This window comes from Lolium perenne, chromosome 3, assembly GCF_019359855.2.
Source record: "Lolium perenne isolate Kyuss_39 chromosome 3, Kyuss_2.0, whole genome shotgun sequence".
NCBI classification, from domain to species: Eukaryota; Viridiplantae; Streptophyta; class Magnoliopsida; order Poales; family Poaceae; genus Lolium; species Lolium perenne.
The window spans coordinates 353,201,280-353,345,458 of NC_067246.2; positions in this window are offsets into that span (position 1 = coordinate 353,201,280).

The window sequence follows — 144,179 nt, forward strand, 5'->3', positions numbered from 1 at the left end:
CACCCAGCACCCATCTCTGTGTTCGGTTGGAGGGAAGGAACGGAACCAAGTCATTCCTCAGAAGGGAATATACCATGTAGATGCGGAACCAAGTCGTTCCACCAATTTGGTGGAATCTGGAGGAACGGCTCGTATCTGTCACCGCGCAGACTGAAAAAGAGGTGAGCTGAACCAAAATCCTGCCATTTCGTTCCGCGTTTTTTCCCGAACCGAACACAGGCACGGAACCATTCCGTTCCTCGCTTTTTCCGAATCGAACACGGGTACGGAACCATTCTGTTACATTGGAATGGAACCATTCCATTCCATGCATCAGGATTATCAAACCGAACACATCCTTATTCCACAGGCAACTGTTGATGTCAGGAGTGATCCTAGTTGTCGTAGACATCCTGCTGTCCTTCTTCCGGGTTCTGATACTCCTCTTCATAGTCTGGCCATTTGAATAGCCAGGGACACAGCCATGAGTACTTTAAAGTACTCACAAACTAATACTAAGGTAAATACTATCAACTATAGTAAGGGGGTTCTAAGCTCTAGTTTCATTTGCATAAAGCCAGTTTTATTTCATAAGCACTTTAATAATCAAAACCTCTTCATTTACTAAACTCAAAAGGGAACATTAGTGTCATTCCCACAACTCAGTTGTGATTCAAAGTCAAAGTCACCCTTCAATTCAAGTCACAAGTCACCATTCATATTTTTAGAAAAGTTCTGATGACGGAACAGTATGGCCTTTCCAACTGTCCATGACCGCGGACGCGGCTATTCGAATAGGTTAAACTCTGCAGAGGTTGTACACTTGTGCCACAACAATTGCAATAGCTCGTCAGGGGTAACTGGCCCTGATTTATCGTACGCAGTACGCGAACTACCAATCCTAACCTTTCATTTACATACCCTAGTATAGGCACCTCTCCCCATGAGCTTGGCCTCCCGGTGAAAACAAACCGTCGACCCGGGAACTGCACAGGGCTTGGGTAGGACATTCACCTCATTTCACGTCATTTCACTTTCAATGGAGGCAGCCTCGGCATAACCCCTATGATGCTTGTTTAGAGGGAACCCATATTAAAATACATAAGTTTCCAGCTAAGCCTTACCCAGATCCAGGTATTGTGGGGGTACTTGTGAAATTGGAATGGTATCGCATCCGAACCCAACCATCAGTTTTTGTAAAATTCAACAAGTCATTCACCAGTCATATTCACCTTCAAAATCTTTCAATAGAATGACTCATCGTTCCAAGGTTTTCAAAGTCATTTCATTTCACAAGCTCACAACTAGAGTAGTCACTTTTAATGTTTAGCACTAGCAACTAGTTATGAGGGGTGCTAAATAGCTTATAGCTTTATAGGCTAAGTGTGATGCTCCTGGACCACTCCATAACTAAACCAAGTGAATCATAAATCAAAAGTAACTTTGTTAAATAAAATCAAGTAAAGCTTGTAAAGTAAAAAACTTGGGATAGGATCATAAAGTAAAATGTAATGGTGCCTTGCTCTTGTAGAGCTTTGCACAAATCTATCTTGCATTGGTAATAGCTTGCCTTGATTGGTGAGGTGATCAAAGTTTTCTTCTCCTTCCTCTTGGTAGCAGGCCTCTTCCTCTTGATAGTCTCCGATACTAGCGTGTATAAACGAATACGAGGATACAATCACCAAACAACACTTAAGTAGACTTAATCAGCCTTAATGGCTCACACAAATGATCTAGCATCACTACTTACATTTATTCCAAAATTATGCTAGGGTTTCCTTATTTAGTAATAGGAAAATAATTTCCTCTCATTGAAATGTTGATTATGGTTTCTTTTTAGTTTGGGAGAAATAATTTCCTCTCATTGAATCTTCTTAAGATTTAATCTTCTCAAATAACCATGTATGATCATATGTTGACCAAGGTCAACACTTCACACTTATCATTTGAGAAAAATGATTTAAATGAGATTCATCATCTCATGTGATTTAAATAACCATTGTGATTTAAATTCCACAAGTGAGCAAGTATGAGCCCATGCAATAGAGGTCATCATATTACTTCATAAAACTTGGGAAAATGATTTAAATGAGGTGCTACACCTCATAGATTTAAATTCCTAATTTTTGAAATGGTTTATATGGGCTAGTGATTGACTACATAGCCAATATTTTGCTTCTAGCCCATGATCATGTACAGAACCCATATCATATTTTTGCATAGTAAATTAGAGTTTGTGAGATGTGAATTATGAGAGGTGGAATCACCTCAAAATTCAAAAGGGTTGATTTTTAATATTTATTTGAAAACTGAAAAGTATCTGAGTTGATATTTTTTCTATTCCAATTCTACACAAGCTATGAGGTTGAAACCAGTGGGGTTAGCTAGATAATTTCATAAGCTTTCCAGAACATTTCGAATCACTCAATTTGGGTTTGTAGATTTGAAACTATTCAATTTATAGCAAAGCATCAGTATTGAAATCACTAAACAAGATTTAAACGAATTTGGATTGATGGGCCTAGGCGGGAAAGGATTTGGACCGAAATGAGAGAGAGAAGCAGGCCAGCCCAACTAACGCTGCGGGCCAACTGACATGGTGGGTGTCAGCAACTCAAATAACCCGAAGCGGTACTTGCGAATAGGAGCCGTGCGATTAGATGGCGATCAGACGGCCATGCGTCGTCGTCGTCGACGAGAAAGGGTTGCGGGCGCGGTGGAGGTAGGGGGTCAGCGGCGAGCTGGGGCTCCGGCGAGGGTCAGCGATGGAGCAGGGCGACGTTGTCGATGATGAGGAGTCGACTGGTACCAGTGGCAACTCCGATGGTGGCCGAATTCGACGGGTTGATCGGCGGCGGGCTCCGACGATCGACGGAGAAATTGGAGCTCTCTATGGCTTAATCAAAGTGGAGCAGGGGTTGAGGAGGTCGAGGAGAAGGAGGGGAGCAGATTTGGTGTGGAGGAGGAAGTGCGGGAGAGGGTCTATTTATAATGGCGCGCGTGTGCTATGGGTGCCGTGGAGGTCGTCGACGGTGAGGGCTGTTCAGGGCACGAAGGGGCAAGGCGATGGGGGCGCGTGCTTGCAGGCATCATGGTGGTCACGACGCGCTTGATGGGGCAACGAATGGGGGACGAGAGCGTGCTGGCATCGTTGCCGTCCTCGCAGTACGGGTGCGGCAGAGGTTGGATCATGGCGACGACGATAGGTCCTCCGCAGGCGAGTGAGCATGTCCATGGGCTAGCTGGAGTGGTGAGGGCGCTCGATGCAGAGGTAGGCTTGCAGGGGTGGACTGAGGCGACGGCACGGCGTGCGCTCTGGCGCGTCCAGGACGGTGCCCGTGCGCGCTCTGGCATTGTTCTGGGCGTGTCTGGGCGTGCGTTGTGTGGCCAATGCCGTGCTCGCGCGAGCAAGGGCCATGCTGCGTGATGATCAGGGAGGTCAGGGGAGTGTACTGAACATGGTGATCGAGAGAGGGGAGGGCCAGAGAGAATGAGTGCATGGGGTGAGCATGGTGCACGGCTTTGTGGAGTTCTTGATCATTTCTTCCCTTTTAGCAGAGCTGCAGTGCATAGGATGATGCAGAGTAGGTATAGGAGCAACAATGATCAAGGATCAAAAGGGGTTTAGGCAATGGACCAATGGTTAATAGAGTGTATGTGAAATGTTAAAGTCTGCCTGCCAAGTGTTCGAGGAAATGGCCGCAAGAGAACTTTGTTTGAATTTTGGAAATATTTTTGGTGCATCTCAATCCTATATTTAAAGAGGTAGAAGGTGGTGGTGGTAGTCAATTTGGGGGAGGTTTGCAAGATTTCAAATTGGGGTTGATCTTCTCTTTGTTTCAATGTCTCCACTTGGCATCTCTATTCTGGTCAACCTAGGTAGAGTCAACACTGGTGGTCAACATCAAACTTGTTCATCTTGACATGGTCTTGGATGAGGTGGCAAGAGTTGGCCAAGTTTAGTTTAAGAATTTTCCAAACCAGGGGTGCAAAGTGGGTAGGATGATAAAAATGTCACATATGACCATTATCATATGTGAGTGGGATTTGATTTTTTCCTTTGCTTTGAATTGGGTTTCTTTGGTGCAAAAGGGTGTGTTATTGATACATAAGTGTTTTACAAACAATGGCACAAGCAAATGTGGCCTTGGTTGAAGATTTGAAAAGTGGGCCAAAGTGTATGTGAGTGAAAATGGAATTTTCTCACTATTTCATTTCTCTCCATTTGATTTGATTTTTCTTGACTCCAAAGTGATTCTTATTAGTTTAGGAACATTTCCAAACCATTGAAACCATTCCAAAAGATCTAGCTCAAAGATTTGCAAAAATGGCCATAAACACATAAGAGGTGAAATGCCAATTTTTCTTAATCTTGTAATTTGTTCCCCTTGCTTTACTTGGGCATGGTTGAGGGTCCAATTAGTGTGAGATTAGGTTTATAGATGGTTTCACACCATTTTGGTAAGGTATAAGTGCATAGGACAATAATTGGGTATTATAGCTATGTGCCACATATGCCTCTATGCATATGTTGCATTTGATTTTTAATTTGACTTGGCTTGACCCAATTGATGTGGTTGAGTGTTAAAATGGTATAGAGGAGTGATCCATCCATTCACAACAAGTCTTAGGGTCAAGATCCTCAAATTCACAAATTTACTATTTACTCTCATATGCCTCTATGGCATTTTTAGTTTCTTTTTATTTTCTTTGGTTTCAACTTGGATTTGGTTTGATAAGTACTAGGTAAGGTTTATGAAGGTTTTCTAATCCTCTAAACAAAGTGGAAAGGCCTAGGGTAAAGTTTTCCAAAAATAGCCATAGGCACATGTGCCTTTTTCTTATTTAATTTCTTTTTATTTTGTTTTAACTTGTATGGTGAAAAGAGGGGTGAGATTTAGGGTTTAAGATCATTTCAAAATACTTTAACAAGCAATCATGGAAATAGCACAAGATTTAAGTAAGATCACTATGTATCAAACTTAATTTAATAAAAGTTTTTGTTGGTTCCAAATTTTGGAAAAAGGGAAATTCATTTTCTTTGTTTTGAAATTTTTGGGATGTTACAAACCCTTCCCCCTTAAACAAATCTCGTCCCGAGATTTTAAGAAAAGTTAGGTTCCTAAGAAAGATTGAGCAATTGATTAACAGGAAAACATACTTGGCATGGCCTGAGGTGCTTCCTGGGCTTCAGTGGCATTCATGTGGTAGAAACGGCCGTTGTTGTTGTTCTGGTTCCTTCTACCTACGAAGCGGCGCTGTTGCTGGGTAGGTGCAGTAGTATTGGGGGCAGTCTTGGCAAGTTTCTTGGGGCATTCATTTGAGTAGTGGCCTACATTGCCACATTCATAGCAGGTGATTGTTGCCTTGTCCTTGGGGGTGATGGGGATAGCATTGCTCCCAGTCCTCGGGACAGTATTGGTGTGGTTGTTGTTCCCATTGTTGTTGTTGTTGTGGTGGTGGTTGTTGTTGTTGTTGTGGCTGTTGTTGTTGTTGCCTCCGGGCTTCGGGGGTCCTCCGTTGTTATTGGTGTAGTTGGGGCGATAACTATGAGCAGTGGGCTTGTTGTGTCTTGGGGTGAATCCTCCAGAGGAGTTGTTGCGGTACTTCTGGGTATGGTGGGGTCCATTCTGGTTCATCATCCTTCTCTTGCGATTCTCGTTGGCTTGATGCAGGTTTCCTTCCATCTGTATGGCTGAGTCCACGAGGGCTTCCAAGTCAGCGAACGGAATGTTCACTAACACAGTTTGCATCTCATCATGCAGTCCATTCAAAAATCTCTCCTTCCTTTTCTCGTTGGTGTCGGTCTCATCCGGGACGTACCTTGACAGAGTGAGAAACCTGTCGCGGTATTCCACCACGGACATCCTTCCTTGTTTGAGTTCGCGGAACTCGTCTCTCATCTTCTTGACCAGTCCTTGGGGCACATGATATTTGCTAAACTTCAGCTTGAAGTCTTCGCAGGTCATCATCTGTCCCGCATTCATTGCACGGGCACTTGTCCACCAGGCTCTAGCAGGTCCTGACAGGTAGTGGGTGGCAAACAGTACTTTTTCTGCGGCTTCAACTCCCGCAACTTCGAGGTTGTTCTCCATGGTCTGGAGCCAGTCATCAGCATCAAGGGGCTCTTCAGTCTTGTTGAACATTGGAGGGCTGGTGTTCTGAAAGTTCTTCAGCTTCGATCCAGGGTGATCGTGGTTTCCATGGCCTTGATTGTTCTGAGCTATCTGTTGCAGTGCGGCAATGTTGGCTTGGCGTTCAGCTCTTTCGACTTCTCGGTCTGCCATCATCATCTGCAGCATCTGCATCATGGCATCCTGGTTGGCGCTGCGGGTTGGTGGGGCCATCTGAACATTGAGGTAGATGATAAGATAAGAGGGAAATTTCTATGGTTTGTTTTGTTAAAGTTTAAAAAGTTCATAACTTGAAAATTTGAGTAGTGTTGCGGGGGTAAAAACCAACAACACTTTTTCATTCATACCAAGCATCACACATTACAAAACTAACACACCGTTGGTTTGAAGAACCATTCATTCGTTCAACGATGCAAGGGGATCCTGATACAACTCACACATACGAAAGTGCTTTAAATGATACTACTCTTCAGGGGAGGATTCTTCATCTTCACGGGTAATGTGCATGGCGAAAGGTGAGGGTGTTGTCCAACTCCTTGCGAGTCTTGTACATCATGTAGTCGAGGTAGGCAACATAGTGCAGTGGTTCATCTCTGGGTGCGGGGGCATGATTATTGGTCTTCCCATGGGGTCATGTCTTGGGTAGTAAATGAAGCGGGTATTCTTGAGATTGTTTATATTCTATCCACACAGACGGGCAATTGCTTCCTGCATCGCTCTGACTAGTCCTTCCTTCCAAGTGTTTCCCGTTACAAAAAACCAGATGGTTTCCCATATTGGGCCTCCAAGCTTTCCTCTCAGATCTGCAGTAACTTCCCACCGAGGTTGTCCTCCCGATGGATGGTTGAGGGGTATTCCGAAGAACTCGGGATACGAGCGTCCTAGATATCCAACTAGTTGTTTCAAATCCTTCTCAAACATTAGGTTTCCTCCGTGGCCAAGCTGATAAGACTTGCAGGTGTAGTCCATCTGTGAAGAATTATGATGAGTAAGTTAGAGGAGTGAGTAGTGTGTCAAAATTTTATGTAGTAATATAAAAAGAATAGAGCATAACTTTCTTATTTTGAAAAAGATCTCAAGGATAAGAGGGAGAATAAGTTTTCATAAATAATCACTTCATTTGTTTCAAAACTAAGTTTTTTAGACGTCCATTCTAACTAGGTTCTCCTAAGGTCAACAATGGCTCTGATACTAACTTGTCAACACCCGGATTTTTAAGTCCAGATGCCTATTATGCCATTCCTTGCAATCACAGGAATATTGTTTTTGCGAGACATAATAGATTGATATCACAACACATCATTCATTACATACCATAATCGTCTTACAAATAAAGGATCACATGATCCAGTCTCATTACAATAATAGAAGCTCTATTGATCAATTACATAACACATAGCAGAAGCGAAATAGCATAGTAGTAGTCCATTTATTCCACAGGCAACTGTTGACGTCAGGAGTGATCCTAGTTGTCGTAGACGTCCTGCTGTCCTTCTTCCGGGTTCTGATACTCCTCTTCATAGTCTGGCCATTTGAATAGCCAGGGACACAGCCATGAGTACTTTAAAGTACTCGCAAACTAATACTAAGGTAAATACTATCAACTATAGTAAGGGGGTTCTAAGCTCTAGTTTCATTTGCATAAAGCCAGTTTTATTTCATAAGCAATTTAATAATCAAAACCTCTTCATTTACTAAACTCAAAAGGGAACATTAGTGTCATTCCCACAACTCAGTTGTGATTCAAAGTCAAAGTCACCCTTCAATTCAAGTCACAACTCACCATTCATATTTTTATAAAAGTTCTGATGACGGAACAATATAGCCTTTCCAACTGTCCACGACCGCGGACACGGCTATTCGAATAGGTTAAACTCTGCAGAGGTTGTACACTTGTGACACAACAATTGCAATAGCTCGTCAAGGGTAACTGGCCCTGATTTATCGTACGCAGTACGCGAACTACCAATCCTAACCTTTCATTTACATACCCTAGTATAGGCACCTCTCCCCATGAGCTTGGCCTCCCGGTGAAAACAAACCGTCAACCCGGGAACTACACAGGGCTTGGGTAGGACATTCACCTCATTTCATGTCATTTCACTTTCAATGGAGGCAGCCTCGGCATAACCCCTATGACGCTTGTTTAGAGGGAACCCATACTAAAATACATAAGTTTCCAGCTAAGCCTTACCCAGATTCAGGTATTGTGGGGTACTTGTAAAATTGGAATGGTATTGCATCCGAACCCAACCATCAGTTTTTGTAAAATTCAACAAGTCATTCACCAGTCATATTCACCTTCAAAATCTTTCAATAGAATGACTCATCATTCCAAGGTTTTCAAAGTCATTTCATTTCACAAGCTCCCAACTAGAGTAGTCACTTTTAATGTTTAGCACTAGCAACTAGTTATGAGGGGTGCTAAATAGCTTATAGCTTTCTAGGCTAAGTGTGATGCTCCTGGACCTCTCCATAACTAAACCAAGTGAATCATAAATCAAAAGTAACTTTGATAAATAAAATCAAGTAAAGCTTGTAAAGTAAAAAACTTGGGATAGGATAATAAAGTAAAATGTAATGGTGCCTTGCTCTTGTAGAGCTTTGCACAAATCTATCTTCCATTGGTAATAGCTTGCCTTGATTGGTGAGGTGATCAAAGTTTTCTTCTCCTTCTTCTTGGTAGCAGGCCTCTTCCTCTTGATAGTCTCCGATACTAGCGTCTATAAATGAATACAAGGATACAATCACCAAACAACACTTAAGTAGACTTAATCAGCCTTAATGGCTCACACAAATGATCTAGCATCACTACTTACATTTATTCCAAAATTATGCTAGGGTTTCCTTATTTAGTAATAGGAAAATAATTTCCTCTCATTGAAATGTTGATTAGGGTTTCTTTTTAGTTTGGGAGAAATAATTTCCTCTCATTGAATCTTCTTAAGATTTAATATTCTCAAATAACCATGTATGATCATATGTTGACCAAGGTCAACACTTCACACTTATCATTTGAGAAAAATGATTTAAATGAGATTCATCATCTCATGTGATTTAAATAACCATTGTGATTTAAATTCCACAAGTGAGTAAGTATGAGCCCATGCAATAGAGGTCATCACATTACTTCATAACACTTGGGAAAATGATTTAAATGAGGTGCTACACCTCATAGATTTAAATTCCTAATTTTTGAAATGGTTTATATGGGCTAGTGATTGACTACATAGCCAATATTTTGCTTCTAACCCATGATCATGTACAGAACCCATATCATATTTTTGCATAGTAAATTAGAGTTTGTGAGATGTGAATTATGAGAGGTGGAATCACCTCAAAATTCAAAAGGGTTGATTTTAAATATTTATTTGAAAACTGAAAAATATCTGACTTGATATTTTTGCTATTCAAATTCTACACAAGCTATGAGGTTGAAACCAGTGGGGTTAGCTAGATAATTTCATAAGCTTTCCAGGACATTTCGAATCACTCAATTTGGGTTTGTAGATTTGAAAATATTCAATTTGTAGCAAAGCATCAGTATTGAAATCACTAAACATGATTTAAACGAATTTGAATTGATGGGCCTAGGCGGGAAAGGATTTGGGCCGAAATGAGAGAGAGAGAAGCAGGCCAGCCCAACTAACGCTGCGGGCCAACTGACATGGTGGGACCCAGCAGTCAGCGACTCAAATAACCCAAAGCGGTACCTGCGAATAGGAGCCGTGCAATGTTGAGGAAATCGCTTATCGGGATTAACTCGGTCGGCTGACGATTAGCGATTAATAGGCAAATCGGCCGATTAATCGGGCGATAAATTAGTTAATCGGGCGATAAATGAGTTTATCGGCTAATCGGTGACCACTGAATAGGGATTAATCGGGTGATTAATCGTTGAATCAGATGATTTTTTGAACAGTGGCCGTGCGATTAGATGGCGATCGGACGGCTGTGCGTCGTCGTCGTCGACGAGAAAGGGTTGCGGGCGCGGCGGAGGTAGGGGGTCGGCGGCGAGCTGGGGCTCCGGCGAGGGTCAGCGATGGAGCAGGGCGACGTTGTCGATGATGAGGAGTCGACTGGTACCAGTGGCAACTCCGATGGTGGCCGAATTCGACGGGTTGATCTGCGGCGAGCTCCGGCGATCGACGGAGCAATTGGAGCTCTCTAGGGCTTAATCAAAGTGGAGCAGGGGTTGAGGAGGTCGAGGAGAAGGAGGGGAGCAGATTTGGTGTGGAGGAGGAAGTGCGGGAGAGGGTCTATTTATAATGGCGCGTGTGTGCTGTGGGTGCCGTGGAGGTCGTCGACGGCGAGGGTTGTTCAGGGCACGAAGGGGCAAGGCAATGGGGCCGCGTGCTTGCAGGCATCATGGCGGTCACGACGCGCTTGATGGGGCAATGAATGGGGGACGAGAGCGTGCTGGCATCGTTGTCGTCCTCGCAGTACGGGTGCGGCAGAGGTTGGATCATGGCGACGGCGATAGGTCCTCCGCAGGCGAGTGAGCATGTCCATGGACTAGCTGGAGTGGTGAGGGTGCTCGATGCAGAGGTAGGCTTGCAGGGGTGGACTGAGGCGACGGCACGGCATGCGCTCTGGCATTGTTCTGGGCGTGTCTGGGCGTGCGTTGTGTGGCCAATGCCGTGCTCGTGCGAGAAAGGGCCGTGCTGCATGATGATCAGGGAGGTCAGGGGAGCGTACTGGACATGGTGATCGAGAGAGGGGAGGGCCAGAGAGAATGAGTGCATGGGATGAGCATGGTGCACGGCATTGTGGAGTTCTTGATCATTTCTTCCCTTTTAGCAGAGCTGCAGTGCATAGGATGATGCAGAGGAGGTACATGAGCAACAATGATCAAGGATCAAAAGGGGTTTAGGCAATGGACCAGTGGTTAATAGAGTGTATGTCAAATGTCAAAGTCTGCCTGCCAAGTGTTCGAGGAAACGACCGCAAGAGAATTTTGTTTGAATTTTGGAAATCTTTTTGGTGCATCTCAATCCTATATTTAAAGAGGTAGAAAGGTGGTTGTGGTGGTCAATTTGGGGAAGGTTTGCAAGATTTCAAATTGGGGTTGATCTTCTCTTTGTTTCAATGTCTCCACTTGGCATCTCTATTCTGGTCAACCTAGGCAGAGTCAACACTGGTGGTCAACATCAAACTTGTTCATCTTGACATGGTCTTGTATGAGGTAGCAAGAGTTGGCCAAGTGTTGTTTAAAAAATTTCCAAACCAGGGGTGCAAAGTGGGTAGGATGATAAAAATGTCACATATGACCATTATGATATGTGAGTGGGATTTGATTTTTCCTTTGCTTTGAATTGGGTTTCTTTGGTGCAAAAGGGTGTGTTATTGATATATAAGTGTTTTACAAATAATGGCACAAGCAAATGTGGCCTTGGTTGAAGATTTGAAAAGTGGGCCAAAGTGTATGTGAGTGAAAATGGAATTTTCTCACTATTTCATTTCTCTCTATTTGATTTGATTTTTCTTGACTCCAAAGTGATTCTTATTAGTTTAGGAACATTTCCAAACCATTGAAACCATTCCAAAAGGTCTAGCTCAGAGATTTGCAAAAATGTCCATAAACACATAAGAGGTGAAATGCCAATTTTTCTTAATCTTGTAATTTATTCCCCTTGCTTTACTTGGGCATGGTTGAGGGTCCAATTAGTGTGAGATTTGGTTTAGAGATGGTTTCACACCATTTGGGTAATGTTTAAGTGCATAGGACAAGAATTGGGTATTATAGCTATGTGCCACATATGCCTCTATGCATATATATGTTGCATTTGATTTTTAATTTGACTTGGCTTGACCCAATTGATGTGGTTGAGTGTTGAAATGGTATAGAGGAGTGATCCATCCATTCACAACAAGTCTTAGGGTCAAGATCCTCAAATTCACAAATTTGCTATTTACTCTCATATGCCTCTATGGCATTTTTAGTTTCTTTTTATTTTCTTTGGTTTCAACTTGGATTTGGTTTGATAAGTACTAGGTAAGCTTTATGAAGGTTTTCTAATCCTCTAAACAAAGTGGAAAGGCCTAGGGTAAAGTTTTCCAAAAATAGCCATAGGCACATATGCCTTTTTCTTATTTAATTTCTTTTTATTTTGTTTTAACTTGGATGGTGAAAAGAGGGGTGAGATTTAGGGTTTAAGATCATTTCAAAATACTTTAACAAGCAATCATGGAAATAGCACAAGATTTAAGCAAGATCACTATGTATCAAACTTACTTTAATAAAAGTTTTTGTTGGTTCCAAATTTTGGAAAAAGGGAAATTCATTTTCTTTGCTTTGAAATTTTTGGGATGTTACACAGAGGGTCTAAGAAGGATGCTCCAGGTGGTCGAGGTTTTCCCCGGGGGGGGGGGGTGTGGTGCTAGCCGGGGTGGTGGTCGATCTGGAGGCCGTGCTAGTGATATACAGGAGAACGGAAAAATGAACTTAACGGTAGCTCGTCTCAATGATGGCAGCCCTGTGAAGAGTGGGGATGTCCCTACAGCGCCTCCACTTTTGCTCACCTGGAAGGAGCCCGGGGTTATTGGAGTGGTTGATGCAGGGGGAGCAAAGAAGAAGCTGGATTTCAATGAGGTGGATGGGGAGAAGGGCTATGTTCCACGCTCGGGCACACCTCCGCCTCCACCGTCTTCCCGGGAGCAGAAACGCTCCAAGAAGCATGTAACCCCGAAGAAGGACAAGGGCACAACTATATTGGCGGGCTCCGCGGAGGAGTGCCACCAGGCACAATGAGTACCTTTCTATGGAACTGTCGTGGGCTTGGCAACGACGCAACAGTCCGAGAACTTCGCGATTTCGCGAGAGAGTTTGCCCCATCCATTTTATGTGTAGTTGAGACACAAATTCAGAAGAATAGGGTGGAAATTTTAGCAAGTACGCTGGGCTATGATAATGCTTGTGCGGTTAGCAGTACTAGCTGCAGTGGCGGTTAGGCATATTTTGGAATAATGAAATAAAGATAGATATTTTACCTTACTCTTAGTATCACATTGACGTTGTTGTTACTTCTCATTCAGTTCAATGACGGTTAACTTGTGTGTATGGAGAGGCTAAAGTCAATGAAAGCCATAAGACTTGGGATATGCTAAAATTCATAAAAGCATCATCCCCGTTGCCATGGCTTTGCATTGGTGACTTCAACGAAGTACTCCTAAGGGAGGAACATGTGGGTGTCAATGATCGGAGCAATGCTCAGATCCAGGCATTCAGGGATACAGTTGATGTATGTGAACTCATGGATCTTGGTTATGATGGCAATACATGGACTTTTGAGAAGCGAGTGGCGGGCGGCTCTTTTTGTAGAGTTAGGCTGGACAGGGCCTTGGCTACCACGAGCTGGAGGTCTAGATTTCCTTTGGCCATTTTACACCACCTCACGGGAGTGGCCTCAGATCATTCGCCGATCCTCCTGCGCCTGGAGCCTACTCAACAAGCTCCCCTGTCACGGCTATTCATGTATGAGGCTATGTGGGAAGCACATGCAGATTTTCGCCCCGCGATGGAATCGACATGGATAAGTGAGAGTTGTACGACCATGCACGGATTGGAGAGGAAGCTCAAGAGCCTCTCGGGATCGCTCATTGCATGGGGGAGAGATACTTTCAGCCACGTTTGAAAGGAGATACGAGAGCTCAAGGACAAGCTAGAACATCTTCGAGCCCAAAGTGATCGTGTTGGCCCTTCGTACGAAGAGACAAAAATTGTTGAGCGTCTTCTTGAACTGAATCATAGGGAGGAGACTATGTGGCGCCAAAGATCCCGGGTACAATAGCTAGCCGAAGGCGATCTCAATACCCGCTTCTTTCACTTGCATGCCAGCAAGAGGAAGAAAAGGAATCGCATTGCAAGGCTGAGACGTGGCGATGGTTCAGTCACGGAGGATGGCAATGAAATGAGCGGTATGGCAAGATCCTTCTACCAGACGCTATACTCGACGGAGGGGACGACAAGCATGACTGAAGTCTTAGATTCTGTGCCTGTCTTTGTGTCACACCAGATGAATGGCATACTGACAGCCCCGTTTGAGGATGTAGAAGTGAAGACGGCGCTTTTCTAGATGTACCCGCTGAAAGCCCCAGATCTGATGGATATCCTGCACAATTTTTCCAGAATCACTGGGATCTCTGTGGAAAGGAGGTTACTGAGGCAGTACTGCGGATCCTTCGTGGTGAGGACAGCCCTGTGGGTATAAACAAGACCTTTGTGGTGTTAATTCCTAAGGTTGTGAGTCCAGAGGAGTTGGGACAATTCGCCCAATTAGTCTCTGTAATATCATCTACAAGATAGCATCGAAAGTCCTGGCGAATAGTGTCGTTTCCTATTCGACGGTACCTCGGAGGAGGGATCCTCACGAGGTGGAGAATAAGTAGGGGCCATAGGGCGGAGATTCCTCGGGATGGTGGTACGCGATTTACCTGCGCGAAGACAAGGCCTACTGTTGCTTGTCTGGAATTATACGGGCGCTTTCACGTTGTTACAATGAGTTGTGGTTGTGCCTCTAGGGCTCCCAGGATCCGGCTTATAAAGGCGCACGGATCTAGGGTTTACATGTAGATTCCTAACCGGATTACAGGTTGCCTAACTATGGTACAAAGTCTTGCCGTGTACGTCAAGGATCCGCCTTCCATCTATGTCGTACTGGATCCGGGTTCCTCATGGGCCTCCACGGATCCGGCCTCCTTCGTAGGTCAGTTGTGATCCGGCTCCCTGATCCTGGGTTGGACTTCATCCTTCATGATCAACAGCAACTGGGCCGCCTGATGGGCCACATGCCACATCACCATCTGTGGGCCATCCGGGCTTGCCGGATCCAGGCACTGTCGATGGTACACCCATGAAGTATACCCACAACAGTAGCCCCCAGAGTTCTCTGAGATTCGCCTCTTGTTTCCGCCTTGCTAAAGCTTCGTGTCTTCCGACAATCCTCTCGGTAACATGAGGAAACTTGAAGAACTCCAACTTCATTTTTTTCTTCTTTCCCAACTTTAAGTCGGAAAATACCTTTATCCCGCGGGACTTCATCCATCGACATCATTGTTACAACGCGTCTCCGGATTACTTCCCTGCGGAGATAACGGTTAACAGTTTTTAAACTTCTACCCGGAACCTCGAAAAGTTCAAACGGTTTCGCCAATCTTGGCGCCATTTTTGGGCGATTTGAGCGGTAACTTATCCTTAGCCATTTTCACCGCTTAGGGTTTTCGACACGTGTCAGTCATCCAACGGCGCGACGCTTGCGTTCCGACCACAGGATGCGGAGCACGAATCTCCTCCCGCGGCCTATAAATACCTCACCGTCCACCCTAATTCTTCATTCACACCCCTTTTCACCTCTCTCACCAGCGCCGCCTCTGAGCTCCTCCTCCGCCGTGCCGGAACCCGCCGGAAGATCACCGGAGTTCGAGCGCCACCATGAGTTGTTTGTCTAGTTCGTCGTGTTCTTAAGTCCGGCGAGCCACTGCAGCTAAAACTTCACCACCGGCGACTCCGACCACCGCGGACTCCATTCTGGTAAGTCCTTCGAGCTCCATCTTTTGGCCGTACTTGGTAGGGATTACTAGGATGTTAACGTTGGATCCGGCTAAGTTCAGTCAACTCGCATTTTCTTTGCAGATATCTTCTTCAACTCCGCCTCCCTCATCTGAGCCGATTATGGCGACGCCAATCTCTTCCGCCCCTCCTCCATTCGTCCCAATTCAGCTGGAGCCTTCAAAGGACTCCGGCAAGAATATCGAAGGATCATCAGCCAACTCGGAAGATACCGCGGGGGCTGAACAAATGGAAAAGAAGGCGGAGGAAGCAGCCGCCAAGAAATCCAAGGCTCGCGCACGAGATAGCGAAGCCAAGGGAAAGTGGTGGCCCTGCACCACCACGAAAACCGAACTCCGCAACCTCGAGGCGGAGGGATTCTTGAGGCCCGAATCCTGGCATACGATTCTGGGTTCTCTGACTCCTGCTCCCGAAGCCGGAGAGATGGTGGTGACCAAGGCACTCGTTGAGCGGGGCTTCTCCTTTCCGCCCAGCGACTTCTTCACGGAAATCCTGAAGGCGTACGGGCTGCAACCTCACACCATCTCGCCAAACAGCATATTGGCCATCAACAATCACGTGGCGTTGTGCGAAGGCCACCTCCGGGTAACCCCGGAACTCTCCCTCTTCCAGTACTACTTCTCCGTCAAGAAGGAGAAGGTTCCTCAAACTTCCTCTCTATCCACCTGCGGAACAATCACATTCAAGCTCCGCCCTGGCTGCATCTATCCACACACCGACCGCCACGAATCTGCGCGGTACTGGTCCAGAGGCTTCTTCTATCTGAAGGACGTTTTCGACCTGGCCAGCGCGAGGGTGCTGCCAGCTTTCAAGGATGGCACTGCCAGCGAGACTCCGGCCTGGACCCAGTGCCCGCACCTATCCGAGTCTACTCAATTGACTCGAGCAGTAAGGCAGATCTGCAAGCTGATGGAGGACGGCCTATCGGGGAAGGACCTCACGATGTCCTAGTTTACGATGCGGATCCAGCCTTTGCAGCACCGAGACTGCCTAATGTTCCAGTACACGGGGCGCGACGATCTTATTGGCGCCTCCAAGGACAACCTCTCCTCCGACGCCGTGGACAAGAGATGATCTTCGGATCCACGTGTGCAATATGGACATCCACACCAACGGCTCCGGGATCGCGGTATGTTTCTTGACTTAACACCGGTTCCTTTTTTTGCTCTTGCAATATTTTTGTCTAAGTGTTTGTGTGCTTAGCTGGAGAATCTAGAGGAGAAGGACCTTGGAACCTTAGTCCGAGTCCCCCACTCCGGAACCAACGAACCTGAGGCCGCTTCCGACGTGGAGGTTCCTGAAACCTCAGGTCCCGCCAAGCGCAAGAGAGCTGCTCCCCCGGCCCTGCCCCGAAGTGTGCCTGCGAAACACCAAGTGTCACGGCTACCTGGAGGGCGGAGAAAGAAAAGCAGCGCCTCAAGAAGATCAACACTAGCAAGCAATCGCAACCAAACATCGACCAGTTTTTCATGACGTCTTCGTAAGTGCTTGATTTCCGTCTTCGATTCCTTTGCTACCATTCAACAGGCATTTGCTAAGTGTTACACCTTTCCTTGCATGCAGCAAAAGTTCCGGAAGCAACCTCCCCAAGAACCCCAAGAAGAAGGCCAAGCCATCTCCGGCCTCAGTGCCCGTTACTCCGGAAGTAGAGGTTCCGCCCAAGGCCTCTTCATCTGCCAAGCCGGATCCAAAGGACGTCATCAACCTCGATGACCTCCCTGAGGAACCAACTGCTGAATCCGGCAAGGGCGCGTCCTCGCCTCCACCTCCACCTGAACAACCCGCTGTTACCTCGGTTGAAGCTCCGGCTAACGATGCCGAAAAGAAGTTACTCCTGAGTCATGCAACTAGCACGCCCCAGACGCACCCTCATCTCTTTCTGACCCTGCATAAAGTCCCCCTCTCACAATGCCACACGGAAATCTCCAATATGATGGACAAAGTGTGGGGACCCGCGGAAACAGAACAACAAGAGCTGAATGATCTCGAGAGCGATCTCAAAGTGTCAACACCCGGATTTTTAAGTCCAGATGCCTATTATGCCATACCTTGCAATCCTAGGAATATTGGTTTTGAGAGACATAATAGAATGATATCACAGAACATCATTAATTACAACCCATAATAGTATTACAACAAAGGATCTCATGATCCAAGTCTTACATCAACAGTTGATCTAAGGATCAATTACAAAACACATAGCGGAAGAAACGTAGTAGCGGTCCATCTATTCCACAGGTAACGCTTGACGTCAGGAGGTAGTCCTAGTTATCATAGACGTCCTGCTGTCCATCATCCTGGTAGTGGTGCTCCTCTTCATAGTCTGGCCATTTGAATAGCCAGGGACAAAGCCATGAGTACTTTTAAAGTACTCGCAAACTATATGAATAGAAGTACTAACATCTCTAATGGATTCTAAGTGCTAGGTTCATTTGCACAAAGCCAGTTTTTATTTCATAAACACTTACTAGTCAAGACTATTTAGTTGTCAAAAATTACTCAAGTGGGAACATTAGTGTCATCCCCACACTTGGTGGTAGTCAAGTCAAAGTCACAATTCAGGTTGAAGTCCCAAGTCACCAGTCTCATGTCACATTTTGAAAAGTTCAGATGACGGAACAGTATGGCCTTTCCAACTGTCCATGACCGCGGACGCGGCTATTCGAATAGTTTAATACTCGGTAGAGGTCGTACGCTTGTGCCACAATATTTGCAATAGTCCGTCAGGGGTAACTGGCCCTGATTTATCACACTCAGTGTGCGGACTACCAATCATAACCTTTCAATTACATACCCTAGTACAGGCACCTCCGCCGATGAGTTTGGCCTCCCAGCCATGGCAAACCGCCATCCTGAGAACTGCAAAGGGCTTGGGTTGGACATTCACCTCATTTCACGTCATTTCACTTTTCACGGAGGCAGCCTCGGCATAACCCCTATGACACTTGTTCAGAGGGAACCCATACTAACATACATAAGTTTCCAGTTAAGCCCTACCTAGATTCAGGTATTGTGGGGGTACTTAAAAATTGGAATCGTATCGCATCCGAACCCAACCATCAGTTTTTGTCAAAGAGTCACATTGTTCACCAAAAGTTCATATTCACCTTCAAAACTTTCAATAGAATGACTCATCATTCCAAGGTTTTCAAAGTCATTTGATTCACAAGTTCCCATCTAGAGTAGTCAATTTTAGTTTTAGCACTAGCAACTAATCATGAGGGGTGCTAACTAAAGTTTTGCTCTCTAGGCTAAGTTTGAAACTCTTGTAGTATGCTACCTCTAGACCATTATCAATTATAAGAAAAAGCTTTGGTAAATAAAGTAAATGATTGCAAGATAAAAACTTGGGCTTGGATAAATCCGTAAACAAAAGAATATTGCAAGGTTGGCTTGCTCTAGTAGAGCTTGCTCATAGTAATATCTTGTATTGGTAATAGCTTTCCTTGGTTGGTGTATTGATCAAAGTGTTCCTCCTCTTCTTCGTAGAAGATCTCCTCCTCCTCGTAGCCTTCGGTACTATCGTCTATAAATGGATACGAGGTAACAATCACCAAACAATACTTAAGGAGGCTATTTAGCCATAATGGCTCACACATGATGATCTATCATCATCACAAACATCACTCAACATCATACTAGGGTTTTCTATTTAGTTTGGGAAAATAATTTCCTCCTATTGAAAAACAAATACTAAGATTTAATACATACTAGGGTTTCCATTTATTTCCTTTGAAAGTAAGTTCTTCTCATTGAACAATACTAAGATTTAATTTCCTCAAATAATAAGTATGAGATCATATTGACCAAAGTCACCACTTCATATTTATCAATTTGGGGAAATGATTTAAATGAGATACTACATCTCATACAATTTAAACACTACTTTGGAAAGATTTAATATCTCAAGTAATCACATATGGGGTCATGAAGAGTAATGTCATCACCTCACATTGAATTACTTGTGAAAGTGATTTAAATGAGATGCTACACCTCATAGATTTAAAATACTAAATTTGCAATAATTTAAATGAGCTAGAAATGACCATATAGCCACTATTTGAATCTAGCCCATGATCATATGAAACAACTATGCTATATTTTTGCATATTTAGAAAGACAATATGAAATGTGATTTTTGAGAGTTGGAATCAACTCAAAATTCATTATGGTTGATTTTTAATAAATTTTTTAGCTTTGAAAAGGTACTGCCTTATTATTTTTGTTGCAATTGATCTATAATGAAACAAAGGTTGAGACCAGTGGGGTTTGCTAGATAGTTTCATGAGCTTTCCAGAAATATAAAATTCATCAATTTTGGCTCAGTAAATATTGTTCTATTGAATTTTGAATCAAGCACCAGTATTGAATTTCTATTTAAACGAAATAAACGAATTCAAATTTGTGGGCTCATGCGGGAAACAAAAATGGGCCGACGCAGCTTCGCTTCATCGCGCAGCAGGCCGCCTGACAGCGGGTCCCAGGTGTTAGCGTCACTTAACTCCTAAAACGGTATGGATGAAAGGGAGCCGTAGGATTAGAGTGAGATCGAACGGCGCACGTTCGTATCCATCCGCGACAGGGGGCGGCGAGAGGAAACCCTGTCGGCAGCGAGGAGGTTGGCTAGGGGCGTACCAGGGCTCCGGTGAGGCTCGGGGAGGCGGCAAATTAGCGTGGAAGACGACGGCAAGGTCAGCGAAGGTCGAGGGAGGGTCTGAGGTAGACGGAACCGTCGTCTCCGTCTTGCTACTGCCGCGGCGGCTCCGGTGAAATTCCGACGAGGGAGAGGGCAATGTGAAGGGCGAGGTGTCGAGGAGGCTTAGTGAGGGGAGGAGAGTCGATTGGTGTGCTGGAGAAGGGTCGGGGCGTGCTCCTTTTATAGGGTCACGAGGTGCTGCGGGGCTTCCTCGCCGGCGAAGGGAAGGGTCTCTCTTCGGGCGGCCAAAGGGCAGGGCAAGGACGCAGGATGGTGCAGCGTCGTCTGATGAGCGTCAGGGACATTTCCTTGCAGAGAATGGGGCTCTCAATCAACGAGCGTCGTGCGGTGTCCTTGCAGAACAGTGGCAGCGGTCGTCGACGGTGACGGCAGCTACAGGGCTCGCGCGGGTAGGTGAGCGTATCTGGTAGGTAGCTGGAGTTGTGGCGAGTGCGTGTGCGAGAGGAGAGGGCGAGGGGAAGTCTGAGGCGACGAGGCGACGTCATGTACTGGCGTGCCCGTGGCGTGTCCTGGCGCGCTCTGGCGTGTCTGGGCGTCACGGGGCACGTCGTGTTCTGTCCAAAGCAAAGCTCTCCTGGGTCAATGGCGGGTACAAGCAGGATTGTGGGAGTGAGACACGTCTCCTAGACATGGTTGGTGAGGCTAGAGAGGAGTGGAGAGAGGGTTGACATGGGGAGTGGCATGGTGCTCACGGCATGGGCTTGTCCTGGCCATGATCATGCATGATCATTGGTGCTCACAGAGTCCAAGGAGGTGCTGTGGGTGACAAATAGTGTGATGGTTTAGGCCAAAACCTGCTGGATATTGAGGTGTGTGTAGGTGGAAGATTTGTGTACACAAGGTGTTTGCTGAAATGGCCGCAAGAAACTAACTTTTGAATTTTGGCACAATTTTTTATGGGTGTGAGTCAAATATTGATTGGCACTTAGTGATGGCCTTGGTTTGAAATTTGGAAAAGATTTGGTGAAAGTCAAAATGGGTATGATCTATAATCTGTTTCAATGTTGCAACTTTGAATGCTCAAAATAAGAATTTGAAAATGAATTTGCAAGGTTGGTCAACACTAGTGTGATCACCTTGATGAGTTATTGGATGAGGTGCAAAGAGATGAGAAAATTTAGTTTAGAAAAGAATAACCACAAGGGTCCAAAGTGGGTATCATGTTAAAATTGTCACATATGACCATTATCATATGTGACTTGGTTTTTGATTTTCTTTTTATTTGTTTTGCTTTTCTTTGACTCAAATTGTATTCTTTTGAGTTTAGAAATGTTTTCCAACAATTTACACAAAGTAATCATGGCCTAGATCAAGATTTGCAAATATGGCCAAAGCTCACATATGGTTCTATTTCTATCTGGTTTTCTTTTCTTTGTTCCTCTTTTGGTTTTGAAAAGGGTAGGGTTTAGGGTTTGGAAACACTGCTAAACACTTCAAGCAACAATCAAAGCAATATCACAACAATCAGGCATTTACATATTAGAAAAGATTTTGAAATAGGCAAGTTTTTGTTAACCCTAAAAATTGGATAAATGGAATTTGATTTTTCTTTGTTTTGAAATTTTGGGGTGTTACACCAAGTCTTTTTCGCCAAGCACAAGAATGTGCGCCAGGTAACACCAGCCCCCAAGCGTTGGTTTATACATTTTCTGGGTAATATGTGTGAGCCGATGCCTTTAACTGTGTACCTTAGCGGAAACTTAAAATTTTCCCAAACTAAGGATTTTAGCTTCGCGTCCAGCCCCCGGAATTTTGAATTTCCGGCTAACTCTTACCTGCTTCTCAGAACACGTGGAAGCTGCACGAAGATCTGCGCGTCCATGTGCTGGAGCAAAAGACAGAGATTGAAATGCTGCAAAAGAGAGACGCGGAGAGCCAAAAGGCCATTGCGACCCTGGAGACCCGCCTCAAGAACTACGAAGGTAATGATTCCGGCTTAGCCCCCAGGTTCTGCAATGCAACCATATTTTCGAACTAACTGTGTTCTTCTATTTCCGCCTTTCAGAACAACTTGCGAAACGTCCGTCCGTCGACGAACTTGCTGCCGAGCTTGAAGTGCTGAAGGCCGAGCATGACTCTCTCCAGGAGTTCCTCAAAGAATCCTCCGAGAAGGAAACTAGAGAGAAAAAGGAGCTTGAAGAGAAGCATGCTCAGGCCAACGCGGAATTGGCCGACAAGCTTAATAAGAGCAACACGCGGATAAAAACGCTGGTTGCCAATGCAAAAACTTACGAGACGGAGGCGGAGGATATTGACAAGTTGATCTTCCGTAAGGACTTCTTGCTGTACTTCGGCTTTTTCATATTGATTCTGCCTCTGTCGCGGAGGAAACTGATCGTACTGTTTCACAGCGTCTCTCGGATTCGAATGGACCAAAGAGGCTGCTCTCAGCAGGACAGAGGCCTATGAAGATGCACGGAACTCCATCAACGATCTCTTCGAAGCCTGTCGTGGAATCGCCAAGTCCTTGAACTTGAAGAGATCCGGAACCACGGTGATTGATCGGATGACCAAGCTCATGCGGATGGTGCCGGATCTCATCAAAGACTGGCAAACGGCTTCCGCCCGCGGGGTCGCCTCTCTCACCTTGGCAACGTGCAAAGCACATTTCCCTGCCATGGATTTCGCGGATGTCGGGCGCAGAGTTCCGAAGGGGACCAACGTCAAGCTCGCCCTCGCGGAAACCCAAGGATATGATAGGCTGTTAGCCGAGCGAGTGAATCACTCATTCTGGTATAACAAGTATGATCTTCCTGAGGGCTTCTCCGACGCGGAGGACGAAGAAGAAGATGAGGACGTTGAAGAAGGCTCCGGTCCAGCGCCGACCAATCGAACGAAGATTCCAGCGATGATTCCGGTGATGCTTCCGCGTATGTGGCTTCAGAGGTGATACGTCTCCAACGTATCGATAAATTCTTATGTTCCATGCTTGTTTTATGACAATACCTACATGTTTTGTTCACACTTTATATCGTTTTTATGCATTTTCCGGAACTAACCTATTAACGAGATGCCGGAGTGCCAGTTCCTGTTTTCTGCTGTTTTTGGTTTCAGAAATCCTAGTAAGGAAATATTCTCGGAATTGGACGAAATCAACGCCCAGAATCTTAGAATTCCATGAAGCTTCCAGAACTCCCGAGAGGCACCAGAGGAGGGCCATGTGGGCCCCACACATGTGGCCGGCGCGGCCAAGGAGCCAGGCGCGCCCCCTACTGTGTGTTGGCCCTAGACCCCCTCCGACTCCGCCTCATCGCCTATAAGAAGCCCCTGACCTAAATCTTCGAGAAAAATAAGCCACGGTACGAGAAACCTTCCAGAGCCACCGCCATCGCGAAGCCAAGATCTGGGGGACAGGAGTCTCTGTTCCGGCACGCCGCCGAGATGGGGAAGTGCCCCCAGAAGGCATCTCCATCGACACCACCGCCATCTTCATCACCGATGCTGTCTCCCATGAGGAGGGAGTAGTTCTCCCTCGAGGCTAAGGGATGTACCGGTAGCTATGTGGTTAATCTCTCTCCTATGTACTTCAATACAATGATCTCATGAGCCGCCTTACATGATTGAGATTCATATGAGCTTTGTATCACTATTCATCTATGTGCTACTCTAGTGATGTTATTAAAGTACTCTATTCCTCCTCCATGATGTAATGGTGACAGTGTGTGCATCATTGATACGTCTCCAACGTATCGATAATTTCTTATGTTCCATGCCACTTTATTGATGATACCTACATGTTTTATGCATACTTTATGTCATATTTATGCATTTTCCGGCACTAACCTATTAACAAGATGCCGAAGAGCCAGTTGCTGTTTTCTGCTGTTTTTGGTTTCAGAAATCCTAGTAAGGAAATATTCTTGGAATTGGACGAAATCAACGCCCAGGATCTTATTTTTCCACGAAGCTTCCAGAACACCGGGGGAGAAACAAAGTGGGGCGCCGAGGCGGCGACACGCCAGGGCGGCGCGGCCCACCCCCTGGCCGCGCGGCCCTTGTGTGTGGGCCCCTTGCGTCGCCCCCTGACCTACCTCCTCCGCCTACTTAAGCCTTCGTCGATAATAACTCCAGTACCGAGAGCCACGATACGGAAAACCTTCCAGAGACGCCGCCGCCGCCAATCCCATCTCGGGGGATTCAGGAGATCGCCTCCGGCACCCTGCCGGAGAGGGGAATCATCTCTCGGAGGACTCTTCACCGCCATGGTCGCCTCCGGAGTGATGTGTGAGTAGTTCACCCCTGGACTATGGGTCGATAGCAGTAGCTAGATGGTCGTCTTCTCCTAATTGTGCTTCATTGTTGGATCTTGTGAGCTGCCTAACATGATCAAGATCATCTATCTGTAATGCTACATGTTGTGTTTGTTGTGATCCGATGAATAGTGAATGCTATGTTATGTTGATTATCAATCTATTATATATGTGTTGTTTATGATCTTGCATGCTCTCCGTTACTAGTAGAGGCTCTGGCCAAGTTTTTGCTTGTAACTCCAAGAGGGAGTATTTATGCTCGATAGTGGGTTCATGCCTCCATTAAATCTGGGACAGTGACATAAAGTTCTAAGGTTGTGGATGTGCTGTTGCTACTAGGGATAAAGCATCAATGCTATGTCTAAGGATGTATTTGTTGATTACATTACGCACCATACTTAATGCAATTGTCTGTTGTTTACAACTTAATACTGGAAGGGGTTCGGATGATAACCTGAAGGTGGACTTTTTAGGCATAGATGCATGCTGGATAGTGGTCTATGTACTTTGTCGTAATGCCCAATTAAATCTCACACTACTCATCATAACATGTATGTGCATGGTCATGCCCTCTTTATTTGTCAATTGCCCAACTGTAATTTGTTCACCCAACTTGCTTATTCTTATCGGAGAGACACCTCTAGTGAACTGTGGACCCCGGTCCATTCTTTACATCGAATACAATCTACTACAATACTCGTTCTACTGCTTTCTGCAAACAATCATCATCCACACTATACATCTAATCCTTTGTTACAGCAAGCCGGTGAGATTGACAACCTCACTGTTACGTTGGGACAAAGTATCTTGGTTGTGTTGTGCAGGTTCCACGTTGGCGCCGGAATCCCTGGTGTTGCGCCGCACTACACTTCGCCGCCATCAACCTTCAACGTGCTTCTTGCCTCCTACTGGTTCGATAAACCTTGGTTTCTTACTGAGGGAAAACTTGCCGCTGTACGCATCACACCTTCCTCTTGGGGTTCCCAACGGTCGCGTGCTGTACACGTATCAAGACTGTTTTCTGGCGCCGTTGCCGGGGAGATCAAGACACGCTGCAAGGGGAGTCTCCACCTCCAATCTCTTTACTTTGTTTTTGTCTTGCTTTATTTTATTTACTACTTTGTTTGCTGCATTATATCAAAAACACAAAAAAATTAGTTGCTAGGTTTACTTTATTTACTGTCTTATTTGCAATCTCCATATTAAAAACACAAAAAAATTAGTTACTTGCATTTACTTTATCTAGTTTGCTTTATTTACTGTTGCTAAAATGGGTACTCCTGAAAATACTAAGTTGTGTGACTTCACAACCACAAATAATAATGATTTCTTATGCACACCTATTGCTCCACCTGCTACTACAGCAGAATTCTTTGAAATTAAACCTGCTTTACTGAATCTTGTTATGAGAGAGCAATTTTATGGTGTTAGTTCTGATGATGCTGCTGCCCATCTTAATAATTTTGTTGAACTATGTGAAATGCAAAAGTATAAGGATGTAGATGATGACATTATAAAATTAAAATTGTTTCCTTTCTCATTAAGAGGAAGAGCTAAAGATTGGTTGCTATCTCTGCCTAAGAATAGTATTGATTCATGGACTAAATGCAAGGATGCTTTTATTGGTAGATATTATCCTCCTGCTAAAATTATATCTTTGAGAAGTAGCATAATGAATTTTAAACAATTGGATAATGAGCATGTTGCCCAAGCATGGGAAAGAATGAAATCTTTGGTTAAAAACTGCCCAACCCATGGACTGGCTACTTGGATGATCATCCAAACCTTTTATGCAGGACTAAATTTTTCTTCGTGGAACCTATTGGATTCAGCTGCTGGAGGTACCTTTATGTCCATCACTCTAGGCGACGCAACAAAGCTTCTTTATAATATGATGATTAATTACACTGAATGGCACACGGAAAGAGCTCCACAAGGTAAGAAGGTAAATTCTGTCGAAGAAACCTCTTCCTTGAGTGATAAGATTGATGCTATTATGTCTATGCTTGTGAATGGTAGAACTAATGTTGATCCTAATAATGTTCCGTTAGCTTCATTGGTTGCTCAAGAAGAACATGTTGATGTGAACTTCATTAAAAATAATAATTTCAACAACAATGCTTATCGGAACAATTCTAGTAACAACTATAGGCCATATCCTTATAATAATGGTAACGGTTATGGTAATTCTTATGGGAATTCTTACAACAATAATATGAATACACCCCCTGGACTTGAAGCTATGCTTAAAAAATTTATTAGTACACAAACTGCTTTTAACAAATCTATTGAAGAAAAGCTTGGGAAAATTGATATACTTGCTTCTAAAGTCGATAGTCTTGCTGCTGATGTTGATCTTTTGAAATCGAAAGTTATGCCTAATGAAAATAATAATAATAAAATTGTTACTACAGCAAATGCCATCCAAGTTAGAATTAATGAAAATATAAGATTGATGGCCGAATTGCGTGCTAGGTGGGAAAAAGAAGAAAATGCTAAAGAAGATAATATAGCTAAAGTTTGGACTATTACCACCACTAGCAATGCTAATGCTCCACATGTTGCTGCACCTCCTACTATTAATGGTAAAAGAATTGGTGTTGGCAATGTTTCCACTTCTAATGCAAAGCGTGAAAAACTAGGAAGCTGCTAAAAGCTGAAAGCTCGTGATAAAACTGCTGAAATTTTTTCCAACATTGGGGACAATGATCCCATTGCTTTAGATTATAATGGTTTAGATTTTGATGATTGCCACATCTCTGAAGTTATAAAGTTCTTACAAAAACTTGCTAAGAGTCCTAATGCTAGTGCCATAAATTTGGCCTTTACAAAACATATTACAAATGCTCTCATAAAAGCTAGAGAAGAGAAATTAAATCGCGAAGCTTCTATTCCTAGGAAGCTAGAGGATGGTTGGGAGCCCATCATTAAGATGAAGGTCAATGACTTTGATTGTAATGCTTTATGTGATCTTGGTGCAAGTATTTCCGTTATGCCTAGGAAAATCTATAATATGCTTGACTTGCCACCATTGAAAAATTGTTATTTGGATGTTAATCTTGCTGATAACTCTACAAAGAAACCTTTGGGGAGAGTTGATAATGTTCGCATTACCGTTAACAATAACCTTGTCCCCGTTGATTTTGTTGTCTTGGATATAGAATGCAATGCATCTTGTCCCATTATATTGGGAAGACCTTTTCTTCGAACTGTTGGTGCTATCATTGATATGAAGGAAGGTAATATTAAATATCAATTTCCTCTCAAGAAAGGTATGGAACACTTGCCTAGAAAGAGAATGAAGCTACCTTTTGATTCTATTATTAGAACAAATTATGATGTTGATGCTTCGTCTCTTGATAACACTTGATACACACTTTCTGCGCCTAGCTGAAAGGCGTTAAAGAAAAGCGCTTATGGGAGACAACCCATGATTTTACTACTGTACTTTTATTTTATATTTGAGTCTTGGAAGTTGTTACTACTGTAGCAACCTCTCCTTATCTTAGTTTTGTTGCATTGTTGTGCCAAGTAAAGTCGTTGATAGTAAGGTTCATACTAGATTTGGATTACTGCGCAGAAACAGATTTCTTTGCTGTCACGAATTTGGGCCTAATTCTCTGTAGGTAACTCAGAAAATTCTGCCAATTTATGTGAATGATCCTCAGATATGTACGCAACTTTCATTAAATTTGAGCATTTTCATTTGAGCAAGTCTGGTGCCTCTTAGAAATTCATCTTTACGAACTGTTCTGTTTTGACAGATTCTGCCTTTTATTTCGCATTGCCTGTTTTGCTATGCTTGATGGATTTTTCTATTCCATTAACTTTCAGTAGCTTTGTGCAATGTCCAGAAGTGTTAAGAATGATTATGTCACCTCTGAACATGTGAATTTTGATTATGCACTAACCCTCTAATGAGTTGTTTTGAGTTTGGTGTGGAGGAAGTTTTCAAGGATCAAGAGAGGAGGATGATACAATATGATCAAGGAGAGTGAAAGCTCTAAGCTTGGGGATGCCCCGGTGGTTCACCCCTGCATATTTCAAGAAGACTCAAGCGTCTAAGCTTGGGGATGCCCAAGGCATCCCCTTCTTCATCGACAACATTATCAGGTTCCTCTAGTGAAACTATATTTTTATTCCATCATATCTTATGTACTTTGCTTGGAGCGTCTGTTTATTTTTGTTTTGTTTTGTTTGAATAAAGTTGGATCCTAGCATTCATTGTGTGGGAGAGAGACACGCTCCGCTGTTGCATATTGATACGTCTCCGACGTATCGATAATTTCTGATGTTCCATGCTTGTTTTATGACAATAACTACATGTTTTGTTCACACTTTATATCGTTTTTATGCATTTTCTGGAACTAACCTATTGACGAGATGCCGAAGTGCCAGTTCCTGTTTTCTGCTATTTTTGGTTTCAGAAATCCTAGTAAGGAAATATTCTCGGAATTGGACGAAATCAACGCCCAACATCTTAGAATCCCACGAAGCTTCCAGAACACCCGAGAGCCACCAGAGGAGGGCCCTGTGGGCCCCAGATGATAGGCCGGCGCGGCCAGGGGGTGGGCCGCGCCCCCCTAGTGTGTCATCGCCTCGTCGACCTTCCGACTCCGCCTCTTCGCCTATTTAAAGGTCCCTGACCTAAATCTTCGATACGAAAAAGCCACGGTACGAGAAACCTTCCAGAGCCGCCGCCATCGCGAAGCCAAGATCTGGGGGACAGGAGTCTCTGTTCCGGCACGCCGCCGGGACGGGGAAGTGCCCCCGGAAGGTTTCTCCATCGACACCGCTGCCATCTCCACCGCCATCTTCATCACCGTTGCTGACTCCCATGAGGAGGGAGTAGTTCTCCATCGAGGCTAAGGGGCTGTACCGGTAGCTATGTGGTTAATCTATCTCCTATGTACTTCAATACAATGATCTCATGAGCTGCCTTACATGATTGAGATTCATATGAGTTTTGTATCACTATTCATCTATGTGCTACTCTAGTGATGTTATTAAAGTAGTCTATTCCTCCTCCACGGTGTAAAGGTGACAGTGTGTGCATCGTGTAGTACTTGGCGTAGTTTATGATTGTAATCTCTTGTAGATTATGAAGTTAATTATTGCTATGATAGTATTGATGTGATCTATGCCTCCTTCATAGTGTGATGGTGACAGTGTGCATGCTATGTTAGTACTTGGTTTAGTTGTGTTGATCTATCATGCACTCTAAGGTTATTTAAATATGAATATCGAATGTTGTGGAGCTTGCTAACTCCGGCATTGAGGGTTCGTGTAATCCTACGCAATTAGTGGTGTTCATCATCCAACAAGAGAGTGTAGAGTATAGCATTTATCTATTTATTTTGTTATGTGATCAATGTTGAGAGTGTCCACTAGTGAAAGTATTATCCCTAGGCCTTGTTCCCAAATACTGCTATCACTGCTTGTTTACTGTTTTACTGCATTTCTACTGCCTGCAAAATTCCCACCATCAACCACACGCCAGTTGTAGCATCAAGTATTTTCTGGCGCCGTTACTACTGCTCATATACATTCATACCACCTGTATTTCACTATCTCTTCGCCGAACTAGTGCACCTATACATCTGAAAAGTGTATTAGGTGTGTTGGGGACACAAGAGACTTCTTGCTTTGTGGTTGCAGGGTTGCATGAGAGGGATATCTTTGACCTCTTCCTCCCTGAGTTCGATAAACCTTGGGTGATCCGCTTAAGGGAAAACTTGCTGCTGTTCTACAAACCTCTGCTCTTGGAGGCCCAACACTGTCTACAGGAAAAGGAGTGTGCGTAGACATCACATATGAACAAATATGTCCTTAGGCTTTACCCATAATTATCATGGTGAAGGTTGAACTGCTTCGTTAAGTTATTATATGGTTGGCAACGGGAAATGCTACATGTAGTAATTGGTAAAATGTCTTGGATAATGTGATACTTGGCAATTGTTGTGCTCATGTTTAAGCTCTTGCATCATATACTTTGCACCTACTAATGAAGAAATACATAGAGCTTGCTAAAATTTGGTTTGCATAATTGGTCTCTCTAAGGTCTAGATAATTTCTAGTAAGGGTCGAACAACAATGAAGACGGTGTAGAGTCTTATAATGCTTACAATATGTCTTTTATGTGAGTTTTGCTGCACCGGTTCATACTTGTGTTTGTATCAAATAACCTTGCTAGCCTAAACCTTGTATCGAGAGGGAATACTTCTCATGCATCCAAAATCCTTGAGCCAACCACTATGCCATTTGTGTCCACCATACCTACCTACTACATGGTATTTCTCCGCCATTCCAAAGTAAATTGCTTGAGTGCTACCTTTAAAATTTCTATTCTTCATCTTTGCAATATATATCTCATGGGACAAATAGCCTAAAAACTATTGTGGTATTGAATATGTACTTATGCACTTTATCTCTTATTAAGTTGCTTGTTGTGCGATAACCATGTTCCTGGGGACGCCATCAACACTTTGTTGAATATCATGTGAGTTGCTATGCATGTCCGTCTTGTCTGAAGTAAGGGCGATTTACCATGAGTTGAATGGTTAGAGCATGCATACTGTTAGAGAAGAACATTGGGCCGCTAACTAAAGCCATGATTCATGGTGGAAGTTTCAGTTTTGGACAAATATCCTCAATCTCATATGAGAACATTAATTGTTGCTAAATGCTTATGCATTAAAGAGGAGTCCATTATCTGTTGTCTATGTTGTCCCGGTATGGATGTCTAAGTTGAGAATAATCAAAAGCGAGAAATCCAATGCGAGCTTTCTCCTTAGACCTTTGTACAGGCGGCATAGAGGTACCCCTTTGTGACACTTGGTTAAAACATATGTATTGCGATGATAATCCAGGTAATCCGAGCTAATTAGGACAAGGTGCGGGCACTATTAGTATACTATGCATGAGGCTTGCAACTTGTAGGATATAATTTACATGATACATATGCTTTATTACTACCGTTGACAAAATTGTTTCTTGTTTTCAAAACCAAAGCTCTAGCACAAATATAGCAATCAATGCTTCCCTCTGCGAAGGGCCTTTCTTTTACTTTTATGTTGAGTCAGTTCACCCATTTCTCTCCACCTCAAGAAGCAAACACTTGTGTTAATTGTGCATTGATTCCTACATACTTGCATATTGCACTTGTTATATTACTTTACATTGACAATATCCATGAGATATACATGTTACAAGTTGAAAGCAACCGCTGAAACTTAATCTTCCTTTGTGTTGCTTCAATGCCTTTACTTTGAAATTATTGCTTTATGAGTTAACTCTTATGCAAGACTTATTGATGCTTGTCTTGAAAGTACTATTCATGAAAAGTCTTTGCTATATGATTCAATTGTTTACTCATTGTATTACCATTGCTTCGAATCGCTGCATTCATTACATGTGCTTACAACAGTATTGATCAAGATTATGATGGCATGTCACTTCAGAAATTATCTTTGTTATCGTTTACCTACTCGGGACGAGCAGGAACTAAGCTTGGGGATGCTGATACGTCTCCAACGTATCGATAATTTCTTATGTTCCATGCCACTTTATTGATGATACCTACATGTTTTATGCATACTTTATGTCATATTTATGCATTTTCCGGCACTAACCTATTAACAAGATGCCGAAGAGCCAGCTGTTGTTTTCTGCTGTTTTTGGTTTCATAAATCCTAGTAAGGAAATATTCTCGGAATTGGACGAAATCAACGCCCAGGATCTTATTTTTCCACGAAGCTTCCAGAACACCGGGGGAGAAACGAAGTGGGGCGACGAGGCGGCGACACGCCAGGGCGGCGCGGCCCACCCCCTGGCCGCGCGGCCCTGTTGTGTGGGCCCCTCGCGTCGCCCCCTGACCTACCTCCTCCGCCTACTTAAGCCTTCGTCGATAATAACTCCAGTACCGAGAGCCACGATACGGAAAACCTTCCAGAGACGCCGCCGCCGCCAATCCCATCTCGGGGGATTCAGGAGATCGCCTTCGGCACCCTGCCGGAGAGGGGAATCATCTCCCGGAGGACTCTTCACCGCCATGGTCGCCTCCGGAGTGATGTGTGAGTAGTTCACCCCTGGACTATGGGTCCATAGCAGTAGCTAGATGGTCATCTTCTCCTAATTGTGCTTCATTGTTGGATCTTGTGAGCTGCCTAACATGATCAAGATCATCTATCTGTAATGCTACATGTTGTGTTTGTTGGGATCTGATGAATAGTGAATGCTATGTTATGTTGATTATCAATCTATTATCTATGTGTTGTTTATGATCTTGCATGCTCTCCGTTACTAGTAGAGGCTCTGGCCAAGTTTTTGCTTGTAACTCCAAGAGGGAGTATTTATGCTCGATAGTGGGTTCATGCCTCCATTAAATCTGGGACAGTGATAGAAAGTTCTAAGGTTGTGGATGTGCTGTTGCTACTAGGGATAAAACATCAATGCTATGTCTAAGGATGTATTTGTTGATTACATTACGCACCATACTTAATGCAATTGTCTGTTGTTTACAACTTAATACTGGAAGGGGTTCGGATGATAACCTGAAGGTGGACTTTTTAGGCATAAATGCATGCTGGATAGCGGTCTATGTACTTTGTCGTAATGCCCAATTAAATCTCAAAATACTCATCATAACATGTATGTGCATGGTCATTCCCTCTTTATTTGTCAATTGCCCAACTGTAATTTGTTCACCCAACATGCTTATTCTTATCGGAGAGACACCTCTAGTGAACTGTGGACCCCGGTCCATTCTTTACATCGAATACAATCTACTGTAATACCCGTTCTACTGTTTTCTGCAAACAATCATCATCCACACTATACATCTAATCCTTTGTTACAGCAAGCCGGTGAGATTGACAACCTCACTGTTACGTTGGGACAAAGTATCTTGGTTGTGTTGTGCAGGTTCCACGTTGGCGCTGGAATCCCTAGTGTTGCGCCGCACTACACTTCGCCGCCATCAACCTTCTATGTGCTTCTTGGCTCCTACTGGTTCGATAAACCTTGGTTTCTTACTGAGGGAAAACTTGCCGCTGTATGCATCACACCTTCCTCTTGGGGTTCCCAACGGTCGCGTGTTGTACGCGTATCAATCATGTAGTACTTGGCGTAGTTTATGATTGTGATCTCTTGTAGATTATGAAGTTAACTATTACTATGATGGTATTGATGTGATCTATTCCTGCTTTCATAGTGTGATGGTGACAGTGTGCATGCTATGTTAGTACTTGGTATAATTGTGTTGATCTATCATGCACTCTAAGGTTATTTAAATATGAATATCGAATGTTGTGGAGCTTGTTAACTCCGGCATTGAGGTGCTCTTGTAGCCCTACACAATTAATGGTGTTCATCATCCAACAAGAGAGTGTAGAGTGGTTTTATTATGTGATCAATGTTGAGACTGTCCACTAGTGAAAGTATGATCCCTAGGCCTTGTTTCCAAATACTGCAATCATCGCTTGTTTACTGTTCTACTGCATCTGTACTTCCTGCAATACTACCACCATCAACTGCACGCCAGTTGTAGACATCAACTATTTTCTTGCGCCATTACTACTGCTCATATTCATTCATACCACTTGCATCTCACTATCTCTTCGCCGAACTAGTGCACCTATACATCTGACAAGTGTATTAGGTGTGTTGGGGACACAAGAGACTTCTTGCATTGTGATCGCAGGGTTGCTTGAGAGGGATATCTTTGACCTCTTCCTCCGTGAGTTCGATAAACCTTGGGTGATCCACTTAAGGGAAAACTTGCTGATGTTCTACAAACCTCTGCTCTTGGAGGCCCAACACTGTCTACAGGAAAAGGAGTGTGCGTAGACATCAAGCTATTTTATGGCGCCGTTGCCGGGGAGGGAAGGTAAAAGGTACTCACACTCTGGACTCCGACTACTAAGTTATTTTCTGGATGAGTGCTCGAAGCTATTTCCTTTAGATCCTGCAATTGCATCTTTTTGTTTCTTGTTTTTATTTCACTAGTTAGGCATAATGGAAAGCAACTATGCGCTTTTTAATCTATTTCCTGAGTTAAGACATAAATGGTGTGTTGCAAAAATTGAAAAACCTATGGAACCTTATTTGCATGCTAATGGCAATGTTATTAGTATGAATGCTTTGAACACCACTGTTGCTAATGATATGGAAAATTCTAAGCTTGGGGAAGCTGGTTTTGATGAGCATGATATTTTTAGTCCCCCAAGCATTTAGGAGAAAATTTTCTTTGATGATACTTTGCCTCCTATTTATGATGATTATAATGATAGTGGTCTTTTGGTGCCACTAACTATGGAGGATAAATCTAATTATGATTACAATAGGCCTCCTATATTTGATGATGAGAATAATAATGATAACTACTTTGTTGAATTTGCTCCCACTACAACTAATAAAAATGATTATCCTTATGTGGGTAGTAATAATTTTATGCATGAGACTCATGATAAGAATGCTTTATGTGGGGACCCCGGACTAGCTGTCCGAAATTCCCTGTTATGTATACAGTTCACGATCCCATGATCAGTGCGCCGTGAACACATAACCGAACTGATATCAAATTACACCATCCATTACAAAGCGGAATAATAAAATTACAACATGGTCACATGACCAATACTTACATAATAGCCTCGAAGGGCCTAACTAAAACATCAGAGTAGCATCATCACTTCAGCAGTGCAGTACCCAAGTCATCTGCCATAACCCTACAGGCAACTGACTGGGAAGACGTTCCTAGCTTGCATAGACGTCGACAACTCCTTCTTCATCCATCGTGTTCCTCCAAGTCTGGCCAAGTAAATAGACAGGGACAAAGCCGTGAGTACATTTGAATAGTACTCGCACACCATCAAGAAAGGTGCTAACCAGCTAACTAAAGAGACAAGAGAGGAAGAATAGTTTCTCTTGTGGATATAGCATGTGGATGAGAAATAGTTTCTCTTGTGGATATAGCATGCCGGCATCTCAAGTGATGCAGACACTAAGGTGTTTCAAGGACATCTAGCTAACCATCTAGGAGGAAAGGTAGCATGCCGCCATCTCAATTGATGGGGACACTTAGGAATTTCTATGACATATCTATATCTTTATTGAAGATGAGGTAGCATAGGTCCATCTCAGTTGATGGGAATGCTAGAGAATTCCTATGACATACCTATATCTTTATTGAGGAAGGTACTTCAAAGATACCTATGACATCTCTATATCTTTGTTAAAGAAGAGTTCCTCTTCAAGAAACATTTAGGAGAGAGTTCCCCACTTAGTCTCCATTTTCCACGACCATCTCCATATGGTCAACACACGCCCTTTTTCCGTACCCTTCCGGTACACATAAACACCACACTTCCTTTGCAAATCATTTGTTCAAAAACAAAACGCAAGCCCCGGTTAAGTATGGCCATTTCAACTTGTCCATGACCACGGACACGGCTATTCGAATAGATTTAACTCTGCAGAGTTTGCACACTTTCCCCACAACTATCCGGATACCTATCGTGTGGGCATCATCCCCGCATAACAACATATGCCACGACGGATACCCGGACATAACCTTTCGCCCATCTCCACTGGAATGAGTCCTTCCCTGTCGGGGGGATGACCCCCGGTAAGCCAAAGGCATGCCAAACCGGATGGTTTGAGCCATCAAGATACCGGTTTAACATTCTTACCGGAGCACAGAGATAAAAGTTTGGCTAAGTCAAGCTAAGCCGGTATCCCCAAGAGGGGTATACCGGAACCGGATAAAGAAGATACCGGAAAGAAGGGCTTGTCGGCAAGACTGGTCAAAGATTCTCTTCAGAGCTAGAAGACAAGGATGAGCTAAGCAAAGTGACTTTAATCGGAGCCCTGGCGCCAAAGAGAGGGATGACGCTGAAAGAAGCCGGAGGACGTCAGCGTCCCTGATTAAAGAAGACCCCGGCGTCATCCATGATTAAAGTAGCTTTGGAAAGTAGTTTGTCCAGTCAAAGATGCCATTAGGGTTTCTTGCTCTGTAAGCCACCCTCTCCCCTATATAAGGAGAGGGGGCACAGCCTCTTACGGGCGCGTGAAGATAGAGGAGATTAGACGAGGAACCTTGTATCCAGAAACCTGTAACCATGTTAAGATCAATGAAGCTAGCGATCTAGAGCAGAGTTCTTCCTCTTGTCTCTCTTCTTGCATACCGGCCTTTGGTTGTGTTCTTGAGGAAAGCATCCGGAAGTTCATCTCATCTAGTCGCAAACCCTCCCCCGAATCCTCTAGCGCCCATTCGGCCCCAACTTAAGCCATCCCATGGCATCTGCTCGTTCGCCACGACGACAGTTGGCGCCCACAGTGGGGCATGAAGTGGCACTTGCTGGAGTTCACATTCGGGCGGGCATCCTCGACATCGCCGGCCAGCGTACGGTCTCCGCGTTGGTGCAGCGCATCTACGCCATGGACTTCATCAACGACAACGCGGGCTGCTTCGCCAACGGCGGCATCTTCCCCAAGAACGGCTGCATCATCGAGTTCGGCAGCCATCGCATCTACTTCGGCACCGTCCCTGTGCGCCAGTGCCTCTCGCCGGTGCTGGTGGCGCCGGATCCGCCAAGATGGCTACATGCAGGTCGTGCTCCTGGCACCATGGAGGTGATGATGGCAGGCGCGGTCGACGCCGGCAAAGAAGCTGCGGAAGAAGGTGCTGGGCGTGCGGTTTCGACCCGTGCGGCTAAGCCACCGCTGGAACGCGGCGCAGGCGCTGCGGGAGCATCATCCGCACCACCGGAAACACCACTCCAAGCGGCGATGAACGTCCTCGCCACCCCCATCGTGCAGAACATCGACCCGGCAGCGGCTCAAGCGGAGCTGGAAGCGCAACGCCAGAAGATACTCGAGAGCGGCAAAGACATCGTCAGGGCGCAGCGCGAGCTGAACCTAACCGTACGTGAGTATAACGCTGCCCATGGCTTTGCTTCTGTTAGCGCGCATGCTGCTAGGATACCGGAAAACCGGCTAAAGGCTCGCAATCTAGATCAGGATCTGCGCAAAGAAATTGCTGCCGGCAAAAGCACGTCTGCATATGTGAGCATTGTAGAAAAACCTAAGTACAGTAGCCCGGATAAAACTATAAAAGCTGCTAAAGCTGCTGTAGCGCTGTGCGACTCGCTTTCCGGGGACGCTCTGGCAAGGCAACAAGAGCGTGTCCGGGAACTTCTTGAAACTATCGAGCAGCAAAACGCTGAACAGCTTGTTAAGCTAAACAAGGCTGTGGCTTCAAAATCCGCGCGTTCGACAAAGAATGCCGGTAGCAAGTCCCATGGGCAGGCTTCGTCCCCCCATCCGGACAGAAGAAGAGAAAAAGAGGTGAATGCGCAGCAGATGACTGTGTATGATCCGATTCTTGCCGGAAAACAACAAGCCGGGCAATATGATGCCGGTAGAAAAGGCCAAGGGGCAAACAGAGGCTACGCCAAAGAAGGCTATGCCGGAAACAATCATGCCGGTAGACAAGAAACCGGGCAAAATTATCGAGCTGCAAGGGCGGCGTATGATGAGGAGGAAATAGATCCCCCAAGGTACCGGCAGGCAAGGGCCGCGGTACCGGAATGTTATGATGAGGCTGATTCCGCAAGACCGGCAGCATACCGGAACCCGTTGGGAGAACGCTTGGGAGAAAGATACCTACCGGAACGGGATGCGAGGCACCGTCTGGATAGAGTATACTTGTCAGAAATGATCGAGGAAGAAGGTCCCCCGGGCCCAAAGTGCTTTGGCCCAAGAATCATGAAAGAAAAACCACCAGTTCGCAACTTCATGTTGCCCCGTGACACAAAAACATACGATGGCACCACGAAGCCGGAGGATTGGCTCGCGGATTACGTGACTGCGGTATACATCGCACGCGGCAGAGGAACCGTAGCAGGAGGAGGAAACCGGCGTTGGGCCGTGAGAATCATACCGTCGTTCTTAGTTGGACCGGCAAGAATCTGGCTAAATAACTTGCCGGCAGGAAGCATAAATGGTTGGTTGGACTTTGAGGAAGCTTTCGTGAGCAACTTCAGCAGCACCTATCAAAGGCCAAACAGGCCGCAGCAGCTTGCTTTGTGCATACAGCGCACGAATGAAACAGACCGGGATTATCTGGCCCGGTGGAACACTACAAGGAACTCCTGTGAAGGGGTGATAGAGGCACAAGCCATCGCTTGGTTTAGCAGTGGATGCAGAAGAGGTTCGCCGTTGTGGCAAAAGCTGCAGCGGAACATGCCGACAACGTTGGCAGAGATGATACGTGTGGCGGATAGATATGCGTTGGGAGACCCAACGCAGCCGGCGGTACAACCTGAGCCGGAACAGCAACGCCAAGAGCAACACCGGGATAACCGGAACAACAAAAGAAGGGAAGATTTTCCGGATCGAAGGTACGGCCCGCAGCAAGTTGCTGCTGTACAAGAAAACTCTGAGGCCAGCGGCAGTCAGAGGCAGAGAACCGGATCGCAGCCGTGGGCCGGTCCTAAGAAACAATGGGTAGAAAAGAAAGCCTGGGTTCAGAAAAAGAACTGGCAAGAACCCGCAAAGTACACCATGGAAGCTGCCATGGACCAACCTTGCCGGTGGCACACGCCGAATCCGGCACACCCGTCAAACCATCTGACAAAGGATTGTACCTGGACCAAGTACTTGATGCAAAAGGGAACGGTAAAAGATGCACAACCACCACAAGACATGCCGCGGCAGCAACAGCTACCACCACCACCGCTTACCGGGGCAAACGCCTTACCGGTACAGCCAAACCGGCAGCAATACCAACAAGTTAACCAGGTGGGAGAGGGCAATGGCCAACCGCCTCCACCGGCACCTTTGGGCCGGAATGTTTACCATGACCCAGATATGTGCTGCGTTGTGTTCGTAACTGAGCCAACCGACAGACAGAGCCTGCATCGCCGTTCTATGGAAGTGAACGTGGTGATGCCGGCGGTACCAAAATACATGCTGTGGTCTGATCAGGAGATCTCGTGGTCGTTCAAGGATCACCCTAAGATCATGCCTAACCCGGGTGGCTATGCTCTTGTTTTGGACCCAATCATGCAAGGGCCAAACGCTCGAGTCAAATTCAGCAAGGTGCTGATAGACAATGGGAGCAGCATAAACATCATGTACCGGCACACCATGAACATGCTGGGCATAACAGAAAACATGCTTCAGCCAACGCGCATGTCGGGGGGGAAGACCCCGGGTAGGGCAATGGACGCGGAGCAGCCGGCTGGCCACTGGCCGGCTCGCGGCAAAGGCCGGCTGAGGAGCAGCCGGCTGGTGCCGTGGCCGGCTGGTCCGGAAGCCGGCTGGCTCTAGGTCCTAGTCGGCCTGGCTACGGCCGCCAATGCTGTAGCTGGGCCGGCTTCTACAAGCCATATCCGACTGGGGGTCTGTACCTCAGACCGACTCGAGGCTGGCGAGTCTTGCACTAGAAGGAACCGGGTTGGTGATCCGGGTTCCCAAAGTCCACGCTGACATCTTCCGTAAAGCGCGGGGCACTGTGGAGCAATAGTGCCACGCGCCGTACAGGCCATCATGGCACACGCCGATCCGTACTGGCTACAGTGGCTGATGGCGACAGGGACACCTCCTCTCCATACCGCTGACATCGGCAGCCGGATGGGACAGGCCATGAGGCCTCAATGGCTCCTGACGTCACTGCCTCGGGAAGGAGCGGAAGCCGGAGCCGGCCAAGCCGGCCAGTAGTCTATAGGGTCTTATATGTAAAGTGCCGGCGCCTATATAAGCCGCACTGCCCCCTCTCGTGCAGGGGATGGATCATTCTCACCTCACCACATCCCTTAGCGCTGCCCTGTGAGAGAGACTTTGTCTTCCTTAGCCTCCCAGGAGCAGCCGGACACAGCTCAAGGAGCAACCTTGTATTGTGTGATCATCATATACACTCTAGCAGGAGTAGAGGTGTTACCTCCATCGGAGGGCCTCGAACCTGGGTACGTCGCCGTGTCGCTCGTCCCCATACCCGCATCCGGATACTGCCGTGAGATCTCCTAGGAACCACCTTCGTTAGCCACCCTATGGCATATGCCGTGACGATACCACGACATTTGGCACCCACCGTGGGGCCTTCAGCATCCTCGGCCGGTGTCTTCATCCGGACGGGCCTCACCATCACCACCGGCGAGCGAGTCGCTTCAGGCTTGGTCTGGAGATTCGGCTCCCTCGACTGCGTCAGCGACAACGCTGGCTGCTTCACTGACCGGCCTTTCCCAGCCGGCGGCAGCGTCATCTCCTTCGGTGGCCACGACGTCTACGTCGCCACCGTCGCACCGCCGCGCTACCCGCGGCAGGTGCTGCGCTGCGCAAGCCCTCCTCCACGAGCCGGCAGCAGCGCTCCCGCCAGCCCCGCCATCGTGCAGGTCATGATGGCCGGCGAGGAGCTCCCCACCAAGAACCCGCGCACCCGCGGTCCCAACCTGGAGCGCAACGTCGACCCCAACGCCTCCGGCTCGGGCCCAAAGGCGCCTCCACCTCCATCCCGGCTGGACGAAGTCCGGACGAAGTTGAGCTCCCCGCTCACCGCAGGCGGCGACGCCGCCACCGTCGAGGCGGACCTGGAGGCACATCGCCAGCTCCTCCTCCAGCAGGCCGACGAGCTGGCTGCGGCCAAGCGCCAGCTGGCCATCACCCAGCGCGAGTACGAGCACGCCCATGGCTTCACGCCACACGGCAACAACCCCAGCCGAGCCGGCTTGATCCGCAAGCGCGGAGGCGGCTTAGGCGCCGAGATCGAGCGCGACGGCGCCGAAGCGCCGGCTACATCCATGGAGCTGCCCGTTTACAACACCCCCGACAAGAACATCCTTGCAGCCGAAGCCGCTGCGAAGGAGCTAGCCCTCCTCGAAGGAGAAGAGCTGCGCCGCCAGACGCAGCGCGTAGCTGAGCTGTGCCGGGCTGCAGCTGAGCAGACCAAGGACCACAGGTATGGTGCTCCGAAAGCCCCTCACGTCCGCGCTGCCGCAGGCACCAGCAAGGACACCCACAGAGACACAGCCGAGTCCGCCTCGCCCGCACCAAGCCGGCACAGAGACTCCCGCGCCACCGGCGCAGGTTCAAGCCGGACAAGCCGGCTGGACAGCGGCCGCAGCCGGCCACCACCAAACCGGAACGAGGAGCATGACTCCGAGCTGGCGGCGCCAAGGCGCCAGCACAGGCCGGCTCCCGAGCGAACCGGCACCCGGCAGCCGGCACGCTCCTGCCTGGGCCCCCGCATCGAGCCCGCCGACGCCAGAGACCGCCTCGATCGGCTGGTCGAATCCCGCATCGCGGAAGAGGAGGCGCCGGCTTGCCCCAAGTGCTTCGGGCCCCGCATCGCCAACGAGCCCATGCTCGACGGCTTCCAGCTCCCTCGCGACACGCCCAAGTACGACGGCACCGCCAAGCCGGAGGACTGGCTGCAGGACTACTCCACCGCAGTCGGCATCTCCAAAGGCAACAAGCGCTGGGCGGTGCGCTACTCCCCCCTGATGTTGGTCGGCTCCGCTCGTACCTGGCTCAACTACCTGCCAGCCGGCAGCATCAACGGCTGGCTTGATTTCGAGGAGGCCTTCATCAGCAACTTCACCGGCACCTATCACCGGCCGGGTCGCCCCCAGCAGCTCGAGATGTGCAAGCAGGGCCCGGACGAGACGGATCGCGCGTACCTGACGCGCTGGTGCGAGATGCGCAACTCCTGCGAGGGCGTGCACGAGATCCAGGCCATCAGCTTCTTCATGGGCGGCTGCCGGCCCAACACCATGCTGTGGCACAAGCTACGCCGCAGCGAACCCAAGTCCATGGCCGCCCTCATGGCCATCACCGACAAGTACGCGCTGGCTGAAGAAGCCGGCAAGGCAACGGCCGAACCAGCGCCGGCTCCTCCCAGGCGGGACCACCACAAGTCGGCTGAGCACAAGCCGGCAGACGGCGCCTCTCATGGCAGCCGGCGGGACAACTACCGCGGCAAGCGTCACAGCGACCAGCCGGACCGCCGGTACGGCTCCGCCCACGTGGCCGCCGTGGCAGACAACGCGGCAGGCGGCAGCCGCCGCCAGAAGCAAGACCGGCAATGGAAGCCGAAGTACACCTTTGAGCAGATGCTCGACTCGCCATGCAAGTACCACAGCGGCAAGAACCCCTCCAACCACACCACCCGCGACTGCCACTTCATGAAGCGGCTGACAAGCGGTGAACCTCTCCCGCCTCCACCCCCACCCCCTCCGGCCGGCGGGCCGGGTGGCGCAGCCGGCGCAGAGAACGCCAACCTCGAGCACCACGAGGCTAACCAAGTGCACCATGGCCGATATCTGGCCGAAGATGCTACATACATCATCTTCACCTCCGAGCGCGAGGACAAGATGAGCCAGCAGAGCCGTTCCCTCGAGGTCAACGCGGTCATACCGCCGGTCCCCCAGTACCTAAACTGGTCAGAGCAGGCCATCACTTTTGATCGCCGCGACACACCGGCTGTCCTGCCGAAGCCGGGCAGCTACGCCATGGTCCTCGACCCCACCATCGGCACGACCCGGCGCAGCGTGCGCTTCTCGCGCGTCCTCATCGACGGCGGCAGCAACATCAACATCCTCTACCGCGACACCGCCCGCAAGCTAGGCATCCAGGAAGCCGAGCTGTGTCCCACCCCCACCGTTTTCCATGGCATCGTGCCGGGCCACTGCTGCCAGCCGATTGGCCGGATCACGCTGGAGGTGATGTTCGGGAAGCCGGATCACTTCCGCACCGAGAAGATCGAGTTCGAGGTGGTGGACCTCGTCAGTCCCTACCACGCACTCCTGGGCAGGCCGGCCCTGACCAAGTTCATGGCGGTGCCCCACTACGGGTACCTGAAGATGAAGCTGCCTGGCGCTAAAGGGGTCATCATCGTAGCCGGCGACTATCGCCGCTCCATGGACTGCGCCACGCAGAGCTCCAAGATGGCCCAGACGCTGGTCATCGCCACCGAGAAGCAGCTCATCCACGACGCCGTCGCCCTCGCCAAGGCCGCGCAGACAGATATGCCGGCTGCAGGCAACCCGGCTGGGACGACTCACTTCCAGCCGGCCGACAACACCAAGAAGATCCTGCTGGACCCGGCGCAGCCGGACAAGTTCGTCACCATCGGTGCCAGCTTGAGCAGGAAATAGGAAAGCGAGCTCACCAGCTTCCTCCGTGAGAATCGGGACATCTTCGCATGGACTCCAAGAGACATGCCGGGTGTGCCGAGGGAGTTGGCTGAGCACCACCTCCACGTCCGGCCTGAAGCCAAGCCGGTGAAGCAGCCTCTCAGGCGCTTCGCCGAAGAAAGAAGGAAGGCCATCGGTGAAGAAATCGCCCGGCTGCTGGCTGCCGGCTTCATCATGGAAGTGCTGCACCCGGACTGGTTGGCGAACCCGGTCCTGGTTTTGAAGAAGAACGGCTCCTGGCGCATGTGTATCGACTACACCAGCCTGAACAAGGCGTGCCCGAAGGACCCCTTCCCCCTGCCGCGCATAGATCAAGTCATAGACTCGACTGCCGGCTGTGAACTGTTGTCTTTTCTAGATGCCTATTCAGGCTACCACCAGATTCCTTTGAATCCGGATGATCAAATAAAGACTTCGTTCATTACCCCGTATGGGGCTTATTGCTACACGACTATGCCGTTCGGCTTGAAAAATGCAGGCGCCACCTACCAAAGGTGCATGCAAAAATACTTGCAGGATCAAATCGGCAGGAACGTTCACGCATATGTGGATGATGTCGTTGTAAAGACCAAGGAGACGACTACCCTCCTTGATGACCTGAGAGAAACCTTCACCAATCTGCGAAGATTCCAGATGAAGCTCAACCCGGCCAAGTGCACATTCGGCGTGCCGTCTGGCCAGCTCCTTGGCTACCTCGTCTCTCAGCGAGGGATCGAAGCCAACCCGGAGAAGATCAGTGCCCTGGAGAAGATGGAACTGCCGCAGTGCCTCAAGGACGTCCAGAAGTTCACTGGCTGCCTGGCCTCCTTGAGCCGCTTCGTCAGCCGGCTGGGGGAGAAGGCACTGCCCCTGTACCAATTGATGAAGAAGGCGGACAAGTTCGTCTGGTCACCGTAGGCGGATGAAGCCTTCCGTGACTTGAAGCGCGTGCTTTCAACCGCGCCAATCCTCGCAACGCCGGCTTCAATGGAGCCGATGCTGTTGTACATCACAGCCACCAATCAAGTGGTTAGTGTTGTCCTGGTGGTGGAGCGCAAAGAAGCCGGTAGGGAGCAGCTGGTTCAGCGCCCAGTCTACTACCTCAGCGAATTGCTTTCCCAGTCGAAGCAAAACTACCCCCACTACCAGAAGGTCACCTACGGCGTGTACATGGCGGCCAAGAAGCTCAAGCACTACTTCCAAGAGCACCCCATCAAGGTGGTTGCCACAGCGCCCTTGGCAGAAATCATTGGCAGCAAAGACGCCAACGGCCGGGTTGCCAAGTGGGCTCTGGAGCTAGCCGCCCACACCATCCTCTACGAGCCGCGCACAGCCATCAAGTCGCAGATCCTCGCGGACTTCTTTGTCGACTGGGCCGAGATGCAATACTTGCCGCCGGTGCCGGATTCCACACACTGGAAGATGCACTTCGATGGCTCGAAGATGCGCAATGGCTTGGGAGCCGGCATCGTCATCACCTCTCCCAAGGGAGACCGGCTGGACTACGTCCTGCAGGTCCACTTCGCCGCATCCAACAATGTGGCGGAGTATTAAGCGCTCATTCATGGGCTGAAGCTGGCCAAGGAGATTGGCGTGCGTCGCATACTCTGCTTCGGTGACTCCGACTTGGTTATACAGCAAGCATCTGGCGACTGGGACGCGAAGGACGCCAACATGGCCTCATACCGCTTCCACGTCCAGCAGATATCCGGCTTCTTCGACGGCTGCGAATTTCACCATGTGCCACGGGCAAACAACGAGGCGGCTGACGCCTTGTCCAAGATCGGCTCAACCCGGCAAGCCATTCCGCCAGGTGTCGCCTTGGCGGTTCTCAAGAAGCCATCCATCACACCGTCACCGGACTCGGATTCAATATTCGTGCCGGCTGACCCGGGGGCTGCTCAGCCGAACCCGGGGGCTTCATCGCCCAAGTCGGGGGCTAACAAGCCGAACCCGCCGGCTACCATGCCGAACCCGGGGACTTCTCAGTCCGACCCGGGGGACTCCATCGCCAAACTCGGGGGCTAGCAAGCCGAACCCGCCGGCTAGCAAGCCGAACCCGGCGACCATGCAGTCGAATCCGGAAGCTCCCACGCAGGAGGCCCTGTTGGTTAGCGTATTCGAGATAAGATGCGTACCTTCATGGGAACAAGAATTCCTCTCCTACCTCACCGACGGTGTGCTGCCTGATGATAGAGTCCAGGCCAGGCAGATTGAGAGAAGGGCCAAGGCCTATACAATCATCAACCACCAGCTGTACAAACGCAGCGTAAGTGGGGTGTTCCAGCGGTGCGTCGAGCCGGCTGAAGGGATTGAACTCCTGCGGGAAATCCATCAAGGAGAGTGCGGACATCACGCCTCATCCAGAGCCATAGTGGCCAAAGCTTTCCGGCACGGTTTTTACTGGCCGACTGTGCTCAGAGACGCAGAAGAGCTGGTGAAGAAGTGCAACGGCTGTCAGCGCTTCGCGAAGAAGAGGCACCAGCCGGCTTCCGCCTTGAAAACCATCCCCATCACATGGCCGTTTGCCGTATGGGGTTTGGACATGGTGGGCCCGTTCAGAACGGCGCGAGGCGGCATGACACATCTCTTGGTGATGATTGATAAATTCACCAAGTGGATCGAAGCCAAGCCAATCAAGAAGCTGGACGGCTCCACAGCCGTCACATTCCTCAAGGAAATCATTGTGAGGTTCGGCTACCCTCACAGCATCATCACCGACAACGGCAGCAATTTCTCCCAAGGCATCTTCTCTCGCTATTGCGGGGAAATGGGGATCCGGATGGCCCTAGCCTCTGTGGCGCACCCGGAGTCTAACGGACAAGTGGAGAAGGCTAACGGCTTGGTCCTAGCCGGCATCCGGCCCCGGCTGGTGGAGCCGCTCGAGCGAGCAGCCGGCTGCTGGATTGAAGAGCTGCCCAATGTGCTGTGGAGCCTGCGCACAACGACAAACCGCTCAGTCGGCTTCACACCATTCTTCCTCGTATACGGGGCCGAAGCCGTCCTGCCGACTGACATCGAGCACGACGCGCCAAGGATCAAGCTCTACACAGAAGCTGAAGCCAAAGAAGCTCGCGAAGATGGAGTCGGCCTGGTCGAAGAGGCCCGGCTGCTGGCTGCGTCCAGATCTACTATCTACCAGCAAAGCCTCCGACGCTATCACAGCCAGAAGGTCCAGCCCTTAGCATTCCGAGAAGGAGACCTAGTGCTCCGGCTGGTCCAGCGGACAGCCAGACAGCATAAACTGTCATCCCCATGGGAGGGTCCCTTCATCGTGAGCAAGGCAGTAGGCAATGATTCCTACTATCTCATAGATGCCCAAGAGGCTAGAGAAAACAAGCCGGACAAGGCTGACGAGGACACTAAACGTCCCTGGAATGTCAACTTGCTCCGCCCATTTTACACTTGAGAGCAGGAATGTATGTATCCCTTGTATCCCTTTTGTAAGCTATGAAAAAGCATGCGCCAAGAGCGCCGTTTCCGACAAGTTTTTCGCGTATTCTACTTTGTTTCGCCAGTTGGCTTACACCCTCTCACGTGGCCGGCTAAGTAACGTGATCCGGTTTCCGACAGCCAGCTTCCGACCAGCTACAGACCGCAACCCGGCTGTCCGGCTGGCGGGAGTAAGGCCTAGGGAGCCGGCACGCGAAAGACGACTAAGGGAAAGAGTGAAAGCGAATTGACTTGCAACTTTTCATAAAAGTGCCGGATTGCCGAACTCGGCTCGTTCGACTGAAATACTGTCGGCCTCACCCAGCGGCCCGCTCTTGATCCGGCGACGGATCGCAAGTCGGACGTACGATCGGCAAGAGCAAAGCCAAAGAGTGGGGCGGATGGGAAAAAGCGAACAAGTCGAAAGAAAGCAACCCGGCACACACATGATTAACAAACACATTAAAGTGTGACATAACAAAAGGACGATAATATTCATACACGTGCACCCGGCATTCCGGGGATTTAACAAATTGTCTTGGCAAAATAAAAACCTAAGAACAGGTAAACTAAGCACCGGCTGGAGGAGGACCAGCCGGAGGAGCGTCAGCTGAGCCGGCTGCCGGGTCGTCTTCAGGCGCGTCTTCCGCCTCCTCATCGTCCATCTCGTAATCGCCCTCAGACGGCGGGTTTGGGTCCGGGATGAAGAGGCCCTTGTCGACGAAGTCGGCGATGGCGCAAGCACGGAGAAGCCGGGCGGTCTTGATCTCTTCCGGGAGCTTGTCCTCCACGCCGGCCCGCCGGTACTCGAGCTGCGCAAGGTCCACCTCGTTGTACCAGGAGAGGACGAAGGACAGCGCCATGTCGGCACCAGCGCGTGTGGCTGACTCCCTCCAGTCGAGGAAGCGATCCGGCGCCCGCTCCAGCCAGGAGATGAGGTTGGAAAGGTCCTGCAGCAACGTCTCCGCCGGCCACAGCGTCTGGATCAGCTCCTCAGCCGCCTTCCGGAGCTCCCAGCCGAGCTTGGTGATGGGCTCGACGCGGGCGGCCATGGAGGCCATGTAATCCTCCATGGTGAAGTACTCCGCGCTGCCCTCGCCAGTCGCCCGCCTCCTAGCCTCGCACGCGACTCCAACAGCCGCCAACGCCGCATCCTGCGCCTCCGGGAAGGCCGCTGCAAAGAAGAAGCACGTCAGAAATCGTCAAAACCGAAATAAGCTGAAAAATGCAAATTTTTGAAGTCCTAAAGTAGGCCTGGCGGCAGCCGGCAAGAACCGACTGCCCCCAGCCCAAAGATGGAGATTCCGAAGCTCTAAAGTAAGCCCGGCGGCAGCTGGCACGAGCCGACTGCCCCCAGCCCAAAGATGGAGATTTCGAAGAACAAGAAAAAGCCTGGCGGCAGCCGGCACGAGTTTTGTGCTAAGAACAAGATTCTTAACCCGAAACTCGGGGAATGGCAATGCCGGTTTCGCGCGTTTTTAAGTTAAGTTTCGTGCTAAGAGCTACGCCCTCAACACAAAACTCGAGGACTGGGAAGATAGACAAGATTCAATAGAAGAAAGAGAAACCGGCATGAAGTTAAGGAAAAGATAGAAAAAATTCCGGAAGTAGGAAAACCGGTAAAAGTTGAAAAGAGTTGCTAGAAACTTACCATTAGATTATTCGTGGAATCATACCACGCGCTGTCGAGCTCCTTCACGGCACGGCAAAGCCGCATGAAGTGCTCCTCGGAAGAACGGTCCCCAACAGGGTCAGGTGCCGGCAGCCTGTCCTTGCCCATACCGCGGGTCGCCGGAGTCATATCCGCGGCGTTCCACTTCTGGGCGTAGGGTAGCAGATGCCCCAGCTCCCGGCCCCCGCGCTGGAACTCAGTGATACGGCCGAGCAGGCCGGTGGCCTTCTCACCAGCAGCACTGGCGGCCTTGGAGACGTGCAGCACCAAGGGCTGCTGACCGCCGGAAGGGGCGTTGGAGGCTGTCGCCTTCCCCTTGATAAGCTTGGAGGTCTTGGGCGGCGGCGCAGTTGGAGCAGCCCCGGATGGCTTGGTGCGAGGAGCATCTGGTGGAGGCGTTGGAGCAGTTCGTGGAGAAGGGGAGCGCTAGGCGCGTCACCCAGGTTGGAACCTTCCAGCGCGGAAGTTCCCGGCGCGGAAGTTTTCTTCTCTTCATGGACGGGAGGAACCAAAGGTTCCGCCCGCCCGGCAACTTCTTCCTCGCCGCCGATTTTGCTGGCGCCGGTATCTTGGTTTTCTGGAGGGAAGAAAAAATCCTCCTCAGTGCGGTGTTCTGGCGGTATAGGGGCCGCACGCCCCGAACTTGTAGTGCCCCCCAGAGGGGAGGCAGAGATGTTGCCGGCACCAGAAGGTGCCGGGCTTGAGTGAGGAGGAGGGGTTGAGGTCCTCGCGGAACCCTCAGAGCCCGCTGGCCTTGAGCCAAGCTTCAGCGCATGGCTAAACAAGAGAAAAAGCAAAGAGTTGGAAAAAGCAAGAGTTGGAAAAAACAAGCAAGAAAACGAGAAGCTTACCCAGAGGCGGTCGGCATCTGCTTGCGCTTGTAGCGTCGCATGCCTACTTCCTTCTCCCCAAAAGGCTCCGTCCGGAAGTGCTTAGAGGGAGGGGCCTGGCTGGAACCGGCATCGGATGTCGGCGCCTTGTTCTTCTGGCCCTAGGCCATGAGCTTGTCCACAAACTCACGACCGGCCTCAGCTCGCAAGGGCGGCGCGTGCTCGTGGATCTACAAGTTCAAGATAGTTGAGAAAGGATCCGCAAAAGAGCAATAATGAAAGAAGTAGAAGAAACCGGAAAAGAAAGGTACCTCGAGCAAGGTCAGGTCATCAGAGGACCCGGTTGGTTTCGGCACAGATCTGCCGAGGCGCGAGGCTTGGGTCTTGCCCATCTTCAGATCCTTCCAACGGATGTAAGGATCTGGATCGACAGAATCAAGTGCACGCTTCACGCAAGGGCCTCGCCGCTCCGCGTGAATGGTGGGGAAGCGATCCTTGGCCTGAAACGAGAAAAAAAGAAGGTTAATAACAGTAAAAGTTACCGGAAAACCGACCCGAATTGCGTAATTTCTTACTTCTTGGGTCGGAGGGTTAGTAGTGCTGAGGGAAAGGAGGCACCATTCCCAGTCAACCGGCATGGAAGTTTGGCAGATTTGCCTAGCCTTGCGGACGACGTCCTTCTTGCTAAGAGGACAGCCGGTGATCTTGGTGGGATCGCCAGGACCATACATCTCGCTCATCCTATGCTGCCGGCGCTTGAGAGGAAGCACCCGACGCGAGATAAAAAGTGCAGATAATATCATCCGAGCAGATGTTAGTCTCCTTCATCAAGTTCGCCATGAAGCGCACCACCCGGTTGGTCTCGACGTGATCCGTCTTCGGGTTGTAGCTCCAATTGGCTCTGCTGGGTGGCGCCGCGTTGAAGGGCGGTAGATCGATGAGGTTCGCGGGGCTGTTGTTCTTCACGTAGAAGAAGGTCCCTTGCCATAAGCGGCAGGACTCGAGGCCGGAGAATTTGAAGAAAGTGCTCCCTTGGCGGGAGCCGATGATGCAAGACCCGCACTGCACGGGGGGTTTGGGCTTAGGAATTTCCTTGCCCTGAATGGAATTGATCCGTAGAGCAAAGAAGCGAGCAAACATCTCGCGAGTGGGACGAATGCCAATGTAAGCCTCCATGAAGGTGGCAAAGCAGGAAAGATAAAAAATGGCGTTGCCAGGGAGGTGATGAGGTTGAAGTTCATAGAAATCTAAGAACTCCCGGAAAAACGGTGAAGCAGGAAGGCCGAAGCCGCGCTCAAAGTGAGCGAGGAAAACAACATGTTCACCGGGCTCAAGCACCGGTTCAATCTCGTCACCGGGAAGCCGGCAGGTTACTCCCTCTGGAATCCTGCGGGACCGGTATAACCAGTCGATCTCGTACTCAGTGACGTTGGAGCCCATCCAGGCTCCACGAGTGACAGCGGAAGGGTTTACACCGGAAGCTTGGCTAGAGCTACCGGATTCTCCGTGGCTACCGGAATCGGTATCCATCGAAGCGGAATCGGCGGATCTATCGGAAGATTGCCTACGCCGGCTACCGGAAGAGGAAGCAGAAGAGGAAGCAGAGGAAGATTCCTCACTAGACATCGGTTTGGACGCGGAAAAACAGAAATCCCACAGTTTGCCCCCGCGCGAAGATCTACGAGTAAGAGGAAAATCAAAGAAAAAGAGGAAATAAAAACACTGTCGACCCAAGATCTAGAAAACGAGCAAAGGGCAAGCAAACTAAGATTGGAACTAACCTGAGGCGGCGCGGTCGCTGGGGAAGAAGTTCACCGGCGAAGCAGCGGGCCTGCGGTCGCCGACGAGCACCGTCGACGGCGAAGCAGAGAAGGGCGCGAAGGAGCGTGAATGCAGCGGTCGCAACGGAGGCGCTGCGAGGGATTTCCGCACGGCGAGGTCCGGCGGAGAAGCGGCGTGAGTTCGCCGGGCGGCAGAGCTCGAACGAACGACGGCGAACGGAGAACGGCGGAGGCGCAGAGAGCGAGGAGCACTGTGCGCGAAGAGTGGGGAATGCGAGAAGAGGAAGAAGAGGCGACGGTTCCACCTTATAAAGAAGAGAGAAGATGGGCCAAAAACCGCCGGGCCGCGGCGGTTCGCACCGCGGGCCGCGACGGTTCGCACCACGGGCCGCCACGTGGCGAGGAGGTACACGCGAAAAAATGAAAAGACACACGGAGGCACACACAGATCCGAAGTGGCTAGTGGGATCCGCAGTGGTGCATTTAATGTACGCGCGGGAGTCGAAGCGAAGTGACCTCTGACACTGGCGCGCCAGTTAACAGTGCGCATGTCACTGAAAGGCGCGGGGCCCGAGAAATTCTCGACTTCGCCGAGGAGAGAGTAAATGCGAAAGATACCGGAGAAAAAAGATGCCGGGGGATACCTTGCAAAGAGAGAAAAGATAAGTCAGGGCAAAGATGCCGGATCCAAGCTAAGTGCCGGAATGATTAAACCGGTATCCTATGAAATAAGAACCTGGCATGGTCTGTAGGATAGGATCCGTCAGACTATACCAGCTTCGGGGACTAATGTTGGGGGGATGACCCCCAGTATGCCAAAGGCATGCCAAACCGGATGGTTTGAGCCATCAAGATACCGGTTTAACATTCTTACCGGAGCACAGAGATAAAAGTTTGGCTAAGTCAAGCTAAGCCGGTATCCCCAAGAGGGGTATACTGGAACCGGATAAAGAAGATACCGGAAAGAAGGGCTTGTCGGCAAGACTGGTCAAAGATTCTCTTCAGAGCTAGAAGACAAGGATGAGCTAAGCAAAGTGACTTTAATCGGAGCCCTGGCACCAAAGAGAGGGATGACGCTGAAAGAAGCCGGAGGACGTCAGCGTCCCTGATTAAAGAAGACCCCGGCGTCATCCATGATTAAAGTAGCTTTGTAAAGTAGTTTGTCCAGTCAAAGATGCCATTAGGGTTTCTTGCTCTGTAAGCCACCCTCTCCCCTATATAAGGAGAGGGGGCACAGCCTCTTACGGGCGCGTGAAGATAGAGGAGATTAGACGAGGAACCTTGTATCCAGAAACCTGTAACCATGTTAAGATCAATGAAGCTAGCGATCTAGAGCAGAGTTCTTCCTCTTGTCTCTCTTCTTGCATACCGGCCTTTGGTTGTGTTCTTGAGGAAAGCATCCGGAAGTTCATCTCATCTAGTCGCAAACCCTCCCCCGAATCCTCTAGCACCCATTCGGCCCCAACTTAAGCCATCCCATGGCATCTGCTCGTTCGCCACGACGACATTCCCTGCGGGCTTACCCCTTCCCGGCACCCCGGCAGCATACCTCCATTTGAGCGTATCTCCGGCGCCATGACAGAAGACCCTCAGTAATCGTCCGGCTATCGGTTTAGATAGTGTATTGCCTCCTCCAGAGCGCAACCCGGCGTCGGAGGTCATCGTGACCCTCCCTAGAAAGTTGTGAAGGGTGCTCCTGCCAGCTTCAACAAACTACGGGCTAAGCCCCGTCCCACACCAGGGTAGTGTGGTTGCGCGATAAAAAAGTTGGGACGGCGAACACTTATACGCAGTGCTCCTTTTTAGAAACCTTTCCTTTTTCCCACAACACCATGGTTGCTCAACCAACCTCCATACACCACTTTCCAAAACATCTTTATCAAGATCCTTTGTTTTCATAAACCATACACTTGGGTTAACTCACCCAAGGTTTTCATAAAAATTTACAACAAGGTAAACCTTGAGGGGTTCCCAACCTATAGTTTCATGAGAAGGAACTAATACAACACCATGGCCGAGATGAAGGTCATCATGCCATGAGAGCATATGTGAGTGGCATAAAGAGGATCCTACTTGCTTAAGGTAAGCATGTAAGATGATAACATAGGGTGGATCAAACTTTCAGATTTGTGGTGCTACTATACAACTTGGATGGTGAAGGTTCACTATCCAACCGACATTCACAAGGGTACACGGCATACTTCCCTCAAGTTGAGAATTACACCAAGATTCATGACTTTGATACCTCTAGACTCATCAAAGTGGTGGGTGTGATGTAAACCTCTATCTTGAAAAAGGACATGCTCAAGTTGAGCATACAAGTAGACCTAACGGAGTAGCACGGCCATGTTACCATGCATCCCATAACTCAAGGACAATAGTGGAGTATCACCGCTAGGGAGTACCCCACTTGCAACCATACATAGATGACAATAATAAAGAGAGCAACACACATAGAATCAAGGTGCTTTGGATATCAACAAATGACACCCAACTAGACACCGAAACAGAGATCAAAACATTGCTTGCCTTGGCTTATTTGTCCCTGTACTTCTTCAACTCCATCAATATAAGAATCCCAACAACATAAATAAATAAAATCCTCGTCCGATTCCACTTCTTCTTCTTCTCCGGAATTGTTCGCATCTATCACCGGAAAATATAAAAGGAACACAATCAATCACATTGCATCAATCATAACGAGCATGCAACAATCAGCAAACAATAGCTAACCACTCTTCTAAGGCTAACATACAAAAGACTTAAAGATACTACAAAGCAACTAGAAGAAAACCCATTTTATTTACCTAGTAAAGGTATGCGAGTATCACAACTTAGCAATTGCCTCTCTTGGTATCACCATGGCACAAGCTAAGTACCCCCTGGTAGATAACATCATAAAGAGGACAAGAGCATTAGTTTTACATTACAAACATCCACAACATAATTTCAATCATTTTTGGAAAAGTAGAAAACAGTTTTCCTAATTTAATTTGTTTACATAACACTACACAAATATAGGAAGCAAACCATATACCACATCATTTGGAAACTTAAGCAAAACAAAAGAGCTAATGTTAAGTTGAAGAGGTTTTGTTTTGCAAGCATAAAACAAAGGTTGCCCATCTCTACTAAAAAGAGTTGGTCAAGGGTTTTAAATAAACCGAAAAGTTTTGCTTCAACAATGCATGTCACACATAAACATTACTAACAGCAACAAATATGTATGAACAGAGACTAATAATATTTTTCCTAGATAGCCAGTACTAATACAAGACTAACCCAATTGGAATCACCCAAAAATATTAATCCTACAATTTTAGGAATTTCTTTGAATCTGACTGTACAGAAAAGAAAGATCTGTAAGCCATAAACCGTAGAAAAATCATAAAAATATGAGGCTACTCGCATTTGAAAGATATTTAAACAGAGATTCACACACAATTGGATTTGGGTTCAAATTGTTTCTGAAACTCTCAAAAACGGATTAACAAGATTACTGCATGTTTGTACCATTTGCTTTAACTAAGGAGTTGCAGAACAGATAATGGTTTGAAACTTGTTTGAGATGATTAAGAAAACATTCAGTAATCCTACAGAATTGGAATCACTCAATTAGGTTCAAAAATGGATTTTTGATGATTTAAAAGCTAACAGCCATGTCTGCAGAACACACAGAACAAGTTTAATTCACCAAAAATCATACACAAATCACAAAAATATGAGGTATGCTGCATCTGAATGGTATTGAATAGTTGGTTCTTACCCAATTGGTTTCATTCAAAAATTCGTCTCCAAGCTCCTGGTTTAATTCGACAAAGTCAGATCTGACAAGATTTTGATCTGCGAACCATTTCAATTTCAAGAGGTCAATCGAAGTGAAACCAAAGCCAAAATGAAGGTACTGGAGAGTGCTTTCACCCACAGTTGAGTTTGCTCAAAAAGGTTTTGTAAAACGGAAGAACTCTAACAAACAGTGATTCTGCATGTTTGCAGAACTTTATTTACCATGCAAAATACGTAACGAATTTGAAGATGAGACCAATGCCAAGTTGTAGATCTTTTCGATACCTATCTGTGGAACTTTGAATCACTCGATTTGGATCTGCACACGAGTTTTGACGGATTTTACAAAATCGTACCAGAATCTGAAACAGCAAGATAACAGAAATTACTGCAAGGTTTTGGACGAACTTTGCTCAAGAACTTCAGATCTTAGGATAGCTCAACCTTCTCCATGCTTGGACCAACATGCACCTGCATCAAGATCCAATCTTGTGAGAGGGGAAAAGAGAAAGGGAGCTGGATTCATCAAAGGTTAGGGGAGAAGAGAGTGAGAGGGAAGCTCTCATGGTGAGGGGAAGCTTGAGGGAGGGGGAGAGCTTCATCTAGGTGGCTTCCCATGGCCATGGCCGGCCATGCAAGCAAGGGGCAGCAGCATTTCGTGGGGAAGTGGAGGAGGAGAGTGTGAGGGAGTGGAGGAAGAGAAATGAGAGCCAAAGGTGAAGGAGGTGGCCGGCCAAGCTCCTTATATAGAGGGAGAGGGGTGGCTGCCTCCTTTTTTGATTGGCCAAGGTGGGTGGCTGCCCATTTATTTGTTGGGGTAGTTGGGAGGCAAGGCTTGCAAGAGAAGGAAATGAGGAGGAGGGGCTGGCCGAATTTCAAGTCATGGCCGGCTCCTTTCTTGTCATGAGCAAGTGAGAAATGTGAGAGAGAGGCACAACATCAATGTGTATAGGCCAAGACATGATTTTGAGGAAATAATGTCCATGAGTGATTTGGATGATGATAAGTATAGGAGTAGATACATATAGATAAAAATAAGTGTGAGGTGATATGTACTCCAAGGATAATTGTTACCACTAAGGTTGGGACAAACATAAGATGAAAAATGGACCCAAAGGTATATTTGATGATTAGAAGTTTTTATTTGAATTCAATTTTGGAAGGATTGAGATTGGCCCCATGCAACAATGCATGAGCATGTCAAGGTAGAGGGGATGGTGATTGTGGTTTGGGCAATGGTAGAGCAAGTTTAAGAGAGATGGTGAGTGAAATAACCATATACCCACAATGAAGGATGTGGTGACTTAAATCATCAATTCATGATGGAAAAGGATAAATGATTGAGACGGGTATGATGAAATATAAGTTGCTCTACAAATAAGGGGTCAATTGGGGAGTGATTTGAAAGTACCAAATGATCATCTACATGATCAAGAATTGGAGGATGAGGGAATACCATCTGGTAGATCAGAGATGTGCAGGAGATGCCATTTGAAGTAGAATTCAATTGAAAGGTATATGACACACCTCAATTGTCTAGAGACAATTGGTAATGAACTCAAGTGGAATGAAATTTGAAAGTGTTGAGATAAAACTAGTTGGAACATAGGAGTTAAAAATATTCTACTTACTTTCCCAAGTAAAGTAGAGTTTTTCTCAAATGTAAAATAAACAAGAGGAAAACAAGAAATGGTCTAGGTACCATAAACAGGCTTTTTGTTAAAAAGAAACAAAATAGAGAGTAATATTTTAGAAATCAGTACTTGGTAGAAATGGGATGAAAAACAGAACCCATTTCAGTTCCTTGTTTTCTTTGAAGAAATATCTTGAAAAGATTTAATAAAACTAGAAGTAGTTTTGTGATCCAAACTAGGGAAGGAAAATCAATAGGATTTTTGGGAGAGAAAACTAATTTAGGGAGAAGTGTTCTCAAGGGTAGATGGTGGCTACAAAATGTACCCATCATTCCACTCTTGGTTTTGTGAAGATGAAACTTGAATAAACACAAGAGGAAAAATTGAAGGAAGTGATCTAGTGTTGAATCATTGAATAGGGTACACGATCAAGTTGAATATATGAGCTGCAAGGATTGACTGAGACATGCAAAACGTGGAGGTTGAAGAGGGTATTGCACAGATGGGATCCATGCACTGAGATCACCAATAATAGTGGTGGGTGCTTAGAGATCAATTGCCAAAGTCTGGACATTTTAAGCCTGTCAACACAGATGGTCGACATGGCCTCAAAACCAACAAGGATGAGTGGGTATAAGAGAGGGATGTAGCTAGGGGGAGATGATCCCAAGTTTTGAATTTAGGATGATTGAGCTAGGTTGTACCACAAGGAGAAAAATCAAGAAGGCACACTCAGGTTTCCATCAGGGGAAGAGTTTGATGTAGTAAAAAGGAAAACAACTTTTCCTAGGACACACATGTGTTTTATTAGGTGAGTTGTTTGTTTTACCACTAGAGGTGTTGTTCTAAGAGGTGGCTCAAGACAAAACTCAACAAGAAATCAAGACAATACATCTACCAACTGATCAAGGCAATTCATCATAACAAACAGATCAAGGAAATTCATCTTAATTAGTCTATAGAAAAAGTTGTTGTTCCCCCTAATTTTTGCAATAAGGACAAACAAACAAGTTTGCTAAAGTGGGGCGTTACAGATCCTTCCACCCTTAAAATAATCTCGTTCCGAGATTACTGAGCGCAGAACTAGAGGGGTTGTAAAGCTTAACGAAAGTTAGACTCCATCCTTCTGTAGATGCACCATTGTAGAGAAGGTCGTTGCTTCATCTTCTAGCAGACATGATGGATTCCTGCCGATGGCGAGCTTCATGAAGAGGTTGACTACTCCCTGCAGATGTTAGACCTGTAGCTTCTTCATGAACCTTGCGGGGTTCTGATTGTGGGAGAGTTAGTGCACCCAATGGTGCTTTAGCAGGGTTGAAAACTTTTTAGAGTTAGCTTAAATTTAGTGGAAGACGAAGTCTTCCACCCTTAAAATTGTTCCTCGGGGAGGGGGTTTGAAAACTCTAAGCTTCGGCCACGGGTCTTTATCGGGTGCCTTTTGGAGAAGTCATTGATCTCTCGTCTTGAGTCAACATCTTCAGTGGGCGTTGAGTAGTCCACGGCTTCAAGAGGGGTTAGTGCATCCTACGTTTCCAACGGTGTGTTAGAAAGGTTTAAAATGTTAGGGTTAGCTCCAACTTTTAGTGGAAGACAAAGTCTTCCACCCTTAAGATTTTTCATCGGGCTTTCGGAAAAACTTAGAGCTTCTGCCTTGTAGCTCTGTCAGGGGCTTCTGAAGAAGTCATTGATCTTCCTTGTTCAGTTGAAGAATCTTCGGGGGCGACGTGCAGACCACAACTTCAAGAGGCACTCACGTGTTAACTAAACTATATGGGATGCGCGGTGAGTTAGTAAGTTGATGAAACACCTAGTTTGTATCCATATGAAACAGCAACAGAGGTCGTCGAAGACAATCATCAGCTGGCGGGTCGGTGCTGACTTATACCAGTTGGTGAGCGGGTAAGTTGCACCTAGCCTTGAGTTCTTGAGGTATCTTCAGGAGCTTCACTTGAGGAGGACCAGATGAACCATGTGATGTAGCTTTTCTTTGACGCTAATGTTCTCTCATCTAGTTAGACGGTGTGTTAGGGGATGGTTTTCAAAAAGATACCCCCGAGGTTAGCGCTATATTACTCCAAGGTTAGACCAAATTAGTATGTCTTCTCGCAGGGGTGCAGTCACATCTTGAAGGTAGGGGCTTCTATTTTCTTGGCGTAGTAGAGATGCTCCAGCTGATCTTGAAGGAAGTTAGCGTAGATAAGGGTCTGGGTTAGTTTCCCTGACGGTTGAAAAACAACTGCTAACGGGTTTAGAGTTAGAGTCTTTCGTTAATCTACCCAACTAACTAGCAGTTAGCAATACATCGGCGAGGCAAACTTTAATCCTATCATTGCATGTGACACCCATACAACCATAACCAGAGACAAAATACCACTAACAGAGGCTACTGGTATTTTTCCTAGATGCACAGTAACAAAACAAGATCAACACAATTGGAATCATTCAAAAATATTTATTTTTCAATTTTTGAGACTCAAAATACTAACCAGAAACAGTGATCAAGTTTTATTTATTAAAAATCGCACAAAAAATCCTAAAAATACAAGGTCAGTGGCATCTGAAAGATAATTTCATACTGATTCTAGTGCAATTGGAATCACATCAATCGGAGCTACCAAACTATTTTTATTAGTGAAACAGTACACTGGCAGATTTCCATTTTTAATTTTTGTTTTACAAATTTCAAACAATTAAAAAGAGCGGGAACGTCTAAATAGCAAGTTATACATGCACACAACAAACAGATACAAATACTCAAGGCAGCACACTAGGGAACTACAAGCAATCATCAAACCAGACATGGTACTCTAAGTACCCAGAAATTCCTAATGCGCGGGTTTATCTCAATCAAAGCGATTGAGTTTGTCCTATCCATCCTATAGGTTTGGGGGCTGGTCACATATGTTGCCGCCTTCATTTTGCTCTTATGGACTCCAACATGGATTTTTGGCGCAGTTGGTTGCGAAGCAGGCCTGGTGTTCGGTCTTCTATGTTGAGGCGGAGGAGAAAACTGCGTAGTCTTCTTGCTCAACATCCCGGGGATGTGAGGTCTTCGAAGAGGTAGTTGTTGAGGTACTCCCGAAGTCGAGACCTTCTCGTGGCTGGCCTAAAAATTAATAGTCAAGAAACTGAGGACTTGATCCCAGACGACTGCAAAAAGGTGCAAGTCCACGGAGGAACAAGGTCAGATCTTTGACAGACTTTGGTGATAACCAAAGACATGTTCTTATTATTCTTTTATCTGCACACTAAGTCGGCCTCCAATCTTCAATAGTTGTTGTTGGAGATACGTGAGACTTCATAAAAGATTGATACATCTTCGACTTTGAGTCTCCGGTCTAAGTTGGGGACATCGTCCAACATGTAGGTTTGAAGTGGATGAGACAATAGAGCAAGAATTTTCGAACTTTTTTATAAAGCGGAGAGATAAGATTTTAGTAGCTTTGAATAAATAAGAGGAGTAGAAGATATACTTCCGACTAAAGAAACAATTTGTTTCATAAATAGTTTTCCCCAAGTAATTGTTTCCTAACTAACGTCCATGCTAACTAAGGTCTCCTACAGTCAGGATAGCTCTGATACCAGCTCTGTGGGGACCCCGGACTAGCTGTCCGAAATTCCCTGTTATGTATACAGTTCACGATCCCATGATCAGTGCGCCGTGAACACATAACCAAACTGATATCAAATTACACCATCCATTACAAAGTGGAATAAGAAAATTACAACATGGTCACATGATCAATACTTACATAATAGCCTCGAAGGGCCTAACTAAAACATCAGAGTAGCATCATAACTTCAGCAGCGCAGTACCCAAGTCATCTGCCATAACCCTACAGGCAACTGACTGGGAAGACGTTCCTAGCTCGCATAGACGTCGCCAACTCCTTCTTCATCCGTCGTGTTCCTCCAAGTCTGACCAAGTAAATAGCCAGGGACAAAGCCGTGAGTACATTTGAATTGTACTCGCAAACCATCAAGAAAGGTGCTAACCAGCTAACTAAAGAGACAAGAGAGGAAGAATAGTTTCTCTTGTGGATATAGCATGTGGATGAGAAATAGTTTCTCTTGTGGATATAGCATGCCGGCATCTCAAGTGATGCAGACACTAAGGTGTTTCAAGGACATCTAGCTAACCATCTAGGAGGAAAGGTAGCATGCCGCCATCTCAACTGATGGGGATGCTTAGGAAGTTCTATGACATATCTATATCTTTATTGAAGATGAGGTAGCATAGGTCCATCTCAGTTGATGGGAATGCTAGAGAATTCCTATGACATACCTATATCTTTATTGAGGAAGGTACTTCAAAGATACCTATGACATCTCTATATCTTTGTTAAAGAAGAGTTCCTCTTCAAGAAACATTTAGGAGAGAGTTCCCCACTTAGTCTCCATTTTCCACGACCATCTCCGTATGGTCAACACACGCCCTTTTTCCGTACCCTTCCGGTACACATAAACACCACACTTCCTTTGCAAATCATTTGTTCAAAAACAAAACGCAAGGCCCGGTTAAGTATGGCCATTTCAACTTGTCCATGACCGCGGACACGGCTATTCGAATAGATTTAACTCTGCAGAGTTTGCACACTTTCCCCACAACTATCCGGATACCTATCGTGTGGGCATCATCCCCGCATAACAACATATGCCACGACGGATACCCGGACATAACCTTTCGCCCATCTCCACTGGCATGAGTCCTTCCCTGCGGGCTTACCCCTTCCCGGCACCCCGGCAGCATACCTCCATTTGAGCGTATCTCCGGCGCCATGACAGAAGACCCTCAGTAATCGTCCGGCTATCGGTTTAGATAGTGTATTGCCTCCTCCAGAGCGCAACCCGGCGTCGGAGGTCATCGTGACCCTCCCTAGAAAGTTGTGAAGGGTGCTCCTGCTAGCTTCAACAAACTACGGGCTAAGCCCCGTCCCACACCAGGGTAGTGTGGTTGCGCGATAAAAAGTTGGGACGGCGAACACTTATACGCAGTGCTCCTTTTTAGAAACCTTTCCTTTTTCCCACAACACCACGGTTGCTCAACCAACCTCCATACACCACTTTCCAAAACATCTTTATCAAGATCCTTTGTTTTCATAAACCATACACTTGGGTTAACTCACCCAAGGTTTTCATAAACATTTACAACAAGGTAAACCTTGAGGGGTTCCCAACCTATAGTTTCATGAGAAGGAACTAATACAACACCATGGCCGAGATGAAGGTCATCATGCCATGAGAGCATATGTGAGTGGCATAAAGAGGATCCTACTTGCTTAAGGTAAGCATGTAAGATGATAACATAGGGTGGATCAAACTTTCAGATTTGTGGTGCTACTATACAACTTGGATGGTGAAGGTTCACTATCCAACCGACATTCACAAGGGTACATGGCATACTTCCCTCAAGTTGAGAATTACACCAAGATTCATGACTTTGATACCTCTAGACTCATCAAAGTGGTGGGTGTGATGTAAACCTCTATCTTGAAAAAGGACATGCTCAAGTTGAGCATACAAGTAGACCTAACGGAGTAGCACGGCCATGTTACCATGCATCCCATAACACAAGGACAATAGTGGAGTATCACCGCTAGGGAGTACCCCACTTGCAACCATACATAGATGACAATAATAAAGAGAGCAACACACATAGAATCAAGGTGCTTTGGATATCAACAAATGACACCCAACTAGACACCGAAACAGAGATCAAAAGATGGCTTGCATTGGCTTATTTGTCCCTGTACTACTTCAACTCCATCAATATAAGAATCCCAACAACATAAATAAATAAAATCCTCGTCCGATTCCACTTCTTCTTCTTCTCCGGAATTGTTCGCATCTATCGCCGGAAAATATAAAAGGAACACAATCAATCACATTGCATCAATCATAACGAGCATGCAACAATCAGCAAACAATAGCTAACCACTCTTCTAAGGCTAACATACAAAAGACTTAAAGATACTACAAAGCAACTAGAAGAAAACCCATTTTATTTACCTAGTAAAGGTATGCGAGTATCACAACTTAGCAATTGCCTCTCTCGGTATCACCATGGCACAAGCTAAGTACCCCCTGGTAGATAACATCATAAAGAGGACAAGAGCATTAGTTTGACATTACAAACATCCACAACATAATTTCAAACATTTTTGGAAAAGTAGAAAACAGTTTTCCTAATTTAATTTGTTCACATAACACTACACAAATATAGGAAGCAAACCATATACCACATCATTTGGAAACTTAAGCAAAACAAAAGAGCTAATGTTAAGTTGAAGAGGTTTTGTTTTGCAAGCATAAAACAAAGGTTGCCCATCTCTACTAAAAAGAGTTGGTCAAGGGTTTTAAATAAACCAAAAAGTTTTGCTTCAACAATGCATGTCACACATAAACATTACTAACAGCAACAAATATGTATGAACAGAGACTAATAATATTTTTCCTAGATAGCCAGTACTAATACAAGACTAACCCAATTGGAATCACCCAAAAATATTAATCCTACAATTTTAGGAATTTCTTTGAATCTGACTGTACAGAAAAGAAAGATCTGTAAGCCATAAATCGTAGAAAAATCCTAAAAATATGAGGCTACTGGCATTTGAAAGATATTTAAACAGAGATTCACACACAATTGGATTTGGGTTCAAATTGTTTCTGAAACTCTCACAAACGGATTAACAAGACTACTGCATGTCTGTACCATTTGCTTTAACTAAGGAGTTGCAGAACAGATAATGGTTTGATGCTTGTTTGAGATGATTAAGAAAACATTCAGTAATCCTATAGAATTGGAATCACTCAATTAGGTTCAAAAATGGATTTTTGATGATTTAAAAGCTAACAGCCATGTCTGCAGAACACACAGAACAAGTTTAATTCACCAAAAATCATACACAAATCACAAAAAATATGAGGTCTGCTGCCTCTGAAAGGTATTGAATAGGTAGTTCTTACCCAATTGGTTTCATTAAAAAATTCGTCTCCAAGCTCCTGGTTTAATTCGACAAAGTCAGATCTGACAAGATCTCGATCTGCGAACCATTTCAATTTCAGGAGGTCAATCGAAGTGAAACCAACGCCAAAGTGAAGGTACTCGAGAGGGCTTTCACCCGCAGTTGAGTTTGCTCAAAAAGGCTTTGTAAAACGGAAGAACTCTAACAAACAGTGATTCTGCATGTTTGCAGAACTTTATTTACCATGCAAAATCCGTAACGAATTTGAAGATGAGACCAACGCCAAGTTGTATATCTTTTCGATACCTATCTGCGGAACTTTGAATCACTCGATTTGGATCTGCACACGAGTTTTGACGGATTTTACAAAATCGTACCAGAATCTGAAACAGCAAGATAACAGAAATTACTGCAAGGTTTTGGACGAACTTTGCTCAAGAACTTCAGATCTGAGGATAGCTCAACCTTCTCCATGCTTGGACCAACATGCACCTGCATCAAGATCCAATTTTGTGAGAGGGGAAAAGAGAAAGGGAGCTGGATTCATCAAAGGTTAGGGGAGAAGAGAGTGAGAGGGAAGCTCTCATGGTGAGGGGAAGCTTGAGGGAGGGGGAGAGCTTCATCTAGGTGGCTTCCCATGGCCATGGCCGGCCATGCAAGCAAGGGGCAGCAGCATTTCGTGGGGAAGTGGAGGAGGAGAGTGTGAGGGAGTGGAGGAAGAGAAATGAGAGCCAAAGGTGAAGGAGGTGGCCGGCCAAGCTCCTTATAGAGGGAGAGGGGTGGCTGCCTCCTTTTTTGATTGGCCAAGGTGGGTGGCTGCCCATTTATTTGTTATGGTAGTTGGGAGGCAAGGCTTGCAAGAGAAGGAAATGAGGAGGATGGGCTGGCCGAATTTCAAGTCATGGCCGGCTCCTTTCTTGTCATGAGCAAGTGAGAAATGTGAGAGAGAGGCACAACATCAATGTGTATAGGCCAAGACATGATGTTGAGGAGATAATGTCCATGAGTGATTTGGATGATGATAAGTATAGGAGTAGATACATATAGATAAAAATAAGTGTGAGGTGATATGTACTCCAAGGATAATTGTTACCACTAAGGTTGGGACAAACATAAGATGAAAAATGGACCCAAAGGTATATTTGATGATTAGAAGTTTTTATTTGAATTCAATTTTGGAAGGATTGAGATTGGCCCCATGCAACAATGCATGAGCATGTCAAGGTAGAGGGGATGGTGATTGTGGTTTGGGCAATGGTAGAGCAAGTTTAAGAGAGATGGTGAGTGAAATAACCATATACCCACAATGAAGGATGTGGTGACTTAAATCATCAATTCATGATGGAAAAGGATAAATGATTGAGACGGGTATGATGAAATATAAGTTGCTCTACAAATAAGGGGTCAATTGGGGAGTGATTTGAAAGTACCAAATGATCATCTACATGATCAAGAATTGGAGGATGAGGGAATACCATGTGGTAGATCAGAGATGTGCAGGAGATGCCATTTGAAGTAGAATTCAATTGAAAGGTATATGACACACCTCAATTGTCTAGAGACAATTGGTAATGAACTCAAGTGGAATGAAATTTGAAAGTGTTGAGATAAAACTAGTTGGAACATAGGAGTTAAAAATATTCTACTTACTTTCCCAAGTAAAGTAGAGTTTTTCTCAAATGTAAAATAAACAAGAGGAAAACAAGAAATGGTCTAGGTACCATAAACAGGCTTTTTGTTAAAAAGAAACAAAATAGAGAGTAATATTTTAGAAATCAGTACTTGGTAGAAATGGGATGAAAAACAGAACCCATTTCAGTTCCTTGTTTTCTTTGAAGAAATATCTTGAAAAGATTTAATAAAACTAGAAGTAGTTTTGTGATCCAAACTAGGGAAGGAAAATCAATAGGATTTTCTGGAGAGAAAACTAATTTAGGGAGAAGTGTTCTCAAGGGTAGATGGTGGCTACAAAATGTACCCATCATTCCACTCTTGGTTTTCTGAAGATGAAACTTGAATAAACACAAGAGGAAAAATTGAAGGAAGTGATCTAGTGTTGAATCACTGAATAGGGTACACGATCAAGTTGAATATATGAGCTGCAAGGATTGACTGAGACATGCAAAACGTGGAGGTTGAAGAGGGTATTGCACAGATGGGATCCATGCACTGAGATCACCAATAACAGTGGTGGGTGCTTAGAGATCAATTGCCAAAGTCTGGACATTTTAAGCCTGTCAACACAGATGGTCGACATGGCCTCAAAACCAACAAGGATGAGTGGGTATAAGAGAGGGATGTAGCTAGGGGGAGATGATCCCAAGTTTTGAATTTAGGATGATTGAGCTAGGTTGTACCACAAGGAGAAAAATCAAGAAGGCACACTCAGGTTTCCATCAGGGGAAGAGTTTGATGTAGTAAAAAGGAAAACAACTTTTCCTAGGACACACATGTGTTTTATTAGGTGAGTTGTTTGTTTTACCACTAGAGGTGTTGTTCTAAGAGGTGGCTCAAGACAAAACTCAACAAGAAATCAAGACAATACATCTACCAACTGATCAAGGCAATTCATCATAACAAACAGATCAAGGAAATTCATCTTAATTAGTCTATAGAAAAAGTTTTTGTTCCCCCTAATTTTTGCAATAAGGACAAACAAACAAGTTTGCTAAAGTGGGGCGTTACACTTTATGTGATAGTTATATTGTTGAGTTTGCTCATGATGCTACTGGATATTATTATGAGAGAGGAAAATATGGTTGTAGAAATTTTCGTGTTACTAAAACACCTCTCTTTTTGCTGAAAATCTTGAAGCTGCACTGGTTTTATCTTTCTATGCTTGTTGCATTATGCTTCATGAATTTGTTTATTTACAAGATTCCTTTTCATAGGAAGCATGTTAGGCTTAAATTTGTTTTGAATTTGCTTTTTGATGCTCTCTTTTGCTTCAACTACTATTTCTCGCGAGTGCATCATTAAAATTGCTGAGCCCATCTTAATGGCTATAAAGAAAGCACTTCTTGGGAGATAACCCATGTTTTAATTTTACCACAGCAACTTTGTTTTATATTTGTGTCTTGGAAGTTGTTACTACAGTAGCAACCTCTCCTTATCTTTATTTTACTGCATTGTTGTGCCAAGTAAAGTCTTCGATAGCAAGGTTGATACTAGATTTGGATTACTGCGCAGAAACAGAATTATGTGTGTCACGAATTTCGGCAGTGTTCTCTGTAGGTAACTCAGACAAATATGCCAATTTACGTGAGTGATCCTCAGATATGTACGCAACTTTCATTCAATTTGAGAATTTTCATTTGAGCAAGTCTGGTGCACCTAAAAAATTCGTCTTTACGGACTGTTCTGTTTTGACAGATTCTGTCTTTTATTTCGCATTGCCTCTTTTGTTGTGTTTGATGGATTTCTTTGTTCAATTAACTTCCAGTAGCTTTGTGCAATTTTCAGAAGTGTTAAGAATGATTGTGTCACCTCTGAACATGTGAATTTTTGATTATGCACTAACCCTCTAATGAGTTTGTTTCAAGCTTGGTGTGGAGGAAGTTTTCAAGGGTCAAGAGAGGAGGATGATACAATATGATCAAGAAGAGTGAAAAGTCTAAGCTTGGGGATGCCCCTGTGGTTCATCCCTGCATATTTCAAGGAGACCCAAGCATCTAAGCTTGGGGATGCCCAAGGCATCCCCTTCTTCATCAACAACTTATCAGGTCACTTCTCTTGAAACTATATTTTTATTCGGTCACATCTTATGTACTTTACTTCGAGCGTCTGTGTGCTTTTATTTTCATTTTGTTATTTTCATTCTCTGAATAAATTAATGCTTGTGTGGGAGATAGACACGCTCCGCTGTTGCATATGAACACTTGTGTTCTTAGCTTTACTTTTGATGTTCATGGCGAAGGTTGAAACTGCTTCGTTAATTGTTATATGGTTGGAAACAGAAAATGCTAATGTGGTAATTGGTATGATGTCTTGAATAACTTGATAGTTGGCAATTGTTGTGCTCAAATAGATCATGTTTAAGCTCTTGCATCATATACTTTGCACCTATTAGTGAAGAAATACATAGAGCTTGCTAAAATTTGGTTTGCAGGATTGGTCTCTCTAAGGTCTAGATATTTTTTAGTAAGGGTTTGAACAACAAGGAAGACAGTGTAGAGTCTTATAATGCTTGCAATATGTTCTTATGTGAGTTTTTCTGTACCGGTTCATACTTGTGTTTGCTTCAAACAACCTTGCTAGCCTAAGCCTTGTATTGAGAGGGAATACTTCTCGTGCATCCAAATCCTTGAGCCAAAAACTATGCCACTTGTGTCCACCGTACCTACCTACTACATGGTATTTCTCTGCCATTCCAAAGTAAATTGCTTGAGTGCTATCTTTAAACACTTCAAAAGTTATTACCTCTTATTTGTGTCAATGTTTTATAGCTCATGAGGAAGTATGTGGTGTTTATCTTTAAATCTTGTTGGGCAACTTTCACTAATGGACTAGTGGCTTCATCCGCTTATCCAATAATTTTGCAAAAAGAGCTGGCAATGGGGTTCCCAGCCCCAAATTAATTAACCTTAATAGACACTCCTCCATGGTATGTGATTGTTGGACGGCACCCGAGGATTTGGTTAGCCATGGCTTGAGAAAGCAAAGGTGGGGAGGAGTTTCATCTAAATAAAACTAAAATAAAAAGACACTCCTTCATGGTATGAGATTGTTGGCAGGCACCCGAGGATTCGGTTAGCCATGGTTTGTGAAAGCAAAGGTTGGAAGGAGTGTCACCCAAAAATAAAAAAATTCATGGGAGCCGCTCTTTGAAAGTCTGTATGGCAAGGGGGTTAGAGTGTCCATTACCATTCGTTGACAACAACAAACACCTCTCAAAACTTTACTTTTATGCTTTCTTTATGTTTTCAAAATAAAAGCTCTAGCACAAATATAGCAATCCATGCTTCCCTCTGCGAAGGGCCATTCTTTTACTTTTATGTTGAGTCAGTTTACCTATTCCTTCCATCTTAGAAGCAAACACTTGTGTCAACTGTGCATTGATCCTTACATGTTTACCTATTGCACTTGTTATATTACTTTATGTTGACAATTATCCATGAGATATACATGTTACAAGTTGAAAGCAACCGCTGAAACTTAATCTTCCTTTGTGTTGCTCCACTGCCTTTACTTTGAATTTATTGCTTTATGAGTTAACTCTTATGCAAGACTTATTGATGCTTGTCTTGAAAGTAGTATTCATGAAAAGTATTTGCTATATGGTTCAGTTGTTTACTCATTATCTTTATCATTGCTTTGAATCACTTCATTCATCTCATATGCTTTACAATAGTATGATCAAGATTATGTTGGTAGCATGTCACTTCAGAAATTATCTTTGTTATCAATTACCTACTCGAGGACGAGTAGGAACTAAGCTTGGGGATGCTGATACGTCTCCAACGTATCGATAATTTCTTATGTTCCATGCTTGTTTTATGACAATACCTACATGTTTTGTTCACACTTTATATCGTTTTTATGCATTTTCCGGAACTAACCTATTAACGAGATGCCGGAGTGCCAGTTCCTGTTTTCTGTTGTTTTTGGTTTTAGAAATCCTAGTAAGGAAATATTCTCGGAATTGGACGAAATCAACGCCCAGAATCTTAAAATTCCACGAAGCTTCCAGAACACCCGAGAGGCACCAGAGGAGGGCCCTGTGGGCCCCACACATGTGGCCGGCGCGGCCAAGGAGCCAGGCGCGCCCCCCTACTGTGTGGTGGCCCCAGATCGCCTCCGACTCCGCCTCTTTGCCTATAAGAAGCCCCCTGACCTAAATCTTCGAGACGAATAAGCCACGGTACGAGAAACCTTCCAGAGCCGCCGCCATCGCAAAGCCAAGATCTGGGGGACATGAGTCTCTGTTCCGGCACGCCGCCGGGATGGGGAAGTGCCCCGGGAAGGCATCTCAATCGACACCACCGCCATCTTCATCACCGATGCTGTCTCCCATGAGGAGGGAGTAGTTCTCCCTCGAGGCTAAGGGCTGTACCGGTAGCTATGTGGTTAATCTCTCTCCTATGTACTTCAATACAATGATCTCATGAGCTGCCTTACATGATTGAGATTCATATGAGCTTTGTATCACTATTCATCTATGTGCTACTCTAGTGATGTTATTAAAGTACTCTATTCCTCCTCCATGATGTAATGGTGACAGTGTGTGCATCATGTAGTACTTGGCGTAGTTTATGATTGTGATCTCTTGTAGATTATGAAGTTAACTCTTACTATGATGGTATTGATGTGATCTATTCCTCCTTTCATAGTGTGATGGTGATAGTGTGCATGCTATGTTAGTACTTGGTATAATTGTGTTGATCTATCATGCACTCTAAGGTTATTTAAATATGAATATCGAATGTTGTGGAGCTTGTTAACTCCGGCATTGAGGTGCTCTTGTAGCCCTACACAATTAATGGTGTTCATCATCCAACAAGAGAGTGTAGAGTGGTTTTATTATGTGATCAATGTTGAGAGTGTCCACTAGTGAAAGTATGATCCCTAGGCCTTGTTTCCAAATACTGCAATCATCGCTTGTTTACTGTTCTACTACATCTGTACTTCCTGCAATACTACCACCATCAACTGCACGCTAGTTGTAGACATCAACTATTTTCTGGCGCCGTTACTACTGCTCATATTCATTCATACCACTTGCATCTCACTATCTCTTCGCCGAACTAGTGCACCTATACATCTGACAAGTGTATTAGGTGTGTTGGGGACACAAGAGACTTCTTGCATTGTGATCGCAGGGTTGCTTGAGAGGGATATCTTTGACCTCTTCCTCCCTGAGTTCGATAAACCTTGGGTGATCCACTTAAGGGAAAACTTGCTGCTGTTCTACAAATCTCTGCTCTTGGAGGCCCAACACTGTCTACAGGAAAAGGAGTGTGCGTAGACATCAGGAGGATGAAGACCCTATCTCCGAGTGAACCCTGTCATAAAACAATGAAATGCATCATTTTGACCCCGGAGTGGGTTTGTAATCAGACTTAAGTATTTTTAAGTAGCTAGGGACGAAACAATTGCATGTGGGCAGAAAACTTATCCTGCGATCCTTTATATTTTATGAATGCATGTTTCGTTCGTTTGAAAAATCAAGTGTTGGTTTCGAAGTTTTCCGGCTTGCTCACTTGACCTTCCACGAGCCGGAAGACCTTTAGCCGGAAACGCTCGCCAGCGGCGACGAAGCCCAATGGCAATCCGTCAATAACCGCGGAAACGAGCCCCCAGCCAAGGTGCTGGAAGTCGCTACCAGGAATCCATGAGTTCGCAACAGAAAAATTTTCCACCAGAAAACTTAAGCTTACGTCCTAAAGGACGATTTTGAAAATCACAACTTTCATACACGCCTAGGCGGAAATATACAGATATGCGGTTTTAGTCGGCAAACATACACGATCTAAAAATGAACAAGTAAAGGAGGTAAAAGACTCAAAGAGTGAACCAGATGCTTTATTTCATTGATCATGTACTATTACAGAGTATGTAATTCGAAAAATTGCTAAGTGTGGAAAGGACGTAGCTGTGCTATATTCCAGGGACGATCTGTCTCATCATAGATGTCATCCGGATCCTCTCGTTTTCGTTTCCGGTGCCAATTTGCAGGTCTATCTTTTTTCTTGCGGAAATCAACGAGGTAGTATGATCCATTGTGTAGCACTTTGCTAATGACAAAGGGTCCTTCCCATTGAGATTGCAACTTATGCTCTTTCACCTGTCGAAGGCGGAGGACCAGGTCACCTACCCTAAACGAGCGATTCCGAACTCAACGGCTATGGCAACGACTGAGTTTCTGCTGGTAAATGGTGGAATGTTGGTCAGCTAAATTCCGAGCTTCTTCAATCAGGTCCATAGATAGCTGTCTGGCCTCGTCAGCTGTATCTTCGTTGTAGGCAGAAACTCGCGGTGAATCGTGGATGATGTCAGAGGGAAGCACTGCTTCAGATCCGTATACTAGGAAGAAAGGGGTGAACCATGTTGATCTGTTAGGGGTAGTTCGTAAACTCCACATAACAACATCTAGCTCTTCTTCCCAAGCTCCGGCTGCGCGACACAGCTTCAAGGTGAGGCTTGACTGCGACTAGTATGAGACCATTGGCTCGCTCCACCTGTCCATTGGACTGCGGATGCGCCACAGATGCTAGGTCAAGCCGGATCCCTACGTCCTGACAATAATCCTTGAGTTCTCCTTGAGCAAAGTTTGTTCCATTGTCTGTGATTATGCTGTGCGGGATGTCGTATCTAACTACGAGGCTACAGACGAATTTTAGTGTTGTAGCACCATCGGCTTTTCTCACTGGCTTTGCCTCGATCCATTTACTGAACTTGTCAATAGCGACTAGGAGGTACTCAAAACCGCTAGGAGATGATTTTTTCAGCTTCCCCACCATCTCAAGCCCCCAGACCGCGAACGGCCATGTGATAGGGATGGTCTTGAGCTCCTGAGCTGGATCACTTGGTTGAGGAGCGTAGTATTGACAGCCTCGGTAGGTTTTCACTAATTTCTCAGCATCTTCTTTAGCTGTGAGCCAGTAAATCCTTGCCAAAAAGCTTTAGCGACGAGGGACCTGGGAGCGGCGTGATGCCCGCAATCACCAGCATGAATTTCTCTGAGGATTTTTATGCCATCCTGATTTGAGACGCATTTCATAAACACCCCGTTTGCGCTTCGTTTGTAGAGCTGTCTGATACGTCTCCAACGTATCGATAATTTCTTATGTTCCATGCCACTTTATTGATGATACCTACATGTTTTATGCATACTTTATGTCATATTTATGCATTTTCCGGCACTAACCTATTAACAAGATGCCGAAGAGCCAGTTGCTGTTTTTGGCTTCAGAAATCCTAGTAAGGAAATATTCTCGGAATTGGACGAAATCAACGCCCAGGATCTTATTTTTCCACGAAGCTTCCAGAACACCGGAGAGGAAACGAAGTGGGGTGACGAGGCGGCCAGACGCTAGGGCGGCGCTGAAGGAGATATGCCCAAGAGGCAATAATAAAAGTGGTTATTATATATCTTTATGTTTATGATAAATGTTTATATATCATGCTATAATTGTATTAACTGAAACATTGATACATGTGTGATATGTAAACAAGAAAGAGTCCCTAGTATGCCTCTTAACTAGCTTGTTGATTAATGAATGATTAGTTTCATAATCATGAACAATGGATGTTATTAATAACAAGGTTATATCATTGTATGAATGATGTAATGGACACACCCAATTAAGCGTACCATAAGATCTCGTCATTAAGTTATTTGCTATAAGCTTTCGATACATAGTTACCTAGTCCTTATGACCATGAGATCATGTAAATCACTTATACCAGAAAGGTACTTTGATTACACAAAACGCCACTGCGTAAATGGGTGGTTATAAACGTGGGATTAAGTATCCGGAAAGTATGAGTTGAGGCATATGGATCAACAGTGGGATTTGTCCATCCCGATGACGGATAGATATACTCTGGGCCCTCTCGGTGGAATGTCATCTAATGTCTTGCAAGCATATGAATAAGTTCATAAGAGACCACATACCACGGTACGAGTAAAGAGTACTTGTCAGGAGACAAGGTTGAACAAGGTATGAAGTGATACCGATGATCAAACCTCGGACAAGTAAAATATCGCGTGACAAAGGGAATTGGTATCGTATGTGAATGGTTCATTCGATCACTAAAGTCATCGTTGAATATGTGGGAGCCATTATGGATCTCCAGATCCCGCTATTGGTTATTGGTCGGAGTGAGTACTCAACCATGTCCGCATAGTTCACGAACCGTAGGGTGACACACTTAAAGTTGGATGTTGAAATGGTAGAACTTGAATATGGAATGGAGTTCGAATATTTGTTCGGAGTCCCAGATGAGATCCCGGACATCACGAGGAGTCCCGGAATGGTCCGGAGAATAAGATTCATATATAGGAAGTCATTTTATCAGATTTAAAATGATCCGAAAGGTTCTATGGAAGGTTCTAGAAAAGTCCGGAAGAAACCACTAAGGAAGGCGGAGTCCCGGAGGGACTCCACCTCCATGGCCGGCCAACCCTAAAGGGGGAGGAGTCCCAAGTGGACTCTCCAAAGGGGGCCGGCCACCCCCTCCCAAGGAAGGGTGGGAATCCCACCTCTAGTGGGAGTCCTAGCTTGGGTAGGTTTCATGTGATATGGAAGGTTTTGGTTTGGGGTCTTATTCGAAGACTTGTAGACCAACTCTTGGGTGTTCCACCTATATAATGAGGGCCAAGGGGAGGGGGCCGGCCACCCCAACACACCAAGGTGGCCGCACCACCTAGTTGGCCGGCGCCCCCCTCTCCCCAAACCCTAGCCGCCCCACTACTCCTTCTTCCCCGCACGCTTAGCGAAGCTCCGCCGGGATTCTCCACCGCCACCGACACCACGCCGTCGTGTTGTCGGATTCAAGAGGAGCTACTACTTCCGCTGCCCGCTGGAACGGGGAGGTGGACGTCGTCTTCATCAACAACCGAACGTGTGACCGAGTACGGAGGTGCTGCCCGTTCGTGGCGCCGTGATCAAGATCTTCTACGCACTTTTGCAAGCGGCAAGTGAACGTCTACCGCAGCAACAAGAGCCTCATCTTGTAGGCTTTGGAATCTCTTCAAGGGTGAGACTCGATAATCCCCTCGTTGCTACCGTCTTCTAGATTGCATCTTGGCTTGGATTGCGTGTTCGCGGTAGGAATTTTTTTGTTTTCTATGCAACGTTATCCTACAGTGGTATCAGAGCCGTGTCTATGCATAGATGGTTGCACGAGTAGAACACGATGTTTTTGTGGGCGTTGATGCTCTTGTTATCTTTAGTTTGAGTACTTTGCATTTTTGTGGCATAGTGGGATGAAGCGGCTCGGACTAACTTTACATGACTGCGTTCATGAGACTTGTTCCTCGTTCGACATGCAACTTGTATTGCATAAGAGGCTTTGCGGGTGTCTGTCTCTCCTACTATAGTGAAGATTCAATTTACTCTTCTATTGATGACATTAGTATCAACGTTGTGGTTCATGTTCGTAGGTAGATTAGATCTCTCTCGAAAACCCTAAACCACGTAAAATATGCAAACCAAATTAGAGACGTCTAACTTATTTTTGCAGGGTTTGGTGATGTGATATGGCCATAATGTGATGATGAATATGTATGAGATGATCATTATTGTATTGTGGCAACCGGCAGGAGCCTTATGGTTGTCTTTAAATTTCATGTTGAGTAGTATTTCAAAGTAGTTGTAATAGTTGCTACATGGAGGACAATCATGAAGATGGCGCCATTGACCTTGACGCTACGCCGACGATGATGGAGATCATGCCCGAAGATGATGGAGATCATGTCCGTGCTTTGGAGATGAAGATCAAAGGCGCAAAGACAAAAGGGCCATATCATATCACATATGAACTGCATGTGATGTTAATCCTTTTATGCATCTTATTTTGCTTAGATCGCGACGGTAGCATTATAAGATGACCCCTCACTAAAATCTCAAGATAATAAAGTGTTCATCCTTAGTAGCACCGTTGCCAAGACTTGTCGTTTCGAAGCATCTCGTGATGATCGGGTGTGATAGAATCAACAAGTGCATACAATGGGTGCAAGACAGTTTTGCACATGCGGATACTAAGGTGGCCTTGACGAGCCTAGCATGTACAGACATGGTCTCGGAACACGTGGTACCGAAAGGTAGAGCATGAATCATATGGTTGATATGATGAACACTTTGAGTGTTCGCCATTGAAATCACACCTTATCTCGTGATGATCGGACTTAGGTGCGGTGGATTTGGTTCGTGTGATCACTAAGACAACGCGAGGGATATTGTTTTGAGTGGGAGTTCACCTAGATTTTTAATTATGTTGAATTAAAACTCAATTTGTCATAAACTTAGTCTAAACTTTTGCAAATATATGTTGTGGAGATGGCGTCCCCAATCAATTTTAACCAGTTCCTAGAGAAAGAAAAACTTAAGAGCAACGGTAGCAACTTCACCGACTGGTTCCGTCATGTGAGGATCTTCCTCTCTGGCGGAAATCTGCAATATGTGCTTGATGCACCGCTAGGTGACCCTCCTGCAGAAACTGAAACCGATGAAGTAAAAGCTGTTTACGCGACTCGGAAAACTCGGTACTCTCAAGTTTAGTGTGCCATCCTGTGCAGTCTGGAATCCGATCTTCAAAAACGTTTTGAGCACCACGATCCTCATGAGTTGATGAATGAGCTGAAAGCTATATTTGAGACTCATGCGGCCGTGGAATGCTATGAAGCATCGAAACAATTCTTCAGCTGTATGATGGAAGAAGGCAGCTCCGTTAGTGAGCACATGCTCGCCATGACCGGGCATGCGAAGAAACTCAGTGACTTGGGAATAGTGATTCCTAACAGACTGGGGATTAATCGTGTCCTTCAATCACTGCCACCAAGTTACAAGAACTTTGTGATGAACTACAATATGCAGAACATGAACAAGGAGTTACCTGAACTCTTTGGCATGCTAAAAGCTGCTGAGATTGAGATCAAGAAAGAGCACCAAGTGTTGATGGTCAACAAGACCACCAGTTTCAAGAAACAGGGCAAGTCTAAGGGAAAATTCAAGAAGGGTGGCAAGAAAGCTGCCACGCCTCCTATGAAACCTAAGAACGGCCCTAAGCCTGATGCTGAGTGCTATTACTGCAAGGAGAAGGGACACTGGAAGCATAATTGCTCCAAGTATCTGGCTGATCTGAAGAGCGGCCTTGTCAAGAAGAAGAAAGAAGGTATATCTGATATACATGTTATAGATGTTTATCTCACTGGTTCTCGTTCTAGTACCTGGGTATTTAATACTGGTTCGGTTGCTCATATTTGTAACTCGAAACAGGAACTAAAGAATAAACGAAGACTACTGAAAGATGAAGTGACGATGCGCGTTGGAAACGGATCCAAAGTCGATGTGATCGCTGTCGGCACACTTCCTCTACCACTACAAGAAAAACCTTCCATAGAGACATTTTACTAGAGACACTTCCTACTTTGCCTCATTAAAAATCACATTAAGACACTTTGCATATTGTAGTGGCACTTTTTGAGACACTTCAGAAATAGTCTCAAATGTAGGGACATTAGTTGAGACATTTATGTAAGGTATTGCAATTTTCATTCTATAGACAACTTATGAGACACTCCAAAAGTGTCACAGATAAGTTATTGATACGTCCAAAACGTATCTACTTTCCCGAACACTTTTGCTATTGTTTTGCCTCTAATTTGTGTATTTTGGATGCAACTAACACGGACTAACGCTGTTTTCAGCAGAACTGCTCTGGTGTCTCGTTTTTGTGCAGAAATCCAACTTTCGGGAAAAACCTCGGAATTTATGCAGAAGGCCCTATTTTCCCAGGAAACTAACGGAGCCAGAAGGGCAATTGAAGTGGAGGCCCGAGGGCCCCACACCATGGGGCGGCGCGGCCGCGCGGCCCTGTGGTGTGGCCCCCTCGGCCGGCCTCCGACGCCCTCTTTCGGACTACTTATTCGCCTCGACCTAAAAACACCAGGAGAGAAGTCGAAGTCGCCAGAAACCCTCCAGAACGCCGCCACATCGCGAAACTCCGTCGCGGGAGCCAGAAGTCTCCGTTCTGGCACTCCGCCGGGACGGGGAATTGGAGGAGATCATCGCCGCCATCACCGCCATCACCTCTACATCAACCAGCCATGTTTCCCCCATCCATGTGTGAGTAATTCCCCCGCTGTAGGCCGAAGGGGATGGTAGGGATTGGATGAGATTGGTCATGTAATAGCATAAGATTGTTAGGGCATAGTGCCTAGTGTCCGTTATTGGTACTTTGATGATATTGTTGCAACTTGTTATGCTTAATGCTTGTCACTAGGGCCCGAGTGCCATGATCTCAGATCTGAACATGTTATTGTTTCATGAAGATAATCATTGTTTATGGTCTTATCTATAAGTTGTATACACATGTCGCTGTCCGGAACCGATGGCCCCGAAGTGACAGAAATCGGGACAACCGGAGGGAATGGTAGCGATGTGAGGATCACATGTGTTCACGGAGTGTTAATGCTTTGCTCCGGTACTCTATTAAAAGGAGTACCTTAATATCCAGTAGTTTCCCTTGAGGCCCGGCTGCCACCGGCTGGTAGGACAAAAGATGTTGTGCAAGTTTCTCATTGCGAGCACGCACGACTATATATGGAACACATGCCTATTGATTGCTTTGTACTTGGACACCGTTTTATTATTATCTGCAAATGCCCTGCTATGATTGTTACATGAGTTTCTCTCATCCATGCAACGCCCGTCATCCGTCCCCGTGCCTACAGTATTTTAATCCTGCTATTTACTATAATCACTACTGCTGTCTCTGTTACTCTGCTGCTGTTATTTCACTACTGCTACTGCTATAAAACTGTTACTTATCGATAAACTCTTGCGAGCAAGTCTGTTTCCAGGTGCAACTGAATTGACAACTCCGTTGTTAGGGCTTCCAAGTGTTCTTTGTCTCCCCTTGTGTCGAATCAATAAATTGGGTTTTACTTCCCTCGAAGGCATTGCGATCCCCTATACTTGTGGGTCATCAAGACTATTTTCTGGCGCCGTTGCCGGGGAGCATAGCTTTATTTGGAAGTTCACTTGGATTAATATTGTTTGCTGCAAATTCTCCATCATGGGTAAACCTCGCGATACTAAGATCGCCATATTACCATCCACTACAAGAAAAGGTACAATTCTGAGTACCTCCGCTACACTTGATTCACCATCTGTGATTGATAAACTTGTTTCACCGCCACATGCTTCGCATGTGGGTACATCTGCTGAATCTGAACACTCTCATAATATTGATAATGTTTCTGCTGTGCTTGATGATAGTGGTTCATTGGGATCCTTTCTAGATGCTACAATTGCTAGGTCTAGACAAATTGAAAATACTGAAACTCCTAATGCTACTACACCTGTTAGGTCACCTGAACTTGGTTATTTTAGTGATGATCCTGAGGAAGATTATGTGGAGCTTGATGATGATTTTATTGAAAAATGCAATGCTACTACTGATGCAAGAAAAATTAAAAAGTTGCTTGCAGAACATACTGTTAGATATAAACTGTCTCCTGATCCTAAATTTGCCACATCTCCTATAAACATTAGGGATAAAGATTATGATTTTTCTCTTGATCTATCTCATATAGCTATTGTTGAGAAAACACCTTTACGTGGTACTGAAAAAGAAAGTGCTGTTGAACACATGACTGAGTTATCTACTTTGAGTAGCTTGTTTTCTGATGACGTTAAGAAGCGTACTTACTTTGTTGCTAAAATATTTCCATTCTCATTGAAGGATGACGCTAAAACTTGGTATAATAATTTGCCACCTAGTTCTATTAAAAGTCCAAAAGAATTGCTTGCTGTTTTCTTTCGGAAATATTTTCCTGCTAGTGCTCAACATGTCGCTTTGCAGAGAGAGTTTATAGTTTTGATCAGGGAGATGAAGAGAAATTGCACGAGGCTTGGGCGAGATTTTGCTCTCTTATTAGAGCTTTGCCCGACCATGATTTAGAAAAGCATGAATTACTTGATATATTTTATAGTGGACTAACCATTGATTCTAGGGCATACCTGGATAGTTGTGCTGGTTGTGTTTTCAGGAAAAGAACTCCTGCAATATTTGAAGAATTATTGGCTAAAATAGGCCGGAATTATGATGATTGGAATACGCCTGAACCAACTCCAACGCCAATAGTGAAGAAGAGGGGTTTAATTAAATTGAATGATGAAGATATGAGGGAAGCCAAGAAGTCTCTCAAGGAGAAAGGTATTAAATCTGAAGATGTGAAGAATCTACCTCCTATTGAAGATATATGTGAGATAATTCCCCCTTCGTCCATGATTGAGGTAAACTCCCTTCAACGCTTTACTAGGGAAGATATTCCGTATTCGAAACCTCCTGCACAATGCTTAGATGAGTTTGATAATTATATTGTTAAGCAAGAAAATTTTAATATGAGGGTAGAGAATCATTTAATGGAAAATTCTCAAGCTATTAGTGAATTGCATGGTATTGTGGAGAGAACCTCCAATGATGTTAAGATGCTTGTTAAACATTTTCAAATGATTCAAACTCAAATTGATCAACTCACTAAAGTGCAAAATGACTTGTTAGGGAATAATTCTAAAGAGAAACATGCTTATGAAGTAACAACTAGAGGTGGTGTCTCTACCCAGGATCCTCTATATCCTGAAGGGCATCCCAAAAGAATTGAACAAGATTCTCAACGCATTGAACCTAGTGCTCATTCTAGGAAGAAAAAGAAGAAGAAACATAAAAATGTTGTAGAATCCTCTGAACCTGTTAATGATCCTAATAGTATTTCTATTTCTGATGCTGAAACTGAAAGTGGTAATGAACATGATAATGATAATGATAATGATAAGAATGATACTCCTGATAAAGAAGAGGTTGAAGAAGAACCTGAGAAGCATGCTAAAAATAAAAAGTATACTAAAGAAGACTTTATTGCTGAGAAACATGGTAATGAAAGAGAACCTTGGGTGCAAAAGCAAATGCCTTTTCCTGCTAAGAAACTAAAATCAAAGGAAGAAGAACACTATAATAAATTCTGCGATTGGATGAAACCTTTATTCTTGCAAATCCCTTTGACTGATGCTATTAAATTGCCTCCTTATTCAAAGTATATGAAAGATATTGTTACTAACAAAAGGAAAATCCCCAATGAGGAAATTTCCACTATGCTTGCTAATTACTCTTTCAATGGCAAAATTCCAAAGAAGTTGGGTGACCCAGGTATACCTACTATTCCTTGTTCTATTAAGAATAATTATGTTAAAACTGCTCTATGTGACTTGGGAGCCGGTGTTAGTGTTATGCCTTTTTCTCTTTATAAGAGACTTTACCTAGATAAGTTGATACCTACTGATATATCTTTGCAAATGGCTGATAAATCTACTGCTATTCCTGTTGGTATATGTGAGAATGTTCCTGTTCAAATTACTACTAACTGCTTGATATTAACTGATTTTGTTGTGTTGGAAATGCCTGAAGATGATAATATGTCTATTATTCTTGGGAGACCTTTTCTTAACACCGCAGGGGCTGTTATTGATTGCAATAAAGGAAAGGTTACTTTCAATGTTGATGATAGGGAGCATACCGTTTATTTTCCCAAGAGGATTGAGAAAGCGTGTGGAGTTAATACTATTTCTAATGTGAGAACTATCAAAGTGGGAACTATTGATTGTCCTATATATGAGCCTAAGGAAGAATATCAAACTCTCGTGATTGGATCCATATCAATACAATTCAAGGTAACATGATTGATTTGAGGTTTATTTCTTCTTATGTTATGTAAAAACTATTCGGTGACAAGACTTGATCAACCTTGTTAACAAATACTTTTTATATGCATAGAAGAGGTAAACAACATCTCTTTCTTCCTCCACTTGTTTTACTTACTGTAGCAACCTCTCCTTATCTTTATTTTATTGCAATGTTGTGCCAAGTGAAGCCTCTAATCGAAGGTTGATACTAGATTTGGATTTCTGCGCAGAAACAGATTTCTATCTGTCACGAATCTGGGCTGTTTTCTCTGTAGGTAACTCAGAAAATTATGCCAATTTACATGCGTGTTCCTCAGATATGTACGTAACTTTCATTAGTTGAACACTTTTCGATCTGAGCAACGTAAGATTTTTGTAAAAATCGATTTCTGTACTGCTGTCAGGTTTTGGCAGATTTCTGTCATCCTGCTTTTCTGTGTTTCTTTTAGTTCGCTATTTCTTGTTTTTGTTTTGTTTCCTTCCCAAAACACAAAAAGACCAAAAATATTTCTGTTGTTTCTCTTCACCATTTGTTTGCTTTGGTTTCTTGCATTTGTTTCACTTTATTTGCTATTGCTAGTTTGCTATAAGAAAACCCAAAAAGATTTTGCTTTGTTTGTTTGTTTCCTCTTGTTCTTATTGCAATTTGAAAACACCAAAAATATTTGCTGTTCTTCTCTGGTTTGTAAAGTTCTTTTTGAGTTCAATGGTCTTCGGTGGCTGGAGCGTGGTTTTCATTTCATATTATCCAAGCTGCACAAGTGAAAAGGCAATAATGACGATCTACGACAATCTGATTGTGGTGAGAGGCTGGTATGAACTCTATTTGTTTTCATTTTTGTACATATACTCATCCATGTGAGCATGCTTAGTTGGTTCATGTGAGGTATATGTTATTTGAGAAAGTCTAGTAGTTCATGATCTCTCATGTTTAGCTTCAATTTATTAATATGAGTAGCATGTCATGTATGTTTGTCTGCATTGTTTTATTCATAAGTAAGTATGGCATTGTGGTATCCTCCTCTGAATAATTCATTTATATCGACTTGGCACATGCTCACGCATGCATATGACTGAACAAAAAGTCAATTAAGCCTCGATGATCTATATTGCTTCAGAGTTCTTGTATCACTTTTATGCCTCCGTTAATTTATTTTGCCGCAAGCATGATTATGACAGTTACTGCTCTCTTGATTTGTCGCTCCCTAGTCTTTTGCTAGCCTTCACTTGTACTGAGCGGGAACGCTGCTCGTGCTTCCAAACACATGAAAACCAAGTTATTCCAGAGTGTCCACCATAAATACCTATGCATGGCATTTCAAACCATTCCAAGTAAATTCTCATGCGCTACCTTTAAAACCTTCAAAATGCTTCTCAATTTGTGTTTATGTTTCATAGCTCATGAGGAAGTATGTGGTGTTTAGCTTTCAACCTTGTCATTTACTTTTGACGGACTCTCATATGGACTAGTGGCACATCCGCTTATCCAATAATTTTGCAAAAAGAGCTGGCAATGGGATTCCCAGTCCCGAATTAATTAACTTAAATAGACACTCCTCCATGGTTTGTGATTGTTGGACGGCACCCGAAGGACTCGGTTAGCCATGGCTTGTGTAAGCAAAGGTTGGGGGGAGTGTCGTCATCATAATAAAACTAAATAAAAAGGCACTCCTTCATGGTATGAGATTGTCGGCAGGCACCCGAGGATTCGGTTAGCCATGGTTTGTGAAAGAAAGGTTGGAAGGAGTGCCAAATAAATATGCAATAATTCATGGGAGCCGCTCTTGAAAGTCCGGTTGGCGAGGTAGTTAGTGTACCCATTACCATTCGTTGACAACAACAAACACCTCTCAAAATAATTTTACTCCTGACTTTATAAAAATGAAAAGCTCTAGCGCATGTTAATCCCTGCTTCCCTCTGCGAAGGGTCAATCTTTTACTTTTATGTTGTGTCTCCATTATTTCTTTGAGCACTATCTTGAGAGCACAACTGTCATTCTTAGTATAATATGCTTGTCTCAAAATATGATTGATTGTGGTATAACTTTGATGCATTTATCTTTTGACAATCACTACTTCTAGTCTTTCTATGAACTCCAGAGGTGCCCGGGCATTTATGTTTTGCCAACCAAATACAAAAAGCGAGATACCACTTTATCATGCTCTCTTATGAACATTACAATTCTGCTTATATACATGATTCATGATGCTTATTATTAATTGTTGGTGCTTCTCCATGATTGACATAGCTGTTAGATGATCTTATTTGCATGTATCTCATTATGAACTGCTTAAGTATTAGCCATACCATGAGAATATATACATCATATGAGCAAATGTGTTCGTGAAAGTTCTTTTATCGCTCAGTTGTTAACTGAATTGCTTGAGGACAAGCAATAAGCTAAGCTTGGGGGGAGTTGATACGTCCAAAACGTATCTACTTTCCCGAACACTTTTGCTATTGTTTTGCCTCTAATTTGTGTATTTTGGATGCAACTAACACGGACTAACGCTGTTTTCAGCAGAACTGCTCTGGTGTCTCGTTTTTGTGCAGAAATCCAACTTTCGGGAAAAACCTCGGAATTTATGCAGAAGGCCCTATTTTCCCAGGAAACTAACGGAGCCAGAAGGGCAATTGAAGTGGAGGCCCGAGGGCCCCACACCATGGGGCGGCGCGGCCCAGGGGGCCCGCGCGGCCCTGTGGTGTGGCCCCCTCGGCCGGCCTCCGACGCCCTCTTTCGGACTACTTATTCGCCTCGACCTAAAAACACCAGGAGAGAAGTCGAAGTCGCCAGAAACCCTCCAGAACGCCGCCACATCGCGAAACTCCGTCGCGGGAGCCAGAAGTCTCCGTTCTGGCACTCCGCCGGGACGGGGAATTGGAGGAGATCATCGCCGCCATCACCGCCATCACCTCTACATCAACCAGCCATGTTTCCCCCATCCATGTGTGAGTAATTCCCCCGCTGTAGGCCGAAGGGGATGGTAGGGATTGGATGAGATTGGTCATGTAATAGCATAAGATTGTTAGGGCATAGTGCCTAGTGTCCGTTATTGGTACTTTGATGATATTGTTGCAACTTGTTATGCTTAATGCTTGTCACTAGGGCCCGAGTGCCATGATCTCAGATCTGAACATGTTATTGTTTCATGAAGATAATCATTGTTTATGGTCTTATCTATAAGTTGTATACACATGTCGCTGTCCGGAACCGATGGCCCCGAAGTGACAGAAATCGGGACAACCGGAGGGAATGGTAGCGATGTGAGGATCACATGTGTTCACGGAGTGTTAATGCTTTGCTCCGGTACTCTATTAAAAGGAGTACCTTAATATCCAGTAGTTTCCCTTGAGGCCCGGCTGCCACCGGCTGGTAGGACAAAAGATGTTGTGCAAGTTTCTCATTGCGAGCACGCACGACTATATATGGAACACATGCCTATTGATTGCTTTGTACTTGGACACCGTTTTATTATTATCTGCAAATGCCCTGCTATGATTGTTACATGAGTTTCTCTCATCCATGCAACGCCCGTCATCCGTCCCCGTGCCTACAGTATTTTAATCCTGCTGTTTACTATAATCACTACTGCTGTCTCTGTTACATTTCACTTTGTTATTTCACTATCACATCGCTATAAAGCTGTTACTGCGATAAACTCTTGCGAGCAAGTCTGTTTCCAGGTGCAACTGAATTGACAACTCCGTTGTTAAGGCTTCCAAGTGTTCTTTGTCTCCCCTTGTGTCGAATCAATAAATTGGGTTTTACTTCCCTCGAAGACTGTTGCGATCCCCTATACTTGTGGGTCATCAGTTATCAAGAGGCAATCCATGAGACACTTGATTGTATGTCTTTACTTTTCCTCTAGAGGCAATGTTTGAGGCATTTTGCTTGTTCTCTAGAGACATTTTTTTCTATGTTTGGGCCATGGTGGTTAATACTAATTAGAAATTTGTTCCAAGTATCAACATATACTTGTGAAAGGGTGAGATGGTTAATGGATTAAGTCTTAATCATTAAGGTCATGAGTTTGAGTATTGCTTTTCACATGGTTTCTCCACATTTATTTACACTACAGACACAATATAATGCCTATTTTATGTCTTCTAAAATGTAAAGACATTATTACTATTGTCCTTAGCACGTAGAGACACCGCCCGTAGTGACACTTTTGAGACAATATGTAAAGTGCCTCTATAACTACGTAAGAGCAATTTAAGTGTCTCTACTGGACCAAAATAGTGTCTCTACATGCCAATTCTCTTGTAGTGTACATCTACCTTCGGGATTAGTTTTAAGCCTAAATAATTGTTATTTTGTACCCGCGTTGAGCATGAACATTATATCTGGATCTTGTTTAATGCAAGACGGTTATTCATTCAAGTCTGAGAATAATGGTTGTTCTATTTTTATGAATAATATCTTTTATGGTCGAGCACCTGAAAAGAATGGCTTATTTCTGTTAGATCTCGATAGTAGTGATACGCATATACATAACATTGATGCTAAGCGAATTAAATTGAATGATAATTCTACTTATATGTGGCACTATCGTCTTGGTCATATTGGAGTGAAACGCATGAAGAAACTCCATACCGATGGATTACTTGAATCACTTGACTTTGAGTCACTTGATAGATGTGAAGCATGTCTAATGGGAAAAATGACTAAGACTCCATTTTCTGGTATGATGGAGCGAGCTACTGACTTATTGGAAATCATACATACCGATGTGTGCGGACCAATGAGTGTAGCATCGCGTGGTGTTTATCGTTATGTTCTAACCTTCACAGATGATCTGAGTAGATATGGGTATATCTATTTAATGAAACATAAATCCGAAACTTTCGAGAAGTTTAAGGAATTCCAAAGTGAAGTAGAAAATCAACGTAACAAGAAGATTAAGTTTCTACGATCTAATCGTGGAGGTGAATATCTGAGTTATGAGTTTGGCATGCATTTAAAGAAATGCGGAATACTTTCACAATTGACACCGCCGGGAACACCACAACGAAACGGTGTGTCCGAACATCGTAATCGAACTCTCTTAGATATGGTTCATTCTATGATGTCTCTTACTGATTTGCCGTTATCATTTTGGAGTTATGCATTAGAGACAGCCGCATTCACTTTAAATAGAGCACCATCAAAATTCGTAGAAACGACACTGTATGAATTATGGTTTAATAAGAAACCTAAGTTGTCGTTCCTTAAAGTTTGGGGTTGCGAAGCCTATGTAAAGAAGTTACAACCGGACAAGCTAGAACCCAAAGCGGAGAAATGCGTCTTCATAGGATACCCTAAGGAAACTATAGGGTACACTTTCTATCACAGATCCGAAGGCAAAATCTTTGTTGCTAAGAACGGAACCTTTCTTGAGAAAGAATTTCTCACTAAAGAAGTGACTGGAAGAAAAGTAGAACTCGATGAGATTGATGAATCTATACTCGTTGATCAGAGTAGCGCAGTACCGGAAGTTGTACCTGTACCGCCTACACCGACAACAGAGGAAGCTAATGATAATGATCATGAAACTTCGAACGAGGAAACTACTGAACCTCGCAGATCGACAAGGGAACGTGCCACTCCTGATTGGTATGATCCTTGTCTAAATGTCATGATTGTGGATAACAATGATGAGGACCCTGCGACGTATGAAGAAGCGATGATGAGCCCAGATTCCAACAAATGGCAAGAAGCCATGAAATCCGAAATGGGATCCATGTATGATAACAAAGTATGGACTTTGGTAGACTTACCTGATAGCCGCAAGGCTGTCGAGAATAAATGGATCTTCAAGAGAAAAACAGATGCTGATGGTAATATTACTGTCTATAAAGCTCGACTTGTCGCAAAGGGTTTCCGACAAATTCAAGGAGTTGACTACGATGAGACTTTCTCACCTGTAGCGAAGCTAAAATCTGTGAGGATTTTGTTAGCAATAGCTGCATTTTTCGATTATGAGATTTGGCAGATGGATGTCAAAACGGCGTTCCTTAATGGAGACATTGAGGAAGAGTTGTATATGGTACAACCCAAAGGTTTTGTCGATCCTAAAAATGCTGACAAAGTATGCAAACTTCAGCGTTCAATCTATGGACTGAAGCAAGCATCAAGAAGTTGGAACCGACGCTTTGATAAGGTGATCAAAGACTTCGGGTTTATACAGTGTCATGGAGAGGCCTGTATTTACAAGAAAGTGAGTGGGAGCTCTGTAGCATTCCTGATATTATATGTAGATGACATATTATTGATAGGGAATGATATAGAACTATTAAGCAGTGTAAAAGGTTATTTGAATAATAGTTTTTCAATGAAAGACCTTGGTGAAGCATCGTATATATTAGGCACCAATATTTATAGAGATAGATCAAGACGCCTAATAGGGCTATCACAGAGTACATACCTGGACAAGATTCTAAAGAAGTTTAGAATGGACGAAAGTAAGAAAGGGTTCTTACCTATGTTACCAGGCAAGGTCTTGAGTAAGACTCAAGGACCGGCTACGGCAGAAGAAAGAGAAAGGATGAGTAATATCCCCTATGCCTCGGCAGTAGGATCTATCATGTATGCCATGCTATGTACTAGACCAGATATAGCACATGATGTTAGTTTGACTAGCAGATATCAAAGTGATCCAGGAATGGAACACTGGACAGCGGTCAAGAATATCCTGAAGTACTTGAAAAGAACTAAGGATATGTTTCTTTGTTATGGAGGTGACCAAGAGCTCGTTGTAAGTGGTTACACCGATGCAAGTTGGAACACTGATCCTGATGACTCTAAGTCACAGTCTGGGTACGTGTTTATATTGAATGGTGCTGCAGTAAGCTGGGCAAGCTCGAAGCAGTGCACGGTGGCGAAGTCTTCAACAGAATCAGAGTACATAGCGGCTTCAGAGGCTTCATCAGAAGCGGTATGGATGAAGAGGTTCATTGTAGAGCTCGGTGTGGTTCCTAGTGCATTGGACCCATTAATCATTTACTGTGATAACATGGGTGCCATCGCCAATGCACAAGACCCAAGGTCACACAAGAGGCAGAAGCATATCAAGCTGCTGTTATCACCAGAATTTGACCGAGTCAGAGGTGGGCCGCGATCAAGATGGGCTTGAAGAATATACATGGAAGAATATACGTGAATCGGCCTTATATGCAAAGTTTGGGCTGGTATTGCCCGTGTATCTGTAATATAGTAGATTACGTTGTTATCACCAGAATTTGACCGAGTCAGAGGTGGGCCGCGACCAAGGTGGACTTGAATATTTTATGTTGAAGAATATACGTGAATCGGCCTTGCTTAGCAAGTTTGGGCTAGTTTGCCCTTGTATCTGTAACATAGTAGGATACGTGTCGGTTAGTTAGAGTTGGGCCCGTGCCCGATTGGGACTATTCCCACGATTAGAGAGTCTACGGACTATAAATATGTATCTAGGGTTTATGGAATAAACAACAACTCACGTTCAACCCAAAACAAACCAATCTCGGCGCATCGCCAACTCCTTCATCTCGAGGGTTTCAATCAGGTAAGCAACATGCTGCCTAGATCGCATCTTGCGATCTAGGCAGCACAAGCTCCACGTTGTTCACGCGTTGCTCGTACTGAAGCGTCTTTGATGGCGAGCAACGTAGTTATCATAGATGTGTTAGGGTTAGCATAGTACTTCGTATAACATGCTTACGTAGTGCAACCCTTGCATGTCTAGCCGCCCTCACGCCTATCTCAGGTGTGGGGGCGGCACCCTGCTTGTTCATCATCTAGTAGATCTGATCCGTTACGATTGCTCCTTGTTCTGCAAGGATTAGTTTAATATCTGCAATAGTTAGGCCTTACAAAGGGGGGGAGGATCCAGCGGCACGTAGGGTGGCGTTCGCAAGTCCTAAACAGGATGTTCCGAGGATCAACGTCATGTTGGTTTTTAGGCCTTGTTTAGGATCGGCTTATGAGCACCGTGCGTGGCCGCGAGGCCCAACCTGGAGTAGGATGATCCGATTATGCGGTGAAAACCCTAAATCGTCGTAGATCTCATTAGCTATATCTTGATCAAGCAGGATCACCAAGTATTCGTGCACCCCGTACGGATCATGGGTGAATCGGCTCTTTGAGCCGATTCACAGGATAACCTGAGAGCCGATCGAGGCTCGTATTTAATGTTTACGTGTATGCCATGCAGGAACTAAGCGAGGCATCCCCATCACCTTCCTGACCAGGTATAGGTCAGGTGGCACGCCCTTGCACTTCGCATCGCCGCGTGTGACCAGAAGAGCATTGCGGGCCGTCGCTCGGAGGGTCTCAGCCAGCCGCAGCTCTAGGCTCTTCCCGGCTCTACCTGTGTTGACAGGCCGCTGCCCGCCGGTGGGTTTTGGCAGTCAACACATTCTGGCACGCCCGGTGGGACAATCGTCTACATCAACCACATCGCCATCTACATCTGAGATGGCGGCGGACGGCACGCCAGTCACCTACGAGGAGCTGCCTGACGAGCTCAAGAAGAGATATGACGAGATCAAGGTCACCCTCGAAGCCGACCTCATCGGCTCTTTTCAGAGAACCCGTTCCCATGGCATCAGATGGAAGGGATTCTCACCGCAAGGTGCACTCGATGGGATAGATCTCTCTGCCCCGTCGGAGGAACGCACCATGGGCCTACGGCAGGAGATCAACTACTTGGTGGCTCACTCACTACACCGCCACTCTGAAAACTTGGTCAACGTGTTGGAGCGTCTCGCTCTGCGCGTGATCCAGGAGATCATGAGCCACCAGTACTCGCCGTCAGGGCCAGCTCTCGGGACGCATCAAGGAGAGTTGCCACTCCAGTCCCGTCCACCGCTGCCATATGCGTTGGCAGCACCACCTGAAGTGCCGGCTACACCGGCATTCGTCGTCTACAAGATTGGTGGTGACCCTAGTGACTACCAGTTCTTGACTGAGGCGCCTAAGGAGATCCCTCAAGGATACGCGTGCACGTATGTGCCAGATTGTGGCAACTGGGCACTCTCAAACCAGGCCACAACATCAGGGACTCCGGCGAAAACAGGAGAAACGTCAGCAACAGAGCTTGAGAAGCAGACGTGGCTAACTAAGTACGCCACCCCGACGAAACTCCCGAGCCCAGCTCCTGCAGTTGGCTCAGAGCTGGAAAAGCAAGCATGGCTGGCTAAGTACGCCACCCCGGTGAATCTTCAGAGTGCAACTTCTGCAGCCAGCACAGCGGATCAGATCAGTACCATACTGAGAGACCAGTTCGGCATGGTGCCGAAAAGAAGGGCAATCGGCTATTCCAAGCCGTACCCTGACGAGTACGAGATGATCCCGCTGCCACCTAAATATCGGCTCCCTGACTTCTCCAAATTCAGTGGATCAGATGGCTCCAGCTCCATCGAGCACGTCGGCCGATATTTGGCGCAACTGGGACCGGCTTCAGTGTCGGATCAGCTACGCGTGAGGCTCTTTTCACAGTCCCTCACGGGATCGGCTTTTGGATGGTACACCTCTTTGCCAGCAAACTCCATCCAGTCTTGGAAGCAATTGGAAGAACAATTCCATACGCAATACCATTCAGAAGCTTCCGAGTCTAGCATTGCCGATCTAGCACAACTACGTCAGAAGCGCGGAGAAACGGTGACAGAGTACATCCAGCGCTTCAGGAATCTTAGGAACCGATGTTATTCGGTTCGTATAACTGAAAAGGAAGCAGTCGAGTTGGCAGTAGCTGGCCTTGCAACACAGCTCAAGGACATGGCCTCCCAAGCAGATTATCCCTCGCTGGCGCACATGGTTCAGAAACTATCAGCATATGAACAGCGCCACCCAGACCTGTACCAAGACAAGTTCAAGCGTGCAGTAGTCATGGTCGATACAGAGGAAGGTGAAGTGCCTGCGGGAGACCAAGAAGTAGCAGTGGCTGAGTGGACTCGGGGAGGAACCCCCGTGTCCTGCAAATGGGTAAAGCCACCAGGGCCGCCCAGGGGATTTGATTTTGACGTGACCAAGACTGAACAAATCTTCGACCTCCTGCTCAAGGAGAAACAGTTGACGATTCCTGAAGGTCTCAAGTTCCCCACGGCGCAAGAGCTAAACGGAAAGCCGTACTGCAAATTCCACAACTCGCTTTCCCATGCCACCAACGACTGCAGGGTGTGGCGTCAGCACATCCAAGCGGCGATAGAGAAGGGGCGTCTAATTTTCAACCAGTACGCCATGAAGGTCGACACCCAACCCTTCCCCGCCGTTAACATGGTAGAAGTCATCTACCCTGAGGGTTGCCAGCCAGGTCCCACGTTCAGCATCAACATGGTAGGACCTGGGAACCACTCTGGCAAAGATGGAGATGAGGGCAGCTGCTCTCATAGCAAGGATACAGAGGAGGCCGCTCCACGCGATCGGCTCCATCATGATGGCAAGCGCTGCGTCACAGAGGGGGAAGTGAAGAATATAAGATATCAACGACCTCTCTCTGATCACCTCCTCAACAAATATGTGAGTCAGTATGACCAACGCCGACGGTCCAACTATGATGATGAAGGAGATCGTCTGGCTAGAGAAGCCAGAAGACATCGTCGGCAGAATCGCGATGAGGAGGAGCACGAGCGCCGTGCCACGGACAAGTCAAGGGAGCAAGATGACAACGCCAGACACTGGGACTGCCCTTTCTTCAGACACTGCTGGGATTCAGGAATGAGCCGATTGCCCACAATCGGCAATTGCCCAGAATGCAACAAGAAGAAGAAGGAGGCAGCCAACGTGTCTGTGTTCAAGCGCTTAGGGCCTCTCCCGCCACAAGGCAAACGCGCTGAGTCAACTCGTTGGGCAGATCTTGAGGATTCCGAAGACGAGGGACCAGAAGAAGAAGACAGGTACCACCGTCCAAGGTGGTGCCCTGACGGACTCAGCCGTTCACAAAAACGCAAGGTTCAGCGAGCCCTGGATGAAGAGGGTCGTCCACGGAGAATGGAGTGGTGCCCCAAACAAAGGAGAGCCAATGATGAAACATCGGCTGGCACGAACATGGTGTTCATCCTCCCTTCAGAGTTCAGTGCTCCAGGGTTAGATGAGACATCCGTGGAACAACTTGACTGCGGCCCACGGCCGGTTATCTTTGAGAAGCCACGAGATAGGAGCTACAGGCATCTGAAGGCCCTGTACTTGCGAGGATATATCGATGGGAGGCCTATAAACAAGATGCTGGTGGACACCGGAGCGGCAGTTAACATCATGCCGTACTCTATGCTACGTCGGCTGGGACGCTCTAGCTCGGATCTAATCAAGACCAACGTAACATTGAGCGATTTCAACGGCCAGGCGTCTGAGGCACAAGGAGTTCTGAACGTGGATCTGACCGTAGGAAGGAAAACTATCCCTACAACGTTCTTCATCGTTGATAGCACGAGCAGTTATGCTGTGCTGCTGGGAAGGGATTGGATCCACGCCAACTGTTGTATTCCCTCCACGATGCACCAATGCATAATACAGTGGGATGGAGATGAGGTAGAGGTCGTCCAGGCCGATGACTCAGCCGAAATTTCAACGGCTGGCATGAACGCACGGGAAGCAGCAGGCCAAGAACCCCTCTCAGGCATCAACTTGGACGACTGCGAACGCATCGATGTGACAGAGGGAAGGGTTAAGCTGGTTTTATCCACTGGCCTGACCATGTAGTTGAAGCGAAGCGATGTGCAACTTGGCGAGGCTGATCCTTGTGATCGGCCCCAAAGGTCTATGAAGGGACATTACAGAACCTTCAGTCAGCGTTCCAATCATTATGGAGGCCGATCCCAGCAATCGGCCAAAATTATCCTCACCACATGTTCTGCTTGTGTTCACCCTTGACCCTATCAAGAGCCGACGTGCGAATTACAGAGCCGATATCTGCCATTCTTTGACAGCTTCGGCTCGGGGGGCACCTAAACGTGGGAACAGATGCAGGGGTACATGTGTGCATGAAATACTGGGGGCCGATAGGAGAAAATCGGCCGGGTAAAAAAAAAATTTTTTTTACAGCCGATGCAAGGGCATCGACTTTAGAATTGAGAGGCAGCCGATGCGCAGCCATCGACTTTAGTGGAATTATGCAACGTTTATCGAGTCTCCACCAAATCTAGACCAACGGTGGTGCCTTCTGTTGCCTCGAGGGGGTATAACAATGGAAACTTCTTCAGCTGCTTCGAGCCGATCCGGGTCCTGAACCTTTTTTGTCAAGGATTTCCAATCTTTGGGGCTAGTTTAGCTGAAACGGAAGATTATCGGCTGTTGGAGGAAGAAAGAGGATCGGCTGTGGCGCATTCTCTCTGACATTCTCGCCTCGAGTGAGGCTCGGGGGGCAGCAGGCTCGAGTAAGGCTCGGGGGGCAGCAGGCCTAGTGGATACTTTGCTTAAAGAGCCGATGGGGATACCATCGGCTGGTCCTTCATTGCAACCTTCTTCACAATGATGGGTACTGAAAAGGATTATTGGGTTTGGTTGGAAAAGTTTAAAGGTTTTCCTGAAGATCCTGCATTTTCTACCAGATTTAGAAAATCATCAGCTGAAGAAGAGAAGGGTGAATTTCAAAGGACCGATGCGGTGCGATCGGCTCATTACGCATTGGCAAAGGGGACGAATCGGCAAGGTCAGTAGAAGAGGGAATCGGCTCAATTAAACTCAGAAGGAATCGGCAAAATCAAAATTGGGGAAAAGTTCTTCATTGATTAGATGAGATTTCTTACATAAAGAGCTAATTGCTCTCAAAAAGGGAAATACTAGGGGATCCATTGCCCCATCTACTACTACTGGCCCTATTCTAGAGGCCCTATCTATGGGCCGTCACTGCCCTCGTCGTCGCCGTCGTCGCCACTATCGGCGCTGCTCCCGGCGGGCTCGTCGTCGCTCCAATGGCCGCCGACCGGGCCCTCGTTGTCTTCATCTTCTTCGTCAGCGTCGTTCTCGTCGCTGTCGAAGTCGCTAAGATTGCCCGGCCAAGGGCAGAACCGCTTGGCCGGCGGCTCGTCGGAGGAGCTCTCGTCGTCGTCCTCCTCCTCCTCTTCCTGCTCCTCCTCCCCGGAAGAGGTGAAGTCGCAGGAGAAGCTGTCGTCGTCACTCTCCTCCTCCGTTTCCCCAACGGCGAGGAAGCGGAGGTCGCTCTCCCCGTCCGTCGAGGATTGGTCGCCCTCGGACCAGATGGAGAAGTCGTGGTCTGACTCCTCCCCGGCCGCAATGGCGCGGCGGGTGTTCGCCGCGTGAACCTCTGCCGGGCTGTACTCCGGCGTCGGCTCACGGGATGTGGAAGACTGGCTGGAAAGATCCGATGGGGCAGAGGAGGAAGAAGACATGGTGGCAGGAGGGCTTTTGGAGTGCTAATGCGGAGGAGATGCAGAGGAGAACTGTTCATGGCGGTTAAATAAAAGGGGATATAGTGGAAATTCAATGCCACAGCAGTTTCCGAGGAAGTGGTGCCTAAAGAAAAAAAAAACTGCCAGATCACGCGGAGAAGTTGAGAAGGCAGGACATCATGATGAAGGATACTGCAACGGTTCTGCCACGACATGACCCGACGAAGGAGTGATTTTGGAATTACCAATTCCAAAACCAGGGGGGCATGTGTTATCACCAGAATTTGACCGAGTCAGAGGTGGGCCGCGACCAAGGTGGACTTGAAGATTTTATGTTGAAGAATATACGTGAATCGGCCTTGCTTAGCAAGTTTGGGCTAGTTTGCCCTTGTATCTGTAACATAGTAGGATACGTGTCGGTTAGTTAGAGTTGGGCCCGTGCCCGGTTGGGACTATTCCCACGATTAGAGAGTCTACGGACTATAAATATGTATCTAGGGTTTATGGAATAAACAACAACTCACGTTCAACCCAAAACAAACCAATCTCGGCGCATCGCCAACTCCTTCATCTCGAGGGTTTCAATCAGGTAAGCGACATGCTGCCTAGATCGCATCTTGCGATCTAGGCAGCACAAGCTCCACGTTGTTCACGCGTTGCTCGTACTGAAGCGTCTTTGATGGCGAGCAACGTAGTTATCATAGATGTGTTAGGGTTAGCATAGTTCTTCGTATAACATGCTTACGTAGTGCAACCCTTGCATGTCTAGCCGCCCTCACGCCTATCTCAGGTGTGGGGGCGGCACCCTGCTTGTTCATCATCTAGTAGATCTGATCCGTTACGATTGCTCCTTGCTCTGCAAGGATTAGTTTAATATCTGCAATAGTTAGGCCTTACAAAGGGGTGGAGGATCCAGCGGCACGTAGGGTGGCGTTCGCAAGTCCTAAACAGGATGTTCCGAGGATCAACGTCATGTTGGTTTTTAGGCCTTGTTTAGGATCGGCTTATGAGCACCGTGCGTGGCCGCGAGGCCCAACCTGGAGTAGGATGATCCGATTATGCGGTGAAAACCCTAAATCGTCGTAGATCTCATTAGCTATATCTTGATCAAGCAGGATCACCAAGTATTCGTGCACCCCGTACGGATCATGGGTGAATCGGCTCTTTGAGCCGATTCACAGGATAACCTGAGAGCCGATCGAGGCTCGTATTTAATGTTTACGTGTATGCCATGCAGGAACTAAGCGAGGCATCCCCATCACCTTCCTGACCAGGTATAGGTCAGGTGGCACGCCCTTGCACTTCGCATCGCCGCGTGTGACCAGAAGAGCATTGCGGGCCGTCGCTCGGAGGGGTCTCAGCCAGCCGCAGCTCTAGGCTCTTCCCGGCTCTACACTGTGTTGACAGGCCGCTGCCCGCCGGTGGGTTTTGGCAGGCAACATACGTATCGGTTAGTTAGAGTTTGGCTTGTGCATGGTTGGGATTATTCCCACGTTAGAAAGTCTACGGACTATAAATATGTATCTAGGGTTTATGAAATAAACAACAACCAACGTTCACCACAAATCAATCTAGGCGCATCGCCAACTCCTTCGTCTCGAGGGTTTCTTCCGGGTAAGCATCATGCTGCCTAGATCGCAACTTGCGATCTAGGCAGTACAAGTTTATTCGTCGTTCATGCGTTGCTCGTACTGAAGCCTTTTTGATGGCGAGCAACGTAGTTATCTTAGATGTGTTAGGGTTAGCATTGTTCTTCGTATCATATGCTATCGTAGTGCAACCCTTAGACATCTAGCCGCCCTTACACCTATCTTAGGTGTAGGGGCGGCACCCCGCTTGATCATTATTTAGTAGATCCGATCCGTTACGGTTGCTCCTTGTTCTTCAAGGATTAGTTTAATATCTGCAATAGTTAGGCCTTACAAAGGGTTGGAGGATCCAGCGGCGCGTAGGGTGTAGTTTGCTAGCCCTAGACAGGACGTTCCGGGGATCAACCTCGTGTTGGTTTTTAGGCCCTGTCTAGGATCGGCTTACGATCACCGTGCGTGGCCGCGAGGCCCAATCGTGAGTAGGATGATCCGATTATGCGGTGAAAACCCCAAATCGTCGTAGATCGTTTTAGCTTTATCTTGATCAAGCAGGACCACCATATATTCGTGCACCTCGTGCGAATCATGGGTGGATCGGCTCCTTGAGCCGATTCACAGGACAACCTGAGAGCCGATCGAGGCTCGTATTTAATGTTTACGTGTATGCCATGCAGGAAACTAAGCGAGGCATCTCCATCACCTTCCTGACCAGGTATAGGTCAGGTGGCACGCCCTTGCATCAGCATCGGACGTGCGTGCCGGAGTCTTTGCGGGCCGTCGCTCGGAGGGACCAGGGCCAGCCGCAGCCCTAAGTTGCTCCCGGCTCTACTGTGTTGCCCGTCGCTGCTCGCCGGTGGGTTTCTGACCGCAACACATTCTGGCACGCCCGGTGGGACAATCTTCGACATCAACCGCATCGCCATCTACATCTGAGATGGCGGACAGCACTCCAGTCACGTACGAGGATCTGACCGAGGAGCTCAAGAAGAAGTACGACGAGGTCAAAGCGATCCTCAAAGCCGACCTCATCGGCTCTTTTCGTAGAACCCGCTCACATGGTATTCACTGAACGGCTTGGGCCTCTCCCATCCAAGAACAGGCAAGCTGACTCCTCTCGGGAAGAAGACCTCGAGGGGCTAAAAGATGACTGTGAAAGAGAAGAGGACAGATGCCACCGGCCAAGGTGGTGCCCGGATGGACTCAGCCGTTCCCAAAGGCGCAGGGTTCAGCGACGGCGTGGCTTGGAGGAAGCCGAAAGGTAATACCTACACGCGCTAAGGAAGGTGCGGCCTGATCTGGCTGCAAAAGTTCGACGAACCCTGGACAAAGAGGGTCGACCACAAAGGAGAGTATGGCGCCCCAAACGAAGGAAAGCCGGTGATGAGACATCGGCTGGCACAACGAGGTGTAAGCCTCTTTTGAGCAATACAATCAAGATAGGGGCCAATTCCAGCAATCGGCCCGTATTATCCTTGCCATACGCTTCGCCTGCGTTCAGCATCGATCTAACAGGTGACGGAAGGCTGGGGTATGGGTCTACATCGGCTTGCGAGTTCAAGGAAATTGGCATTAGTCCTGACTGCAGAGCCGATGTTCAGGCATAGTCCTATCGATAACCGCAGAGCCGATATCTGCAGTAACCTGACAGATTCGGCTCGGGGGGGCACATAATCAGGTAGACAGACGCATGGGCAATAAAATATTAGGAGCCGATGGAAAATCGGCCAGTAAAAAAAAATGTAGCAGGTACAGCCGAAGCAGAGTCATTGACTTCAGAAGATCAAGTTCAGTGAAACATTTGTCTCTGAAGGCCCTACTGAAGAAACGCGCCAAGGGCGTGAAGGGCGTCAGCACGGATGCGATCCACCTCGGCGATCTCAGCCTCGTCGTCCTCGTCTTTACCCGTCACCAGCTGACTGCTCAGGGTACGAATTTCAGCCAGATCGGTCTTCAGATCGGCTGTAAGGCCCTTTGCTTCCTCGTGAGAACGGGCAATAAGGGCTTCCTTGTCTTGGATAAGCTGCTTGGTCACCCTGACCCTCTCTTCAAGGCTCTCCAGTTCCTTGCGCAGGGTCTCGAGTTCGGCGCTATTGGCAGAAGTGTCCGTCTTGGTGTCCAAAGCAGCCTTCTTCTCGTTGAGCCGTTGGCACTTGTCTGCAATATCGGCTCTCAATGGAAGCTGGGTGTGGCGAAGAGTAATCCTTCGTCGAGCCGATTGCACCCTTGACTTGAAGACCGACAGAGTAGCAGCTGGCCAGAGCTTCACTTGCAGTGCCATAGGGAGATGGGGCTGGATATCTTCGAGGATGCCTTTGACTTCCTCGGAATTTTCAATCACGTTCTCAATTGAGGAAGAGAGCAAATCCTTGAGACGCTGGAGTGGACCATGGACCGGGCTAGGACTGGGCTCTCCACTTGCCTTGGAAGCAGTTGGTTCGATGGATTCTGGATCGAACGTCAGCAAGCTCGAGAGATCACAACCCTGACAAGGCAAACAAAGTGAGTTTAGCATACAACGAAGAAAGTGATAGAGCCAAGGAAAGGGGGTATACCTCTCCCAAGTAAGGATGGCAATTTTACCCACGGGTACGGGTACCCGCGGGTACCGTACCCGCATGGGCAGGGTATGGGTACATTTTTATGCCCATGGGTAGTACCCATACCCTGCCCGTTAAGTCATGGGTAGGGCACGGGTATTGCTTTGTACCCGCCGGTACGCCCATACCCTGCCCATTTATTGTCAATATCTTAATTATGTTACACATCTACTTTTATTGACTTATGAGTTACTATATGAGAATGAGATTTTTATATTTTTTAATTGTTATGTACTCAACTACATGTTATCGAGTTGAGACAATTCATTTTTTAATCGAATTTATTATCGATAAATGTAAAATTGCGAGAAACTTATGTACAATTTAACCTACCCACCGGGTACCCAATGGGTACGGGTACCCACCGGGTATGGGTATGGGTAAAGTTTTATACCCATGGGCACGGTTATGGGTAGAAGTTTGTACCCATCGACTATACGGGTATGGGTATGGTATTGCTCTACCCTGCCCATACCCTGCCCATTGCCATCCTTACTCCCAAGGTAGGAGGAGCAGCCGATGTAGTGATAATCGGCTTTTCTGTGGACTTGGCTAGGTCAGCCACTTGGTCAGCCGCGATCGTCGAGGCGGCTAGGTCTAGCGTGGCGGATGGCATCAGTACCTCCTCGACGTCTCCGCTAGAGGTTTCTTCAGTCTGCAGGAGGAAGTGGTTAGCCGATCCAAATGGCAATGAGTTAGCATGAAGTGTGACCGGGGAGATAATTACATTTGAGACCTCCTGGCTTGATGGAGAAGCTCGTGGGTTTTTACGAGCCCTTTTGACGCATCGACGCTTCATGCGTGACCCCGATTTGGTCGGGGCTTGGGGAGCGGGAGGCTCGGGAATCGACCTTTTCTTAGAAGCCGGCGCTGGCGAAGCCATCTGGCTCTGGGTGGTGGACCTCTCGGAATTGCCCGAGCTCGAGTCCCTCTGGCTGGATTCTGCGGCCCCGCTGGAGGTTTCTTCAGTGGAAGCCTGTAGAAAAGAATACGAGCGTGTTGCAAAAGACTGGGAAAGCAGATAAATGTGGACAGGGCACGAATCAACTTACGTGCAAGCTTTCTTGGGCAGGAGCTTTGCGCTTCAGGTTCTTCCTGGCAGCCACCTTCCTCACTCCCGTCCTCGCCTGAGTCGAGGCTCGGGGGGCAACTGGCCCCGAAGATGCTTTACTCTTGGGAGCCGATTTCGGTGAAATCGGCTGACTCTGCATTATGACTTTCTTCAGGGGTGGCGAGCTCTGGCAGAAGAGAACCACTGGGGCCGGAGGAAGGAATGCGAAGGGGGAGCCATCGGCTTGCGTGGGAGCCAGGCCGTCTTGTTGCTGCCAGGAGATGGAGTCAGGTCACAGACAATCACCATAAGCTGTTACAAGAAATGTTTTAAGTAATGGTACCTGGTCTGCAGGGGCGTCATACTCGGCATCAAGTTGTCTCAGCAGCGGTCCTAGAGCCCTTCTGAAGACATGGGTCTTCCACATGGACCACCAAGTCTCGAAACCATCGGTAGTGAAGGAGAAACGGAGGTCGTGGGGAATTGGAATGGCCAAAGCATCAAAGAAGGTATAACACCTTTGGCCAGTAAGGATGTCAGGCAGTTCAGCTCTGCTTGCTGTCAGGTGGTGTAAGAAGAAGTGTGGAGGCACCTGCCCGAGACCAAGCTGTCGGGCTACCACTACCGGTTGGTAACACTCATAACCAGGCTTGATGATCCGGTTCGAGGTACTCATGCCAACGGGGAGGAAGCAAGGACGAATCATGATAGAATACAGATGCTGGGTGCTAGCGTCATCGGCAAAGTTATCCAATCGAAAGGAGACTGGGTTTTCAAAGTTCGCCGATTCAGTATAAGGAAAGAACAGGGGGTTGTCCAAACCTTGGAAGAAAATCTTGAACCACCCTGCTGCTTCCTTAGGGATCAGCCTGCTGCCTGGGAGACCATACAAAGCTTGGCCATAGCTGGTGCATCGGATATCCTTTCCATTAACATCTGGAAAGGTGCAGGTGGTCAAAGGTGGGAAGTCTGGGATCTGGTTCTGAAAGTATAGCTGCGCCCATAACTGAATAAACCACCAGGGGCCGCCAGTTTTAACTGTCTTTTGAGAGAACAGTTTGACAGACATCAGTTGAAGAGATCGATAGACCTCTCCAAGAAACAGTTTGCCTAGGCCAAGTTGGGTGCCTTTGGCAAGTTCATAGGCCAGGGAAAGGTAATTCTTGGTAGGGGCAAGTGATGGGCCACAGAATATGAAGTGCTCCAACCAGAAGTTCAGGAAGGCTGTGTGTTCTCTCTCTGTCACAGGGCCCTTGGTCTTCATATAACGATTGAGGTAGGCACCCCAGCTGGTACACTCTTTTTTAGAAGAAAGGGTGAAAGGGACTTTCGGCAGTTTGAATGCAGAAGGGCTTGGGGATGCAATGTCTAGGCCTGTGATCATGGCCACATCCAGCAGAGTTGGTGTCATAGGGCCATGGCCAAACATGAAGCAGTTCAGTGCGTCAGACCAGAAGTAGCCGATGGTTTTCAGAATATTTTCATTCTTCTCAAGAGGAGACAATGATAACGACAAGGCATCGGCTATCCCTATGGCTTCCCAGGTGGCATAATGGGTTTTGGATACCCTATTGTACCATGCCACCCAACCCTCAGGAGGATTAGGCCAGGCTCGCAGGCAGTCGGCCCAGGAAGTCAGATCTAAGTTCTGATTCACGAAGGGGATTCTGTTAGCTTCGCATGAAATTAAGAGGGCGGGACTCTCGGAAGAACGAGGACCGAGGCACATAGAATTTGCGAGAGAAGGATGTGGCAGTAGGATGTCTGAAACCTAAATTAATAACGGAACAAAACATTAATTCAGGTGTTTGCTATTAATCCTAACTTCGATTCAAATGGCCAGAGGAGGTTAAGGATTACCTTCAGATCGGAGACCATGGCATTGGTATTGGATGATTCCGCCATTGGATGCGCTGTAGAAGTTGGGGGCGGCGCGGTCGAGATCTGGGATGCAGGTGGCCGTGAGTTGGAACTGCTCAGGCGGCGATTTGGGGATCTGAGTTTGCTTTCTCAGACGAAGGTCGCAGGTTACCGTTTGGAGGGGCGGCTAGGTCGACCTTACTCGTGTTTTTTATGGTAGAGACCGATGCGATGCCATCAGCTCTTTTGGGAGATCGTTTGACTTTGACTATCGGCAAAAAGTCGACTGGAAATACTTCTTCATTAATAAAAGGAGGGTTTTTTACAATGAAGAGCCGATTGCTCAAGGAAAGGAGAACAAAAGAAGAGCCGATTGCTCGCGTACTACTGATCCTATTTTACTAATCCTCGCTGCCCTCGTCATCGGTGTCGTAGCTGCCGCCGGCGCTGCTTCCGGAGAACTCCTCGTCACTGCTGCCCCAGCCTTCGGCCGGAGCTTTTTCCTCTTCGTCATCATCGTCATCTTCACTGTCCGCCCAAGCACGGAGGCGCTTCGCCGGCGGGTACCCAGCGGAGGAGGAGGAGTCGTCTTCCTCCTCTTCTTCCTCTTCCTCCTCGTCTTCCTCTTCCTCCTCCTTATCGGAGGAAGTGGGGTTCCTCCATGAGTGGAGGTCATCCTCGCTCTCGCTCTCCAGTTCCCCTTCAATGAGGAACTGGAGGTCGCCCTCCCCATCAGTCAGGGGCATGTCACCATCTGACATGAAGTCAAAGTCCCACTCGGGCTCCGACATTGGCTCACTCGAGGAAGAAGATTGGAAAGAGAGGCCGGAGGAGACGGAGGAAGAAGAAGACATTGCTACAGGGAAAGAGGGCTTTTCGGTGCCGATAGCTAGAACGGAGGAGGGGGATAAAAAAAAGGCGAGCCAGTCGGCACAGTTAAATAAGGGGGAGCCTGATGGAGATTTAATGCCATTGCAGTTTCCAAGGAAGTGGTGCTAAAGCTATCAAATTTTGCAGAGAAGTTGAGAAGGCAAGGCATCATGATGGAGAATACTGCGACGGTTCTGTTCTGCCACGACATGACCCGACGAGGAAAGCAGAGTGATTTTGGAATTATCAATTCCAAAACCAGGGGGGCATGTGTTATCACCAGAATTTGACCGAGTCAGAGGTGGGCCGCAATCAAGATGGGCTTGAAGAATATACATGGAAGAATATACATGAATCGGCCTTATATGCAAAGTTTGGGCTGGTATTGCCCGTGTATCTGTAATATAGTAGATTACGTATCGGTTAGTTAGAGTTTGGCTTGTGCATGGTTGGGATTATTCCCATGTTAGAAAGTCTACGGACTATAAATATGTATCTAGGGTTTATGAAATAAACAACAACCAACGTTCACCACAAACCAATCTAGGCGCATCGCCAACTCCTTCGTCTCGAGGGTTTCTTCCGGGTAAGCATCATGCTGCCTAGATCGCATCTTGCGATCTAGGCAGTACAAGTTTATTCGTTGTCATGCGTTGCTCGTACTGAAGCCTTTTTGATGGCGAGCAACGTAGTTATCTTAGATGTGTTAGGGTTAGCATTGTTCTTCGTATCATATGCTATCGTCGTGCAACCCTTATACATCTGGCCGCCCTTACACCTATCTTAGGTGTAGGGGCGGCACCCCGCTTGATCATTATTTAGTAGATCCGATCCGTTACGGTTGCTCCTTGTTCTTCAAGGATTAGTTTAATATCTGCAATAGTTAGGCCTTACAAAGGGTTGGAGGATCCAGCGGCGCGTAGGGTGTAGTTTGCTAGCCCTAGACAGGATGTTCCGGGGATCAACCTCGTGTTGGTTTTTAGGCCCTGTCTAGGATCGGCTTACGATCACCGTGCGTGGCCGCGAGGCCCAATCGTGAGTAGGATGATCCGATTATGCGGTGAAAACCCCAAATCGTCGTAGATCGTTTTAGCTTTATCTTGATCAAGCAGGACCACCATATATTCGTACACCTCGTGCGAATCATGGGTGGATCGGCTCTTTGAGCCGATTCACAGGACAACCTGAGAGCCGATCGAGGCTCGTATTTAATGTTTACGTGTATGCCATGCAGGAAACTAAGCGAGGCATCTCCTTCACCTTCCTGACCAGGTATAGGTCAGGTGGCACGCCCTTGCATCAGCATCAGACGTGCGTGCCGGAGTCTTTGCGGGCCGTCGCTCGGAGGGACCAGGGCCAGCCGCAGCCCTAAGTTGCTCCCGGCTCTCCTGTGTTGCCCGTCGTTGCTCGCCGGTGGGTTTCTGACCGGAACAGCTGCGTTACCACTCGATTCGCGAGTACATCGAAGATGGAGAAGTAAAGATTTGCAAAGTACACACTGATCTGAATGTAGCAGATCCGTTGACTAAAGCTCTCCCTAGGGCAAAGCATGACCAACACCAGAATGCCATGGGTGTTAGGTATATTACAATGTAATCTAGATTATTGACTCTAGTGCAAGTGGAAGACTGAAGGAGATATGCCCAAGAGGCAATAATAAAAGTGGTTATTATATATCTTTATGTTTATGATAAATGTTTATATATCATGCTATAATTGTATTAATCGAAACATTGATACATGTGTGATATGTAAACAACAAAGAGTCCCTAGTATGCCTCTTAACTAGCTTGTTGATTAATGAATGATTAGTTTCATAATCATGAACATTGGATGTTATTAATAACAAGGTTATATCATTCTATGAATGATGTAATGGACACACCCAATTAAGCGTAGCATAAGATCTCGTCATTAAGTTATTTGCTATAAGCTTTCGATACATAGTTACCTAGTCCTTATGACCATGAGATCATGTAAATCACTTATACCGGAAATGTACTTTGATTACACCAAACGCCACTGCGTAAATGGGTGGTTATAAAGGTGGGATTAAGTATCCGGAAAGTATGAGTTGAGGCATATGGATCAACAGTGGGATTTGTCCATCCCGATGACGGATAGATATACTCTGGGCCCTCTCGGTGGAATGTCATCTAATATCTTGCAAGCATATGAATAAGTTCATAAGAGACCACATACCACGGTATGAGTAAAGAGTACTTGTTAGGAGACGAGGTTGAACAAGGTATGAAGTGATACCGATGATCAAACCTCGGACAAGTAAAATATCGCATGACAAAGGGAATTGGTATCGTATGTGAATGGTTCATTCGATCACTAAAGTCTTCGTTGAATATGTGGGAGCCATTATGGATCTCCAGATCCCGCTATTGGTTATTGGTCGGAGTGAGTACTCAACCATGTCCGCATAGTTCACGAACCGTAGGGTGACACACTTAAAGTTGGATGTTGAAATGGTACAACTTGAATATGGAATGGAGTTCGAATATTTGTTCGGAGTCCCGGATGAGATCCCGGACATCACGAGGAGTCCCGGAATGGTCCGGAGAATAAGATTCATATATAGGAAGTCATTTTATAAGATTTAAAATGATCCGGAAGGTTCTATGGAAGGTTCTAGAAGGTTCTAGAAAAGTCCAGAAGAAACCACTAAGGAAGGCGGAGTCCCGGAGGGACTCCACCTCCATGGCCGGACAACCCTAAAGGGGGAGGAGTCCCAAGTGGACTCCCCAAAGGGGTCCGGCCACCCCCTCCCAAGGAAGGGTGGGAATCCCACCTCTAGTGGGAGTCCTAGCTTGGGTAGGTTTCATGTGATATGGAAGGTTTTGGTTTGGGGTCTTATTCGAAGACTTGTAGACCAACTCTTGGGTGTTCCACCTATATAATGAGGGCCAAGGGGAGGGGGCTGATACGTCTCCGACGTATCGATAATTTCTTATGTTCCATGCCACAATATTGATGATATCTACATGTTTTATGTACACTTTATGTCATTATTATGCGTTTTCCAGAACTAACCTATTGACGAGATGCCGAAGGGCCAGTTCCTGTTTTCTGCTGTTTTTGGTTCCAGAAATCCTAGTAAGGAAATATTCTCGGAATCGGACGAAATCAACGCCCAGCATCCTATTTTTCCACGAAGCTTCCAGAACACCCGGGAAGGACCAGAGTTGGGCCACAGTGGCCCCAGGAGGGTGGCCGGCGCGGCCTGGGGGTGGCCCGCGCCCCCCTATCTCCTCGCCGCCTCTTCGACCCTCTGACTCCGCCTCTTCGCCTATATAAAGGTCCTCGACCTAAAACCTCGATACGGAAAAGCCACGGTACGAGAAACCTTCCAGAGCCGCCGCCATCGCGAAGCCAAGATCTGGGGGACAGGAGTCTCTGTTCCGGCACACCGCCGGGACGGGGAAGTGCCCCCGGAAGGCTTCTCCATCGACACCGCTGCCATCTCCACCGCCATCTTCATCAACGCTGCTGTCTCTCATGAGGAGGGAGTAGTTCTCCATCGAGGCTTGGGGCTGTACCGGTAGCTATGTGGTTAATCTCTCTCCTATGTACCTCAATACAATAATCTCATGAGCTGCCTTACATGATTGAGATTCATATGAGTTTTGTATCACAATTCATCTATGAGCTACTCTAGTGATGTTATTAAAGTACTCTATTCCTCCTGCATGATGTAATGTGGACAGTGTGTGCATCATGTAGTACTTGGCGTAGTTTATGATTGTGATCTCTTGTAGATTGTGAAGTTAACTATTACTATGATGGTATTGATGTGATCTATTTGGTTATGTTGATCTATCTTGCACTCTAAGGTTATTTAAATATGAACATTGAATATTGTGGAGCTTGTTAACTCCGGCATTGAGGGTTCGTGTAATCCTACACAATTAGTGGTGTTCATCATCCAACAAGAGAGTGTAGAGTCTAGCATCTATCTATTTATTTATGTGATCAATGTTGAGAGTGTCCACTAGTGAAAGTATAATCCCTAGGCCTTGTTCCTAAATACCGCTATCGCTGCTTGTTTACTGTTTTACTGTATCTGTACTGCCTGCAATATTACCACCATCAACCACACGCCAGTCCTGGACAGCAAAGCACTTTTCTGGTGCCGTTGCTACTGCTCATATTTATTCATACCACCTGTATTTCACTATCTCTTCGCCGAACTAGTGCACCTATTAGGTGTGTTGGGGACACAAGAGACTTCTTGCTTTGTGGTTGCAGGGTTGCATGAGAGGGATATCTTTGACCTCTTCCTCCCTGAGATCGATAAACCTTGGGTGATCCACTTAAGGGAAACTTGCTGCTGTTCTACAAACCTCTGCTCTTGGAGGCCCAACACTGTCTACAAGAATAGAAGCACCCGTAGACATCAAGCACTTTTCTGGCGCCGTTGCCGGGGAGGAAAGGTAAAAGGCACTCATACTCCGGTTCCAGGTAACAGTACTTTTCTGGCGCCATTGTGTGTGTGCTCGAAGCTATTTCCTTTAGATCCTGCAATTGCATCTTTTTGTTTCTTGTTTACACTAGTAAGGCATAATGGAAAACAACAAAAATATGAGAGATCTTTATGAACTTTATCTTGAATTAGGACATGATGTGTTTGAAGAGAGAATTAAAAAACCCATGGAACTTTATATGCATGCTAATGGGAATGTTATTAATATGAATGCTTTGAACACTATTGTTGCTAATGCTATGGAAAATTCTAAGCTTGGGGAAGCTGGTTTTGATGAGCATGATCTTTTTAGTCCCCCGGGCATGGAGGAGAAAATTTACTTTGATGATACTTTGCCTCCTATTTATGATGATTATAATGATAGTAGTCTTTTGGTGCCGCCTGTTATGGAGGATAAATTTGATTATGATTACAATATGCCTCCTATATTTGATGATGAGAATAATAATGATAGCTACTTTGTTGAATTTGCTCCCACTACAACTAATAAAATTGATAATGCTTATGTGGAGAGTAATAATTTTATGCATGAGACTCATGATAAGAATGCTTTATGTGATGGTTATATTGTTGAGTTTGCTCATGACACTACTGAAAGTTATTATGAGAGAGGAAAATATGGTTGTAGAAATTTTCATGTTACTAAAATACCTCTCTATGTGCTGAAATTTTTGAAGCTACACTTGTTTTATCTTCCTATGCTTGTTACTTTGCTCTTCATGAACTTGTTTATTTACAAGATTCCTATGCATAGGAAGCATGTAAGACTTAAATGTGTTTTGGATTTGCTTCTTGATGCTCTCTTTTGCTTCAAATACTATTTCTTGCGAGTGCATCATTAAAACTGCTGAGCCCATCTTAATGGCTATAAAGAAAGAACTTCTTGGGAGATAACCCATGTGTTATTTTGCTACAGTATTTTGTTTTATATTTGTGTCTTGGAAGTTGTTTACTACTGTAGCAACCTCTCCTTATCTTAGTTTTGTGTTTTGTTGTGCCAAGTAAAGTCGTTGATAGTAAGGTTCATACTAGATTTGGATTACTGCGCAGAAACAGATTTCTTTGCTGTCACGAATCTGGGCAAAATTCTCTGTAGGTAACTCAGAAAATTATGCCAATTTACGTGAGTGATCCTCAGATATGTACGCAACTTTCATTCAATTTGAGAATTTTCATTTGAGCAAGTCTGGTGCCTCAATAAAATTCGTCTTTACGGACTGTTCTGTTTTGACAGATTCTGCCTTTTATTTCGCATTGCTTCTTTTGCTATGTGGGATGGATTTCTTTGTTCCATTGACTTCCAGTAGCTTTGAGCAATGTCCAGAAGTGTTAAGAATGATTGTGTCACCTCTGAACATGTGAATTTTTGATTATGCACTAACCCTCTAATGAGTTGTTTTGAGTTTGGTGTGAAGGAAGTTTTCAAGGGTCAAGAGAGGAGGATGATACAATGCGATCAAGAAGAGTGAAAAGTCTAAGCTTGGGGATGCCCCGGTGGTTCACCCCTACATATTTCAAGAAGACTCAAGCATCTAAGCTTGGGGATGCCCAAGGCATCCCCTTCTTCATCGACAAATTATCAGGTTCCTTCTCTTGAAACTATATTTTTATTCGGTCACATCTTATGTGCTTTACTTGGAGCGTCTGTATGTTTTTGTTTTTGTTTTTGTTTGAATAAATGCTTGTTTGGGAGAGAGACACACTCCGCTGGTTCATATGAACACATGTGTTCTTAGCTTTTAATTTTCATGGTGAAGGTTGAAACTGCTTCGTTAATTGTTATATGGTTGGAAACGGGAAACGCTACATGTAATAATTGGTAGAATGTCTTGGATAATGTGATACTTGGCAATTGTTGTGCTCATGTTTAAGCTCTTGCATCATATGCTTTGCACCTATTAATGAAGAAATACATAGAGCATGCTAAAATTTGGTTTGCATATTTGGTCTCTCTAAAGTCTAGATAATTTCTAGTATTGAGTTTGAACAACAAGGAAGACGGTGTAGAGTCTTATAATGTTTACAATATGTCTTTTATGTGAGTTTTGCTGCACCACTTCATCCTTGTGTTTGTTTCAAATAGCCTTGCTAGCCTAAACCTTGTATCGAGAGGGAATACTTCTCATGCATCCAAAATACTTGAGCCAACCACTATGCCATTTGTGTCCACCATACCTACCTACTACATGGTATTTCTCCGCCATTCCAAAGTAAATTGCTTGAGTGCTACCTTTAAATTTCTATCCTCTACCTTTACAATATATAGCTCATGGGACAAATAGCCTAAAAACTATTGTGGTATTGAATATGTACTTATGCACTTTATCTCTTATTAAGTTGCTTGTTGTGCGATAACCATGTTCCTGGGGACGCCATCAACTACTCTTTGTTGAATATCATGTGAGTGGCTATGCATGTTCGTCTTGTCTGAAGTAAGGGAGATTTACCACCTTTATGGTTAGAGCATGCATGTTGTTAGAGAAGAATATTGGGCCGCTAACTAAAGCCATGATCCATGGTGGAAGTTTCAGTTTTGGACATATATCCTCAATCTCATATGAGAAAATTAATTGTTGCTACATGCTTATGCATAAAAGAGGAGTCCATTATCTGTTGTCTATGTTGTCCAGGTATGGATGTCTAAGTTGAGAATAATCAATAGCGAGAAATCCAATGCGAGCTTTCTCCTTAGACCTTTGTACAGGCGGCATAGAGGTACCCCTTTGTGGCACTTGGTTAAAACATGTGCATTGCGATAATCCCGGTAATCCAAGCTAATTAGGACAAGGTGCGGGCACTATTAGTATACTATGCATGAGGCTTGCAACTTGTAAGATATAATTTACATAACACATATGCTTTATTACTACAGTTGACAAAATTGTTTCTTGTTTCCAAAACCAAAGCTCTAGCACAAATATAGCAATCGATGCTTTCCTCTTTGAAGGACCATTCTTTTACTTTTATTGTTGAGTCAGTTCACCTATCTCTCTCCACCTCAAGAAGCAAACACTTGTGTGAACTGTGCATTGATTCTTACATACTTGCATATTGCACTTGTTATATTACTTTGCATTGACAACTATCCATGAGATATACATGTTACAAGTTGAAAGCAACCGCTGAAACTTCATCTTCCTTTGTGTTGCTTCAATACCTTTACTTTGAATTATTGCTTTATGAGTTAACTCTTATGCAAGACTTATTGATGCTTGTCTTGAAGTACTATTCATGAAAAGTCTTTGCTATATGATTCACTTGTTTACTCATGTCATTCACCATTGTCTTTTGATCGCTGCATTCATTACATATGCTTACAATAGTATGATCAAGGTTATGATGGCATGTCACTACAGAAATTATCTTTGTTATCGTTTACCTGCTCGGGACGAGCAGAAACTAAGCTTGGGGATGCTGATACGTCTCCGACGTATCGATAATTTCTTATGTTCCATGATATATTATTGATGATATCTATATGTTTTATGTACACTTTATGTCATTATTATGCGTTTTCCGGAAGTAACCTATTGACGAGATGCCGAAGGGCCAGTTCCTGTTTTCTGCTGTTTTTGGTTCCAGAAATCCTAGTAAGGAAATATTCTCGGAATCGGACGAAATCAACGCCCAGCATCCTATTTTTCCACGAAGCTTCCAGAACACCTGGGAAGGACCAGAGTTGGGCCACAGGGGCCCCAGGAGGGTGGCCGGCGCGGCCTGGGGGTGGCCCGCGCCCCCTATCTCCTCGCCGCCTCTTCGACCCTCTGACTCCGCCTCTTCGCCTATATAAAGGTCCTCGACCTAAAACCTCGATACGGAAAAGCCACGGTACGAGAAACCTTCCAGAGCCGCCGCCATCGCGAAGCCAAGATCTGGGGGACAGGAGTCTCTGTTCCGGCACGCCGCCGGGACGGGGAAGCGCCCCCGGAAGGCTTCTCCATCGACACCGCTGCCATCTCCACCGCCATCTTCATCAACGCTGCTGTCTCCCATGAGGAGGGAGTAGTTCTCCATCGAGGCTCGGGGCTGTACCGGTAGCTATGTGGTTAATCTCTCTCCTATGTACCTCAATACAATAATCTCATGAGCTGCCTTACATGATTGAGATTCATATGAGTTTTGTATCACAATTCATCTATGTGCTACTCTAGTGATGTTATTAAAGTGTTGGGGGGATGACCCCCGGTATGCCAAAGGCATGCCAAACCGGATGGTATGAGCCATCAAGATACCGGTTTAATATTGATACCGGACATGGTCGTCTCTAACCAAAGATACCGGATAAAAGAATAAGATACCGGATTGAAGAGTAAACCGGATTATGATGGCTGAGTTCAACAGTGTTGGATGAAACAATCCGGTATACCATGAGGGGTATACCGGAGTAAAGGCACCGGAGCAAAGATACCGGTAAAAAGATAACGGAAGAAAGATACCGGATCAAAGATACCGGTAAAAAGATACCGGATCAAAGATACCGGTAAAAAGATACCGGCATAACAGGCAAAGGTACCGGAAAACCGGTACCAGGGTTACTGTAGCACGTCGGCAAGACTGGTCAAAGATTCTCTAAGGAGCTAGAAGACAAGTATGAGCTAAGCAAAGTAGCTTTAAGCGAAGCCCTGACGCCAAAGGTGGAGGATGACGCCAAAAGCAACCGGGGGCGTCAGCCTCTGTGGTTAAAGAAGCCGGCGCCGCCCTTTTTGACTAAAGTGACTTTGTAAAAGTAGTTTGTCTAGTCAAAGATGCTGTAAGATGCCATTAGATGCCATTTAGATGCCATTAGGGTTTCTTGCTCTGTAAGCCACCTCTCCTATATAAGGAGAGGAGGTAGCCCCATTACGGGCACGATCTGAGGGACGACCTAGCACCTGCGTTCCTGTAACCACAAACCTGTAATTTGCTAAGAGCAATAAAGAGAAAGATCTAGAGCGGAGTTCATCCTTGTGTTCTTCTTCTTGTTTCGCTACCCTTGGTTGTGTTCTTGAGGAAAGCATCCGGAAGTTCATCCAATCTCATCACAAACCCTCCCCCGAATCCTCTAGCGCACATTCGGCCCCAATCTAAGCCATCCTATGGCATCTGTCTGTTCACCACGACGACAGTTGGCGCCCACCGTGGGGCATGAAGTGGCGCTTGCTGGAGTACATATTCGGGCGGGCCTCCTCACCATCGACGGCGAGCGTGTCGTCACCGCGCTCGTCGACCGCGTCCTCGACACGGACTTCATCAACGACAACGCGGGCTGCTTCGCCAACGGCGGCATCTTCCCCAAGAACGGCCGCATCATCGAGTTCAGCAGCCACCGCGTCTACCTCGGCACCGTCTCGGAGCGCCAGTACCTCTCGCCGGTAGTGGAGGCGCCAAGACCCGCCAAGATCTTCACCAACTCGCGGGCTGCGCACCGACCGCGCAGCCGGCAGCGTCGAGGTTATGATGGCCGGCGCAGGAGGCGTTGGCGAAGCGGCAGCTGAGGAGGGCACTGGGCCCGTCAAGTTCGGGCACATGGCAAAGCATCCAACGGAGCCCGACGGGATCATCCAGGCACCTCTACCGCACCACCGGCAGCAACCCTGCTGCAGGCTGCCATTGGCTCGTTGGCCACGCCTATCGCTATTAACCCCGGTAATGTAAGGAGTTCTTTTCTCTGCCTGGTTTGCTGTCTGTAGTATGCCGGTACCTCGAATGAATCTCGGGGACTGCCTCTATCGAAATTGCATGCAATATGTTTATTCTTTCCGTATACCGGTTTGTTTGCTTAAGGTTCGCTCTTCCGGTCTGGTAACGTGCTAAACCTACCGGAGTCTTCGACTTTGCTGCTGTCCGAAACCCGGCTTCATGGCAAGCAAGATAAACCGGAAGGTCCTAAGCACGTGAAAAACGAAAAAGGGACCGAAAACGAACAATCCAGAAGAAAATTTAACTAACCCCGGTCATACCGGTTTTTTGTGAAACATTTCGAATTATTTCTAAATTCAAGAAAGTGCTTGCTTGGCAAAAGAACTTTGAGTCTCATATGCCGAACGCCCAAAAGAGGTAGGCAGAGCCAAAGCAAAAGAACCAAGTGTGCATCGGATTGGATTCGGAAACAAATCCGGAATCTTCACCATGCAAGGATTAGAGCAAAACCAAAACAAACCGGCAAGGTCTTAATCATGTAAATACCGGCTCAACTTATAAGCCTACCGGTGTACCGGTTAAAGTCAGCACCACCAAGAGGGCTTAACGCATTAATACAACTCCCACCTGGTATACCGGGAAAATTTCACGAGGTTGCTTTTCATGAGACAGGAACAGAGTTTTCACAGGTAAAATGGAGATGAGCTCTCCGGGGCTTGGGCGGAAGTAGCAGGTATTTCTGTGGCTTGTTTAGGGGCAGCGAAGCTCGGACAAAGCCGGGCTCGAGCAAAGCCGGGCCGACCTTCCTGTGCGTCGACTTGCAACTAAGGTAAAATATTTATGATGTATATGCATTGACTAACCCTGTCTTCAGGCACAACTGTTTTCCGATGAAAATTCATCGCTACCATCATTTTTCTTAGCTCATAATATATCATGGCACCATCTAGTATCTCAGATCGCCGTTTATCATGGCATCATCCAAACTCTCAGATCGCCGTATATCATGGCACCATCTAGTATCTCAGATCGCCGTTTATCATGGCATCATCCAAACTCTCAGATCGCCGTATATCATGGCACCATCTAGTATCTCAGATCGCCGTTTATCATGGCATCATCCAAACTCTCAGATCGCCGTTTATCATGGCACCATCTAATATCCCAGATCGTTGTTTATTCTGGTTGGCCAAAGTATCACGCCAAAGTCAGCTACATCATGTCACAAGTAACGTGGCATTGACTACTGAGTCAAACCACTGCATATCTGGGTAGACCAGTGGCCATAGCTCGTCGAATATCATCTTGACATAGTCCAAGAGGGCAAAATGTCAAACATGCCAAGATGGCAAAATTTCAATCCGGTATACGCCAAGAAGGCTATACACACCGGTATGTGACAAGCCCAAGAGGGCAAAATGTCAAACATGCCAAGATGGCAAAATTTCAATCCGGTATACGCCAAGAAGGCTATACACACCGGTATGTGACAAGCCCAAGAGGGCAAAATGTCAAACATGCCAAGATGGCAAAATTTCAATCCGGTATACGCCAAGAAGGCTATACACACCGGTATGTGACAAGCCCAAGAGGGCAAAATGTCAGACATGCCAAGATGGCAAAATTTCAATCCGGTATACGCCAAGAAGGCTATACACACCGGTATGTGACAAGCCCAAGAGGGCAAAATGTCAAACATGCCAAGATGGCAAAATTTCAATCCGGTATACGCCAAGAAGGCTATACACACCGGTATGTGACAAGCCCAAGAGGGCAAAATGTCAAACATGCCAAGATGGCAAAATTTCAATCCGGTATACGCCAAGAAGGCTATACACACCGGTATGTGACAAGTCCAAGAGGGCAAATTGTCAAACATGCCAAGATGGCAAAATTTCAATCCGGTATACGCCAAGAAGGCTATACACACCGGTATGTGACAAGCCCAAGAGGGCAAAATGTCAGACATGCCAAGATGGCAAAATTTCAATCCGGTATACGCCAAGAAGGCTATACACCGATATGTGACAAGCCCAAGAAGGCAAAATGTCAAACATGCCCAAGATGGCAAAATCTATTCCGGTAAACGCCCAAGAAGGCTATATACCGGTATAATAATAAAATAAAAAAAAATAAAAAAAAAAAAAAGATGCCGGTCTCTTGGTAAGTTCGCACTAAGTACTGCGTTCTTAACCCGAAACTCGGGGACTGTATATACCGGTATAAAAAAAAAAAAAAAAAAAAAAAAAAAAAAAAGATGCCGTTTTCTTGGCAAGTTCGCACTAAGTACTGCGTGCTTAACCCGAAACTCGGGGACTGGCTATGCCGGTTTTTTGTTTCCAGCAAAGTTTCGCGCTAAGAACTGCGTTCTCAACCCGAAACTCGGGGACTGGGAGGATGTACATATAAGCTGGGAAGTTGAAAACCGGCATAGATTTGAAAGATGAAGCTTTGAAGTTTAAGGTGTGCGGCTTACCACCACGTTGCCGCTGGCACCATGCCAAGTGGTGTCAAACTCCTTGGCGACGCGCGTAAGCCGGCTCAAGTGCTGCGCCGTGCTCCGCGAACCGGAAGTAACAACGACCGGAAGCTTGTCCTTGCCCGGGCCGCGGGTAGCCGGAGACAACTCTGCCTGGTTCCACTTCTCAGCGTTTTCTAGCAGCGGGCCCAGGTTGACCTCGCCGCGGTTGAGCTCAGTGATCCGGCCCGGCTGCGCTGAGACCTTCTCACCGGCTTCCCTTGCGGCGCGCCCAGTATGGGCAAATGCAAGGGTGCAAACCGGAAGGCTGTGATGATAAGGTTCACCCGAAGGAGACCGCAATCTGGTTCTTCCTCTTTCGGCCTGAGGGCGCTTGGCAGCCGGAGCAGCGCTGCTTCTGGCATCAAAAGCCGAAGCCTTCTGCACTATGGAAGCCGGAGGATCCCCGACTTTGGCACCAATGGAAGTCACGTGCTATAGCACCGAGGGTTACCAGTCGGCTGAAATCGGCGCCACAAAGAAAGCACAAGATAACGCAAGTGATGTAAATACCTCAAGCACAACACAGTCGTTGTCATCATAGCCGGAACCGGCGGCCCGAGTTCCGGAAGGGTCACATGGATCCGGTGCGCCACATTAACTGCGCGAGGGAGACGAAGGATTTGAAGCCTGACGCTGGCACGCCAGGTACAGTGCGCATGTCTCTCACAGGCACAAGTTTCGGGGTATTCTGGACTTCGTCAAGGCAAGCATTGAAGACCAAGGAACCGACAGAAAGAAGCCGGAGGTGTTCGATGATGGTTGTTCAGCTAAGTGGGTTCGGCAAGGAGCCGAATGAGTTTAAATGGAAACCGGAAGGATTAATCCGGTACGTTTGGAATGGGAACCTGGCATGACGCGTCAGAAACAGTGCGTATGTCTCTGACAGGCACTGCTCCCCACATATTCTCGACTTCACCGAGAAAGTTTTTGACAACAAAGATACCGGATCAAAGATACCGGAGCAAAGATACCGGAGCAAAGATACCGGAGCAAGTATACCAAAGCTGAATTCGGTGTGATGAGATGGTTTCGGTAGAGACGCCGGAAGGTTTTCAACTAGACGCCGGAAGGTTTAAACCGGTACCTTGAGAAAATAGAACCTGGCATGGTCCGTTGGGTAGGATCCACCGGACTATACCAGCTTCGGGGACTAATGTTGGGGGGATGACCCCCGGTATGCCAAAGGCATGCCAAACCGGATGGTATGAGCCATCAAGATACCGGTTTAATATTGATACCGGACATGGTCGTCTCTAACCAAAGATACCGGATAAAAGAATAAGATACCGGATTGAAGAGTAAACCGGATTATGATGGCTGAGTTCAACAGTGTTGGATGAAACAATCCGGTATACCATGAGGGGTATACCGGAGTAAAGGCACCGGAGCAAAGATACCGGTAAAAAGATAACGGAAGAAAGATACCGGATCAAAGATACCGGTAAAAAGATACCGGATCAAAGATACCGGTAAAAAGATACCGGCATAACAGGCAAAGGTACCGGAAAACCGGTACCAGGGTTACTGTAGCACGTCGGCAAGACTGGTCAAAGATTCTCTAAGGAGCTAGAAGACAAGTATGAGCTAAGCAAAGTAGCTTTAAGCGAAGCCCTGACGCCAAAGGTGGAGGATGACGCCAAAAGCAACCGGGGGCGTCAGCCTCTGTGGTTAAAGAAGCCGGCGCCGCCCTTTTTGACTAAAGTGACTTTGTAAAAGTAGTTTGTCTAGTCAAAGATGCTGTAAGATGCCATTAGATGCCATTTAGATGCCATTAGGGTTTCTTGCTCTGTAAGCCACCTCTCCTATATAAGGAGAGGAGGTAGCCCCATTACGGGCACGATCTGAGGGACGACCTAGCACCTGCGTTCCTGTAACCACAAACCTGTAATTTGCTAAGAGCAATAAAGAGAAAGATCTAGAGCGGAGTTCATCCTTGTGTTCTTCTTCTTGTTTCGCTACCCTTGGTTGTGTTCTTGAGGAAAGCATCCGGAAGTTCATCCAATCTCATCACAAACCCTCCCCCGAATCCTCTAGCGCACATTCGGCCCCAATCTAAGCCATCCTATGGCATCTGTCTGTTCACCACGACGACATAAAGTACTCTATTCCTCCTGCATGATGTAATGTGGACAGTGTGTGCATCATGTAGTACTTGGCGTAGTTTATGATTGTGATCTCTTGTAGATTGTGAAGTTAACTATTACTATGATGGTATTGATGTGATCTATTTGGTTATGTTGATCTATCTTGCACTCTAAGGTTATTTAAATATGAACATTGAATATTGTGGAGCTTGTTAACTCTGGCATTGAGGGTTCGTGTAATCCTGCACAATTAGTGGTGTTCATCATCCAACAAGAGAGTGTAGAGTCTAGCATCTATCTATTTATTTATGTGATCAATGTTGAGAGTGTCCACTAGTGAAAGTATAATCCCTAGGCCTTGTTCCTAAATACCGCTATCGCTGCTTGTTTACTGTTTTACTGTATCTGTACTGCCTGCAATATTACCACCATCAACCACACGACAGTCCTGGACAGCAAAGCACTTTTCTGGTGCCGTTGCTACTGCTCATATTTATTCATACCACCTGTATTTCACTATCTCTTCGCCGAACTAGTGCACCTATTAGGTGTGTTGGGGACACAAGAGACTTCTTGCTTTGTGGTTGCAGGGTTGCATGAGAGGGATATCTTTGACCTCTTCCTCCCTGAGATCGATAAACCTTGGGTGATCCACTTAAGGGAAACTTGCTGCTGTTCTACAAACCTCTGCTCTTGGAGGCCCAACACTGTCTACAAGAATAGAAGCACCCGTAGACATCAGGGGCCGGCCACCCCAACACACCAAGGTGGCCGCACCACCTAGTTGGCCGGCGCCCCCCTCTCCCCAAACCCTAGCCGCCCCACTACTCCTTCTTCCCCGCACGCTTAGCGAAGCTCTGACGGGATTCTCCACCGCCACCGACACCACACCGTCGTGCTGTCGGATTCAAGAGGAGCTACTACTTCCGCTGCCCGCTGGAACAGGGAGGTGGACGTCGTCTTCATCAACAACCGAACGTGTGACCGAGTACGGAGGTGCTGCCTGTTCGTGGCGCCGTGATCAAGATCTTCTACGCGCTTTTGCAAGCGGCAAGTGAACGTCTACCGCAGCAACAAGAGCCTCATCTTGTAGGCTTTGGAATCTCTTCAAGGGTGAGACTCGATAATCCCCTCGTTGCTTCTGTCTTCTAGATTGCATCTTGGCTTGGATTGCGTGTTCGCGGTAGGAAATTTTTTGTTTTCTATGCAACGTTATCCTACAGGCGCGGCCCAAGCCCTGGCCGCGCCGGCCTAGTGTGTGGGCCCCTCGTGGCGCCCCCTGACCTACCTCCTCCGCCTACTTAAGCCTTCGTCGATAATAACTCCAGTACCGAGAGCCACGATACGGAAAACCTTCCAGAGACGCCGCCGCCGCCAATCCCATCTCGGGGGATTCAGGAGATCGCCTCCGGCACCTTGCCGGAGAGGGGAATCATCTCCCGGAGGACTCTTCACCGCCATGGTCGCCTCCGGAGTGATGAGTGAGTAGTTCACCCATGTACTATGGGTCCATAGCAGTAGCTAGATGGTCGTCTTCTCCTAATTGTGCTTCATTGTTGGATCTTGTGAGCTACCTAACATGATCAAGATCATCTATCTGTAATGCTATATGTTGTGTTTGTTGGGATCCGATGAATAGAGAATGCTATGTTATGTTGATTATCAATCTATTACCTATGTGTTGTTTATGATCTTGCATGCTCTCCGTTATTAGTAGAGGCTCTGGCCAAGTTTTTGCTAGTAACTCCAAGAGGGACTATTTATGCTCGATAGTGGGTTCATGCCTCCATTAAATCTGGGACAGTGACAGAAAGTTCTAAGGTTGTGGATGTGCTGTTGCCACTAGGGATAAAACATCGATGCTATGTCTAAGGATGTAGTTGTTGATTACATTACACACCATACTTAATGCAATTGTCTGTTGTTTGCAACTTAATACTGGAAGGGGTTCGGATGATAACCTGAAGGTGGACTTTTTAGGCATAGATGCATGCTGGATAGCGGTCTATGTACTTTGTCGTAATGCCCAATTAAATCTCACTATACTCATCATATCATGTATGTGCATGGTCATGCCCTCTTTATTTTTCAATTGCCCAACTGTAATTTGTTCACCCAACATGCTTATTCTTATCGGAGAGACGCCCCTAGTGAACTGTGGACCCCGGTCCATTCTTTTAATCGAATACAATCTACTGCAATACTTGTTCTACTGTTTTCTGCAAACAATCATCATCCACACTATACATCTAATCCTTAGTTACAGCAAGCCGGTGAGATTGACAACCTCACTGTCACGTTGGGGCAAAGTAATTTGGTTGTATTGTGCAGGTTCCACGTTGGCGCCGGAATCCCTGGTGTTGCGCCGCACTACACTTCGCCGCCATCAACCTTCAACGCGCTTCTTGGCTCCTACTGGTTCGAAAAAACATTGGTTTCTTACTGAGGGAAAACTTGCTGCTGTACGCATCACACCTTCCTCTTGGGGTTCCCAACGGACGCGTGTTGTACGCGTATCATGCTCTTTTTCTGGTGCCGTTGCCGGGGAGATCAAGACACGCTGCAAGGGGAGTCTCCACATCCAATCTCTTTACTTTGTTTTTGTCTTGCTTTATTTTATTTACTACTTTGTTTGCTGCATTATATCAAAACACAAAAAAATTAGTTGCTAGCTTTACTTTATTTACTATCTTGTTCTCCATATTAAAAACACAAAAAAATTAGTTACTTGCATTTACTTTATCTAGTTTGTTTTATTTACTGTTGCTAAAATGGGTACTCCTGAAAATACTAAGTTGTGTGACTTCACAACCACAAATAAGAATGATTTCTTATGCACACCTATTGCTCCACCTGCTACTACAGCAGAATTCTTTGAAATTAAACCTGCTTTACTAAATCTTGTTATGAGAGAGCAATTTTCTGGTGTTAGTTCTGATGATGCTGCTGCCCATCTTAATAATTATGTTGAATTATGTGAAATGCAAAAGTATAAGGATGTAGATGGTGACATTATAAAATTAAAATTGTTTCCTTTCTCACTAAGAGGAAGAGCTAAAGATTGGTTGCTATCTCTGCCTAAGAATAGTATTGATTCATGGACTAAATGTAAGGATGCTTTTATTGGTAGATATTATCCTCCTGCTAAAATTATATCTTTGAGAAGTAGCATAATGAATTTTAAACAATTGGATAATGAGCATGTTGCACAAGCTTGGGAAAGAATGAAATCTTTGGTTAAAAACTGCCCAACCCATGGACTGACTACTTGGATGATCATCCAAACCTTTTATGCAGGACTGAATTTTTCTTTGCGGAACCTATTGGATTCAGCTGCTGGAGGTACCTTTATGTCCATCACTCTAGGTGACGCAACAAAGCTTCTTGATAATATGATGATTAATTACTCTGAATGGCACACGGAAAGAGCTCCACAAGGTAAGAAGGTAAATTCTGTAGAAGAAACCCCTTCCTTGAATGATAAGATTGATGCTATTATGTATATGCTTGTGAATGGTAGGAGTAATGTTGATCCTAATAATGTTCCGTTAGCTTCATTGGTTGCTCAAGAAGAACATGTTGATGTAAACTACATTAAAAATAATAATTTCAACAACAACGCTTATCGGAACAATTCTAGTAACAACTATAGGCCATATCCTTATAATAATGGTAACGGTTATGGTAATTCTTATGGGAATTCTTACAACAATAATAGGAACACACCCCCTGGACTTGAAGCTATGCTTAAAGAATTTATTAGTACACAAACTGCTTTTAACAAATCTGTTGAAGAAAAGCTTGGGAAAATTGATATACTTGCTTCTAAAGTCGATAGTCTTGCTGCTGATGTTGATCTTTTGAAATGGAAAGTTATGCCTAATGAAAATAATAATAATAAAATTGTTACTACAGCAAATGCCATCCAAGTTAGAATTAATGAGAATATAAGATTGATGGCCGAATTGCGTGCTAGGTGGGAAAAAGAAGAAAATGCTAAAGAAGATAATATAGCTAAAGTTTGGACTATTACCACCACTAGCAATGCTAATGCTCCACATGTTGCTGCACCTCCTACTATTAATGGTAAAAGAATTGGTGTTGGCAATGTTTCCACTTCTAATGCAAAGCGTGAAAAACTGCCTGAAACTGCTAAAACTGCTGAAACTGCCTGTGATAAAACTGCTGAAATTTTTTCCAACATTGGGGACAATGATCCCATTGCTTTAGATTATAATGGTTTGGATTTTGATGATTGCCACATCTCTGAAGTTATAAAGTTCTTACAAAAACTTGCTAAGAGTCCTAATGCTAGTGCTATAAATTTGGCTTTCACGAAACATATTACAAATGCTCTCATAAAAGCTAGAGAAGAGAAATTAGAACGCGAAGCTTCTATTCCTAGGAAGCTAGAGGATGGTTGGGAGCTCATCATTAATATGAAGGTAAATGACTTTGATTGTAATGCTTTGTGTGATCTTGGTGCAAGTATTTCCGTTATGCCTAGGAAAATCTATAATATGCTTGACTTGCCACCATTGAAAAATTGTTATTTGGATGTTAATCTTGCTGATAACTCTACAAAGAAACCTTTGGGGAGAGTTGATAATGTTCGCATTACCGTTAACAATAACCTTGTTCCTGTTGATTTTGTTGTCTTGGATATTGAATGCAATGCATCTTGTCCCATTATATTGGGAAGACCTTTTCTTCGAACTGTTGGTGCTATCATTGATATGAAGGAAGGTAATATTAAATATCAATTTCCTCTCAAGAAAGGTATGGAACACTTCCCTAGAAAGAGAATGAAGTTACCTTTTGATTCTATCATTATAACAAATTATGATGTTGATGCTTCATCTCTTGATAATACTTGATATACACTTTCTGCGCCTAGCTGAAAGGCGTTAAAGAAAAGCGCTTATGGGAGACAACCCATGATTTTACTACTGCACCTTTATTTTGTATTTGAGTCTTGGAAGTTGTTACTACTGTAGCAACCTCTCCTTATCTTATTTTGTTGCATTGTTATGCCAAGTAAAGTCTTTGATAGTAAGGTTCATAGTAGATTTGGATTACTGCACAAAAACAGATTACTTTGCTGTCATGAATTTGGGCCTAATTCTCTGTAGGTAACTCAGAAAATTATTCCAATTTATGTGAATGATCCTCAGATATGTACGCAACTTTCATTGAATTTGAGCATTTTCATTTGAGCAAGTCTGGTGCCTCTTAGAAATTCATCTTTATGAACTGTTCTGTTTTGACAGATTCTGCCTTTTATTTCGCATTGCCGGTTTTGCTATGCTTGATGGATTTTTCTATTCCATTAACTTTCAGTAGCTTTGTGCAATGTCCAGAAGTGTTAAGAATGATTATGTCACCTCTGAACATGTGAATTTTTATTATGCACTAACCCTCTAATGAGTTGTTTTGAGTTTGGTGTGGAGGAAGTTTTCAAGGATCAAGAGAGGAGGATGATACAATATGATCAAGGAGAGTGAAAGCTCTAAGCTTGGGGATGCCCCGGTGGTTCACCCCTGCATATTTCAAGAAGACTCAAGCGTCTAAGCTTGGGGATGCCCAAGGCATCCCCTTCTTCATCGACAACATTATCAGGTTCCTCTAGTGAAACTATATTTTTATTCCATCACATCTTATGCACTTTGCTTGGAGCGTCGGTTTGTTTTTGTTTATGTTTTGTTTGAATAAAATGGATCCTAGCATTCTTTGTGTGGTAGAGAGACATGCTCCGCTGTTGCATATGGACAAATATGTCCTTAGACTTTACTCATAGTGTTCATGGCGAAGGTTGAATCTTCTTCGTTAAATTGTTATATGGTTGGAAACGGGAAATGCTACATGTAGTAATTGGAATAATAACTTGGATAATGTGCTATTTGGAAATTGTTGTGCTCATGCTTAAGCTCTTGCATCATATACTTTGCACCTATTAATGAAGAAATACATAGAGCTTGCTAAAATTTTGTTTGCATAATTGGTCTCTCTAAGGTCTAGATAATTTCTAGTAAGGGTCGAACAACAAGGAAGACGGTGTGGAGTCTTATAATGTTTACAATATGTCTTTTATGTGAGTTTTGCTGCACCGCTTCATACTTGTGTTTGTTTCAAATAACCTTGCTTCATATTTGGAGTCTTATAATGTTTACAACTATTGTGGTATTGAATATGTACTTATGCACTTTATCTCTTAATAAGTTGCTTGTTGTGCGATAACCATGTTCCTAGGGACGCCATCAACACTTTGTTGAATATCATGTGAGTTGCTATGCATGTCCGTCTTGTCTGAAGTAAGGGCGATTTACCATGAGTTGAATGGTTAGAGCATGCATACTGTTAGAGAAGAACATTGGGCCGCTAACTAAAGCCATGATTCATGGTGGAAGTTTCAGTTTTGGACAAATATCCTCAATCTCATATGAGAACATTAATTGTTGCTAAATGCTTATGCATTAAAGAGGAGTCCATTATCTATTTTCTACGTTGTCCCGGTATGGATGTCTAAGTTGAGAATAATCAAAAGCGAGAAATCCAATGCGAGCTTTCTCCTTAGACCTTTGTACAGGCGGCATAGAGGTACCCCTTTGTGACACTTGGTTAAAACATATGTATTGCGATGATAATCCAGGTAATCCGAGCTAATTAGGACAAGGTGCGGGCACTATTAGTATACTATGCATGAGACTTGCAACTTGTAGGATATAATTTACATGATGCATATGCTTTATTACTACCGTTGACAAAATTGTTTCTTGTTTCCAAAACCAAAGCTCTAGCACAAATATAGCAATCAATGCTTCCCTCTGCGAAGGGCCTTTCTTTTACTTTTATGTTGAGTCAGTTCACCTATTTCTCTCCATCTCAAGAAGCAAACACTTGTGTGAACTGTGCATTGATTCCTACATACTTGCATATTGCACTTGTTATATTACTTTATATTGACAATATCCATGAGATATACATGTTACAAGTTGAAAGCAACCGCTGAAACTTAATCTTCCTTTGTGTTGCTTCAATGCCTTTACTTTGAATTTACTACTTTATGAGTTAACTCTTATGCAAGACTTATTGATGCTTGTCTTGAAAGTACTATTCATGAAAAGTCTTTGCTATATGATTCATTTGTTTACTCATGTCATTTACCATTGCTTTGATCGCTGCATTCATTACATGTGCTTACAATAGTATTGATCAAGATTATGATGGCATGTCACTTCCGAAATTATCTTTGTTATCGTTTACCTACTCGGGACGAGCAGGAACTAAGCTTGGGGATGCTGATACGTCTCCAACGTATCGATAATTTCTTATGTTCCATGCCACTTTATTGATGATACCTACATGTTTTATGCATACTTTATGTCATATTTATGCATTTTCCGGCACTAACCTATTAACAAGATGCCGAAGAGCCAGTTGCTGTTTTCTGCTATTTTTGGTTTCAGAAATCCTAGTAAGGAAATATTCTCGGAATTGGACGAAATCAACGCCCAGGATCTTATTTTTTTCCACGAAGCTTCCAGAACACCGGAGAGGAAACGAAGTGGGGCGACGAGGCGGCCAGACGCTAGGGCGGCGCGGCCCAAGCCCTGGCCGCGCCGGCCTAGTGTGTGGGCCCCTCGTGGCGCCCCCTGACCTACCTCCTCCGCCTACTTAAGCCTTCGTCGATAATAACTCCAGTACCGAGAGCCACGATACGGAAAACCTTCCAAAGACGCCGCCGCCGCCAATCCCATCTCAGGGGATTCAGGAGATCGCCTCCGGCACCCTGCCGGAGAGGGGAATCATCTCCCAGAGGATTCTTCAGTAAGGATAGCAATTTTACCCACGGGTACGGGTACCCGCGGGTACCGTACCCGCATGGGCACGGTATGGGTACATTTTTATGCCCATGGGTAGTACCCATACCCTGCCCGTTAAGTCATGGGTAGGGCACGGGTATTGCTTTGTACCCGCCGGTACGCCCATACCCTGCCCATTTATTGTCAATATCTTAATTATGTTACACATCTACTTTTATTGACTTATGAGTTACTATATGAGAATGAGATTTTTATATTTTTTAATTGTTATGTACTCAACTACATGTTATCGAGTTGAGACAATTCATTTTTTAATCGAATTTATTATCGATAAATGTAAAATTGCGAGAAACTTATGTACAATTTAACCAACCCACCGGGTACCCAATGGGTACGGGTACCCGCCGGGTATGGGTATGGGTAAAGTTTTATACCCATGGGCACGGTTATGGGTAGAAGTTTGTACCCATCGACTATACGGGTATGGGTATGGTATTGCTCTACCCTGCCCATACCCTGCCCATTGCCATCCTTATTCTTCACCGCCATGGTCGCCTCCGGAGTGATGAGTGAGTAGTTCACCCCTGGACTATGGGTCCATAGCAGTAGCTAGATGGCCGTCTTCTCCTAATTGTGCTTCATTGTTGGATCTTGTGAGCTGCCTAACATGATCAAGATCATCTATCTGTAATGCTATATGTTGTGTTTGTTGGGATCCGATGAATAGAGAATGCTATGCTATGTTGATTATCAATCTATTACCTATGTGTTGTTTATGATCTTGCATGCTCTCCGTTATTAGTAGAGGCTCTGGCCAAGTTTTTGCTAGTAACTCCAAGAGGGAGTATTTATGCTCGATAGTGGGTTCATGCCTCCATTAAATGCAGGACGATGTGAGAAAGTTCTAAGGTTGTGGATGTGCTGTTGCCACTAGGGATAAAACATCGATGCTATGTCTAAGGATGTAGTTGTTGATTACATTACGCACCATACTTAATGCAATTGTCTGTTGTTTGCAACTTAATACTGGAAGGGGTTCAGATGATAACCTGAAGGTGGACTTTTTAGGCATAGATGCATGCTGGATAGCGGTCTATGTACTTTGTCATAATGCCCAATTAAATCTCACTATACTCATCATATCATGTATGTGCATGGTCATGCCCTCTTTATTTGTCGATTGCCCAACTGTAATTTGTTCACCCAACATGCTTATTCTTATTGGAGAGACGCCTCTAGTGAACTGTGGACCCCGGTCCATTCTTTTAATCGAATACAATCTACTGCAATACTTGTTCTACTGTTTTCTGCAAACAATCATCATCCACACTATACATCTAATCCTTTGTTACAGCAAGCCGGTGAGATTGACAACCTCACTGTCACGTTGGGGCAAAGTAATTTGGTTGTGTTGTGCAGGTTCCACGTTGGCGCCGGAATCCCTGGTGTTGCGCCGCACTACACTTCGCCGCCATCAACCTTCAACGTGCTTCTTGGCTCCTACTGGTTCGATAAACCTTGGTTTCTTACTGAGGGAAAACTTGCTGCTGTACGCATCACACCTTCCTCTTGGGGTTCCCAACGGACACGTGATGTACGCGTATCACTGTCCATCAACTATTGTGTAGGATCTTGCTCGTCTGACGACCTGACGTGCGAGGACCTCGTCCTCAGGCAACTTAGTGTAGTCCAAAAGGTAGTCCAGGAAAGGCTTAGTCCAAGTTGGAGTGATGACCATCACCTCCTTAGCCGGAGAAACTGCCACGTCTTAGTTTTCCGGGTTAGCGCCCTTTACCGAGGGTATCCGTAAGTGCTCAAGGAAAATTCCGGGTGGGATGGGTTTCCTACCGGATCCGAGTTTGGATAGCATATCAGCCGCTGTGTTATCATCTCTCCGGACGTACTTGACTTCGTATCCGAGGAAGCACTTGGCGATTGACACGCGTACAGCATACGACCATTGGGAACCCCAAGTGGAAGGTGTGATGCGTACAGCAGTAAGTTTCCCTCAGTTAGAAACCAAGGTTTATCGAACCAGTAGGAGTCAAGAAGCATGTTGAAGGTTGATGGCGGCGAAGTGTAGTGCGGCGCAACACCAGGGATTCCGGCGCCAACATGGAACCTGCACAACACAACCAAATTACTTTGCCCCAACGTGACAGTGAGGTTGTCAATCTCACCGGCTTGCTGTAACAAAGGATTAGATGTATAGTGTGGATGATGATTGTTTGCAGAAAACAGTAGAACAAGTATTGCAGTAGATTGTATTCGATTAAAAGAATGGACCGGGGTCCACAGTTCACTTGAGGCGTCTCTCCGATAAGAATAAGTATGTTGGGTGAACAAATTACAGTTGGGCAATTGACAAATAAAGAGGGCATGACCATGCACATACATGATATGATGAGTATAGTGAGATTTAATTGGGCATTACGACAAAGTACATAGACCGCTATTCAGCATGCATCTATGCCTAAAAAGTCCACCTTCAGGTTATCATCCGAACCCCTTCCAGTATTAAGTTTTAAACAACAGACAATTGCATTAAGTATGGTGCGTAATGTAATCAACAACTACATCCTTAGACATAGCATCGATGTTTTATCCCTAGTGGCAACAACACATCCACAACCTTAGAACTTTCTGTCACTGTCCCAGATTTAATGGAGGCATGAACCCACTATCGAGCATAAATACTCCCTCTTGGAGTTACTAGCAAAAACTTGGCCAGAGCCTCTACTAATAACAGAGAGCATGCAAGATCATAAACAACACATAGATAATAGATTGATAATCAAAATAACATAGTATTCTCTATTCATCGGATCCCAACAAACACAACATGTAGCATTACAGATAGATGATCTTGATCATGTTAGGCAGCTCACAAGATCCAACAATGAAGCACAATTAGGAGAAGACGACCATCTAGCTACTGCTATGGACCCATAGTCCAGGGGTGAACTACTCACTCATCACTCCAGAGGCGACCATGGCGGTGAAGAGTCCTCCGGGAGATGATTCCCCTCTCCGGCAGGGTGCCGGAGGCGATCTCCTGAATCCCCCGAGATGGGATTGGCGGCGGCGTCTCTGGAAGGTTTTCCGTATTGTGGCTCTCGGTACTAGGGGTTTCGCGACGAAGGCTTTAAGTAGGCGGAAGGGCAGGTCAAGGGGCGTCACGGGGGCCCCACACAACAGGGCCGCGCGGGCCCCCTGTAGGCCGCGCCGCCCTACTGTGTTGGCGCCCCGTGGCCCCACTTCGTGACTCCTTCGGTCTTCTGGAAGCTTCGTGTGAAAATAGGACCCTGGGCGTTGATTTCGTCCAATTCCGAGAATATTTCCTTACTAGGATTTCTGAAACCAAAAACAGCAGAAAACAACAACTGGCTCTTCGGCATCTCGTTAATAGGTTAGTGCCGGAAAATGCATAAATATGACATAAAGTATGCATAAAACATGTAGGTATCATCAATAAAGTGGCATGGAACATAAGAAATTATCGATACGTCGGAGACGTATCAGTGATACGTCCAATTTGCATCACTATTTTGTATCATAATTTGCTGTTATTCATTGATATATTTCATATTTGGACATAATACTTATGTTATTTCGTCTATTTTGCATGTTTCATGATTATTGGAGGATCGAGCACCGGAGCCAGGATTCTGCTAGAAAAAGCACCGTCAGAATGCAATATTTCGGAAGATCAACAGCTGATGGAAATTATACCAAAACTCCTATTTTTCCAGATGACGAAGGAAGCCGGAAGGGGGAGCCGAGGGGACCCGAGGTGGTCCCAGACCATAGGCCGTTTCGGCCCATGGCCTGGCCGCGCCGCCCAGTGAGGAGGGGGCCCACAGCCCCTCTCGCCTCCTTTTCTTCGCGAAATCCTTCGTCCCGAAGACCTAAGCCACAGAGGGTACCTCGCGAGTTACAGCCGCCTCTACGGGGCGGAGAACACCAGAGAGAAAAGAGTTCTCCGGCGGGCTGAGATCCGCCGGGGAAATTCGCTCCGGGAGGGGGAAATCGATGCCATCGTCACTGTCATCGAGCTGGACATCATCTCCATCACCATCATCATCATCATCTCCACCATCATCACCGCCGTCTCCACCGCTGGACATCGTCACCGCCGTAGCAATTCGGGTTGGATCTTGATTGTTTGATAGGGGAAACTCTCCCGGTATTGATTTCTACTTGTTATTGATGCTATTGAGTGAAACCGTTGAACCAAGGTTTATGTTCAGATTGTTATTTGTCATCATATCACCTCTGATCATGTTCCATATGATGTCTCGTGAGTAGTTCGTTTAGTTCTTGAGGACATGGGTGAAGTCTAAATGTTAGTAGTGAAGTATGGTTGAGTAATATTCAATGTTATGATATTTAAGTTGTGGTGTTATTCTTCTAGTGGTGTCGTGTGAACGTCGACTACACGACACTTCACCTTTATGGGCCTAGGGGAATGCATCTTGTACTCGTTTGCCAATTGCGGGGTTGCCGGAGTGACAGAAACCTAAACCCCCGTTGGTATATCGATGCAGGAGGGATAGCAGGATCTCAGAGTTTAAGGCTGTGGTTAGATTTATTCTTAATTACTTTCTTGTAGTTGCGGATGCTTGCAAGGGGTATAATCACAAGTATGTATTAGTCCTAGGAAGGGCGGTACATTAGCATAGGTTCACCCACACAACACTTATCAAAACAATGAAGATTAATTAGCCGTATGTAGCGAAAGCACTAGACTAAAATCCCGTGTGTCCTCGAGAACGTTTGGTCATTATAAGTAAACAAACCGGCTTGTCCTTTGTGCTAAAAAGGATTGGGCCACTCGCTGCAATTGTTACTCTCGCACTTTACTTACTCGTACTTTATTCATCTGTTATATCAAAACCCCCTGAATACTTGTCTGTGAGCATTTACAGTGAATCCTTCATCGAAACTGCTTGTCAACACCTTCTGCTCCTCGTTGGGATTGACATTCTTACTTATCGAAGATACTGCGATACACCCCCTATACTTGTGGGTCATCAAGACTATTTTTTGGCGCCGTTGCCGGGGAGTGAAGCGCTATTGGTAAGTGGAATTGGTAAGGGAAACTTCTACTGTTTGTGCTGATTTTATTTCTGCCTGCTGCTATAATTCATTATGGAGAGATCTCCTTTTGAATGTTTATTTGGGAAATCTGCTACTACTGCAAAGGTAGTGGATGAGGCGCCAGGTAAGGAAGAGATACCATACAAAATACCTATGAAAATTATTGAACGCTAGTGGGTAACCGTTATACAGGGGATGGAACTGTCCACCCTGGAGATCATTTATTGTTCTTGCATGAATTATGCGGTTTATTCAAGTGTGCAGGTATTGCTATGGATGAAGTGAGGAAGAAACTATTCTCTATATCGATGTCTGGTAAAGTGGCGCATTGGTATAAATTACTGGATAATGGGGATTCTCTTGAATGGAATGATATTGTGCCCCGGTTTTATTCTAAGTTCTATCCTCCAAGTGAAATTCACAAGGATCGGAATCGCATATATAATTTTTGGCCTCATGATGGAGAGAGTATTGCCCAAGCGTGGGGGAGATTGAAGTCTTTAATGCTCAAATGCCCCATTCATGAGCTTCCTGGTAATGTTATTATTGATAATTTCTATGCAAGACTTTCTTTTGAAGACAAGACCTTGCTGGATACTTCTTGTTCTGGATCATTCACACGCAATAAGGAAGAGTTTAAAAGTGACCTTCTCAATCGGATCCAGGAAAATACTGAAGGATGGGAGAACGACAAAGATAGAGAATCGGGTATAAATTATGATTATAAATGCATTGAAGCTTTTATGGATACTGATAAATTTCGTAATATGAGTGCATAAGTACATATTCAATACCACAATAGTTTTTAGGCTATTTGTCCCATGAGCTATATATTGCAGAGGTAGAGGATAGAAATTTAAAGGTAGCACTCAAGCAATTTACTTTGGAATGGCGGAGAAATACCATGTAGTAGGTAGGTATGGTGGACACAAATGGCATAGTGTTTGGCTCAAGGATTTTGGATGCATGAGAAGTATTCCCTCTCGATACAAGGCTTAGGCTAGCAAGGTTATTTGAAACAAACACAAGTATGAAGCGGTACAACAAAACTCACATAAAAGGCATATTGTAAACATTATAAGACTCTACACCGTCTTCCTTGTTGTTCGACCCTTACTAGAAATTATCTAGACCTTAGAGAGACCAATTATGCAAACCAAATTTTAGCAAGCTCTATGTATTTCTTCATTAATAGGTGCAAAGTATATGATGCAAGAGCTTAAACATGAGCACAACAATTGCCAAGTATCAAATTATCCAAGACATTTTACCAATTACTACATGTAGCATTTCCCGTTTCCAACCATATAACAATTTAACGAAGAAGATTCAACCTTCGCCATGAATACTATGAGTAAAGCCTAAGGACATATTTGTCCATATGCAATAGCGGAGCGTGTCTCTCTCCCACACAATGAATGCTAGGATCCAACTTTATTCAAACAAAACAAAAACAAAAACAAAAACAAACTGACGCTCCAAGCAAAGTACATAAGATGTGATGGAATAAAAATATAGTTTCACTAGAGGAACCTGATAATGTTGTCGATGAAGAAGGGGATGCCTTGGGCATCCCCAAGCTTAGACGCTTGAGTCTTCTTGAAATATGCAGGGGTGAACCACTGGGGCATCCCCAAGCTTAGAGCTTTCACTCTCCTTGATCATATTGTATCATCTTCCTCTCTTGATCCTTGAAAACTTCCTCCACACCAAACTCAAAACAACTCATTAGAGGGTTAGTGCATAATCAAAATTCACATGTTCAGAGGTGACATAATCATTCTTAACACTTCTGGACATTGCACAAAGCTACTGAAAGTTAATGGAATAGAAAAATCCATCAAGCATAGCAAAACAGGCAATGCGAAATAAAAGGCAGAATCTGTCAAAACATAACAGTTCGTAAAGACGAATTTCTAAGAGGCACCAGACTTGCTCAAATTGAATGAAAGTTGCGTACATATCTGAGGATCACTCTCGTAAATTGGCATAATTTTCTGAGTTACCTACAGAGAATTAGGGCCAAATTCGTGACACCAAAGAAATCTGTTTCTGCGCAGTAATCCAAATCTAGTATGAACCTTACTATCAACGACTTTACTTGGCACAACAATGCAACAAAATAAGATAAGGAGAGGTTGCTACAGTAGTAACAACTTCCAAGACTCAAATATAAAATAAAAGTGAAGTAGTAAAATCATGGGTTGTCTCCCATAAGCGCTTTTCTTTAACGCCTTTCAGCTAGGCGCAGAAAGTGTGTATCAAGTATTATCAAGAGATGATGCATCTACGGCGGGGTTTGGAGTTTTCTCAACTATGCATTGTATCTTATCTATGTAAGTTTCAGAGGCTCCCTTTTCATTACCCTTAGGCTCGCTACTCTCATCAAACAAATCTCCAGGAACAATCCAATCAAAATTCTTTTCTAGTGCTTCGCACATTCCCAACAGCTTGCAAGGTATTGATGTTTTAATATCCCCCTCATAATTAACTTTATTAGTGTACTTTTGTCTATCATTTTCCATCTTTTCAAGGGTGCTAGCAAAGTTTGTATAAGAGCCAAGCATATTATATTTAGTAAAGACCTTTCTAGCTTCTCTTGCTACATCATCAAATTCTTTAAGAAGAGTTTCTAGGACAAAATCTTTCTTCTCTCCTTCTTCCATATCACTTAGTGTAAGGAACATATGCTGCATTACGGGGTTGAGGTTAACAAATCTAGCTTCTAACATGTGTACTAAAGAAGCAGCAGCAATTTCATAAGTAGGAGCAAGTTCTACCAGGTGTCTATCTTCAAAATCTTCAACCGTACTAATATGAGTGAAAAAATCTTCTATATTATCTTTCCCGAGGATAGACCCTCGGCCTACCGGTACATCCTTAAGAATAAACTTAGGAGGAAACATGATGAAATAAGTAAAGCAAATGCAAGTAACTAATTTTTTTTGTGTTTTTAATATGGAGAATGCAAACAAGACAGTAAATAAAGTAAAACTAGCAACTAATTTTTTTTGTGTTTTTGATATAATGCAGCAAACAAGAAAGTTAATAAAAGTAAAGCAAGACAAAAACAAAGTAAAGAGATTGGAAGTGGAGACTCCCCTTGCAGCGTGTCTTGATCTCCCCGGCAACGGCGCCGGAAATTTAGCTTGACACGCGTACAGCACGCGACCGTTGGGAACCCCAAGTGGAAGGTGTGATGCGTACAGAAGTAAGTTTCCCTCAGTTAGAAACCAAGGTTTAACGAACCAGTAGGAGTCAAGAAGCACGTTGAAGGTTGATGGCGGCGAAGTGCAGTGCGGCGCAACACCAGGGATTCCGGCGCCAACGTGGAACCTGCACAACACAACCAAATTACTTTGCCCCATCGTGACAGTGAGATTGTCAATCTCACCGGCTTGCTGTAACAAAGGATTAGATGTATAGTGTGGATGATGATTGTTTGTAGAAAACAGTAGAACAAGTATTGCAGTAGATTGTATTCGATTAAAAGAATGGACCGGGGTCCACAGTTCAGTAGAGGCATCTCTCCGATAAGAATAAGTATGTTGGGTGAACAAATTAAAGTTGGGCAATTGACAAATAAATAGGGCATGACCATGCACATACATGATATGATGAGTATAGTGAGATTTAATTGGGCATTACGACAAAGTACATAGACCGCTATCCAGCATGCATCTATGCCTAAAAAGTCCACCTTCAGGTTATCATCCGAACCCCTTCCAGTATTAAGTTGCAAACAACAGACAATTGCATTAAGTATGGTGTGTAATGTAATCAACAACTACATCCTTAGACATAGCATCGATGTTTTATCCCTAGTGGCAACAGCACATCCACAACCTTAGAACTTTCTGTCACTGTCCCAGATTTAATGGAGGCATGAACCCACTATCGAGCATAAATACTCCCTCTTGGAGTTACTAGCAAAAACTTGGCCAGAGCCTCTACTAATAACGGAGAGCATGCAAGATCATAAACAACACATAGATAATAGATTGATAATCAAAATAACATAGTATTCTCTATTCATCGGATCCCAACAAACACAACATGTAGCATTACAGATAGATGATCTTTTTCATGTTAGGCAGCTCACAAGATCCAACAATGAAGCACAATTAGGAGAAGACGACCATCTAGCTACTGCTATGGACCCATAGTCCAGGGGTGAACTACTCACTCATCACTCCAGAGGCGACCATGGCGGTGAAGAGTCCTTCGAGAGATGATTCCCCTCTCCGGCAGGGTGCCGGAGGCGATCTCCTGAATCCCCCGAGATGGGATTGGCGGCGGCGGCGTCTCTGGAAGGTTTTCCGTATCGTGGCTCTCAGTACTGGGGGTTTCGCGACGAAGGCTTTAAGTAGGCGGAAGGGCAGGTCAAGGAGCGTCACAGGGGCCCCACACAACAGGGCCGCGCGGGCCCCCTGTAGGCCGCGCCGCCCTACTATGGCGGCGCCCCGTGGCCCCACTTCGTGACTCCTTCGGTCTTCTGGAAGCTTCGTGTGAAAATAGGACCCTGGGCGTTGATTTCGTCCAATTCCGAGAATATTTCCTTACTAGGATTTCTGAAACCAAAAACAGCAGAAACAAAGAATCGGCTCTTCGGCATCTCGTTAATAGGTTAGTGCCAGAAAATGCATAAATATGACATAAAGTATGCATAAAACATGTAGGTATCATCAATAAAGTGGCATGGAACATAAGAAATTATCGATACGTCGGAGACGTATCAGCGATCTCATCAACTTCGTCTCTGTAAGCCACCGTAACGGAGTTTCTGGCGTTCCAGGTTCTGGCTACTTGTTGTGCCACCAGGTCGAAATCTCCGTAGCATATGATGTGCTTGATCCCAATTTCCTTAGCGATGCGCAGACCGTGTAGTAGAGCCTCATATTCCGCCATGTTATTTGTAGCTTCAAAGTGAATCAGCAGAACATACTGCAGTTCTTCTCCGGTAGGGGACTTCAGGGTGACTCCGGCTCCTGAGCCTTGATGCTGCTTGGATCCATCAAAGTGCATGACCCAAGTTTCAGGTTCCGGCTCCAGATCTGCATCCGGAGTTTCTGTCTAATCTGCGACAAAATCTGCCAGGATCTGGGACTTGATCGCAGTCCTGGCTTTGTAATTGATGTCGAAGGCAGATAATTCAATGCCCCATTTTGTTGTGCGTCCTATTGCGTCAGCGTTGTTAAGAATCATTGACAGTGGAGCCTTGCTCACGACTGTCATTGGATGCTCTTGGAAGTAGTGTCTCAGCTTCCTGCTTCCTAGGAATACGCCATAGGCTAGCTTCTGAAAGTGAGGATATCTTTGTTTGGATTCCATTAGTACCTCGCTAATATAATAGACTGGCCTCTGAACTCCATATTCGTGACCTTCTTCCTTTCGCTCCACCATGATGACGAGGCTGATGACTTTGTTGGAAGCTGCTAGGTAAAGGAGCATAGGCTCTGACTCTTCTGGAGCTGCTAGAATAGGTGGGGAGGTAAGTATATCCTTCAAACCCTGAAGTGATGCGTCTGCTGCGTCGTCCCAGACAAATTTGTCTGTTTTCTTCAGCAGCTTGTATAAAGGTAGTGCCTTCTCGCCAAGACGGCTAACAAACCTACTGATTGCTGCAACGCAACCAGTCATCTTTGAGACAAGTTGGCGTTTTGATGCACATGATTGCCTTGATTTTTTCCGGGTTAACTTCAATGCCTCTGTGAGAGACGATGAAGCCAAGGAGTTTTCCGGCTGGGATGCCAAAGATGCACTTCAGCGGATTCAACATCATCTTGTGCCGCCGGAGGTTCTCAAAGGTTTCTATGAGGTTGCTAATCAAGTCGGATCCTTTCCGAGTCATGACCGTGATGTCGTCGACGTAAGCGTGTACGTTCCGGCCAATTTGGTCCTTCAAGCACCGTTGCATCATACGTTGGTAGGTGGCACCTGCATTTTTCAAACCAAAAGGCATGGTGGCATAGCAGTAAGTGCCGAACGGAGTGATGAACGAGGTTGCCTTTTGGTCGGACTTCTTCATCCGTATCTGGTGATACCCGGAACATGCGTCAAGAAAACACAGAAGTTCCGCCCCTGCCGTCGAATCAATGACTTGGTCAATGCGCGATAAAGGGAACGGATCCTTCGGACAATGCTTATTCAAGCCAGAGTAATCGATGCACATTCTTAGTATTTCAGAATTCTTTTTGGGTACAAGGACGGGGTTTGCGACCCAATCATTATGGATAACTTCTACTACAAAACCTGCCTCAAGTAACTTTGCTAATTCCATTCCTATGGTGCGACGCTTCTTATTTCCAAAGCGTCACATAGCTTGCTTCACCGGTTTAGCCCCCGGATTTATGTTGAGGTAGTGCTCAGCGAGTTCCCTAGGTACTCCGGACATGTCAGAAGGTTGCCATGCGAAGATGTCCATGTTAGCGCGGAGGAACTCGACGAGCGTGTCTTCCTATTTGGGGTCCATGCTGGCTCCGATCGAGACCTGCTTAGAACTATCTCCTTCCTTGAAGTCGATTTTCTTGGTCTCTATCGCGGCCTTGAACGAAGTTTTCTGTTCGGAGATCTGCTTCTTGGTGGTATGCATCTCTTTTGGATCCACCGTGGCTCTGTAGCCTTGCAGCTCCTCTCCAGATATCACAGATTCTGCAAAGGCGGCTTCGCCTAACTCGCACTCGTGAGCTTTCTTGTAGTCTCCGGAAATGGTAATCATACCGTTGGGACCCGGAATCTTGAGCTTGTTGTAGATGTAGCACGCTCTTGCGTGAAACTTTTGGTAGGTGAGCCTGCCGAAGATGACGTGGTAGGAGCTCTTGAAGGGCACGACCTCAAACGTGATCATCTCTTTGCGGAAATTGTTAACATCGCCGAAGGCCACGGGAAGTCTGATGCTGCCAAGGGACTTCGCCTTTTTACCCGGAACCACACCATGAAATTCAGTGGTGCTGTGTTTGAGTTGTTCCTTGGTAAGGTTCATCCTCTCCAGAGTCTCCAGGTACATGATGTTCAAGCTGGCTCCGCTATCCATAAGGCACTTGGAGAAATCATACCCATCGATGCGGGGACTTACAACCAAGGCGTAGCACTCTTTCGGGATGATGGTAGGATGATCCTGCCTATCAAACGTACACGGAGTTTCCGACCACCTGACATACTGTGGCACAGCCGGAACTGTGGCGTTCAGGATCCGGAGAGCTGATTTGCTGGCGCGGACCGTTGGAGTTCCAAGGAAGGTGTGATACACACCCAAACTCTTTTTGACGAAGGGGTTGGACTTATTAGCTGCAGATCCTTCCTTGGCATCCGGCGAAGCATCGTCCTCATCCATCGCCTCGGAACTATCTTCCTCCTTGTCCTTGTTTTTGCCCTTGCCTCCTTTGCCGCGTGGGCGGTGCTTGCGGGCTCGCTTGTATCCTGCTTCCGGGTCAGGTTGGAGATCATTGACCCACTTGTAGTTGCGATTGGTGTGAGAGGATTTGCCTGTAGCCGGATCAATGTGGGCTAAGCAAGGCATGTCCCTGTATTCCTCATAAGTTTGGGGACCGCGGGCTCCGGCAGCGGTGACCTCATCACCACGCTGTTGGCCCCTACCGGCTCCGCCTCCGCGGCCACGGCCTCTTCCGCCTCCTTGAACTCCTCGCTGGAAGGCCATGACGATCAAGTCGGATCCGCCGCTTCTTTGGTCATCAGGGGGATTTTTCCGCTTGGTGCCGCTGCTGCTGCCGTTATCACGGTTCTTCTTTTACTGATGCAGGGGTATGGCTGTAGCCGCGAGATCTCCGCCTGCGTCGTCATCGGCGGCGGTGTGATCGCTGGCGATGGTGATCATGTCATCCAAAGTCAGCTTGTTCGCATTGACCAAGCAAGTGATCTTGTGCCGCGGTAGTCCTCCCCTCTGCAATCCACCTATGAAGTCATGCATGGCTGTGCAATTATCAACGTTCTCGCACTCGTTCCTGGTTTGCAACCATCGGGTGAGGAAGCTCCTTGATGTTTCACCCTTCTTCTGGATACATGCCTGTAGGTCGCTTGTCATGGCAGGTCTTTTGTAGGTGCCCCTGAAGTACTTCTCGAAGGCGTTCTTCAGGTCGAACCAGCAAAAGATGGAGTTCTTCTTGAGGTCACTGAGCCAGATTCGGGCTGGACCTACAAGGTACGGCTGGAGCATGCGGCAGGCTATGTTAGGGGTTCCTCCGGCGAAGGTTACTGCATTGTAGTAATCCTCGATCCAGGTATCCGGCCTTTCGCTGCCATCATAATGCTTTAGGTTTCCGGGTAGCTTGAGGTTCATCCTTGGCTTTGGTTCCTCTCGGATCATCCTGCCAAAGCACTTTGGGCCGATGTAGTCAGATCTGTATTCATTGAGACGTTTCCGCGCGTCACGCTTGACATTGCGGGGGGATTTTGAGCGTGAGCGAGATCTTCGGCCTCCACCTCCGCCTCCATCGCTAGGTGGTGGGGAGGGAGATCTGCGAGGGGGCCGGTTCGATCTCTTGCTCCCGCCTTCAGATTCTCCTCGCCCTTCGCGATGCTGACTCCGGCTCCGATGGCTACCTTCACCATGGTGATGGTCACCTTCATCATTCCGGCTTCTGCGAGGCTCCGGGTCGCGTTCCTCGTTCCTGCTCCGACGGGGTTCTAGCGTGTGCTCCTTGTTCATGTTCCTCTGAGGGACCATGTTGTCGCGGATGTTGATTCCACCAAGCCCGTGGGGTCTAGCGTTTTCGGCTAGACTACGATGGCGAGGATGTGGAGGACGCGGGTACCCATTGTGTTCGCACACGAACACATCGCCGTGTACCCTCGACGCCGAGCGCGATGCGCGGTAGCACGCGCCGAGGGAGGCTAACCGGAAGCGCGATACGCAAGACAGTCCAGCGAGCGCTTTTGTAGACCCGAAACCCCGCTCGCCCGGGAGGGACCCCATCAGGGCTTGTGGCGGCTATGGGCTGCCCTAGGTCGGCCTAACCGCCCCTAGGACCTCGTGGATTCGCAGCCTCCAATCCTGAAGAACAACGAAGAACGAGAAGAAAGATACAAGGGGAGAGAGATAAAAGTAGATGAACACGAAAAAGTAGTAGATTGATTTGTTCGATTGGTGTTGGTTCAATCGGCCGTCACCCCTCATGTATATAAAGAGCGGCTGGACTTTCCGTGCAAGATTGAGGGTTGGATTCACGTCCAAAACCCTAGATTGGGTCCAATTCGGATGGTTTGGTCGAACTTTCTATAACTGTTCGGTCAAAAACGTATCTGCACATTGCGGGCCCTTTTTGAGGCAGTAAACGACCTCAAATCAAAATCTCGTAAACAACAAAGTTGTTTGTCTCGAAAAAACGAAGAACTTTCATGTTGACCACTTTTTCATCCGAGTTGATATTGATCGCTCAAAATCGAGGTAGCAAGAAAAACGATCAATCCCGACGTTTTCGGCTGTGCTCCAACTCCGCTCGGCGCCCTACCTTAGAGGCCTCTATGGTCGGGCGCCCCACCTCCGGTAATTTGAGTTCCAGCAGTATTTTAGCTCCACAAATCGCATACTAACTCGGATCGCGATGAATCAAAAACCAAAGTTGCTTGTTTCGACGAGACGCACAACTTTCATTCATATCACTTCTTCATTTGAGGTCATGTTAAATGAGCTCTAGTGGAAGCCTTCATATATCGATCCTTGAGATCACCTCTGACTGCTAGCATAATCGGCTATCAAGCCGGATCATGGCACAACTTGAAATGGTGGACATGGTGTCTCCTAAATGAGCAATATATCTGTCACACAGAATGTCGAATTATGTTCTTGATTACCCATCGGCCCAAAACGAGTATCAACACATGCCCCCTGTTTTCTGGCAGAGCTTGCATGCCAGAAAATAACTTTCTCCACCTTTTGCCTAGGACGATGTCAACACTCCATCGGCCATTGGTTCTCAGGATGATAATTCCATATCGGCCATTTATGTTCAGGTTGGTTGCCATCTTGGTAGAACTTCTTCAAATAATCACCTTTGAGAACAACCACTTCATCTTGACGATTGATAGATATCTCAAATATATTCATGTATATCTCCCATAGAGAACCTTGCTTGATCTTCAACCAAGCACTTCAAAATATTACCATCAACTGTTCGGCAATAAAGCTTATCGTCCTTTAATGCATACTTAAAAGTCATCTACCGAAGAGCTCTCTCCATCCTCTTGCTAGGATCCTGCAAATATTCAACAATAGGTTTTTCCAATCTTCTTGTTTACCTGCACTAGATCCTTCATTAGTGACCGAATCAATGGGATTTAATTTGGTCTTACCTATGACAACATGAGCACACATCGGTTTATGAGATATATGAAAACACCACGATTAACATGGTAGCCAGATGCTTGTTGTGCTAACTTATTTGCATTCCGAATGTCTTGCCTAGATATACGAGAAATGCTAACGTATTCTAAGGTAGAAATTATATCTAGAGATTGATCAAGATACATATTAAGTGATTCGTCGAAACATTGGTAAACCTTAGATTTTTATTATACTACTACCAATGAATCACTAGAAGCCTCAATATGTGTAGCACCTATAGCAAAGAACAGTTCTAGCACGAATAGCAAAACTTCAGATTCGGCCTAAGATAATCTAAGCGGCATGAGGCTTCAAAAACAGAACCATTAGGAGATAAATAAACAATACCAAAGAATTGGCTATTTCTTTCAAAAACTAAAGCATCATCATACTATCTCCATGGTACTAGAGAGACAAAATCAATAAACATATTATGCTCATAATCAATACCCAGCGATGAAATTTAGAACAATTTGGCCTTTCATAGATTTACAGATTCATAAGCCAAATTGCAAAAGCATAAGCATAAGCATAATATTCAATAAACGCATACCTTGTCTCGGGTTTCAATAGGACTAGGGACGATGTTAGCACAACACATCATCCATGATTAGATAATTCTCTCTGGGCGATAGGATAAGTATCGGCCATGTGTTGTTTGCCTCAAAGGCCTGTATAATTCATCCACCAAAGTATGTATAGCCGAAATAAACAAAATAAACAACTCTGATTATGAACTCCAAACATTTCGGCCTCTCAGATTAGCAACAAAATTGCAACTAACCAAACGAATAACGTTTTGGTGATACCCTTTGATGATGTAAAGAATTATAATGCATCCACGGATTAAAGTAAGACCATGGAGGGTAACTGATCATACCTGAGGATATGCTACATGGCATAGGCATAAATGGCATGACTGAATAACATGTATGATCTGCTGACCGAAACCTCTTAGTATATGGTAGAAAATTCCTTTCTTGATCGTTTGCTAGCCTTGGTCTTTTCTTCCTTCATCCTTATCTCTATTCTTGCAACAGGAACTTGCACATCCTCCTTACTTTGAGATCCTTCCTTAGGGACCCATGCCATGTTCTTTGTCTTTAGCTTTGCGGCACTAAGATGTTTCAGCTTTCTCTCTTGCCAGCTTGTTAAGCCGAGTGGGCATCCCGGCTGTGATTTAGTTTTGCACATTAGCGTTTCTTCCTTGGCCTATGGTACTTTCAACTTTACTTGTTCAGATTTGGCACTTCGAGCTCCAGCATTTACTTGCTTCATCTCTTTGTCTTCTGTAGCCAAGGTCAACTTGACCGGCTCTTTTTTATTTGAGATCGAATCTGAAACATCACACTTACGGTTATCCTTTTTCACTTGATAAACTTTCTTGACCGTATCCTTCTTGTTCGTTGAGCTCCTAACCGATTCCTTTTTATTAAAACGGTCTTTGACATGTGATTGTTGCTCAGATTTTGACCTTATTGGAGCTGCATAATTTGGGTTAGATGATCTATAGTAAGACGGATAACGTGTCCTTGGGTCATACCTGTGATCCCATGATGGATATGGATAACAATCACCATAGGGAGGTATCCATGACATTGGCATTGGTGGCCTAAAGGGAGGATACGAAGCTGCTGCATTGAACTTCTCCCATTGCCAATCCCGGTCTTTAGATTTTTGCCTTGGGGGTGATCTCGATGTCTTTGCAATACTTGGCCGATAAGAACTTCTTGCTTCACTCTCCTTCTTATATTTCTCCAATAACTCTGCGAAAGTGACTTTAGTTTTCTTACCCTTGTGCTTATCACGGTCTTTGTCCTGTTTCGTTTTGCGTCCATCGATCTTTGAATTTTGTTGTTGCCCCCTAGTGCTTGATATCCTTGGTGTAGTTTCAATGGAACACCCAGCTCCAAGAATGTCTTTAATATGCTCTTGAATAATTTCTTTACTTGAGAGTGTGATCCCATTATCTCTAGTGTGTACCTTCTCATCATCATATGAATCGGCTAGAGGTAACCGATGCAATAACTTTTTGCCATCAAGACCAATCGAAATAGATTGGCCATCTGTTTCTGTTTCAACAAATTTCAATCGTCCTTTATTAATGGCCGATTGTACTATTTGATGGAACATGATGCAATTCTGAGTACTATGCTCAAACGAATCATGCAACTTGCAATAGATTCGTCCTTGTACTAATGGCTCAACATTGTGATCAAGAATTCTAATATAATCACTCTTCAGCAATACATCAAAGATATGATCACACATGCTCAAACTAAAGGTACACATTTTATTTTCCAGCCGATCTTGCTGTGAGAACAGCTTTGAAATTAAGCAACCGAATGGTTCAGATTTTACATCACCCCATTCAGCTATGTGTTGATTTTTACACTCTTTTTCCGATGTGTTTGAATAAGTTGTTGTACTATCATCGGCTTTCTCCAAAAATAATAACCTTGGCTTTAAATTTCTGAAACCAAAATAGTTGTAACACATATGTCTCACTTGAAACCAAATGTAAGCCAAGTATGAAGTAAGCAAAGCTACACACGTAGATATAAAATTCAAATGAAACAATGTGGAAAGCCTTGGTTGTAATAAGTTTTCACTATCGGTCTTTCTAAATGGTGCAACATGTTGACCGATATGTTGTGTAGCAATTATATTTCTAACAAAGAAATTACTTCTCCTCATTGGTCTTTCAAAGTTTCTCATGAAAATATTGCTGATAGATACATCAACAATATGGCTTTGACCAAATCGAAAAATCAGTAAATTATTTGCTAGATATACCTCTTTGAAGACGTTGGGAGAGTATGATGGCTGCATGACCTGAACAATATATTTCCCTATATTTGGATGACTCTCAAACGTCTTGTCTTCTTGCTGTTCTGAATCTTGTACATCTTCACTTCGATGCTCTTCATCAACCGAACATTGTTCGGCTATATTTTTCTGCTGTTTACAATCATTGGTTTTACTGCCACATAATTCATAGGGAAGCATGTAAGCTCCCTTACATCCAGAAAAATCAAGCATGGTTGTTTCACATTCACCATTCTCTTGCTCAACGAAGCTTGCATCTTTTGATTCAATGGATTCAACACATGTACTTTTTGATTCGGCTTTTTCAATAACTGAATTAAGCATACTAGTAGAACCATCTTTATCTTCTTCATTGATATTATTACTATGCAAAGATTCTTCTTCTAGCTTCAATGTTTCAGAGGGTTCAACTTGATTGCTGCATGGAGGAGAGGATTTGGTTTCTTCAACCGGGGTAACATTATCCTGAGGATTCTTCTTGATCATTGCATGGAAAAATTGTAGATCTTCCTCTTCAAGTTTTTTCTTGTACGCTTTATGCTCCTCCTTGAGCTTAATTTCAAGCACCTCAAATTCCTTCTTGCTCTTATTTTTTAGTACTTCATAGCCTTGGCGTTGTTCCTCCAATAAATCATCAAACGTAATGACCTTATCGGCGTTAACCTCAGCTAGACATTGTTGCGCTCTGATGCTTGTTTTCTATTTCGGCAATGAAGCATTGCCGAAACTTTGTGGTTGTGAAGGACAAAACCTGATATTGCTTGC